Source organism: Castor canadensis, chromosome 5 (assembly GCF_047511655.1).
Source record: "Castor canadensis chromosome 5, mCasCan1.hap1v2, whole genome shotgun sequence".
NCBI lineage: Eukaryota > Metazoa > Chordata > Mammalia > Rodentia > Castoridae > Castor > Castor canadensis.
This window is the reverse complement of record NC_133390.1, coordinates 119,593,147-119,737,325: the sequence shown is the minus strand read 5'-3', so window position 1 is coordinate 119,737,325 and position 144,179 is coordinate 119,593,147. Positions and strand designations below refer to the sequence as shown.

The 144,179-nt window shown below is 39.7% G+C and overlaps 1 pseudogene; it reads right to left on the bottom strand.

Moving 5' to 3' along the window:
* Positions 1-49,201: 49,201 nt before the first annotated feature.
* LOC109677665 (metaxin-3-like) lies at positions 49,202-107,293 on the bottom strand (annotated as a pseudogene).
* Between the last annotated feature and the right edge of the window lie 36,886 nt (positions 107,294-144,179).

The following is a 144,179-nucleotide window of genomic DNA, read 5'->3' as shown; positions in this document are numbered from 1 at the left end:
TGAGTGGGAGCACTAGAGATCAGGGATCACACAAAAGATATCTAACCACAGACCCACTCCCCTACCCCAAGCCCAGGCTCATTCGTGCACAGATAGTCCTCCATGGAAGTGACCAGATCCCCAGTCAGTGAGGGAGGGATGTGCCCAGGTAGGGGATGGTTCCCTTGATGACATCCTGAGGCATCATGTGGAGAGGGATTAGCAAGTCCTAGCATTCCTCCTCTGAATATTTCTCAGCCTGACCCCCACTCCCACCAAGAATAGCCTCCTACTTATAATAACCTGGAGACCTTTGGTGACCTCTCTCTAGAAACCCCCTCCTGGAAGGTGTTAGCATACATTGCCTATGGTTAGCCCCCAAATTTGTATTGTGCAGATCCCTGAGGTATGACATCCATGCCAACTCTCCTCCTGGTAGACTCTACCAGGTTCTACATGTGGTTACTGAAGCTCCTCATTACAAAACATCACCTGGTCAGGACACAGACCTAACAGAGTGCAGGGTCCAAGTGTGATGGGCATTTCAGGCAGTGAGGCAACATGCAACAGGAGGGGCTGTGGAAACCCCTCCACTCATTGCTTCCAGGAGTCACTTTCTGTTTTCAGACTCCCTTACTACTTCCTCATGCTGCCTGTGGGATCTCGAGCTTCTTCCCTAAACCTCCATATTTTGAAGTGCTTCCCTGGTAGGATTAAAGATGGAATTAATGAATCATTTCTTCTCTCTATGTCTTTACCTATGTCTATGTCTCTCTCTCTTTCTCTGTTTCTCTCTGATGGTACTGGACTTTGATCTCTGGGTCTCATGATTCCTAGGCAGGTGTTTTACCATTTATGTCATGATCTTAGCATTATGTATTGGTAATGTTCCTTTCTACTCTCATCCCCTACTGATCCACTGCTCTAACCTTGGGCCTGGAGGACCATTTCTTGATTGTGCTGATGCTTCTGCCAACAGGCATATTAGATCTAGATCAGGCCCTACTCAAGTAGTAACTCTTGGGGACCTCATGCTGTGGCATGGCCTCACTCTCCTTGTTTCATCATTTGCAAATTGCACATGAGAATACTCCTGTCTCATGAGGACAGGGAGGAATCAATGTCTCTGTCCTGTCATTCATGTTGTCCTGGCTCAAGTCTGTGGCCATGTCCTGCTCAGAGCTCCTGCACATGTATTTTTCCCTTGGAACTCATTGCTTCCAGTGTGGTTAGCATGCATGCTCTAACCACCTTACCAGATGACAGGCCCACAGAGGAGTTGAAACATGTGCAGGACCCTACAGATGCTTAAGAGGAGCAGGTTGTCAGACGCCATGTGGCCTTTGCTCAGGCTTCTATACTCAGGCCACTCAGTGTGTGGGCTTACTTTTGAGCTGAGCCACAAAGGGAGAAGGACAAGGTGTCTCATACCCCTGCATGCTCCATACTCCACTGGGTCTCTTTCAGCAAGTGGGTCTGTTGCTTTCCCAAAGATTTCAGGTGTCCACAGAGGCAACTGGTCTTATCCTTGGCATAAAAGTCTGACTTTGCCCACTAGGGTCTGAGAAGACTCCAGGGGCCATTATCTGATCAGGAAGCCAGAGACCCCCATATTCTGCTGGCTCATCCACCTTTTTGGTTAAACCACTGCTCCCACCATATCCCATTACCAGGACTCTTTTTCCTCAAACTGGCCCTGATCAGATGAGTGTCCAGTACATCTCTCTTAACCTCATCCATGAAGACAAGACTAGAAATTTTCAAAAGCCCTTTCACTGTGGAACTAACATCACCTCTGTCTTCCCCTTGTCTGCCCCCAAACTCTCACATATCTTGCTGAGCAGCTTTTTCTTTATGATATTAGTATGCTCATGACAAAGAGTTTTTGTAAGCTTCTTGAATTTCTAGAAACTCTTGAAATTCTCCCTGCTGGAAGGGCAGAGATTTGTCAATGGGAATGGTGCAGAGGAACAAGAGATTCATCTTTCTTCAGAACCAAGACTCCAAACTGCTGGATATGAGTTTTGGAAATGGTTCCACTGATTCCTTACCATACATGAGTTTCTAGGAGAACTTTTGTGGTGTCACAAAGTGAGGTCCAAACCCCATTTCCACTGAGAGTGTCTCTTTGAATTTCAACTTCATGGAGTTCCATAGTTCCTACTTAAGAAAACGAAAATCTACCTTGTGACTCTGACCAGTGTCTGGCAGTCACAGAATACTAATCTTGGAAAAACAGACACTGACCAGTGTCCATGTGGATTGAGTTGTGCCACCAGTGGTCCCTGTACACAGGGCTTGTGTCTGGGCTCAATGAAGAGCTAGCTATACTATCTCCTGTACATGGGAGAACATGACAGGCCCACAGAGGAGTTGAAACATGTGCAGGACCCTACAGATGGGGAGGGGAGAACACCATCCTGGAGACCTTCCCAAGTTCTCTTCATGAGGTAGATGGCATTGTGCTACAGAGCAGAGAATATGACATAGAGGAGAAGTTTTTCAGGACTCCACACTCCTTCAAAAGAGGACTGTGTGAGCCATGGATGTAACTCTGGTGTGCTCCTGCCCCAGCTACTACAGGAAGGAGCCCTCCAGATGATATTGTTGGTGGGGAGCTCACCAGAGCAGGACTTCTGTTAACTGTATGGGTAAACTCTCACAGGGTGTGACCTTCTTCCCATTCCCCTACAATAGTCTAGGCCACAACTTTGAGAAGATGGATCTCGGGTCTTGGCAGTGGCTCTGGCCACTAGTCCACATCCTGAGAGAGGAGGAATGTAAAGAGGGTGTCCCTAGGTCCCTCTTGTAGCATATCCCAGCAACCTCAATCCAGTGTTCCACTACCTGGGCTCAGCCTGAGGCCTTCATGCTCTGGTCTCCCAGGCAGGTGATAATGGCAGAGGAGACTGCAGTCTTAAACTGAGTGATGGTGATGCAGATGGTGGGTGCTAGGTATTTCTTGCACTTCATGTCCATGAGACCAGATGGAGTCCAGGCAGTGGTAGGGCATCACCTTCTTGAACAGCTCCTGGGGAAGAGGTCTGTATCACCTGATGCTGCCACACACCACAGCCTCCAGAACATGAGTGGAGATCAGTGGATTGAAGCTTGAGCTTGAAAAACTGAAGGTAGGGATAAAGCCTTGTAAAAATCACTTGATTTGTTACCTGAATATGAAAAGCACACAACATATGAGTGGCCTAAAGGAAAAAGGTGGTGAGAGCATTTTCCCTATCCAAACTCAGTAGCAGGTTGCCAGTAAGTGGCTCATGGCTGCATAGTACATTCTGCCGCCCCTACTCCCACCAGCACTACATCAATCTAAATCCAGGTCCACATACACATTTGCTATAACCACAACTTATCCTATGCATGTGATCATGGACACCCCAGGTGTCTAATGAGTGCTATACCTTGAGAGGCCTCCTGCAAAGATCAAGGTGACACACTGGCCTGGTTACATCTCTGACCCAATCCCTAAATCTTCACAGTAACTGTAGGCATTCCGATCTTCATTTTTCCAAGCAGAGTTTAAGAAACTTGGCCTGGTCATGGAAATTGAAAAGATAGAGTTGGGATTTCAATGGTAATATCAAATCTGGGCCAGGGAAGGCTAGATATGGAAAGAACAGGCCAGAAGGATGTCTGCAACAACCTTGCCCTCCTCAGACACTCACAACATCCATCAGTGTGAATTGTTTTGCTACCAGGCCTGGAGGAAATCCAAGAGGTGAAGCTTCTCCTTGATTAGTCCATTTGTAGTGGCCACAACAGAAGGCCAGGAATAGTCCTGTGATGGGCTTGGCACCATGTCTGGCTGGAGATATTGAGCCTATGAGGAAGCTGGCTCAGGATCTCTACTTGGGTTTAGAAGCAGCACTGGAGCTGATAGAGATATAGGATACAAGATCCCTATATGAGTGCCTTGCACTGAGGTTTTCCAAGGCAGAGATGTTCTCGGCCTTCTCAATAAGCCACAGTGTCGGTCTCTAGAAAAGGACAATTTTTGAGACTCAGGTCAACACTCTTTGAAGTCACAGGATTGTCTAAATCATGGCATATACTTGGGGTCTCCTCTGGAGAAGGTCCAGAAATGAACATTACTCACCTGCTTTAAGTTCGTAGCCTTGGGCTCCTCACCATATTCCTCTGCATCACTAACATCCAAGTGATCCCACTGGACTAGAAGAAGGTGGACATGTCTGTCCAGTTCGAATTCTGCATGTTAAGCTGCAAGTAAGCCATCAGCAACTTGAGGCAGGGAAATTCAAGAGACCGACAGAAATCATTTGAATACTGATCCAGCCAAGTGTCAATGATGGAGGTGATGGCCCTGGAGGCAGATGGATGGGTGTCAGAATCAGAGACTTGGCCTTGCCTTTCCCTGCCTTGCCACAATGGAATGGTGGGTCCTAGGTTCCTGTGAATGCCCCTATCTATCCAGAGGACAGCACACCACAGACGGAGACATTTGTCTGTCCAGACAGTGTCAGACAAGGTAAATAAGGAAGAGCTTCAGGAAACCTCTCTGAGAGGGAGCCCAGCAAAATGTTATGAACACATCTCCCCTGCTCAGGAACTCTACACATACTGCCCTGTGTCTCTTTGGGAGCCTTTCCCCCAGAAATGTCAATTCAACTAGGGCATGTCCTCTTCACTGGCAACCACCTGAATCTGGTGGCCCTCAAACTGTGGATCAGCTTCCTAAACACTGTTCACCAGAGGAGCACAGAGTACCTCCTGAGCACTCACTGAGAAACCTGGGAACCAGTTGAGTGCCCATCAGCAAGATAGTTTCCCTCATACATTCTGTATGTCCCTGATATGCAACAACTTGGGAAAGCTTGGCTGTGATGGGTTGTGGTGAAGATGATGAATTCACAAAGGGCCTGGCTCTGATCCTGTATGCTCCACTGTGGTCTACAGGTGCTCAGCCTGAATGCACAGCACTTGTCTTCTTCCTCTAGTGGCATAGCCCTCAAAATTAGTACTCTAGTGGGATCACAAGATGTTTGAGACACAGAATTTGACCATTCCCCCCCACCCCGACCATGTCCCAACAACTTCCCCTGTCAACAGGTGCCTCCAGTTGACCAGAAGCTAACTCAGTTTTTGAGCTGGGCCTGTGGTCCACAATCCTCACTGGAGTAGGAAAGGATCTAGCCATATCAAGGGGAAATGTGAGGATGTCACATCTGCTGTACCTGCTTATGATGTCTATTATTAATGATTGGCTTCCTGCTAGAAATGGAGCTGAAGATGGCAGGGATATAACTGCTCTTTTGGAGTGAGCTGTTTCTCTTGCTCCCTTGTTAGAGTGAGCTTTCTCTTACTCCTAGTTATTAATGAACCTAACTGGGGCTAACTGGGAGCAACTTAGGATTCAGAAAAGGAACAGTGTAGACAGAAAGTGGGTTCAGTTGTGTTGGGTGCTCGAGTGGAGATGCACAACTCTCACTGCTTCTTTTCTTTATCATTATTCTTTAAGGCCTTACTTCTTTACAATTCTTTAAAACCTCTTTCCTTAGACATGAAGTACAAGAACTACCTAGCACCCACCATCCACACCATCATCAATCAGTTTGAAACCATGGTTTCCTCTGTCATCACCACCTCCCTGGGAGACCAGAGCATGAATGACTCAGATCAAGCATGGGTGGTGGAACACTGGATTCAGGTAGTCAGGGTGTCCTGCAAGAGGCCTAGCCAAGGCTATCAAAATAACATCTGCACAATCCCTCATAAGTCTCCAAAAGATTAAAAATCTCTCAGGTTGCTGGTAGCTAGGAATCATTTCAGGACAATTTTTCACACTTGGCTCTCAAAGTCAGATTTATACTTAATATTCAAATCAACTCTATTCAGTAGTCTAGGGCTTACCTCAATGCTGAACAGGAGAACACATACAAGGAAACAAGTTAAGGAGAGGACATGATACATGGTGTACTATTTACAATTTAAAAAGTAAACACTACATTCCTATAGTTCCATTTTGATACATATTTGCTAAATGCATGAATGTTATTTTACTTTACCTGACAATCTTTGAAGTAGAGTCACCCAGAGTAGTTAGTTGTGCATTTCTCTTCTGGTGACCCTAAATCAGCAGTATCATATTAAAACAAAAACAAAAACAAAAACACTTTGTTAACAGCATGACCTATTTTCTGAACACACGAGACATTTTCATTGGAAAATAACTAGAAAACAAAGAAATGCAAGCAACAAAAAAACTCAACATGTTCCTTATTTCACATTCTATTTTTAACACTTTGTGTACTTCTGCTTCATTTTCTATATAAACATACGTTTTAAAATGCATTCTGGGTAGGATGGTTCAAATCACAGAGTGTCTGCCTAGCAAGTGCAAGGCCCTAAGTTCAAACCCCAGTCCTGTAAAAAGACAAAATAAAACCACAATTTAGAAAACCCTATGGGTATCTTTTTCCCAGTCATCATTACATTCTTTTAGAACATCACTTGACTGCTGTACCACACATTGCATAGAACTATAATTTATTTATAGTCACCTACTGCACTGTAAGTGAACGAGTAGCACAGAATTAAGCAGGAGACCTTTCTCCTTATTTTTGCTCCCACTCAGTGCTGTGCTGCAGCAGCCATCTCAGGGCTCTTTCATGGCAGATGGACCATAAGCCCCACTGGGATATTCATTTTTGTGTGGTGCTGCATCACACTCAGAGCCTTATGCATGCTGGGCAAGCACTCTACCACTGAGCTACATCACTAACCCTTTAATCTATACACTCCTAAATGTCTCCCATTTTTAAAGTTTCCAAAGTAATCATTTCTCCTTGAAAAATTAACTTTAGAGTTTTAAAAGCTCTAATGCAGTGGCACATGTTTATAATCCCAGCTACTGTGGATGAATAGATGGAAGGTTTGTGTTTTGAGGTCAGCCCAGGCAACGGTTAGTGAGACTATATCTAAAAACAAATCAGGCATGGTGGATCAATCCTATAATCCCAAGTACATGAGATCATCTCCCTCTGAAGCCAATCTTGGCCAAAAGAAAGGAGAGGGAGGAAGGAAGGGAGAGAGAGAGAGAAAGAGAGAGAGAGAGAGAGAGAGAGAGAGAGAGAGAGAGAGAGAGAGAGAGAGAGAGAGAGAGAGAGAACAATGTAAAAGCAAAAGCAAAAGGATGGGCGGTGTGGCTCAAGTGAAGTGGTAGCATGCTTGCCTAGTTAGCACATGGCCCTGAATACCAACCACAAAAATAAGAACAAAATAACAAGATAAAAGCTACAATGGTTCTTATACTATCTTGTTCTAAATTCTCATGCATAATTATTCTTATGCCTCTCATACGAATATCTTCCCTTTATGTCTTTGAATGACACTAGCATTAAGAGTTAGAATCAGTATAAGCAACTCAGAAGCATCTATTAAAATTGAAGTGCATATAATTTTAATATTCGGCAACTCCACTTTTTGCCACAAACCCTGGGGAAACACTTGAGCATCTAGAAGAGACATCCTCAAGGATCATCTACAATCATGAAAAGCTGGAAACAGTCATCAGAAGGACAGGACCAACTGCACTGTGGTACAGCCATTTTCAAAAATCATACTGCAACAGTCACAACAAAGGAGGGTAAAGTCTATATGACTATAGAAGGTTTTGTCAAAGAGAAAATAAACATTTTAGTAGTTTAAAGTACACACATGCAAATGCACTGAATTCTTTTTCTATGAGGTCTGGGGTTAAAGAGAGTCAGACATGGGAGGGGATTCAGCTGTACTTGCATTGTGTGAATTTGCTAATAGTACATTACTTGATAACTTCAAATAAATTAAGTGAATATATAAAATGGTTAACAATATAAAGAAATAGTGATTAAATCCATGCAGGTCAAACCTTACCTGTGCAAAGAGTTCTCTTTTGCTAGTTGAATTTGTAGTATTCCACCCTTCCATTTCATTTAAAAAATATTAAATGAAAATATTAAAAAATAGTTTTTTCAGCACACACGTTTTCTAAATATTTAGTAACAGGAGAAATAGACTTGTTTATCACAAAAAGACAGCTAAAACGTAGAAGAGTCAACTCTGGTTATTCATTCCTGTAATCACAGCTACTTAGGAAGGGACAGCAAGAAATACTGTGCCTTATTGCACAAGCAGGAAATCACGTTTCTTTGGAGAAAGATGAGGTCTTTGGAGGACTTGCAGACAGACCAGTGAGGTGGAGTCCTCAAGGGATAAGCCCCTGGGTTCCTGGAGATGTGGCCATGGTGCAGGGCTAGAGCCAGCTGAGTGTCCAAGCTCTCCTCCTCCTGCATGTGCGGTATCAGGCGCCAGGGGCGAATAGGGCCCCAGTCCTGGAGTCTCAGGCTGCTGCCAGCATCCTGGGCATGGGGCAGGGGCATAAAGTGCACTAGAGAACAGTATGAGTAAACTCTCCACTCCAAAGGAACTGCAGCATGGCTGCTGGCAGGGGGCCAGCAGGAGATGCCCTGGAGCAGCACCTACACTGGAAGCTCAAGAAGGGCGGGGCCTCCGCAGGGACTCCACGCCCACTCGAAGGACTTGGTGTGCTGTGTTGGCTCCACCGCCAGGCAGCGTTGGACCCACAAAGCTGGTGATGACTCAGAAGGTGGGGAAGGTATTCAGCATTGGGCAGTGACCCTCCAGAAGCAGGTCTTGGCGGCGGTAGGTCCCTCCTTCTATCCGAGGTGCGTCCTCCTGGCGGGGGCGGTAGGGACGTGGATGGGGGGAGTCAGGCAGGACATTGAGTCAGGTCGCAGGGGTTAGATGGGAGGTGCATCAGGCTGCAGGCGGTGGGGGTCAATCGCGAAGTGTGTCGGGTTGCAGGGGTCGGGCATGTGGTGCATGGGATTGTGGGCAGCGGGGGTCAGGCAGGAGGTGCGGCGTGTTGCTGGCGGCGGGATCAGGCATGCAGTGTGTAGGGTCACGGGGTTGGGGGTCAGGTGCAGTGTATCAGGTTGCTGGCGGCGCGGGTCACATGGGAGGTGCGTTGCGTTGCAGACAGCAGGGGTCAGGTGTGAGGTGCATGGGGTCATGGGGTTGGGGTCGCTGAGCTGGGGCCCCAGGCCCCGGAGGAAGCACAGCCATGGACGACATTGCTGCAGCATGCCCTGAGGGCTGGTGGTCCTGGTGCAGAGGAAGGTGCAGGGCTCCACCTTGAAGCTCATGAACAGGAACAGGCAGAAGGCATCGCCCTTCATCTTGGTGCCCCTGGCCAGTGACATGATTCGGGTGGTTTTGGTTGAAAGTAGAAATTGTGGTGTGAGTGAGTCACATTGGTTTTCAGAAAACTCTTAGGTTGAATGTGAAGAGATTGAGGAAAAAATGAAAATGTTTTGAGGAAAATTGTGTATTATCTGGAAAAATTGTTAGTAGTTGGAATACTGTTCCTAATACTTGCTTTATTATGGAATCATTTCAGAAAATCTGCAGATCATATTCTGTGGGATGGATTCTTCTGAAGACGTGAGATGTCAGAGTGGACATTTAAAACCAGAACTGTCATTTGTAAGTATGCTGACTGCCTTCAATGTGAGACATTCCTCCAAGAAGACAAGGACTACCGAGTTCTTTTAACTATTGGAAATTGAACCTAGGGCTTCATGCATGCTAGGCAAGTGCTCTACCACTTCATCCATGCCGCCAGCTTATTTTTGGTCTTTTGAGATATGCTCTTGCTATGTAGCCCAGGCTGGCCTCCTACCTCAACTGCCCAATTACTGACATTATAGGTATGCACCATTAAACCCAGGTTTTAATTCATAAATCTTACAAGTTTTTGCTCACTCACATTAAAGCTGCCTCACTGTAATGCACTACTTCTAACTATCATTGCCTATAGTCAATAAATGTTCAGCTGCTGAAGCTTTTTCCAAAAGGAAGATATCTGGTCTTAAAGAGTAAGTTTTATTGCCAAAGATCTATGGTGCTCTGACAGATAAGAGGAAGCTAATTTAAACTTGCAACTGGATAACTGAATATAAGGAACTTTGGTTGGACAAGAATTACAATCTTTGAGCAGAAATCATTTTTTGGAAATTGTTTCTGATTTTTCTACTGAAATAACTCCTAGGAGAGGGAGAGACAGCTCAGAGAGTCTGAAGCAGCTCACTTCAGGGGTATTTTGATTTATTTTTAGAAATGGAGTGATGGAATTTAGAGACCTTAATTACTTGAAAGGAAGAGATGGGTACTAAAAGTACAGAGAGTATAGGCTGGTGGAGTGGCTCAAGCAGTTAGAGTGTCTGACTACCATTCATGAGGACCTGAGTTCAAATTTCATTACCACCGCAAAAAGAAATAGAGTAAGGCTAGCCAGATGTAAAACTTCAGCGTCTTAAAAAAAACTCCTGTAGCTAGAAAGGAGATTTCAGACAAAGATATTAAAAGAGATGAAATACATTTCTTCTCTATGAGTAAAATGTCCTTATTTTAGCAAACTTGAAAAGAATAAAAATTATAGTAAAAAAAATATATATATACACTCACATACTTTTTTCCCCTCTGTGCTGAGGATTAAACCCAGGACCGTTGCACATACTGGGCAAGTGTTCTACAACTGAGCTATAGCTCTGACCCAAGAAGTAATATTTTAAAGCCATAAATCAAAATAGTTGTGGGAATGATTAGTGATATAATTTGGCAAGAGGAATGGTGTTGGAAGAGAAGCATTTTGAACAGTAAAAGAATGCAGTCCGATGCAAGTATGCAAGTGGAATCTAGACGTGAATAAACAATGTGATTATACAGTGCTTGTATCACTGGCTTTCAGATTTTCTTTTCTTTTTTCACAAAAAAGAGCCTGCACTTTATAAATACTAAGATGGTACCACAAAAAGTGGAACAGCTGATGAGCTTCACAGCATAAAAATGCCTGAGAGTCCTCACATTAAAGTGACTGTTCTTGAGGCCAAGTGATAAAGCACTCTTTAAAATGGTATTTATAATTCTATTTTTTGACAGCTTTTTGATATACTGAGCAAACTGACAGCCAAAAAGCTTGATCTGGATTTGAGGTCATCACATGTTTACTTAATCAACAAATTCATACTGTATCTGCTGAGTCACTGGGTCAGGTGCTGTTGGAAAGACAATAATTTGAAGTCATCTCTTTCAATTGACATAATTTTGCTCTTACACTTCTTCTGGATTATTAATGAATACATTAGAAGCCATTCAATCAAATTGTGGTATTTGAAGAATATATCCTTTGAGGTGGTTATGTTTTCATTTCTCCAAACATTGTTAGAATTCTTTTGGAATTTCCTTTACTGCACATGATGATTGTTTTGAATATCCTGTTTTGTTTCCTTATGAGTTGATTTACAAAATAATGAGTTTGAAGTTCAAAATTAAGTGTGCCTGCAAGTATTAAGAATGTAAGAATAGTTTTTCATTTAATTTTTCTCTTCTTTTTTTCCAGTGCTGGGTATTGAACCCAATTCCTTGACTATGTTTGGCAAGCAATGTATTCTCAGATTCTGTTCTTACCTTTTCTAAAATTTTTGATAATAGTGATGTTTGAAATCAAGGTATCTTACTTGCGTGGTACGTGCTCTACCACTTGAGCCACACCCCTAGCCCTTTTTTCTTTTAGCTATTTTTCAGATATGGTCTTTTGAGTTTTTACCCAAGGTGGGCCTCAGACCTTTATCTTCCTCCATATGCCACATCACACAGATGGGATTATTTTGGGGGTGGTGGGACTGGGACACAGATAAGAATACATGTACACAATAACATGCTCAGTTTACTGGTTGAGATGGGGTCTTACTATCTTTTGGGATTTTAGTTTGTGGTATTGGGGTTTGATCTCAGGGCCTTGTAATTGCTAGGCAGGCAGTCTACCATTTGAACCATATCACCAGCCCAGGTCTCACTAACTTTTTGCCTTCACTGGATTAGAACTGTGATCCTCCTGATTTCTGCCTACCAAGTAGCTGATATTGCTACAAGCATGAGCCACTCTGCCCAGCCTCTGTTCTTAACTATTTTTTCATAATTTCTCAGCACTGTACTAATGAGGATTGTTCTTAACCATTTTATGAGCTCTAAAATTATGTTGTGAAACATGAATGTTTGGGCTTCATATTTGATTATTTTGAAGGATTAATCTGGTGTTCACTAATTTTGTTAAAAATATACTCAATGCTTAAATTCTTTTTCTAAATTTCCTTAAGACTATAGATCTTTATAGACTTTTTGGTTTTGGTGGGACTATTGGGACTGGTTGTACTGGGGTTTGAACTCAGAGCTTTTCACTACCAAAGAAGTTGCTCTACCCCTTTAGCAACACCTCCAGTCCAAGTCTATATATCTTTAGGTTAAGAAGTACAGTGAACCCCTAAAAGAATAAACAGAGCAAAAACATCCAAAACCATTCGCTACATTGTTTGGGAATAGAGACATATGTGAAAAAATCCAATAGTAATATATTGAAATTCGGGCTGTTTGCCTTTGACGTATACCTGCATTCTCTCTACTCAGCAGGTAGAAACAGGAGGATCGCAGTGTAAAGCCAGCTCTGGCAAATGGATTCCACAGCCTTATATTGAAAATATTCAATGCATGAAGTTCTAGTGGAGTAGTACTTGTTTTTCTTTTTTAAAATATTTTTTTTGAATAATGTTGTACTGGGCATATGTTGTTACATTTACAGAAGTTTCTTATAATATATCATGGTTAAATTCATCCCTTCATTCTCCTATTTCCTCTCTCCCTATTCCTTGAATAGTTTAACAGGTCTCATTTTTCCATCTTCATACATGAGTACATAATATTTCTGCCCTATTCACCCTCACAACACTTTACTTATAATCCTGCTACCACTGTAACTAACCCCCAGACAGGACCAGTTTTACTTATTTGTTTTGTGTTTTTTGTAACTTTATTTGTTTGGTTTTGGTGGAGCTGAGTCTGTTCTCTTTTTTTGAAACAAAAAAGATTTTTTTTGTTTAAGATAACTCTATAGGGAGTTTCACTGGGACATTTTCATCTATATATGTATTATAACCCAAATTGTTTCATGCCTTCCTTTTGTCCCCTTCTATGTTCATTATTGTATAGAAAATATATCAACCATATTCACATTTTTAGCTTCATTCTTTTAAATGTTCTCTCTCCTGTTACTGACTTCCCCTTGGATTGAGGTGTTTTTCATAATATTCCTTGTATTTTTATTGGGTCTATATTCTACATCTGAGAGAAAACATACAGTGTTTGGTTTTCAGAACCTGGCTAATTTCACTTAAGATAATCTCCAGTTCCATCCATTTCCCTGCAAAAGAATCTTATTCTTTTTTGTGATCAATAAAATTCCATTGAAAATTCTTGTTTTTCTAACTTACAGATATAAAGAAAGTTGTACAGTGAAACTGATAATGAGGAAACTACCACATGGTTATTTTTCAACTTGAATTTCAGCTTCTACAAATTCAGGTGAGTTAAGAAGCATGTTGTGATAAGAGATCTTTCTTCTATGAGGTAAACAATTCCCATACCCAAGCCTCTAGCAGTGACTGAGTTGAGGATGAGTTCATGAGCCCTGGCTCCCTTAGCATGTATGTATAATTTAAGAATTTTTTTGTCAACACCCCACCAAATGCACTGGTAGGATTTTTGCAGAGGCCATAGATACTTTATTGCAATGCAGATATCAAGATGCTCCGGGGCTCCTAGTGCAAGCCCCTGATGCCAACAGTAGTTAGCAGATGGGCCTGTCATCTTTCATTTATTAGTTACCTATATCTGTGTAACAGATTTCTCCAACATTTAGCATAGTAAACAAGAAAAAATAATTCACTTATTTTCTGTGGGTCAGGAATTTGAGAACTGTCCAGTTGAGCAAAAGTGACCTAAAATGTTAATAGAATGTTAGAACCCCAACTGACCTTATATGTCATTTAGACCAACCTTCTTATTTTATAGGGAAATCTATGCAGAGAGTTTCAATGATTACCTGTGCTGGTGCAGCTATTGTCAGAGGTGTTTGGAGCATAGAGCTCTGTTCCTCACATCTGCTGTTGTGTGATGTCAATGCTGTAATGTTCGTGAAGAAGTACGAGGTCATCAGAACTAACATGCATAGTAAGTCACATGGGTGCTAGTTTGTAGGAAAACTGGATAATTAAGTGTGGTTGTATAACTTCTCTCTCTGAAGCTCAGTGAAATGAACACAATGATTTAAAAAAGTTTTTGACATTACTAAGTTTTAAAAAAAATATCGTAGTGGGGATACTTTGTGACATTTACAAAAGTTCTTATAATATACCATATTTGAATTCATCCCTCCATCGTTTTCCTTTATCCTCCCTCCCCCTATTCCTGGAATAGTTTAACTGGTCTCATTTTTCCATTTTCATACACAAATACACAGTATTTACACCATATCCTACACCCTTTCTTTATATCTTCACCCCTCTCACAAGTATCAACTCCCTATACAGGACTTGTTTTCCATTACTGTTCTCCATTTTTGAAAAAAAAATCCATTTTTGTTTTTGTTTTTTTGATGTGGGGGGCAGAACTGGGGCTTGAACTCTGGGACTATAACTTGATGCAGTACACCAGCTTTTTTTTTGTGATAGGTGTTTTCGAGATAGGGTCTTGCTTTCGAGATAGGTGTTTTTTGAGATGATCTTTCTTATCTCTTCCTCCTGAGTCACAAGGATTGCAGGTGTGAGCTACTGGTTCCCAGCACATTTTTGTTTCATTAAGATAGCTATACAGGATGTTTCATTGTGACATTTCAATACATATATATAATATATGTATAGTAATAAAGAGTTACTCCCTTTATTTTTTGCCTTTCTACTTTATTTCCCTTCTTATGGTAGTTTCAAAAGGTTTAAAAATTCTGCATTCTTGTACAGAAAGTACAACAACCATATTGACCTACTTAACCTCCTCCTTTTACCCCCTCTCTCTCATTAATGAGTTACCCTTATTGAGACCTACCGTGCATAATACTGCTTGTAAGTGTATCAGGTCTCAAACGTGTGGCCTTTGGTTTCCTTAACCAGACTAATTTCACTTAGTTTGATGTTCCTCAGTTCCATCCATTTACCTGCAAACAACAAAATTTCATTCTTATTTAAGACTGAATAAACTTCCGTTGTAAATAAATGCCATAATTTTTGATCCATGTTTCAGTAGTGAAGCATCTTGGCTGCTTCCATATCTTAACTGTTGTGAATAATGCTGCAGTAAACCTGAATGTGCAGGAGTCTTTATTGTATCCTGACTTGCACTCCTTCAGGGATATCCCTATGAATAATAATGTTGGATCATACAGCAATTCTACTTTAATTTTGTGGAGACTCCATACTCTTTTTCTTACTGGTTTTACTAATTTGTATCCACACTAACGGCATATAAGGGTTCCTTTTTTTAGACATCCTTGAAAACATTTGTTGTTTGTATTCTTAATGATAGCCATTTTAACAGGAGTGAGGTGGAATCTTGGTATAGTTTTGATTTTCATTTCCCTTATGACCAGGGATGGTGAGCATTTCTTTATGTAGTTTTTGGTCATTTGGACTTCTGCTTTGAAAAAGCTCTGTTCAGTTCATTTGTGTATTTCTTCATTGGGTCATTGATTTTTGGGGAGTTTAGTTTTTGAATATATTCTCAGTATTAATTCCTATCAGATGTATAGCTGGCAAAGATTTCCCCCATTCTGTGGGCTGCCTCTTCATTCTTGTGATTATTTCTTTTGTTGTTCAGAAGCATTTTAGTTTCATGTAGCCCCATTTGTCAATCCTCTCTCTAGTTGCTGAGCCATTAGAATTCTATTTAGAAAGACATTTTCTATGCCTATTAGTTCCATTGTAGTTTCTGATCGTTCTTACACTAGATTCAGAGTTCCAGTTCTTATTATGGTCCTTAATCCATTTTAAGTTCATACTTGTACAGGGTGAAAGACATGGATCTAATTTCAGTTTGTGCATGCGGATATCCAGCTTCCAAAGCAACATTTGTTGAAGAGGCTGTCTCTTCTCCATCATATGGGTTAGGTGCCTTTGTCACAAATCAGGTCGTCATAGCTGTGTTGATTTACCTACATCTATTCTGATTCTTAGTTTTAATCTGCATGTCTGTTTTGTGCCTGATATTGAGGTTTTGAATTCAGGGTCTCGTGCTTCCTAAGTAAGCACTTTATCACTTGCGACATGCCCCCAACCCATGTTGCTTTAGTTATTTTTCAGACAGTGTTCTTATGCTTTCCCTGGACAGCTTCTGACCATGATCCTCCTACCTTGACTCTCACATGTTGCCCAAGTTCTCCTTTGTAATAGGGCCTTCCTAACTTTTGGCCCAGGCTGGCTTAGAACTGTGATCTTCCCATCTCTACCTCTCAAGAAGCTGGGATTACAGGCATAAGCCATTGTTAATGACCTCAAAATGGGACCTTTTTTAATGAGAGAATCTATTAAAGACTCCAAAGAAAATCTTCTTGTTATGACATTTGAATAAAAATGCTGAAATCTAAATTCAGGGTGATTCATGTAGGGGATATAAATTTTGCCAAGGTAATAGGACCCTATTTCTTAAAGACCTTTGTCCTGAATTCTTAAGTTGTGGAGAAGAATGAGAACTGTAGGCTTAATTTAAGTGGACTGTGATAGAAAAGGAGGAGCTGATACTTATGCAAGGGCTTTGAGATCAGGGTGCTATAAGGGAGTAGTGACCTGTTAGTACCATAGCCAGCATTGAGATAGAGAAACAGTATCTAGAAGTCAGATTTCCAGGAACTGAACAGAATGTACAACCTACAGGCAGAGGGGAGGACACCACACTAAATCCCAGATTTTAGGTTAAAAGGGTGACCTATCTCAATGGGTAAGAAGTCAGTATCTAACATGGACTCACACACACTCAAACTAGAGATAAAATACACTTCCAGGACTTCTACTTCCTCTTTCCTTCCCCTCCCCTTCCCCCTTGGAAACCTCTCTATTGAGATAAAAAATCCATTAAAGTAAGTTCATTTGCTTTTAGCATATTGTAAGAGCTTGGCAGTCATCATGACAGTAACTTTTAAGATACTTTCCTCTGCTCAAAACTATCACATGTATTTACTTCTCTTTTCACAGAGCCCTAGCCAACCACTAATCCATTTTTTCTCTGTTTCATTTTAGAAATGTTACATATATTGAACAATATAAGATGTGATCTCTGTGTCTGACTTCTTTCTTTTAGCATGTTTTCAAGGTTCATCCATGTTGTGGCATGTGTCAGTAAGTGCTTTTTTGGCTGAATATATCCCATAGTGTGGACATACCACATTTTTTGTTTTGGTAGGTTTGGGGTTTGAACCATCTGGAGCACCAGGACATTTGGCCTGTACATGGACATCACTGGTACACCCATCACCCCTACCCTACCTGGAGCCCCAGCCACCACATCCCTTTCCTATATCCAGGATCCCTGGAGCACCCTCCTCCCCCTCCTGGAGTTTCTAGCTGCCTTTGCTAGGGAGCTATAACTTTATCTTTTGTGTACCTTCTTCTTCCTGATGGTGGGCCCCAGGGTCACCTTTCTAAATTGCAGGCATTACAAGTACTGCTCTGCCCTGCATTTTCCTGACTTGTGCATGCATGCTTCAATCTCCCTCATATGCCTCTGAGCCAACAATCTGCTCCCTCCTCCAGCTTTCATTCCCCAGGGTGCAGAGCATGCCTGACACCAAAGCTACCCTCTCTGGTGGTGACCAAAGCACTTCTGTTCCATGGGAATGAATACTGCATGTCCCAGGCCAGGCTTGGTAGTGGGAGACCCCTGGCCCTGTCCTTCTTCCTTCCCCAGCACCCACATTGTATTCTCTGGATAATTCCTGGGGAAATCTATGCCTCCCACCTGCTCCAAGAAGGAAGGTGTCCCATTGGTGGCATTTGCACCATCAGCATGCTGAATGCCCAGAGTTGTCACCTGTGAAAAGTGCCAGCCAGCCTGCAAAAGCAGGTGGAAAAGCAACCTAAGATAGCGGTTTGATTAGGGCTGGTTGTGCAATTCTTGAAGACTGAGTTAATCCAGTTTGGCAGCTGTTGGGTTTGCCAAGATTGGTGCAGATGTGTGAATTCTGTGGAATGATATGTGTGAAATGCTTTGTCAACCTGCAGCTATCTGTCACAAAAAAGGAATTTGCAGTTTTCTGTGGATTGTGTGGGGTTTTTAGAAATTGTTTTCTGCTTCTAGCCTTTGATAAATCAGGAAGGATTGTATGGTGAGTATGTTAATTTAGGAAGGGATTGAACAAACACAGAAACTTAATAGAAAGTATACTATAGGTTGATGACAGTCTGAAAACGACCCTTTTAAAAGAAGGTGAGAGTAGAGGGAAGAGAATTGAGGAAGGATGAGGACAAAGACAGGATGGCCCTACAATCCTGTCCCTGGATGGCACATGCTCAGGGTCCAATGTACAGGGGTGGCATTGCAGGAGTTGAAGCCAACTTGCAGAGGTGAGAATCTTGGTCCTTCCATGGGTGGGTGATGGTGGGGTCTACATATTCTTTCTGCTTTCTGTTGCTTGTTTCCACTTAAAGTGATCTTTGTTTAATGACATTTAATTTTGATGCAAGTAATTTACTAATGTTGCATACAACCATATTCTAAATGTACACAGGAGTATATAGAGATAAGTTGGTCTCATAGCCACTAGGTGCATCATTCCCTAGAGGCAACTAATGTCAGTTTCTTCTGACTCTTTACAGAAATGGACTAGAAAGGCAAACATATATATGTTCTAGGCCCAACTCAGCAGGATAGAATAAAACATGTAGTATAGTTGGTGTTTCTTTCATATGTGTCTGTGTGTGCACATTTTAATCTTTAAAAGAAATGAGAGAAAAATCTTCATTTGGTGTATAACTATATACGTGACCTGTATGAATGAATACATTTAATAATTTACTATAAGGATGGACTGAGTAGCTCAAGCTGTTAGAGCACCTGCCTGGCAAGCCAGAGTGACACCCTGAGTTCAAGGCTCAGTAATGCCGAAAAAACAATTACTGAAAATCCTATCTCTACTAAAAGTACAACAAAAGTGAAAGGTCTACATTTCAGTTAATCTATATCTTTAATTTGAATCTCAAAGAATCCTAGAGGATGTAATTTAAAACGAGATGCCTTGTTTATTCTTGGTAAGAAGAAATTATAGTTAAGCACTGGTGGTTCATTCCTGCAATCGTAGCTACTTCTGAGACTTAGACTGAGATGATAGAAGTTCAAGGCCAGCCCAGGAAAATAGTTCATGAGATCCCATTTCCACAATATGCAGAACAAAATGGACTGGAAGTGTGTCTCCAGGTAGAGCACCTGCTTTGCAAGTGTGAAGCCCACAGTTAAGTTCCTAATCCTACTAAAAATCAAAGAAGTTATTACAGCACATCTTTTTTTCTTTGTATAGTACATCTTTTAAGCCAAATATTGCTTCTTAAATTGAAGGCAATGAAGATTAAGATTACTAAGCACTACAGGATCATTGTTGTCAGCAAGTACAGTTTTTAAGAGGGGAGCAAGTCTATCACTATGAAAGACATATTATTAGAATTTAATGTGGAGTGGTTGATGCTCACATGATCATGCCAGAATCATGTCTTCCAGGAATAATGAAACTCTGTTGTGCTTTCTTGATGATTTTGCTCTCAGACTTGAGTGATGATGTTGGATGATATGTGTTTTCAAAAGTGGGAATGATTAACCGGTAAGGAAGTAGGCCTTTTCAGGGATCCACTTTTGGACATTTTCCTACAAAAAGCAAAACACAAATGTGTTCTATTTATAATTTATAATAATGTGATACATGCATTATATTATAATGTTTATAACATGATAACATCTATTATATACCTTTGGTGACTTCTGTAGTGAAATTACTTATTTATAAAGTATGTGCCAATTCCAGATAAAAGACAGTTCTGTATCACATTGGCTTTTTATTTTTTGGTTTAATGAACCCTTTTAATTTATGAAATATAATAAGAATTCTGATTCAATTTTTTCCATCATTCCAGCATATTTCACATACATTCATGCATTGTTAGAATTTATTTTTGAGTCATTTCCAATCCTTATTGTTCAATAACCAACAGAGATGGGAAATTGTGACTTCACTTTGTCCTAACATAAAGCCAGATGTCTTCAGGAAATGGAAATTATTTGGTGGGGTTATAGACAACAATCTATAGGACACAATCTCCTTCAGAAATACCTCTAGGTGACAAAAGTTACCATAATCCAAAGAATCAGTAAACTTCCTAGGTAGTTAAAACACATTTTGTTACAAGTAGAAAAACACAGAATCAGCTTAAATCAGAGGAAAATTTGTTTCCAAGATTCGAAGGTGAGTCACAGAATCAGGGGCCCCAAGGCAACCTGGATTTGGTCATGAACTGAAAGAAAAGGATAAGTTGCATCAGGAATATTTTGTCTTTTGTGGACTCTTCATTGGGATTCACTTTCTCAGGGAATGGTTTTTGGTGATCATTCTGAGAGCATGAGTTCATACCTGCCCTGTTTACAAGCTAGCCAGACTGAGTTTGGAGAGAAAGAGTGGAGGACTGTGGAAAATTTTTAGTAATCTAGTATATGAGATGTTCCTTGGTGTCTCTTTTAGCAGACCTGTGGGCTAATGAACAAAGTGGCCATACTGGCAGGATAGAAGTTGTGCACCAACTCAGCAAAATGGATTTTCGTTTATCATGGTCAACATGGGTATAGTCAGTGTTTGAACGTTCAAATTGATGAGGAGAATCCAGCATTGGACCCCTGATAAGGTACAGTTCCCTGAAGTGATTGGTTCACTACCTGGTGGCAAGTTGATGATGGAAGGGGCTGTGATTTATTGTTACTAAAATTGAAACTTCCTCTGCCTAAAAATTTGCCCTCCCAAACCCTCATGGATACTGGTGGGAATACAAGCTAGTGCAACCACTCTGGAAAACAATATGGAGGCTTCTTAACAAAGTAAACATAGATCTGTCATATGATCCAGCAATCCCACTCCTAGCAATGTACCCAAAGGAATGTGACTCAGGTTACTCTAGAGGCACCTGCACAACATGTTTATTGCAGCACTATTCATGATAGCCAAGTTATGAAAACAGCCAAGATGACCCATAACAGATGAATGTATTAAGAAAATGATGTATTTATACACAACGGAATTTTACTCGCCATGAAGAAGATTGAAATCTTATCATTCGCAAGTAAGTGGATCAAACTCAAGAACATCATCCTAAGCAAAATTAGCCAGGCTCAGAAAACCAAAAATCATATGTTCTCCCTCCTATGCAGACTTTAGATCTAGCGCAAAGGCAGTAATATTGTTGGACTTGGGTCACACACTAAGGGGACAGCACATATGGGAGGAATGGGGATAGGTAGGAAACCCAAAACTTGAAATTGTTTGATGTCCCCACTGCAGAGGAACTAATACAGTAAACTTAAAGTGACAGAGGTCAGTATGGGAAGGTGACTGGGAAGTAGTGAAGAGGTCAGGTAGAGATGAATCAATTAGGATTGTAATACACATATGTATGGAAGCAATGCTAGGAATCTTTCCATATAGATACACTTATCTCAACTAGCAAAAATGCATTGTCTTTCTTCTTATTTTATGTCTTCTCTTCAACAAAATTGGAGAAAAGGGCAGAACATGTGCTTCCTGGATGTGCGGGAGTGAGGGGAGGGTGGGCAGGGGCAGGGGGAAGAAATGACCCAAACACTGTATGTACATATAAATATATGAATAAAGAAAAAAGTTTGCCTTCCCTACAGATACTGCTTCTGCCGAAGCTATCATCTGTGGACTTACACAGTGACTTACCTATCCTTTTGGTATTCTTCACAGCATAGTTACTGGTCATGGAACTCCCTTACCTGCAAATGACTTTTGGCAACAGCTCATGCTCATGGAATTCGCCACCTTACCATGTTTCTTACAATCTTGAATACAGAAATGGCCTTTTGAAAATTCAAACAGCTGAACACCAGTACTCATACCTGTAATCCTAGCTACTAAGCAGGCAGAACTCAGGAAGACTGAGGTTCAAAGCTCTGCCAGGCCAATAATTTGCAGACTCTATCTCAAAAATAGGCCACACAAAAAAAGGCTTGTCAGAGTTGCTCAAGTGTTATGGTGCCTGCCTAGTAAGCATGAGTACTACCAAAAAAAAGAAAACAAAAATCAGAGACAGAACTTTGTCATATTGGGAAAAAGTTCTCCAGAAGGTTGTCTGTATCCAAAACGTGGTGGAGTGTCTCCCATAGTCAAGACTTAAGGGATGGAAATGGAAATTCTACCTCTCTCTATTACCCCTAGTGATCTACTGACAAAATTTTTGCTTCTTGTTCCCTTGACTCTGTGCTCTGCTGGTTTAGAGGTCTTAGGTTTTTTGTTGTTTTGTTTTTTGTCTTTCCTTTTGGTTACACTAGGGATTGAACTCAAGGCTTCTGCAACTTAAGCCAGGCTCTTGGTCCTTATATTTTGTTTGTTTTCAGAAAAGTTCTCATTTTCTCAAACCACATCTGATTCTCTTCCTCCTGAGTAACTGGGACCAAAGGCATGTGCCACCAAACCCTGCTTGGTTTTGCTTGTTTCTGTTTTGTTTTGTTTTTCTTACCTTGGGGTTAAACTCAGAATTTTACCCTTGCTAGGCAGGCACTCTACCAGTTGATCCATGTCTCTAGCCCTATTTGCTCTGGTTAATTTTGAGATAATTTTTTTTGCTCAGACCATCCTGGACCATGATATTCCTTTTTTAAGGTTCCTGCTATCCCTGGGATGACAGTTGTAAGCCACCATACCCAGCTTTTTTCTTAAGATAGAGTCTTACAAACTTTCTTGCCCTTGCTGTTCTGCAACCACAGTTCTCCTAATCTCAGCCTCTCAAGTACATAGAATTACAGGTGTACATCACCAGAACCCCCTTTCCAGCTTGTTTTTAAGACAGGGTCTCAATACACTTTGCCCAGGTTGGCCTCAAACTGCTATCCTCCTACTTCTGCTGCCTTGGTAGTTGCCCTACAGGTCTTAGTTTGTTTCGGGGTTTTTTTTTTTTTGTTGTTGTTGTTGTATTGGAGGTTGTAGTCAGGGCCTTGCATAGCTAGGCAGATATTCTACCACTTGAGCCACAACACCAATTATTTTTATGTTAGTTAGGTTTTTGTTTGCCTTTTATTTATTTTTGGCGGTACCAAGGATGAACCTGATCAGGATTTTGACAGTTGCTAGGCAGATGCTGTACCACTTGGGCCAAGTCTCTGACCTGCTTTAGTTTTTGAGGTAGGGTCTCCCTTTTTGCCCAGGCCAACCTGAATATCTGTCCTTCTATTTGTGTCTCCCCATGTAGCATGAGAAGATAGATGCATGCCATTGGTTGAAATAGGACCTTGCTAATCTTTTGCCAAGGCTGGCCTTGAACTGCAATCCTCGTGATCTTCACATCTCTATAACAGGTGTGAGCCACCATGCTCAGCCTTGACTCTTAGTTTCAAAGGAGGAATTCTTATACCAGGTGATACACAGTGATCCCATTGCACCAGAAGTTACTAGCCAGGGCAAATAGTTCATGTGACCTTGTCTCCATAATAACCAGAGAAAAATAGACTGGAGGTATGGCTCAAGGGAGAATGCCTGCTTTGCAAGTTTAAAGTCCTGAGTTCATACCTGTGTACTTCCTCCCCACACACATACAAACAAATGAATGTGTGCTTTTAGGTTACTTTTTGCCGTTGATACATTAAAAACATATTTCTTATTTATAATAACAGGATAGAAATGTTAATAGTACATATTCACATTTCCTTGATCACAGGATCTGAGGACATTCCTATTAATTGTGTCCACTGATGAAAATGAAATCACACTGTAGGTTAAACAGGGAAATTGTAATATAATGAACTTCTAACCTTTCATTAAAAGTGTTACCAGAAAGTACAAGGAAACGCTGGCTAAGGGTGAATTCTCAAGGAAGACAGACTTGGAAATGTCCATTCCCAAAATCTGACTTCCTTCTTCATTAGAGCAGTGGAGACCCAGGATTTTCCTGCTTGCCCTGGCTGGATCTGGTCTGCAGCCAATGGGAATGCAGAAGGCAACCTATCAGTGTGCATATGGGCACAGATGATGGGTAGCAAGTGGCATGAGCATGTAGAGAGAGTGGTGAGGGGTGCAGGAAAGCCATGCAATTACCTACAGGAAATGTGGCTCATTGTGAGTCTGGGGGTATAGGGGGTTGAGCAGGGCAGTTATGTCTAGAAAATGCCACAGCTGTGGTATTGCTGAGCAAGTTTATTCTGGGTATGTGCTGTACACAGATCCCCACAGTGTCTTCAAACTTAAGCCATTTGAAAGCCAAAAGCCCTGTTTCTTTTTAATTTTTTTATTTAATTTTTTTGGTGGTGGTTCTCGGGTTTGAATTTAAGACCTTTTACTTGCTAGGCAGGTAAGTGCTAGGCACGCTACCCCTCAGAGGAGCCTTTTAAATGAAGGTATTGAGAAGCCTTCACCCACTGTATAGCCTCATGTCAGTGGCTCACACCTGTAATCTTAGCCAAGAGGATTGGGAGGCTGAGATCAGAAGGATCTTGGTTCAAAGCCAGCCCTGGGCAAATAGTTCCAGTATAACCAGACAAAACAGACTGGTGGTGTGAGTCAGGCAGTGGAGTGCTTGCTTTGCAAGCTGAAGTCCTGAATTCAGATCTCAACCACATTCCCACCCCCAGAAACAGGTATTGCAGTGTGTACTTAGTATGAAAATAAGAAAACTGGCTTTTTTGAGGAGGTGCTGGAGATCAAACCCAGGGCCTCACACATGCCAGGCAAATGTTCTACCACTGAGTTGGACCTTCAGCTCAACTTCTTAGTTTTTACAAGTGTATTTTATTTATTTATTTATGTATTTATCTATTTATTTATTGGCAGCACTGGGGTTTGAACTCAGGGTGCTTTCACTGCTTGAGGCACTCCACCAGACCAAGTATATTTTAATTTTCTAATTAAAGGAAAATAACATTAAGTTCCCATACTTTCATACCTCAACACCATGGTTATTAATATTCCATGTTCTTTAATGAAGAAATTCTGCTTAATCATTTGAAACCTAACCTAAAGTGGTTCTTCATAGCTCTTCAAGCAGGAGTTTCCTACCTCCTTTGACCTCTCTGTGAACTCTTGTTATTATAGTCAATGTTGCTGGGTAGTACTGTATAGTTAATTGAAGAATTTGATGACAATTCTTCATATCGTCCACATTCCGTACTGTTAGCACAGTTCCTTGTGATAAGTAGACCTTACTAACCTTTATGTGAACTGTTTATGTTATATCTTAGTTAAGAAAGCTTGAGCTCAGCTCAGTGATTCTCATAGAATGTTATTGAGTTCATGTCTTTGACACACACCAGGTTGGATGCTTCCAAGTCACAGTCCCTCTATTCCAGAGATTTCAGGACAGTCTAAAGGCCTGTGGTGAAGGTGAGCATGACTTAGGCATGCCAGGGAAGGGAAGGGTCTGGGAGGTGAAGTCTTTACTCACTGTGAAAGGAGTTGACTGGTGAAGTGAGGGGCAGGGTGGGTGCTCTGTACAGATTTGCCTGGGCAAGTGCACAAAGGCATGGCAAAGTGTGACTCATTTGGAACAGTGCAGGTCCCTGCCTCTGGCTCAAGCCTAGGAGCCAGTAGGTAGTTGGTGGGAACCAAAGGAAAGGATGGGGCTAGTTAAGCCAGAGAGGTCAGGTCTAATCTGAAGGCAGTTGGGGAGCCATCCATATGTGGGAGACAGTCACACATTCTGTGTGAAGGAACAAGGGAGGGGTGTTCATGACAAGGTTGTAGGCATGAGATGAAAAGAAAGGAGAGGGGCTCAGGAGAGATGGGTCTGGGCTGTTTATGAGTAGATTGTCATGATCATTTTGGTGATGTTTTTAAAGAAAGTGACCCAACTTCATTAAAACTGAGCATGAGCTTGCATAAACAGGAGCTTGTGTGCACCCCATAACCCCCAAGTACAGGAAACTGAAACAGTACAGATGTGATCCTGACTTAGTTACACTGTGTCATGTGCTGTAACAGTCTCCCATGTGCAAGCTCTGTTTATCATTTAACACTAAATTTAAAATATGAGTTTCATTCCAGTAATAACTCAGACATTGCCACAATAAAGATATGAAATCACAAAGGAAGCAGATGAATTTGAAACAAAATGCGTGCTTGTGATTAGGAGGTTGTAGCCAAATCTTTTAAACTCAGTTAAATCTAGTTCATGTTTACATAATATGTATGAGGTAGTCATGTACAGCTATAAACAATGCATAGATAAATTTATATAAATATGTATATATTTGCATGTATCTATATAAATTCATAGCATATTTTTATAGTTTAAATTTTACATTGCCAAGCATAAAATGTTAGTTTCTCAAAAAATTTTTCTGAAGGTTTCTCCCCATAAACCTTGAAATTTGTGATTGGTCTCAGAACTATCTTATTTGAAAATTAATGCACTAAAAATACATTATACAGTTATAATTTAACATTTGCACTAGCCATTTTTCTTTTTTGGCAGTAACTGGATTTGAAGTCAGGGCTTTGTGCTTTGCTACTCAGGTGCTGTACCACTTGAGTCACACCACCAGGAGTCTGTGTTAGTTACTTTTAAAATAAGATTTTGTTTATGCCCGGGCTCTTTGCACCAATGTTCTCCTATTTACACTTCCCATGTAATTGGAATTACAGAAACATACCACCATACCTAGCTGTTGGTTGAGATGGGGTCTTAGGAATTTTTGCCTGAGCTGGCCTTGAGCCAAAGTCCTCCCAGTCTCTGCCTCCAGCGTAGCTAGAATTATATACATGGACAATTATGTCCAACTATGGTACCCATTTTATAAAGACAAAGCATAAGAATATATAAATGTAAGGGAATAATTGGTATGTACAAATCTAAACACCAGGTTGTTTGTCAATAAGAACTCAGTGGAAAAATTAAATTGTGCTTGACAGCAAAGATTATTTGGTTCTAAGCTGTAGCAACTTCTATACATGGATTCTTGAAAGTTCTGCAATACAAACAACTTACTTAGACATAAGAAGATAATCTGCATTTCTGTGCATTTAGGTTAGATACAGAAACCTGTAAAACATTTAATCTTTTATTCACATCTTTAAGTTAAGGAAAGTTGTATTTGTTTTGTGGTAGAGAAGATGTCCTTCATTATATAAATATGAAAGAAATAGAAGAGTTGGAGATAAGAAGGGAAATAAAGTGTATTTGGACATACTAGGAATCCACCAATGTCATTTAACATTTATGTATATATGATTTCATTCATAGTTCCTGGCTCATAACTCCCTCCCCAAGGCAGTTCATAGAAACTAAAGCTATACTTTCCCTCTGTCTTTTTGTTTTGTTTTGTAGATTGGCCATAAAAATATTCTCTGAACTTCCATATTTGATAGTATGTCATGAGATCCCAATTTCAAAATTTCTGAAGAAGGAAGGCCACATAGAGAGGCTCAGGCTGTAAGTAGATAGGCCTTGGTATGTTCCCCACTCATCCATCAAGCATGTGATCAGACTATGCATTTCTACATGTTGTCCATGTGTATGCAATGAAGTGTACATAAAAATCCAAAAGGGCAGCATCTGGATAGTCCAGACAACTGACCACATGGATGTTAATGGAGGATGGCACACCCAGAAAGGCCATGGGAACTCTGTACCACTTTCTCCTTTATCTGCCTGATGTGTTTCTTCATCTGTATCCTTTGTAATACTCTTTATAATAAATTGGTAAATGTGTTTTCTTGAGTTCTGTGAGTAACTCAGTTACATTCATGTAAACCAAAAAGAGGGTTGTGGGAAGCCCAATGCATAGTCACACACATCAGAGTAAACCAACTGGGGCTTGTTACTGACATCTGAATTGAATTGGGCAGAGAGGTCAGTGTTGGGGACAGCTCTCAACCTGTGGAATCTGATGCTAGCACCAGACAGATTGTGTTAATTTGACATTGAATTAAAGGATATACCTGTCATTCAGAGTTGCTTGCTTTCTTATTTGTGGAGAGAAACTCCCACACATCAGGTGTCAGAAGTGATCTGTGTTGTATAGTAGGAGAAACTGAGTTTGAGTCTGGGTTTGTTTTTTCTACACAGTCATGAAAGTAAAAAGGTAAGCACAAGCCATAAACAAGGCAAGCATAACAGAAAAAAACAGTTACAAGAATAGCAAGGGAACCAGGCACTTCTTGCTTGTAATCCTAGTACTCAGGAGGCAGAGATCAGAAACATCAAGGTTCAAAGCCAGTCCCAGGCAAATAGTTTGTGAGATCCTAGTTTGAAAATATCCAATACAAAACAGGAATGGTGGAGTGACTGAAGTGGCAGAGTGCCTTCGTAGTAAAAATGAGGCCCTACGTCCAAACCTCAGTACCTAATAAAAAAATGAATAATAAAGGGAGTGAGAACAAAGGAGCATTCATTGTGAGAACAGAAGTAGAAAGTAGAGGGCAGGTGAGGAAAAACAGTAGCTGCTGTGTTAGCTGAACCCCACAGTCTCAGTAGTATAAACATGATAGAGGATAGTTCCTTCTATTTCCACTTTTAAGAAGGGTATGTCTATTCAAGTGCTGCATCACCAATTAGCAGTTTTGGGACCCAGACCCCCTCCCACCAGGTGGTTCTGTCATTTCCAACCCAAGCCTTCCAAGAATGTAGAAGAAATATGGAGAGAGTCAAGTTTCAGAGGTTTTAGGAGCTCAGTGTGGAAGTGACCATTTCACTCATTAGTTAGAACAAAGTCACAGGCCATAACTTCTTTGAGAATGACTGCAAAATACAGTTTGTTTGTGGGCCCAGAAGGAGAAAACAGGTTTGTGACTAACATTTGACAGTCTGTGCGACAACTGTTAGTAAGTGAGAGACTCAACAGAGTGCAAAAAGACAATTAAAATGGAAATGATACCAATGTGAAATGTCTATAGCTGTCATTTTTCTGTGGTAGATGATCCTGGTCTATTATCACTTCTTTAGTTAAGCAGTCATTCTCATCTGGGACATGACCTCCCCTGGGATACATTTTCTATTGCCACCACTTGGTGAACAGTGCTACTGGAATTTACTGGGTGTAAAAGTTAAGGATGATGCCAAATACCCCACAGTGCACTAGACAAAGGATTAAATGGGTCAAATCACCTCCCATGATAGGTCAAGAAGATAATGTTTGAAGGAAGAAAAAATGGCAAATAGAAGGTGAGATACTGTGTTTCAAACTTAGAAATAAAGATGGAAAGATGTGGCACCACAGAGGCTTTATCTTAATTAAATTAATTATCTTTGTGTTCTTTTTTAGACAGGGTCTCATGATGTAACTCAGGCTGGCCTCAAACTTGTGATCCTCCTGCAGTAGCCTCCTGAGTGCTAGAATTACAGATGCATACCACCACAGCTAGCTGAGAATGCTTTATAGAACTACAAATGTAATCTCAATATCTAATGGAGTATAAAGTGATTTTATCTAAAGTAAATTCTCACTGTCTCACAACACACCCCTTACACTAAAGTGAATCTGCTCTCAGAAAGCCTCTGAAGCCTGTTCAAGGCTTGGAAATTTTTTTGATTTCAAGGAGACCAGATTCAGCAAGGTGAAGCCTTCATTTTTAGTCCAGGTGAGTTCAAGGCCCAGGTCCTGCTGTTAAATTCTGGTGCTTTTTACAATTCCAAAGGCCAGGCATTTACTCCATAAGGTGGCATAAAATGGGCAGCCTGCCCTTATAGATTGCAGTGCTTTTGTAGGGGTGACTTCTGTCTTCAGAGACTTCTATGTCTTTGAAGGTCTGTGAATTTGATGAATGTGCCCATCATTCTAAACCTGAATAAGTGTGGGGGTTTGGAATAGGGAATGTCAGCTGTTAGTGATTTGTGTATGACTATTAGTCTTCAAAAAACTCAGTGGAAGAGCACAGGCTTAGCATTGTGAAGCCCTGGGTTCAATATTCAGCACCAAAAGTAAAATACTTACATAAATATTTCAGTGGAGGTAAACATTTTTGAATAGAGGAAAATCCTCAAGCACTTTCTTTTTGTTGATGAAAGGATCTTATCCAATTATTTTACTTAAGCCTAACAAAATGATGAAAATTGCATAGTCTCAGAAAGGAAGACAGTCCCCAGGATGGCTAATTCAGTAAGAATTTCCCACTCAAGCTCAGTGGCTCAGGCCACCTGAGTAGCTAGAAATCAGGAGGATCAAGGTTCTAGGCCAGCATGGGCAAAAAAGCCCATGAGACTCCATCTTAACATCAGCTTGGAGTGGAGATGTGTACCTGTCATCCTAGCTATGCAGGGAAGCACAAATAGGAATATTATGGTCTATGTCAGCTTTGGCTTAAAGTGAGACCCTATCTCAAAAATAAGCAATAAAAATGGGCTGGTGGAGTGGCTCAAGTGGTCCAGCAGTTGCCTAGCAAATGCAAAGTGCAAGGATGTGAGTTCACACTGCAGTACTACCAAAAAAAAAAAGAAGAAGAAGAATAAATGCCATAGGCCACATAATTTTCATGACTTTATTGATCAGTTTGGACCACCTGAGGCCAGGTGGCTCCAGTCTGCTCAGTGTGGAGAGTTGAATCTCTAACATGTTGAATTATTGCAGTAAGGAGGAAACACCACATAAGGCAATGCCAAAAAGCCTAAATCACTGTTTTTTTCTTCCTTTTGTGTTTTGTTTGCTTGGTTTTTTTTTGATGGACTGGGACTTGAACTCAGGGTCTTGTAGTTGCCAGACAAGCACCTTACTACTTGAGCCATACCTCCAGTCCAAAATCCAGATTTTTAAAGGATGGCTTTAGGAGGATTTTGACTGAGTATTATGATTTTTGGGCTTTATTGCAAATACAATCTTCCTTTCCCTACCTCTCATGAACTTATAGCATTTTGATTAGTTTTAAAAGAAGCCATTTGGAACTGGGGTTATATCTCAGTGGCAGAACACATGCTTCCTGGTTTCAACCCCGAGCACCAAAAACTAAAGGCCTATAAAATTGCCCCAAATGCCATTAAGTTACTTGACTTTTTGTTTGTTTGTTGTTGTTCTTGGGGACAAACTAGGGCCTCACGCATGCTAAGCAAGTGTTTTAGCTCTGAGCTACACATCTAGCCCTGGCATGTAGTTTTCTATTTAGTTTTGTTTTTGCTTTTTTGCAGTGATAGGGGTTGAACTCAGGGTCTTCTTCACATGTTATTCAGATGTTGTATCACTGACCTACACAATCAACACTCAGAGCCATATACTGTTTTTTTTTTTTTGGCAGTACTAGGTTTGTGCTCATGGCCTTTTGTGCTAAGCAGATGCTGTACCACCTGAGCCACTACTCCAGCCCCAGAGTCATATTTTTGAATGAGGAATTTCCATCCTGAGACCAAAAGGGGGTTATTTTTATTGAATCCTTCTCCATGTGTCTTAATCTCTTGATCACACCTTCAATGGAGTAACAGAGAAGAGCTTACTATTTGTATTCCAAAAAGATCACATGATGCTACTGAGTATGTATGAGTTTAAACACAGATCTACATCATGGATAACCCAGTATTTCATTTTGCTTTGCTTGAGAATGAGCCAATTTAGGATAATAAACCTAAGGATTACTAGAGATGGCAGATGAGCACAATGCAGAAAATATGACACTGAATCTAACAGTTTAAGTGAAAATTCTGGTCTTCAGTCAAACAACCTAAGTAAGCAGCAGCCAGACTGTAGTTATGAATTATTTGAGCTGATTTAAGAATTGTGGACATCTGTGTGTATTTTAACCAATTGTATTAAAGCCTTATTTTGAAACCTTTTTTGGGCTGTGGTTGTAAACAGCTTATTAAATCAGTGTTTTGGAGTGATTTCTGTGTATGTGGTGCTGGGGATCAAACCCACAGCTCGAGGGAAGCTAGGCAAGCATTTTAGCACCAGGCTCTATCTCAAACCATGGGATTGATTTTTTTAAAGCAGGTGCTTTGTTACATGATATATATTTTAGAAAGTTGATTTTATAGCTTGATATCTGTGTTAATCCTGTGTTCTGTCTGCTTGACAGGACGTTCTATTTAATTACATTTAATGAAACCTAATGGAAGTTTATAAGTTAAGAATGCTTCCCCTATATCTCACAAAATATTAAGTATCACATTTATTTAACCATACCCTTGACACAATTTATTGCCATAATACAAAATTATGCTGGCACTATATAGTGAGAATAATGTACTCCTGGAGATTAGCTTTTCCATATGTACTAATTAAAAGTTGAATAGCTTCTTTGATTTCAGTAATCACTAAATCTGAATAATCCTCACTATGCAAACATCAGCCTTCTATTCCTAACTCTTCCAGGTGACAACATCCATCTCCTACAACTCATTTGGAGTGGATTGGATCACAAATTCATAAACTCAGATTTACAGCTCACAGGCAAATCAATCATGAAGAATTCATCCCTTTATCCCTCCTTCCCTGGCTTCTTTCTCTTTCTCTCTCTTTCTGTTACCCACCTCCTTCTCTCCCTTTCTCCCTCTCCTCCTTCTGCCTCTCTCTTTGTTTTTTTGCAGTACTGGGGCATGAACTCATTGCCTTGCACTTACTAGCCCTTTTTGCTTTAGTTATTTTTCCAATAGGGTCTCAATTTTCTGCCCAAGTTGGCCTGGACTAAGATTCTTGTAATGTGTGCCACCACTTCCAACTTTTATTGGTTGAAGTGGGATCTCACCTACTTTTTGCCTGGGCTGACTTCCAACTGTGATCCTCATGACAGTCACCTTCTGAATAGCTGGGATGACAAGTGGGAGCCATTGCACCTGGCTATTTTCACTCATTTTAATTTTCAATGCCGAGTTTTTTGTGGTCTGTAAATTTAATCCTGGACCTCACATGTGCTAGACAAGTACTTTAGTTCCGAGATACATTCCTAGCATTTTTTCCAGGTATTTTATTTTTTATTCTTTATTGCATATATTAATTGTGCAGAAAGGTTTTGTTGTGATATTTCCATACATGCATATAATGTACTTTGTTCATATTCACCCCCTTATCCTTTCTTATCCTCCTCTTCCCCTGAAAGTACTGCAGCTGGCGGTGGGCAATGAGCACCTGGAGGTGAGAGAGCTGCAATTCAAGAACAGAAACTGGCACACAACAAGATGCCCTACTGTTTGCCATGAGCAAGACCTGTGTGGGCATGGTGGCCATCCTCAACCACCTGGGCTTGATGGCCAACAAGTCCCTGATCTTGAAACCCTGTACAGGACCTGCAGGAGAAGGACTTCCACACAAATAAGGAGAACCTTGATTGATTCTAGCCCATCATTCTGGCAGCTCACTGCCAGAAGTATGGTGCTATTGATGGGCATCAGGATACAGCAGCCTCATGACTATTTCTGCAAGTTCATTGACTGCACTGTGGAGCACAGGCACAACTCCCATTGGATGACTAATGCCTCCAAGGGACTCACAAGCCCTGTGTCCCTGTCCTTGTCCAGGTAGGACCTTATTCTCACCATCCTGGAACTCAACATAAAGAAGGAGTTTTAGGTAAGGGCTGCACTTCCCCTAGGGCACTAACCCACATCGCCAGGCTTGGAACCCTCACTAAGTTGCTCTGGAATCAGTTTTGCTGAGTGGATTTTAAAGCATGTTCAGAGCCAGTTTGATGATCCCACTGCTTCTCTGCTCCAACAAGAATGATGTGATAAATTCACTTTGGGAATGTACATATTCTGGATAATAGAGCTGTAATTATGGTGTTACTGTGTTCTGAGTAAAATTTGTTTTAAAAAGGAGACTTTCCAAAATTTTTGGCCTGGGTTGTAGTTATTTTTTCCTTAGTGTAACACAAAAGTGTATTAGTTTTTTTTGTTATATTCCCCTGAATGGGTGATTGTTCCTGTAGGTGCTGCCATTCCAGGTCCACACATGGAATGGACACCCTTATTCCACATCTATGCAATAGTATTACTTTGGAAGGCCCTATTCATAGGCCCAAGCATTTGTATATCCCTTTAGAGTTGAGCCAACTGATCAATATAAAATGCTATTAAAATTAATCCAACAATGTGACAAATGTCTCTTCTTGAAGTCTCCAATTGGATGCTCTGAGTGATGAGCCAAAAATGTCAGGTGTCAGTGGGTGTGTATGTATGAAACAGTATCTGACCTTTTGTGTGTGTACGTGAGTGTGTGAATATGTGAGTGTGTGAATGTGTGTGTGTTTGTAGTAGTGTGTGTGAGAGTGTGTGTATGTGTGTGAGTGTGTGAGTGTGTGTGAGTCTATGTGTCAGTGTGTGGGGTGTGTGAGTGTATTGTGTGAATGTCACTATATATGAGTGTGTGAGTGTATGTGAGTGAGTGTATGTGTATCAGTGTGTATATTTGTGTGCAAGTGTATGTGTACTTTGCATGTGTGTGAGTGTGCATGCTTGTGAGTTTGTGTTGTCCTTTGTTAACTATTTACATATCTTACAAATAATATACTCCTATTATCCCTTTTGACAAGATTTAAAAACTGTTAAAATAATGTTCAACTTAAAAATACCTATATTACCAAATGTTTTTTTAAATAATGTCAATTGTCTGTTTTTGACAAGGTAGGTATAAGAACATGAAATGCTGACTTGCTAGTTTGAGTTAGTGATTTATGAAACACTAAGGTTAGTCCCATAGGTTTTCAATAGTTTTAACTGGTTCTTTATTTGTACATTCAAATTCTTTTACTACTAAGATAGTTGTCTCACCCTTCTAACACCTAGATTTGAATGTTCTTTTTCAAAGTTTCATAAAGAGATTTCACACCTTTATTCCCATTTAGAGATGTGCATTTTCTAAACACTTTGGAGCCACTGTCAAATGCTTTGAAGAGAAATGTATCCAGTTGGACCATTATCTCTGTGCTGCTGGAGCTCGCACTTTACAGGATTTCAGCCTCATTGTCCATCTGTGTAGAAGTATTGACCAAGCTCCTGAGAGATGTAAGTTTACTACAGATAATAGTTTTAAACTTTTGAGAAGGTGTTTACTTAAAAAAGCACATGTAAATTCTCTTAGAGCTATTTTGTTAATATTAAAAGTTAACATTATACAATCCTGGTACTTCAGGTACCTTCCCCATGGGTCTTTGTGGGGAAATGTGTTATTAACAATTTGTTTTAAATTAATTCCAGTTATTTCCTCAGAAATTTAACTTTTTTCCAAATAAAAGTTAAAATTGGCATGGCAGTGTGTACTTGCCACTCCCAGTGACAATGAGAAGCATAAAAACAGAAAGATTGTGTTGAGGACTGCCTGCACAAAAAAAGCTACAAGATATTTCAAAAAAATAAACAGAGAAAAAAGTGCTAGAGGTATGGCTCAAGTGAAAGAGCACCGGCCTAGCAAGTGAAAAAAACTGAATTCAAGCCCCAGTACTGCCAACCCCTCTCCCACCAAAACAAAAAGTACTGTACAAAGACACATAGAGTTATCACTGTTTCTAATATGCACTATAAAGCAATTCATTAAAAGGGTAAACACTACTGAGTGTCTTTTTCCTGAAAAAAGAAAGACTTCAAAGCTTACGGGATCATCAAATGTTACTTAAATTCCTGGGAGATGTGAAGTCCCTGCAGTGCTTCATCTATCTTGGCTGTTTCTAATTTGCAGTGGTGCTTTTATCCTTTCTTTTCCCAATGGTATTTTATAATTTATTGAAAATTCTTATATGTTTGAGTTTTATCTTCAACTACTTTATCATTAAACAAAGATCATCTGGTTTTTACACTATATGAATTTCTAGTGTAGATGTATATTTTGGGATCAATTTTTCCCTAGTGTATTGAATTTCTAATCTTACTGTGAAATTTCCATGTTTTATTGAATTGTCTTTATGTCGCTTCTTGCTTACCTAATTGCTTTTTAGCTTTTACCTCTGTTTTAGCAATGTTGTAAGTGCTTTTTCTGTCTTTTCCCATTTTATGAAAGGCAAATATAGCTTCTGTAGGCAAAACCTTAAGCAATTTCGAACAGTTAGACTATATGATCTTATTTTATCTTTTTTGTAGTAATATTTCATCTACAGTCCAAATTATTTTATGTTCACAAATGTAATCACGTCTTTACTTTCTGTAGAAACTTAAGTTATAGGTAAGACAAACCAAAATTTCATATTCTACTTAGGCCAATAAATAAATGATTTGATGTTTTAAAATTATTTTGAATTTCACTTATTTAAATCAGCACACTACAATGTATATTATTTATATAGTGAATGGTTTCTGTACGTTGATCAACTAAGATGACAGTCATCAGAGTTGATCATATTCTAGGTGGCATAATACACTTGGCCAACCATTAAAAACCTGTGTGTCAGTGTGTGTATGTGTATGAGTGTATATGTGCATATGAGAGTGTGTGAGTGTATGTATGTGTGTGTATGTCTCTGTATGTGTTTAAATAAGAGTGTGTTTGTGAGTGTGTGAGTATGTATGTGTGAGTGTGAGTGTATATGTGTTAGTATCTGCATGAGTGTGTATATGTGAGTGTGTATGTTTGTTAATGTGTGTGAATGACTGTGTGTGTATGTATGTATGAAATTTTGCAAGTGTATGAAATTTTGCGAGTGTTTGTGTGTATTTCTGAATGTGTGTGGCTGTTTGTATGTGTGTAAATGGATGTGAGTGTGTGTATGAATTGATGTGTGTCACTGTATGTAGGTATGTGTGTGAATATATGTGTGAGTGTATGTGTGTATGATTGTATGTCTGGGTGACTTGTGTGATTGTATATGCATGTGTGTGGGAGAGTGTATGTAAGTGTGCAAATGTGTAACAGTGTGTGAGAGAGTGTGCATGTGTGAATTTGCATGTGTGTATGTTTTTGTGTGTATGTGTTGTGTGTCTGTGTATGACTGTGCATGAGTGTGAGTGTGTATGTGTGTGAGAGTGTATGTGTGTATGTTTCACTGTGTGTGTATTGTGTGTATATGTCTGTCTGTGTGAGTGTGTCTGCATATGTATGCATGTGAGTTTGCATGAGTGTGCATATTTCAGAGTGTATGCATGTGTGTATATTTATGTGATTTAGAGTGCGTGATTTTGCAAGTGTGTAGTTTGTGAGTGCATGTATGTATGTGAGTTTATGATTGTGTGAGTGTATGTGTATGTGAGGGTGAGAATGTATGTGTGAGTGTGTATCGGTATGTGAATGTCAGATGGCATGTGAGATATTCATGGTACTATTTGCACTCCACCTGTCTCTGTTAAGTGAGTTCAGTTGATTCTGCTAGGCTATTTATGAGCCACACATTTGAACAGTATTACCAAAAATAAACTGTGTTTAGCATGGGACTTTCTATGTCAAACTGTATTCCTTCTACTGTGAATACAAAGATAATACATTCCTGTGCCTTTTCCTGAGGACCTTGGATGAGGATGAAAGAAAAAAGATAGTTAACATGGCATAAATGCTAAAACAGAAGTACTTACATAATAAACATTTACATCTTTATTGTAGAAACAGAGATTTTATACTATAGGGTCCAGAGCTAGAGGCTCCCCCCACCAGAAAAAATCCCAGTGTGGGTTTAAGAGGACAAGGAAGAGTTTATTTATCATATTAAGGTAAAAATGTACAAAAGTAAATGCAGAATTTTAAATAATTTATACTAAGCTTTTCAGCATTCACTTGAAATAGATAATCCTGTTTGATTGGGACTTGATTCTTTTTATCATTAAGGGACAGAGGCAGAGTGAAATGGACATTTAAAAAAATAACAAAGATGACTCAGTTTTCCATTATATTGTCAGCTTTTATAAAGAAATTTGTGTAATTGCTACTGAAGTATGTAGGTTTTGTGTGTGCCTTTAGTCATATAGTTGTCCTTTGTTAACTTATTTATAGATCCCAAAAGAATGTATTTCTATTATCTCTTTTGTTAAGGTGTAAAAACTGTTAAAATAAATTTTCAGCTTAAAAAGTAGCTATATTACCTAACATTTTTTGAAAGATCTTCAATTGTACATTTTGGAAAAGGTATGTATAGGAACATGAAATGCTAATATTCTACTTTGAGTTAGTAATATACAAGCACAGAACTTACTTCCATGATGTTTCAATAGTTTTATCTGGTCCTTTATTTATAGATACAAATTGTTTTACTACTAAGGTACAGATACTTGTTTCACCCTTCCAACCTTTACATTTGAATGTTCTTTTTCAAGGTTTCATGGAGAGACTTCTCTCCTTTATTCTCATCTAGTGATGTGCATTTTCTAAGGACCTTGGAGCCATTGTCAAATGCTGTGAAGAGAAATGTATCCATTGAACATTATCTCTGTACTACAGGAGCTGGCATGTTTCTGGATCTCAGCCACTTCTTATTTCTTTATCTAGAAGACATTATCACGCTCTGAAAGATGTAAGTTTACAACAGATAATAATAGTTTTAATCTTTTGTCAAAGTGTTTATTTAATATAACACAAGTAAATTCTCTGAGTGCTACTTGATTGTATTAATAGTTCACATTATTCAATCCTGGTAGTTCACGTACCTTCCCATGGGACTTTGTGGGGAAATATGTTATTAACAATTTGGTTGAAATTAATTCCAAATTAATTTCATTAAAAATTCAGCTTTTTATCCAAAAAATGTTAAACTTGGCATTGCAGTGTGTGCCTGCCTTTCCCAGTGACAATGAAAAGCATAAAAATAGGAAGATCATGTCCAGGACTGCCTGAGCAAAAAAAACCAAGACCATATTTCAAAAATATCCAGAGACAAAAGTGCTGGAGGTATGGCTCAAGTGACAGAGCACCTGCCTAGCAAGTGTAAAAACCCTGAATTCAAGCCCCAGTACAGCGAACCTCTCCTCTAACCAAGAGAACCCACTGTACAAAGTCACATATTGTTATCATTATTTCTAATGTGCAGTATAATACAATTCATTAAAAGGGTAAACACTACTGAGTGTCTTCAAAGTTTTCAGGAGCATCAAATGTTTCTTAAATTCCTGGGAGATGTGAAGTCTCTGCAGTGCTTCATCTATCTTGGCTGTTTGTAATTTGCAGTGGTGCTTTTTTTCCTTTCTATTCCCAATGGTATTTTATAATTTATTGAAATTTTCATATGTTTGAGTTTTATGTTATACAAGAAATACCAACTCTTCACTACTTGGTCATTAAACAAAGATCTGCTTTTTCACTACATGGATTTTTAGTGAACATATGTATTTGGGGGGTTATTTTTCCTAGTGAATTGAATTTCCAATCTTACTGTGAAATTTCTATGTTTTTTTCCAATCATTTTTATGTCACTTCTTGCTTACCTAATTGCTTTTAATCTTTTGCCTGTGTCTTAGCAATATTATAAGGGATTTTTCTAACTTTCCTGGCTATGAAAAGCCAATGTAGCTACTTTAAGCAAAACCTTAAGTAATTTCATACAGTTAGACTAAATGATCTTACTTTTTACCTTTTTTGTACTATTATTTCAACTACAGTCAAAATTATTTTATGCTTAAAAATGTAATCATATATATTTATATTCATTACATAAACTTAAGTTACATGTAAGACAAATCGAAATTTCATATTGTATTTGGGCAAATAAATAAGTGATTTGAAGTTTTAAAGTTATTTTGAATTTCACATATTTAAATCAGCACACTCTAATGGGTATTATGCATGTAGTGAAAGGTTTCCAAAAGTGTATCAACTAAGATGACACTCTTCTGAGTTGATCATATTCTGGGTGGCATAATACACTTGGACACGCAATAAAACCCTGTGTCAGTGTGTGTGAATGTGTGTATATATGTGTGAGGGTATGGGTGAATGTGTTAGTGAATATGTGTGTGAGTGCCTTTAAGTGTGTGTGTGAGTATGTATATGTGTTTGAGTGTGCTTGTTAGCATGTTTGTGTGTTTCTGTTGTTAACTTATTTATAGGTCTTAAAATAATATATTCCTATTATCATTTTTGATAATATTTTAAAACTTAAAATAATGTTCAACTTAAGAAATAACTACATTACCAAACATTTTGTAGTGTTCAACTGAAAAAATAGGCATAATACCAAATATTTTTAAATAAGCCTCTATTTTACGTTTTTGACAAGGTAAGTAAAAGAACATGAAATGCTAACTTGCCAGTTTTAATTAGTGATATGCAAAGCACTAACATTAGTCCCATGGGTTTTCAATAGTTTTAGCTGTTTCTTTATTTGTAGGTTCAAATTGTTTTACTACTAAGGTACATGTCTCACCCTTCCAAACCACATTTGAATGTTCCTTTTCAAGGTTTCATGAAGAGACTTCTCTCTTTTCTTCCCATCTAACGATGTGCATTTTATAAGCACCTTGGAGCCACTGCCAAATGCTGTGAAGGGAAATGGACACAGATGTACCATTATCCCTTTGCTGCAGGAGCTGGCACTTTTCAGGATTTCAGGCACTTTTTTTGTCTTTGTCTAGAATACATTAACCAGGCTCCTGAGAGATGTAAGTTTAAAACAGATAATAGTTTTAATCTTTTGTCAAGGTGTTTACTTAAAATAACACATGCAAATTCTCTGAGTACTGGTTTTCTTTTATTAATAGTTCACTTTATACAATCCTGATTATTCAGATAACTTTCCCATGTGTCTTTGTGGGGAAATGTATTACTAACAATTTTGTTGAAATTAATTCCAAAAAGTCATTTCCTCAGAAATATGACTCTTTATCCAAAAAAAAGTTAAACTTCACCTTTCCCAGTGACAATGAGAAGGATAAATATAGGAAGATCATGTCCAAGCATGCCTGAGCGAAACAAGCAAGACCATATTTCAAGAATAACCAGAGAATAAAGTGCAGGAGGTATAGCTCAAGTGACAGAGCATCTGCCTAGCAAGTCCAAAAACCCTGAATTCAAGGCCCAGAATGGCAAACCCCTTCTCTAACCAAAAAAGAGACCCATTGTACAAAGACACATAGTGTTCTCACTATTTCTAATGTACAGTATAATGCAATTCATTAAAAGGGTCACACTACTGAGTGTTTTTTACCTGAAAAAGTGAAAGACTTCAAAGCTTACAGGAGCACCAAATACTTCCTAAAGTCCTGGGAGATGTGAAGTATTTGCTGTGCTTCATCTATCTTGGCTGTTTATAATTCAGTGGTGTTTTTTCCTTTCTTTTCCCAGGGTTATTTTATAATTTAATGAAAAATTTTATATGTTTGAGATTTATGTTATACAGGAAATATCAACTCTTCACTAATTTGTCATTAAACAAAGATCTGCTCTTTCACTACTTGAATTCCTAGTGAAAATGTATATTGTGTGATGTCTTTCTCCCTAGTGAACTGAATTTCCAATCTTACTGTGAAATTTCCATATTTTATTCAATCATCTTTGTGTCATTTATTGCTTACCCAATTGATTTTAGCTTTTACCTGTGTCTTAGCAGTGTTATCCGTATTTTTTTCTATCTTTTCCAGTTTTATCAAAGTCAAATATAGTTACTTTAGAAAAAACCTTAAGCAATTTTGTACAGTTAGACTTTATGATCTCACTTTGTGTCTATTTTGTAATATTATTTTATCTACAGTCAAAATTATTTGATATTCACAAATGTAATCCTATGTCTTTACTTACTGTAGAAACTTAAGTTTTTGGTGAGACAACCCAAAATTTCATATTATATTGTAGCTTATAAATTATCTGAAGTCAGCATCTTCAATGTAAACTCTTATACTGAGTATCAGTGACCCTTTCTTTATGCCCACCAAGCCATCTATCTTCAGAAAATACAGGCTAGGAGCTCATAATGCATATAAAAACCTAATATGTATGTTTCTTTCAGAATTGCTTCTAGAACCTATTAGCACAATACCCTCTGATGTTCAGCTCCCAACACAATCTCCCAAGCTCCACCAAAATCAGACAGCAGTAATTATGGTGGAAGTCAAAGTCTTAAGGAAGACTATAGCCATTGAGAAGGGTGTCAGGGAGACAAATGCCTGGTTGGAATGGATCAGATATTCCATCCTCACTCTAAATAAAAAAAGGTTGCTATGCATGTGGACCAGAACCCCATGTTGTCCCCTTTCCCCTGGGATGGACCACAAACCCTGATGCATTGGCATATATGGTTTTCCTCTTCCAAGATAGGACAGCCATGTGGCAATAGGTCTTGTAGGACATTGTCACTACTGTTCCCCTTGGTTAATGAATCTGAAAGGCTAAAGTCACCTCAGTCAGTCAAACCCCCACTTCAAATCTCTAACTACACCTCATGCCTTTCTAGGTCGGAGGAATAATTGGATTTCTGGGAAGTTTATCAGGGTGCAGTGAAGGCTGATCCTTTGAAGAGGTAGCCAGTAAAGCGTCTCTAGCTCTTTCCAGGGCACACATCAGGTGGTATTGAGATGGACCTTTACTTTAGATTCTTCCAGTCAAATGGAGTGGGGCTTGTACTTTATTCCAATTGACTTTCCCTTTCACTTTGGCATTTCAAAGCCCCAAACCCTCTCTGACTAAGAGGAAACAAAAACGATATCTTACTACCCCTTATGGATCATTCAACTCTCACAATTATATAGATGTCATTGGGGTCCCATGAGGAGTTCCCGATGAATTCAAAGCAAGAAATCAAATAATTGCAGGCTTTGAATCAGCATTGTTTTTGTGGTGTGTGATCAATAAAATGTGGACTGGATTAATTCCATCTGGTATAAACAAGAGAGGTTCATGAACTGCATTCGAAATGCATTAAAGGGAATGACAGGTCAGTTAGTAAAATGGCATGGGAAAACTGAATGTTTCTCAGCACGATTCTACATAGAAAGGGGAGGGGGTGTCCTACTGGATGTGAATGTTGTACATACAAGCCCAACAATACAGCCACAGATAGAATTATAACCAATAGGCTGGAGAGCCCTATTGAGTGAAGGTCAGGAATAAATAACCCCTTTACTAGCTGGTTGGATTAGTGGTTTGAAAAATGGAAGGGAGTAATGGCCTCAATTCTAACATCCCTTATTGTTGTATATGGAGCCCTCACCTTAACTGGGTGCCGTATTATTCTCTGTATACAAGGATTGAAAATTTGGTTCATAGAAACTGCTCTAGCTAAACATATTCCTGTGTCACTACAGCTGTTGTTAAGCACAGCTAAGATAGAAAGTAAATTTATGTTAAAGGAGTTTGAAGAAAAGAATATGAAGTAAAGAGGGGTAAATTTTGAGAAAATAGTCTTTTCTATCAATGTGCATGTCACCATTTTAATTGCTTGTATTTGTGGCTGCTTTGTCTGGATATTTCTGTCCTCTCATGGTTTTGTTTGCTTTCATCTTCTGTGAGCATAATTCCTTGTATAAGCCACTATCCTGGTGGTCATATTTTAATTTGTGTTTATTGTGGAAGACTTTTATTGCTCCATCAATTTGGAATGATAGTTTTGCTGGGTAGAGTATGCTTGGACTGAAATTTTTTCTTTCAGTGCTGAAATACCACTCTCCATGCCCTTATTGCTTTTAAGGTTTCTGTTGATATTTTAAGGTTGCTGTTATTTTGATGGGTTTACATTTATAAGGCATTAGTTTTTTCTCTCTTACAGCCTTCAAAATTTTTTCTCTGTTTTCTGTGCTAGTTGATTTAATGGTTATATACCATGGAGTGGTTCTATTTTGGTCAAGTCTGTTTAGTATCCTGGAGGCTTGCTGTACCTGAATGGGCAAAACTACCTTGAAATTTGGAAAATGTTCTCTTATTATTTTATTGAGTACATTACATATCCCTTTGCCTTGCACCTCTTCTTGTTTGTCAATGCCCAAGATTCTAAGGATTGGTTTTTTGGTGGAGTCTCTGAGTTCTTGCATATTCCTTTCATAGCTCTTGAGTTTTTGATTAAGAGTTGCTTCTCTTTAATATCTATTTTATCTTGAGCTCTGAGATTCTGTCTTCAACTTGTTCTACTCCACTGGAGTGGCCTTCCACTGTGTTTTTTGTCTGACTAAAGGGAGGATTTCCATTTGATTCTTTTTTCTGAGATTTTCCAGATCAACTACTCTTTTATATCTTGTGTTGTCTTCTTTATTTCATATACCTCTTCCTTTATAGTGTCCTTTATTTTACTTTGGTGTTTGTTGAAGTCTCTCTGAGTTCACTTAGATGTTTCTGTGTGCTCACAAGCTTTTGCTTTGTAGTGTCTTGAAATATCTTGAGTGCATCTTGGACTTTTTGGTTAACCATGTCTCATAACTTCTCCATGTGTTTCTCAGTGATCTTTTCCATGATTTCCTCTTTGAGAGATTTTAATGGGCATCACTGGGCTCATTAGTAATATTTATCATTATTTTCTTTAGGTCAGAAACAGGATATCCATTTTCTTCTTTTCTCACTAAATCCTCCATTGAATTGATTTTTTGAGTAGTGTAGTTTCCTTCCCTTCTTCTCCCCATCGATCTAATTGGTGCTATGAAACTATGTTTTTGATTGACTAGTTGGTGGTTTTAATTTCCTGTTTTCTTTCCCCTGATTTGATGTTTGTATTATGACTGGCTGTGTTTTAGACAGGTTGAAGTGCTATTTCTGTGCCTGGGCTGGAGATGTAAATTAGCAATAACAAATTCACAGGTTCAATGCCAGACCAGTTGTTTACATATTATATAGAAATCTCCTTAGTGATAATAATTATAAAATGTGGGAGTTGGTGTGGTATTGTTTATTTGGCTACAGGTAGAAACTTGCATAATTAGTAAAGGTGATGCTAAAAGGGGGAACTGAAAGAGCTATGGGGGCTGCTGGATGTTATGGCCCTTGTGTGTGTTTATGTATATTTCCACTGTTGTAGTGGAGGGAGATTATGTCAGTGATTGCAGGGGGTATAAGGGATATATGGTTGGTATGTAGTCTAGTCAGTAAGTGGTGAATGTGTAGGAGGGAGAGGAAATGTGGTGACAGGTTGGGGAATGACAGGAGGGGAAGGCAAATATAGTGAGAAGAGTAGATGAGAAGAAGTGGATGAGAAAGGGTAGTTGGAGGGGATAACAATGGATTGCAGGACAAGAAAATGAGAGAAACTGAAGGGGGTATGAATAGGGAGAAGAAAATAATAATGGAAAAGCTAATACTACAAGAAAAAAAACAGATACAACAACAACAAAATGTACAGTCTGCTTGGTAAAATTTTAGACTTATTGCTTTTGTATCCAGTCCTGATATTGGTGTTTGGTATTCTGGGCTTTGTAGAGAGGATGCTGTCCCTCTGGTCAGACAGCTTGGGAGGAGATGACTTTTTCAGCATTCCTTGGACTTATCAGCCATCCATCACAATCAGAAGCTCTGAATTAGTCTCACCAGATGACTAGCTTGTGAGCAGTATTTGGTTTCTTCTTTTCACAGGGCAGGTTGTAATTGGGACCTGAGGTTACTCACTTCCAGCTTGTCCAAGGTGGTCTTATCTGTTGTTGATTTCACAAAGTGGCAGCTGCATTCCCCTACTACTGCAACTCTGTCTGCTCAATTCCTCCCCCCACAAGGTAGAGCAATTCAGTTTTGAGTACCACCTCAGTCCCACCAGACTAGCTCAGCAATCCACCACAGCCCTGTTTTGGGAGGTTGGCTTATCACCCCACCTCCACTTGAAGTCTTTGTGCCTCAGCCCACCTCTGCTCAATGATAGTCCAGGTCTTTGGGAAGTTGGTTTGTCATACAACTTGGTTCTTAGCCCTTGTTCCTTGTCTTACCTTACTTCACTGACAGCTCATCTCCTTGTGCTACCGGCATTCTCAGAGGCAGGATCAGTGTTCCACTCCACCCCCACTGTCAGTGTTTGGCTACAATTCCCTTTTTATGCTTTTCAGTTTTGTTTGGGGGGTTTAATATGCCCAGGGGTTGCTCTGCCTTATGTCTTCAGGGTGAGGTTAGGGGAGTCATGTGCAGTGCATGTTGCTCACCTGTTGGGTCTACAGATTATGCAGGCAGCTTTGAAAGCAGATGATGGGGAGAACTGGCATGGTTCTTTTCTCAAGGCAGACACTTATTGGGACTGGGTTCCATCCAGTGTGGTGTAGGTAAGCTTTACATGGTTCAGGGTGTTGCAGAGTTTGATTCTGATTGATGCTCTATCTTCTACTCATTAAAAAAGACAAAAAAAGGGAGAAAAAGCCAGGAGGCTTTTCCCAGGGCAGACATGCCATATTGGCTGTGCCATGCAGGATTTCCTGGCTATTAGGTGTAATTCCAGGCTGCTTTAAGGGACTGTCCTTAAATTTTTTGTGCTCCTAAGGTATTGGTAGTTGTTACCTTGGCTACAAATAATCATAATTACCAAAGTGTATCTCCCACATACATAGTGTTTTCTGGGGTTGTGGAGCTCAGGAAAATTGACTCCCTACCCTACCTGTCGTCTTAGGTCTCCTCCAGATATGATAATACTTTTATAATTTAAACTAAACATACAGACACAGCACTTAGTGATGTACTTTTCAATTGCATAATGTTGGTGAGTAGCAGCCACACATACAGATGGAATATTTCAGACTCAAAAATGTTATTGAGGAAATATCTATACCACTTAATGAAATTGAAGCAGCAATAAAAAGTCTCCCAAAAGAGAAAAGTGCATGACCTGACATAGTCTCAGCTGAATTCTACCAGACCTTCAAAGAAGAACTAATATCAACACTCCTTAAACTTTTCCATGAAGTAGAAAGGGAAGGGACAATGCCCAACTCATACTACAAAGCCAATATAATACTCATTCCCAAACCAGAAAAGGATAAATCCGAAAAGGAAATCTACAAGTCAATCTCCCTAATGAACATTGATGCAAAAATCCTCAAAATAATGACCAACTGAATCCAGCAACACATCAGAAAGTTCATGCACCTTAACCAATTTGGCTTCATCCCAGGGATGCAGGGACAGTTCAACACATGCAAAGCAATAAAGGTAATACAGCACATTAATAGAAGCAAAGATAAACACTATTTGATCATCTCAATAGATGGAAAAAAAACCCTTTGATAAGATTCTACACCACTTCATGATAAATGCTCTAAGAAAACTAGGAATAGAAGAAATGTACCTCAACATTACAAAGGGTATATATGACAAACATATAGCCAGCATCATACTTAATGGGAACAAAACTGAAACCATTCTCCCTAAATGCAGGAACGAGACAAGGGTGCCTATTCTCCCCACTCACTCTGGAATTCCTAGCCAGAGCAATAATGCAAGAAGAAGAAATAAAAGGAATACAAATATGTAAAGAAACAGTCAAAATATTCCCATTCGCAGATGACAAGATCCTATTCCTCAACAGCCCAAAAAACTCCACCTCAAAACTCCTAGAAAGCATAAAGAGCTTCAGCAAAGTAGCAGGATACAAAATAAACTTACAAAAATCAGTAGACTTTCTATACACCAACAGTGAACAAATTAAGAAAGAATATAGGAAAACAACTCCAGTTACAATAGCCAAAAAACCCACACAAATATGTAGGAGTAAACTTACCAAAGGACATAAATGACCTCTATATGGAGAACTACAAAATACTGAAGGAAGAGATCAAGGAAGACCACAGAAGATGAAAAGATCTCCTATCCTTATGGATTGGCAGAATCAACACAGTAAAAATAGCTACGCTATCAAAAGCAATCTGCATGTACAATACGTTCCCATCAAAATTCCAATGACATTCATCACAATGATTGAAGACCTACCCCAAAGTTCATTTGGAAACACAAAAGAACGCTAAGAACCAAGGCAATACTGAGCAAAAAGATGCTTATACTCTCTCTACAACAAAATTAGAGATAAGGGCAAAATAGTTTCTGCTGGGTATTGAGGGGGGGAGTGGGAGGGGGGGGAGTGGGTGGTAAGGGAGGGGGTGGGGGCAGGGGGGAGAAATGAACCAAGCCTTGTATGCACATATGAATAATAAAAGAAAAATGAAAAAAAAAAAGAGTGATCCTGGAGGTATCACAATACCCAACTTCAAACTATACTAACAGAGTCATAAGCAATAAAAACAGCATTTTACTGGCACAAAAACAGACATGAAGACTAGTGGAACAAAATAGAGGACCCAGATATGAATCCACACAACTATGCACTTGGTTATCTATTTTTTAAAAAAATTCTTTTTTTATACCTAAAATGCAATGAATTACATGAGTGTAAAATTGGGGAACGGTTTTGGAGTGGGAACCTGTGGAAGGGAGTTATGACAGGAGACAGTGAAGAGGAGACTGAATATGATCAAAGTACTTCATAACCATGTTGAAAATAGATGGAGAAATTCCATTAAGTTTTTTAAAAGTGGGAGAAAAGAAGAGTAATACAGATGGTGAATTTAACTAAAGTACATTATTTCCATGCATGCTTGTAAAAATCACAGTGAAATCCCTTTGTACAACAGGTACGTGCTAAAAAACAGAGAGAGAGAGAATTTATTATTTATATTCTCTTGTACAAAGTTTTCCTCATTCTTTATTTAATTGTATGATTATGCATGTAGCTAGATCAATCAATATAGATATATGTCTATATATTAGAGCACAATTAAAAAGCACATTCCTCATTGCTTTTTAAAGTTAAATACATGCTTTTCTATTGAAATAATTTATATTTTTCCTAGTTCTTAAAATAGGCATCAGATTTTTAAACAGAAAATTTCTCAGCCAGAGAGCCATACATTATGTGTTTAGGTAGGTATAAGAAAACTAAGTTAATAAACTGAAAAATTAAATTAAATAAATTAGGAATAAACATTCAGAACAGAACTGTAGCTTTTTGTCAGCAACATGTGAACCAAAGACAAAAATCTATTAAGATTAAGGAAGATTTTTTCTGTAGGTATACAGTACAATGTGTTTTCCCCTAACACATTCATTTACCATTCACCTTTATTTAAAATGCATTGCCAAGCTAGAACACAAGCCTCCTTATTTAAAAAACAAATACAGATGTCATAGAGAGTTTTTTGTTTTAGAGTTTTCCATACACCTAAGAGCAGTATTTTCTTTTTGTTGTCACATCCTCAATGTAAGAAATTACCTAGACAATCATAAGACTTAGGCTACAAAACATGCTGACTGTCAGGGTGATAGCTGTTGTAAGGAATTACTCTCTTCTTCTGCTGGAGTCAATTTGAGTATTGGCAGTTTCCAAGGAGAAAGCTGAGGGACTTGGTGAAAATTGTCATCCATCTCTGAGACTAAGCCTAATGTAACTCTTTAGGATGTCATCACAAAAGTGACACAGGATGGAGAGCTGTTTCAGATGTTCTTGTAACTGAATGTTAGGAAACCATACTGTATAAAGAGGTGTAAGAATACCAAACACATCAGTATCCAATGTAGAAAGTATATCTCCAAAGAAAAACTGAGATGTTCCCAATCTGTTTCACAAAAGATTTAGGCACTCCTTGGCATCTCTGTATATCTGTGCTTCCACTTCTTGAACATAATAGAGGGGGGCTCTCCTGTTGTTAGGAGAATCCTATTCAGTGCTCCCCTAGACATCATTCCAGGAAGGATTAAACTCAAGAGAAAACACAAGGGAAAAGGAATTCATGAAGCAAGCCATGGCTTTGTACCAGTAAAGTAATTGTCACCCTCAATCCAGAATGTGTGAAGCACGGTAGGGAGAAGCTTCTCCTCAAGGAGAACTATGTAAGCCAGTGTATCCACTCCTTGCTTTGTGAAGAGTTCATAATCAGCATTATATTTCTGTTTTCTTAAAAAATTTAGTAATTTTGCAGGCTGAGAAACTGGTACATCACCTCTTGGTCATCAGAAAGACTAAGAAGGTGCTGTTTATCACATTGAGTTTCAAGTGTGTCCGAAGCAGTTTGCAGTAAAACATTTTAGAATGAGGGCATAATTCAAATGTGCAGAGCAGCTTTCCTTCATGGTCCGACCCCCAAGGACAGAGATGGCAGATATCCAGGCCAGCTCCCTCCTCTGCTCTCAGTCCCAGATTGTGCTCCAACTTCCTGACTTTGATAGACCATGTCCCCCCATAGGTCCTGGGGATGCCAAGCTGGGTGGGGTTTTACCTCCACCACCCACATGACTTCGCAAGCTAAGAAAACGTGGAGCTAGAAAGAGGAGCCACGATGCTTCCACCAGGCCGATGCAGGATCACAAGCCAGGCTGTGACTCACTGACAAAAGTGAGCTCAAGGCAGGCACTGACCAGAATCCCAGCCTGCCATGATACCACAGTGCTGCAGAGAAATGAGTGAAATGGCTAATTTTTTTCATATCATATTTTTTCTTGAACCATCCACATATAATAAAAACACAAAGTGGTAACCATTAAAATTAGATTCACTTCTCACCAGAGGTTTGTTATTGCTGCTATTCTTATTAAATCTTTGTTTAATGTCTTGCAACATTTGCTGAGGGTGCTTTGAGTGTACTGGTGATTCCCTGAGTGCTCTGGAAATTTACAACTTTCTTAGCCTTCATTTCCTGCTTGCATACTGCTTTAAAGCCAACCAAAGCTATGGGTTGGCACATTTTAAAGTCTCTCTGTGCTGTACACACAACTCTGTGGCTATGTGGAGCATATTAGATCCCCAGAAATATGTTGCAGCTTCTCAAAGCCTGCTGCAGACAACACATTTTCCAGTTTTCCCTTTTCATATTTTTGTTTGTTTGTTCCTATTTTATTAGGATTTATTTGCTGTACAGGGGAATTCATTGTTACACTTCCAAAAAGCCTTACACTTTACATTGATTAGATTGCCCCACCTTCTCCCCCCTCTCAGCACAAGTACCTTCCCACTCCACTTAATGCAATTGCAAGAATTTTGTTTCATATGTATATGTATATGAAGCTTCTCAACTACATTCCCTCACCTTCATCTCCCTTATACACCACCCCCTCCCACAAATACCCGCACACACAATGTACCTATTTTGCATTTACTTACATGTGTATACATTATTCAATCCCTCCCACTTCCAGACAGAACCTGTTCTGCCCTCTCATTCCCAATTTTGTGGAAGAAAAAACATAAAAGATAAGAAAAACATAGTGTTTTTGCTAGTTTGTGATAAACATAGCTATACAAGGAGATTCCTTGTGATGTTTCCAAGCATATATATATTACCACCCAAATTGGTTCATCTCCACCAGACCTCTTCACTGCTTCCTAGTCCCCTACCCATAGTGGCCCCTGGCCATTGAAAATTACCACATTCATTCCTATACAGTGAGCACATCAACCACATTCAAGTATTTAGTTTCTTTCCTATTCCGTATTCCTCCAGTGTGCAGTCTCCCCTTAGTGTGAGACCCATGTCCAATAATGTTACTGCATTAGTTTTAGGTCTATAATATGCATATGAGGGAGTACATGGAATTTTTGTCCTTCTGAGCTGGACAAACTTCACTTAAGATTATACTGTCCAATTCCATCCATTTACCTGTGAATGACAAAATTTCATTCTTTGTGGCTGAATAAAATTCCATTGTGTATAAGTAGCACATTTTCTTAATCCATCATTACTGGGGCATCTTAGTTGTTTCCATAGCTTGGCTATTGTAGGTAGTTCTCCAATAATCATAGGTTTGCAGGTGCCTATGTAATAACATGAGTCACACTGCCACTTTTATTAGTATGAAGTGACCTTCTTTGTTTCATTTGACCAATGTAAGTTTGAAATCTACTTTGATATAAATATTGCTACTCCTGTCTGGTTTTGGGGGCCATGGACTTGGTAAATCTTCTGGCCTTTCACCCTAAGCCAGTGTTTATTTCTGTCAATATGATGGGTCTCATGTAAACAACACATTGTGGGATCTTCCTTCTTAATCCAGTTTACCAAACAGGGTCATTTGATGGGAGAGTTGAGTCCATTGACATTCAGTGTTAATATTGATAGGTATGTGGTGAATTGTTGTCTTGTGGTTTAATGATTTGATTGTGGGCAGCCAAGTCACTGCCACTCTCTTATTACTTATCATTTCTTCTCCTGCATTTTAATACTTCCAGTCCACTCATGGTTTTCTTTGCTTTCATCTTCTGTGTGAAGATTTCCTTGTAGAATCTCCTGTTTTGGTGGCTTGGTGGTCATGTATTATTTTAGTTTCTGTTTACTGTGGAAGATTTTGATTGCTTTGTCAATTTTGAATAATAATATTTCTGGGTAGAGTATCCTTGGCCTGCAGTTATTCTCTTTCAGTGCCAGAAACACCTCACTCCATTCCTTTCTTGTTTTTAAGTTTTCTTTTGAGAAATCAGCTTTTATTTTGATGGGTTTACCCATCAATAAATAATATATATTATTTTTTCTATCTTACAGCCTTTAATATTCTTTCTCTATTCTCTGTGCTTGTTGTTTTAATGATAATATGCCATGAACAGGTTCTATTTTGGTCAAGTCTGTTTGTGTCCTGGAGGCTTCCTTTACCTGACTGGGCAAATCTTCCTCAAGATTTGGGAAATTTTCTATTATTTTATTGAACATATTATGCTTCCCTTTGGCTTGTACCTCTTCTTCAATGCCCACGATTCTCAGGTTTAGTCTTTTGATGGAGTCTGTGAGTTCTTGCATATTCCTTTCACAGCTCTTGCATTGTTTGACTAAGGGTTCCTCTGCTTTTTCTGTAATTTCTATTTTATTATCAAGCTCTGCTATTCTGTCTTCCACTTGTTCTAGTCTGCTACAGTGGCCTTCATCTGTGTTTTTTGCTTGACTAAAGGGACTTTTTATATACACGACTTCTGGTTCACTCGTTTTTCTGAGTTTTTCCATGTCTTTGTTCAACTCCCCTTTTTTGTCTTGTGTTGTCTTCTTTATTTCATATATCTCTTTTTTATGTTGTCCTTTGTTTCACTTTGGTATTTATTGAAGTCTTCTCTAAGTTCATTTGTTTGTTTCTGTTTATTCTCATGTTACTTATTTGTGGTGTCTTGAAATTTCTTGAGTACATCTTACGCCTTCTTGTTAACCATGTCTAGTATCTTCTTCATGAATTTCTCAGTAATCTCTTCCATGATTCTTCTTTGAGTGATTTTTTTGTGGGTCTCACTGGGCTCATTAGTGAAATTTATCATTGTTTTGTTGTGGTCAGGAACTTGGTATCCATTTTCTTCATTTCCCACTATATCCTTTATTAAATTGTTTTGTTTTGTTTTTGAGGAGTGTAATTTCCTTCCCTCTTTTTCTCCCCATTGGCCCAGTTGCTGCTGTGCAACTATGTCCTTGATTGGCTAGTTGGTAGTTTTAACTTCCTTTATTCTTTCCCTTGATTTAGGTTTTGTATTTTGACTGACTCGGTTGATAACTAGGTTGATATGATGTTTCTGTCCCTTTCCTGGAGTTTTTAATTAGCAATAACAAATTCACAGGTTCAATGCCAGACCAGTTGCTTACATATTATATAGAAAATGCTTTGGTGATAATATCTATAAACAGTGGGATTTGGGGGGTTGTTATGATTATTAGGCTACATATAGAAATTTGAGTAATTAGTAAAGGTGGCACTAAAAAGGTGGGAAATAAAGAGGGTAGGTGGGAGAAAAGGTGTAGTATCTGCTGGGTTTTGTATCCTGTGTGTGTGTTGAGGTGTATTTCCACTGTTATACTGGAAGGTGTTTCTGAGAGGTAATGCAAGGGGCCAGTGGTGTGTATGTTTGGTATAGTAGGCTAATCAGTGAGTGGAGTGTATGTAAGAGGAAGGGGTAATGTGGTGACAGGTTGGGGAAGGATAGTGGGGGGGGCAAAGATCAGTAGAGAGTGGATGAGAAGGAGATGAACTAGTAGTTGGGAGGAAGAAGAATGGATTGTAGCACAAGAAAAGCAGGGAACATGAAGGGGATCCCTGAGCTGGTCTTATGGGAGTGAAGGGGGTACTCTAATGGAATTTCCACACCTTTCAGGAGGAAGAGACGACCAGACAGAGTTGCAGCTATAGGGCAATGCAGCTGCTGCTTGGTGAAAACAAGAGCTCTGACCACCTTGCATGAACTGGAAGTGAGTTACCTCAGACCCCATTTGCAATCTGCCCTGTAGACAGAAAGAACTAAATACTGCTCACAAGATAGTCACCTGGTGAGACCACTTCAATTCCTGCTTGTAATGGACAGCCTATAAGACAAAGGAAAGTGGGGAAAAAAGAAAAAAATTCCTTCAACAATTTCCACACGTTCCCAACAAAACTCAAGGTACCAAGAGCCAATATCATGATTGGATGTCAAAGGAATAACTTCAAAACTTTTACCAAGCAGACTGAACTTTATGTTTATGGCATATCTGGTTTTTTTTCTTTATTTTTCTCCTTTTCTTGTATTATTAACTTTACCATCACTATGATGATGCTCTTCCCTAGCAAGCATAAAGCCCGGAGATCAAACTCCAGTATCATCAAAAAAAGATGAACCTTTCTGGTCCCATGACTTTACCAACAAATGACAAATTTCCTTCTTCTGGAGCATATCAATTGTTTCCATACTAGTTGGCTACTGTGAATAATGCTGCAATAAATATGGGTGTGAAGATGTCTTCATTGTAACCTGACTCACATTCTTTCACATATATCCCTAGGAGTGGTATTGCTGGATCATATGGCAATTCTATTTTCAGTTTTTTAAACAGCCTCCACAATATTTTCTATAGTGTTTGCACTAATTTACATTCCCATGAGCAGTATATGAGGGCTTCTTTTTCTCCACACACCCCTCACAACATTTGTTTTTGTGTTCTTTGTTATAGCCATTCTAGGGCAGTAAACTGGAATCTTAACTTGGTATTGATTTGTATTTCTTTAGGTCAGGGATGTTGAGCATTTCTTCATTTTTTTGTCATTTGGACTGCTTCCTTTGAAAAAACTCTGTTCACTTCATTTGCCCATTTCTTCATTGGATCATTGATTTTTGTGAGGAGTTTAGTTTTTTGAGTTCCTTGTATTTTTTGGTTATTAATCCCTTGTTAAATGTGCACCTGGGAAAGATTTTCTGTGGGACTACTTCTTTCATCTGGTGACCATTTCTTTTGTTTGCCAGAAGCTTTTTAATTTCATGTCCTCCCATTTGTCAGTATTTTCTCTTAGTTGATAAACAATTGGAGTTTTATTTAATAAGTTCTTGCCTATGTCTAATAGTTCCTTTGCATTCCCTACTCTTCTGCACTAGTTTCAATGTTTCAGGTATTACATTAATGTCCATAAACCACTTTGAGTTGATATTATATAGGATGAGAGTCACAGAAGTAGTTTCAGGACTCTACATGCAGATATCCAATTTTCCTAGGAACATTTCTTGGAGAGGCTGTATTTTTGCCATTGTGTGTTTTTGGCACCCCTTCTAGTGCTCAGGACCCCACCAACAGTTCTCTTGGCTTCTTTGTATTTCAGGTAAGCTCAAGACCTCAGACTTCTTGTTAGAATCCCAAGAGTTTGGGGACCTAAGTTGTGCCTAGTACAACCCAAACCCAGCCCCCAAAACTCCCACAAGTGAGACAGATGCTCACTCTGCAGAAGGAAGGAAATGCTAAAAAGAACAGCACAAATCAATATGTTTGAAACAAAAAGCAATAGGAAAAATCAACAAAACAAAAAGTGTTTATTTGAAAAGATCAATAAATTTGATAGACACCTAGCCAGACTAAACAAGGAAGAAAAGAAAAGAAAAAAAGAGACACAAGAAACATGCTGCCAATGAGAAATTAAAGAAAGGGCCTTACTACTGATTCTATAGACATTAAGTGAATAATAAAATGTAATAATTAAATAATGAGCTGCACTCCACTCTAAATAGCAGGTTTAAAAAGTTTTTTTCTTTACTTCAGAACTGTCTTCATATACAGATATTATAAAATGCACATACACTGGAGATTTTACATAGAATAGGATATGGAAATAATATTTAAGGGCAATTAGGAGAACTGGAATCATCCAGAGAAGTTCTGAGGATCATTCTTCCTTAAATGTTCTTGATTAATTCCCCTTGAGTTCTTCCTTTGTGAACATCTGGAAATTCTCACCAGGCTGCACTATTGGCTAGCTTTATGCTAGTTGAATTCAGATTCAAATCCATTACCTGTTTGAGGATGAAGACTTCATGACTTCTTTCAGAGTCATAGACTTGAAATCCTGAGGGAAGGAGATGAGCCACTAATTATACATAATGCCTTCTTCCTTCAAAGCATTTTCCTTTCTTTCTTTTGTGATAAACTTTCCACAAGGATAAGTAGCTTCTTTTTAATGCTGGAGAAAAGAATGCCTATATGATCCTGAGCAATGTATAAAGGAAGAAATAGTATAGAATATGATATTAGACATGGAAGAAGACAAGTGCACTACAAGTAATGATTTTTAAGTCTTCATTGTACAAACATGAGCCTGTAACAAACTGAGATTCTTTTAAAATCAGTAAATGAATTTTAGTAACTAAGAAAGAGTAGAGGCTTGTCTTACTAGCTTTTAAGAAATAATTCATTTTATTAGTTAAAGAAAAGCTCATACCATATGGGAGCAGGAAAAAATAAATAGGCCAGGAAAATAAAATGATGCATGGGTGTGTGTTGAAAACTGATATGTGAAATTCATACACAATACAATGGAGAAATGAAAAAATTCTTTCATCATATTATGAAGAGAAGTGATTCACTAGAAGTACCTAAATGTGTCCCTTTCTTATGCCTATACATAGATAGATAGGCAGTAGTTAAGTAATACAGCTAATGCAAGAAATTATAGGTAAACGTATTTGTCATTGGTTGGGCAAAGTCTTTCTAGACAAGACCCAAACTAGAAGATGAAAAATGGGTGTTGACAACAGGGAAAGTTTGGAGAAAAATCAACAATGTCTGCTCAGGGTAAGGCATTAGAGATAAGTACACAAGGGACTGACATAAAAGATGCTTGTAAATATTCAGAACCCACAACTCAGGGATGTTGATATGATTCTGTGGTAGAAAAATCATCAAAATATTGAAAAAAATGAAGGCATATTTTAAAAAGTTATAATTGAAGTGATAGAATAATTGAAAAAACAGGCATGGTGCATGAGTTAGGGGTTAAAATTGATGAGTTCCAGAATCCAGAAAACATACTAAAACATTCCCAAAGTCACTGGTAACCAAGGAAATGGAAATTTTTAACAAGAGTTCATATGACCTTATCATGTGCAAAAATTATGAGAATAAATGATGTCAAATCTTGGCAAGTATTGGTGCACTGCTGGTGGGAGTTCCATTCTCAAAACTCTCTGAACATGCTCAAAATAATTAAGAATATATTTTCTCTATGATTCATTGATCCCATCTAAGAAAAGTGTTTCAATGGGTTCTTAATGGGCTACTAATTGAAAGTATTCTCTGTGACATTGCTATAGATCATAGAGAGTGGAACCCAGGGAATGAATACATAGAACATGATAGATGGATTAATATGCATCAGATACATACAAATAGATAGAACTAACCATATGTAACAATATATTCATATAACTTCTGTTATGTAGAGATATTTGTATTTATTTTAATATAGCTAAATGTTATGTAAGGTAATTTATGTGGTCACCAGAAATTAGTAAAAGAATTGAGGAAAGAAAAAGATTCACAACACAAGGACATTTTTCCTTGTAATTATTTTTAATTATGACAAAGACTTAAGGTCAGAGTGCATATGAGTAAGAATATGAAGATAAAACTACAATGTACTAAGAACTAAGAAGTAAGATGAGCTCAACTCCACCTCTCCTTGGACCAACAAATGAATACATAAGCAAATATTATAAATGCATAAGTAGGAATATTTAATTCCTATGCATAAGAATTACATAACTCATTTATTAAAAGCATTTTAAGTCTGTTCTGTGAAGTCTAGTACCTTAATAAAGCAAGAAAATTATTTTGTTTAAAAAAAGTTTGGCTTCCTAGTACTGTTCATGCAAATATTTTCACAAGTGATTGTGCTCAGGCTCATTTGGAAGGTTTTCAAAAAAGAATTGCAAATTTCTTGCTCAGGACCACTGAACAGCAAATAGTTCCATTAAAGACTTTGTTGGATGTGTTTTTAATTCAGTTCTTCACCTAGTTGATGATATTGTATGTAGGTACTATGAAACAGATAAGGAGAGCACTGATTGACTGCCAAGGCTCCTTGCTTTTATCCGAGTTTTAGTGGATATTGCTCTGTGTTCAATTAAGAAAAATAAATTAAATATTACTCAGTTCAAATTTTTCTGAATGAAATAAAAATATATTTTCTAAAAGTTAACATTCTCTAAGCAGCAACAAAATATTTTGATAAAACAATAATTAATGCACATAAGTGTGAGATAAGAATACAAAATTTTTTTTCAATCCTGAGAATGACTGGAGGAAACTATTTTCAAGACTTTTTCCTGTTCAGTTGCGGGCTATTATTGTTGAAGAAAACATGTGAGTTTCATCACTACTCTTACTTTTATACCTTCTGTAGTATTTCAAGCATCTGGAACAATGGCAAAGCATATTGTAGTGAACAGTTGGAGAAATTTTACACCCAAAGGTCTGGCTTCTCTCCTTAGCAATGAGGTGATAGAGAAGTTACAGGTGAGGAAGTGGATTGAAACATTGACATGGAAAGAGACATAGAAAGAAAGGATATGATGTCACAACTCTTCAAATAAGGTAAGTATCAAAACATTTCTTGACCAGTTTTCTCATATTGTTCAACCAAAAAGGCCCAGGAAAAGTTCGTGCTCAATTATCAACCCGTAACTATAAACAGAAAAGTTAGAGAACTGTCTTAAGCCATTGACCTAGATAAAATGTTATAAAACTCATCAAAGACAAGTAAGGCTGAGCTAAGCAATTTGCTGCTTGTATACCAAAGGTTTATCCAATAAACCTATTTTCAGTGGTGAAGATAACTGTTGTGCAGACCACTAAAGGAATCCAATGCCTATGTGTAAATAAGTTAAAAAAATTCACCCAAGGAAAAAGCATAGATATTTAAAAGATAGTTTCCATATCCCTATGAAAGAGTCCATTTTCCTCAGAGAGAATATCAGCACTGAATTATGTGATGGACCCTGAGGTGGGCAAAAACAGAGGTTTATGTTGTTAAATTTTCCTGAACTTGTTGAAAAAGAAATAATATGCTGAGGAGAACAGAATATTTACACAGCAGGAAAAAGATAATTAGATGTTAAATGTATCATGATTTGTTTCCTGTCTAGAGGAAGATAAATGAGTTTCCAAAACTTATTTCTGTAGTTAGGAAACTCTGCATCTCACTGCTTAGGAAATGCTGAGTTTTCAATAATTTGTCCCAAACATCAATTCATGCACAGCCAGTATCTCAGAACTTCTCTTCAGGCTTGTGAGAGAACAATCCTCCTGATTCTATGATTTAAGAAAAAAAGGATGATCCTAGATCTTCTGTTTGCTCTATTGTGAGAACTTTGAGTTTTGCAGAAGAAAAACACAAGAGGCAAAATCATGTCCCAAAAATGAGAATCAAGCCCCATGCAGAGATGAACAAAGGGATTTTATGTTTCACTGTGTCTGTGGATCACTTCCTAGAAGTCATACAAATTAATGGAAGCAAAGAATGCTGACAGTCATAATACTTTAATATTTCCTCCTTCTGCCTTTTCCTTCCTTTTCCCTTCTGCTACCCTCACCCTCTTGCCACAACCTTCCTACCCTGCTAAGGTAGAAGGTGTAGGTCCTAGGAGCAGTCCTATTAAAACATTTCTTCACACTACAATCCCTTCGGCTACAGTAGTTGTCCATAAACCAAGGTCAGGCTTTGTCCTCCTCCTTCATCTGTGAGAGGACCACTAGTTCAACAATAATTGGTACCATGGGGGTTTGGGTTACTTGTATACATGGAGCTTCTTGATAGCTCTCTTTCTCCCCTGAATTCACTCTGACTATTGTAAGTTTTTCCTCATGCCAGATATTTGCTTTGAGCTTTGTCTACAGTGCACACTGCCACTTTGAATAATTTGTTCTTTAAAAATTGCTCTATTTTGCATTCTAATAACACAAAACTATTTCTACTATGTGTTTGAATAAATGAGATTTTAAAAAATTTTTTATTATTTTATTATTCATTTCTCCCCCCTGCCCCACCCCTCCCTTACCACCCACTCCACCCCTCCCTCTCCCCCTCACCCCTTTGATACCTGGCAGAAACTATTTTGCCCTTATCCCTAATTTTGTTGAAGAGAGAGTATAAGCAATAATAGGAAGGACCAAGAGTTTTTGATAGTTGAGATAAGGATAGCTATACAGGGGGTTGACTCACATTAATTTCCTGTGCTTGTGTGTTACCTTCTAGTTTAATTCTTTTTTATCTAACCTTTTCTCTAGCTCCTGGTCCCCTTCTCCTATTGGCCTCAGTTGCTTTTAAGGTATCTGCTTTAGTTTCTCTGCTTTGAGGGCAACAAATGCTAGCTAATTTTTTAGGTGTCTTACTTATCCTCACACCTCCCTTGTGTGCTCTCGCTTTTATCATGTGTTCAAAGTCCAATCCCCTTGTTGTGTTTGCCCTTGATCTAATGTCTGCATATGAGGGACAACATATGATTTTTGGTCTTTTGGGCCAGGCTAACCTCACTCAGAATGATGTTCTCCAATTCCATCCATTTACCAGTGAATGATAACATTTCATACTTCATCATGGCTGCATAAAAGTGTATTGTGTATAGATACCACATTTTCTTGTTCCATTCGTCAGTAGTAGGGCATCTTGGCTCTTTCCATAACTTGGCCATTGTGAATAATGCTGCAATAAACATGGGTCTGCAGGTGCCTCTGGAGTAACCTGTGTCACAGTCTTTTGGGTATATCCCCAAGAGTGGTATTGCTGGATCAAATGGTAGATCAATGTTTAGCTTTTTAAGTAGCCTCCAAATTTTTTTCCAGAGTGGTTGTACTAGTTTACATTCCCACCAACAGTGTAAGAACATTCCATTTTCCCTGCATCCTCGCCAACACCTGTTGTTGGTGGTGTTGCTAATGATGGCTATTCTAACAGGGGTGAGGTGGAATCTTAGTGTGGTTTTATTTTGCATTTCCTTCATTGTTAGAGATGGTGAGCATTTTTTCATGTGTTTTTTGGCCATTTGAATTTCTTCTTTTGAGAAATACTGTTTAGTTCATTTGCCCATTTCTTTATTGGTTCATTAGTTTTAGGAGAATTTTGTTTTTTAAGTTCCCTATATATTCTGGTTATCAGTCCTTTGTTTGATGTGTAGCAGGCAAATATTTTCTCCCACTCTGTAGGTATTCTCTTCAGTTTATTTTTTTTTCTTTTTTCTTTTTCTTTTTCTTTTCTTTTCTTTTATTTTTTATTTATTCATATGTGCATACATGGCTTATACTTTCTCTACAACAAAATTAGAAATAAGGGCAAAATAGTTTCTGCTGGGTATTGAGGGGGTAGGGGGAGAGGGAGGGGGAGGAGTGGGTGGTAAGGGAGGGGGTGGCGGCAGGGGGGAGAAATGACCCAAGTCTCTTCACTTTAGAGACCATTTTTTTGATGAGCAGATGTCTTTTAGTTTTATGAAGTCCCATTTATCTATGCTATCTCTTAGTTGCTGTGCTGCTGGGGTTTCGTTGAGAAAGTTCTTACCTATACCTACTAACTCCAGAGTATTTCCTACTCTTTCCTGTATCAACTCTAGAGTTTGGGGTCTGATATTAAGATCCTTGATCCATTTTGAGTTAATACTGGTATAGGGTGATATACATGGATCTAGTTTCAGTTTTTTGCAGACTGCTAACCAGTTTACCCAGCAGTTTTTGTTGAAGAGGCTGCTTTTTCTCCATCATATATTTTTAGCTCCTTTGTCAAATACAACTAGGTTATAGTTGTGTGGCTTCATATCTGGGTCCTATATTCTGTTCCACTGGTCTTCATATCTGTTTTTGTGCCAGTACCATGCTGTTTTTATTGTTATTACTTTGTAATATAGTTTGAAGTCAGGTATCGTGATACCGCCAGCATTGTTCTTTTGACTGAGTATTGCCTTGGCTATTCGTGGCCTCTTGTGTTTCCATATAAATTTCACAGTAGATTTTTCAATCTCTTTAATGAATGTCATTGGAATTTTGATGGGAATTGCATTAAACATGTAGATTAATTTTGGGAGTATAGACATTTTTACTATATTTAATCTACCAATCCATAAGCATGGGAGATCTCTCCACTTTTTATAGTCTTCCTCAATCTCTTTCTTCTGAAGTTTATAGTTTTCCTTGTAGAGCTTGTTCACATCTTTTGTTAGGTTTACACCTAGGTATTTGATTTTTTTGAGGCTATTGTAAATGGAATTGTTTTCATATATTCTTTTTCAGTTTGTTCATTATTAGTGTATTGAAATGCTAATGATTTTTCTATGTTGATTTTTATATCCTGCTACCTTGCTGTAGCTATTGATGATGTCTAGAAGCTTCTGAGTAGAGTTTTTTGAGTCTTTAAGGTATAGGATCATGTTGTATGCAAATAGGGATATTTTGACAGTTTCTTTACCTATTTGTATTCCTTTTATTCCCTTTTCTTGCCTAATTGCTCTGGCTAGGAATTCCAGTACTATGTTGAATAGGAGTGGAGATAGTGGGCATCCTTGTCTAGTTCCTGATTTCAGAGGGAATAGTTTCAGTTTTTCTCTATTAAGTATAATGCTGGCTGTAGGTTTGTCATATATAGCTTTTATAATGTTGAGGTACTTTCCTTCTATTCCTAGTTTTCTTAGAGGATTTATCATGAAATGGTGTTGGATCTTATCAAAGGCTTTTTCTGCATCTGTTGAGATGATCAAGTGATTTTTGTCTTTGCTTCTGTCAATGTGGTTTATTACATTTATTGATTTTCATATGTTGAACGACCCCTGCATTCCTGGGATGAAGCCTAGTTGGTCGTGATGAATAATCTTTTTGATGTGCTGTTGAATTCAGTTTGTCATTATTTTGTTGAGGATTTTTGCATCAATGTTCATTAAGGGATTGGCCTATAGTTCTCCTTTTTGGAGGTGTCTTTGCCTGGTTTTGGGATGGTGTAATACTGGCTTCATAAAATGTGTTAGTCCATTTTCCTTCCCTTTCTATTTTGTGCAACATTTTAAGGAGGGTTGGTATCAGTTATTCTTTAATGGTCTGATAGAATTCATCAGAGAATCCATCAGGCCTGGACTTTTGTTTTTGGGGAGACTCTTGATTGCTGCTTCAATTTCATTTTGTGTTATGGATCTATTCAGGTGATTAATTTCCTCTTGGTTCAGTTTTGGATGATCACATGTATCTAGAAATCTGTCCATTTCTTTAAGATTTTCAAATTTATTTGAATATAGGTTCTCAAAGTAGTCTCTGATGATTTCCTGGACTTGCATGGTGTTTGTTGTTATCTCCCCTTTTGCATTCTTGATTCTAGTAATTTGGGTTTTTTCTCTCCTCATTTTAGTCAGGTTTGCCAGGGGTGTGTTGATGGATGTTGTTTATTTTTTCAAAGAACCAACTTTTTGTTTCATTAATTCTTTGTATGGCTTTTTTGGTTTCTATTTTGTTGATTTCAGCTCTTATTTTTATTATTTCTCTCCTTCCATTTGTTTTGGGATTTGGTTGTCTTCTTTTTCTAGGAGTTTGAGATGTATCATTAGGTCATTGATTTGTGATCTTTCAGTCTTTTTAATATATGCATTCATGGCTATAAACTTTCCTCTCAGGCCTGCCTTTGCTGTGTCTCATAGGTTCCAGTAGGTAGTGTTTTCATTTTCATTGACTTCCAGGGACTTTTTAATTTTCTCTTTTATTTCATCAATGACACATTGTGCATGAAGTAATGAGTTATTTAGTTTCCATCTCTTTGCATGTTTTTTGTCTTTACTTTTATTGTTGAGTTCTAGTTTTATTGCATTGTGATCAGATAGTATGCACAGTATAGTTTCTGTTTTATTGTATTTGCTGAGGCTTGCTTTGTGCCCTAACATATGATCTATTTTGGAGAAGGTTCCATGGGCAGCTGAGAAGAATGAATACTCTGTAGAAGTTGGATGAAATGTTCTGTAGATGTCAAGCAGGCCCATTTGATCTATTGTATATTTTAGATCTTGGATTTCTTTATTGATTTTTTTGTTTGGATGACCTATCTATTAATGATAATGGGTGTTAAAGTCTTGAAAACCACTGTGTTGGAGTTAATATATGCTTTTAGGTCTATCAGGGTATGTTTGATGAAATTGGGTGTGTTGACATTGGGTGCATATAGATTGACAATTATTATTTCCTTTTGGTCTATTTCTCCTTCTATTAGTATGGAATGTCCTTCTTTATCTCGTTTGATCAATGTAGGTTTGAAGTCTACTTTGTCAGAGATAAATATTGCTACTCCTGCCCATTTTCGGGCCCATTGGCTTGGTAAATCTTCTTCCAGCCTTTCATCTTGAGCCTATGCTTATTTCTGTCAGTGAGGTGGGTCTCCTGTAAGCAACAAATTGTTGGATCTTACTTTTTAATCCAGTTCCTCATGTGGTGCCTTTTGATGGGGGAATTAAGTTCATTAACACTAAGTGTTAGTACTGACATGCATGTGATGATTCCTGTCCTTTAGTTTTCTTAGTTGTTTGAAGGTTTGATTGTGTGTACCTAAGTTGAGGTTACTCTCTACTCTCTTGCTTTTTCTTTTCCTGTTTTTGGAGCTGCCTGTCCTTTCATGGTTATGTTGGGTTTCACTTTCTGTGTGCAGATCCCTTGAAGAATCTTTTCTAGTGGTGGCTTTGTGGTTACATATTGTTTTAGTTTCTGCTTATCATGGAAGACTTTTATTGCTCCATCTATTTTGAATGATAGTTTTGCTGGGTAGAGTATCCTGGGGTTGAAGTTATTTTCATTCAGTGCCCGGAAGATCTTACCTCACGCTCTTCTTGCTTTTAATGTTTCTATTGTTTTTTCTCTCTTACAGCCTACAATATTATTTCCCTAGTTTGTGAACTTGTTGTTTTAATGATGATATGACGTGGGGTAGTTCTATTTTGATCTGGTCTGTTTGGTGTCCTGGAGACCCCTTTGCATCTTTATGGGAATATCTTTCTCTAGATTTGGGAAATTTTCTGTTATTATTTTGTTGAACATATTATGCATTCCCTTTCCTTGCACCTCTTCTCTGTCTTCAATGCCTATGATTCTGAAGTTTGGTCTTTTGATGGAGTCAGTGAGTTCTCTCATTTTCTTTTCACAGGTCTTGAGTTGTTTATTTAAAAGTTCTTCAGCTTTTCCTTTAATTACCATTTCTTCTTTGAGTTCTGTGATTCTGTCTTCTGTTTGTTCTATTTTCTGGATTGGCCTTCTATTTTGTTTTGCAATTCTGTTTCGTTCTTTTTTCTGAGGTTTTCCATACCCTGGGTCATTTCCTCTTTAATGTTGTCTATTTTTGTCCTGAGTTCACTTATCTCTTTATTAATTGTGTTCTCTGTTTCACTTTGGCGTTTATACAGTGCTTGTATGGTTTCCTTTATTTCTTCTTTTGCTTTTCCAAATTCTTTATTTTTATTGAGTGTCTCTTGTACATTTTGGTTGACCATATCCAGTATCATCTCTATAAAATTCTCATTGAGTATCTGTAGTATGTCTTCTTTTAAATTATTCTTGTGGGCTTCATTGGGTACTTTGGCATAGTTTATTTTCATTTTGTTGGAGTCTGGATCTAAGTATCTGTTTTCTTCATTTCCCTCTGGTTCCTGTACTAACTTTTTGCTGTGTAGAAACTGGTTTCCCTGCTTTTTCTGTCTTGCCGTCATTGCTCTTAGTGTTGTTATTGTCCCTGTACTGTGTGCAATTAAGTATTTTCTGGCTTGTAATAATAGCACTAGTGATATTTAGAAAGGAAGGGTGAGAATGATAGAAAGTAAAGAAGTTAAAGGAAAAGGGAAAAACAAATAATCAAGTTGAAAAAAAACAAAACAAAGAAACATACAAAAAAGTTTCAAAGATATAAACAGGGAAAGACATTGTACTAATCAACCTTAAGCTGAAAAAGCATTAGAGAGACAGAGAGAGGATTGAAAATTAAAAAATCATAAGAGTATAGATAAGAATAATAATTAAAAATAAGTAAATGAAAGAAAAAATATATATATATAAAATAAAATAAAACAAAACAAAACAAGAAAACCTCCAAGTTCAAACACAATGAATTTTCAGTCTTAATAATTTTGGAGTTCGTCCCTCAGCCTCCAATCCTGGAGATGGTGCCTCAGATGTTGTTCTGTAGTTGTCTCATCAAAGGGGAGACATGAAGTAGAACAAAACTGCACACCAAAAAAAAAAACCCACCAAGTGTCCCAAGTTCAAATGCAATACAGTTTCAGTAAATTTTTCAGCATGCAGGTGTAGTTCGGTTGTTTTCTCATCAATGGTAGACAGAGCAGAAACAAAAGAGTCTGGAGACAGGTCTGTGAATGGCTATCTGCAGCTGTGGCTTGCCTGCCCTCTGCAGTCTCCCTGCAGTTGTTGGAGGCAGTTCTCAGGAGTGAGCTTAACACTCACCTGGCCCCACAGGCTTTGTTTACTCAGAGTTCTCCTGTGTGCAGGCCGCTGCTACAAGCTTTCTCCTTTCCAAGCATACTGGGGGAGGTGACACCGCATCCACTTTCTCAGGCCTGCATGTTTATTTACAGTTCACATAGGAAGTGGGTCTTCCTCCCTCTCCTGTGGAATTTTCCTCCCACTGCCGCTTTTATAAGCTTTCCTGTTCCTGCTTGCTGGGCATGTGCTGCTGCTCCTGCTGGCCAGTGTGTTTGTTTACAGCTCACATGGGAAGTGGGTCTTCCTCCTTCTCCTGTGGAGTTTACCTCCCTCCGCCACTCTCACAAGCTTTCCTGCTCCCGGTTGCTGGGCGTGCACCCCCCTCCCATCAGAGCCTCTCCGGCCAGGCCCAGCTTGTTTATTTATAGTTCTGGGAAGGATTCCCCTCCCACCTGTTCAGAGCTCAGGGCACCCCACCCTCTTTGCCATGTGTCATTATTGTTCTTTTTGCTTATTACTCAGTTTCTCTTTTTTCCCCAGGTGGGGGTCTGTCTGTCCAGGGAGCTATGCTGATCTGGCCCAGGGCTGTATGTGGAAGCACCGCATACCGCTAAGCTCACCTTATCCACATCTTCCCAAGCCATCTGGGCGCAGGTGTCTTGTGGCCTGGGGGCCCTCCTGCTTTCTCTGTTTAACGTGAAGTAGAGATTCTCTGCGCAGGCTGGAGGCGTGGAGGGGTCAAGTTTTGCCTTTTCTCTGTGGCCTTGCCTGCAAGGTGTGTCTTCAGCGTTTCTCCAAGATTTCACTGGAGGAGGCACATTGTCTGCTTCCTCCCTCTAGGAGCCATCTTGAAATCCCTCAATACATGGGACTATTTTGGAAACTTTTCCTTCTTTGTTTTTAGTTCTTACTTGGCAGTACTGGGGTTTGAACTCATGGCCTTAAGCTTTCCAGGCAGGCACTCTTATTGATAGAGTCATGCCCCCAGTCCTTCTGCTGTAGTTGTTTCTCTGAATAGGGTCTCCAGTTTTTCCCAGGTAAGCCAGGACAGTGATCATCAGCTGGGATGAGAGAAGCCTACCACCACACACCAGGCTTATTGATTGAGATGAGGCTTGATAAGTTTTTGTCTAGGCTGACTTTGAACCATAATGCTGTGAATGTCAGCCTTCCAAGTAGCTGAGATTACAGAAGTGTGCCTCCCTGCCCTGCCTTATTTTTGCCCCTGATGCTTTATTTTACAAAACTTCAACCCCACAGAAAGTTGCACAAATAGTAAAATTAACTATTTATTTGGTTAACTAATTGATCTTTCAACCTGACTTACCCAAGGTTAACATTCCTAAATAATTAAATAAGTTATCTCCTAAGGACTAAGTGCATTTGGCTACATAATCATAATATTATTATACACACAAAATTGAACATGAGCACATAGTCTTATCTAATATTCTTTTTAACACTTAACTTTCTTCATGTATTCCCAAGATATGCCTTCTACATGTTTAGTTGTTTTGTGGTCATTCTGTTGGTTTTTTTGCTTTTGTGGAAATAGTAGTTAAACTCTGGTCTTCATGGTTTTGAGTCAGGGGAATCTGTTGCTTGAGCCATACCTCCAGCTTATGTGATGAATTGGGTTTCAGCTTTTGTTTCTGTTCTACTATCCTAGACCTCAAAATTGAGATTCTGCTTCTGTTTCATGAGCAATTGTGGTGTTATACACCTGGCCTAAATGTTAACATTCAATATAACTTTCATCTTTAAAGATATACATGTACATAGCTTTAAAAGTCAGGCCTTTGTATGAGAAGGAAAAGAGAAGACTCACTTTCCTTATTCCTGAATTCATTTTCCCCTGGGCACTTGAGTTTACACCTTAACTATACCATCAAGTTTGTATAGATGTTTTTCCTTTATTTGTTTTTATTTACTGAGGATTGAACTCAGGACCTAGCACTTGCTAAGCATTTAGAAAATTGCTACATTTAGGTTCATTGCCTGTATACAGGCATACTCGTTATTGCTACGTAACCACTCATGGACAACTAGTTATGTAACCAGTATCTGGACACACATACAGAATACATGTAATAACTTGACTGGGTGCCATTTTGTCTACAGCTGTATAAAAACTGCTGTGTGAGCAGGCTGGGGAAACAATGTAGGAGATGATGGGGGCTAACTGGCTGGCTGCTACAATGGGTAATAAAGCCTATAAAACTCACTCCTGGCTCATTTGTCCTCCAGTCTGCTGAAATCAGTAAACCCATCTGCTCAGAACAGAACATTACTTACCATAGGCAAGTACTCTAGCACTTGAGAAGTGCCCCAGCCCTTTGCTTCTCAGATAGGGTCTCCTGATTTTTGCCTGAGGCAGGCACAGTCTGCAATCCTCCTGTCTCTGCCTTCTGAGTAGCTAGTTTATAATCCTATTTCAAAAAAAGTGTATGTTCAGCTACTTCCTGAATTTCTTGTATGTTCCAGACATTATCTCTGCATTTCTCACTATGAATGTGTGCCAATATTCTTGCCCTCCTGCCATCATCACTTTCTCTCCCTATAGTCTTTCAATACAGTTATATAATCATTTAAAAAGCATTTTGAGAATGGAGGGTGTAGCTCAATTGTAGAGCCCTTGTTTTGTTCTTCAGGGACAAAATAACATATTAACGTATACATAAATGTACAAAAGATATAATGAACTTTAAAGTACTTGGCCTGCACTCCTAACAAACATTAACCTATGGATATTCCTGCACTATCCACATCCCATCTGAACCTCATCAATTTTCCCTTCCCTTCTAGAGTATTTTGGGGCCAATCCCAAACATCTGCCTGAGAAGACACAGTCCTGAACCCACAACAGGATGCCTGCCAAGACTGTGGTCCAATGCCTTTGGGGGAAGGCTCATCCTTCTCTTGGCACAATGCCAGACTTAGAATATCTACAAAGTGGGGCCCATTACAGATGCATTGTCATGTGCTAGGTGTCCCCACACCAGTCTTCTCACCATTGGCTTCTGTCTCATTGGGGCTCCTGGTGCTCCCACTGGACCAGCAGAAAATGAGCACAGGATTAATCATTGAAGACTGGCATGTTGAGATGCAGCAGATCTATCAAAAGCTTGAAGCAAGGCAAGTGTGGAGGCTGACAGAAAGCCTCTGAGTTCTTGTCCAACCAGATGGCAAGAATAGAGAAGGCCCTGAAGACAAATTGAACAGCAGCAGAATCAGAGGCCTGGCCTTTCCTCTCCCTGTCTTGCCACAGCTGCATTTGGGTACTGGGTTCCTGGGCCTGACCCTGCTTATCCAAAAACTAGCACACCTGAGCCCAAGTCCCTTGTCTGGCAGAAAAGTAGATAGGCAGAAACTTTAGGGAACCTCAGTGGAGCTCAAGCTAAAAGGTTTGAGCACATAATTCCTGTTCTGGGTTTCTCTACACACTGCTCCGTGTGCCTCTTGGCCCATTTCCCACTGGAATATCAACTTCACTAGGACATGCCCTACTAGCTGACATTTAAATGGTGCCATTGATCCTCAAATTGTGGTTCCTGATTCATCATCTCCATAAGCACCATTTGTGATAACCACCCAAAACACTCTCTACTTGAGAGGCACAGCTGGCTCTGAGGCACTCACTTCACCCCTGGGGGACAGCTGAGTTCCTTTTGCTAAGAAGTGTGGCTGTCACATCTATTTGGTGGTCTGGAGGGACAATGGGGTGGTCAATCTCTCAGATAAAGGCTGTCTTGTGATAATGGATTCTCATAGGTGCCTGCACTGAGGCCTTAGAAACCGCTCTCCCCCTCAGGTGCTTAGGAAGACAGCCACAGCTCTCTTGGCTTCTTCGTAGTTCAGATAAGCCCAAGACCTCTGATCTCTATGCACAACCACAAGAGTTTGGGGACCCAGGGTGTGCCCAGTCCTATTCAAACCCAGGCACCAAATATCCCCACTATCCCCACTTTGAGACAGGTGCCCACCACCTTTACCCAATAGTTGCTCACCTTTTGAACTTATCTTGTTGGAACCATACTTAGAAGAGTCCATGAAAGTGTCACATCTATTATACCTGCTATGACACCTAGTGTTATTGAGTGACTTCCTAATGTAATGAAGCCCAGAATAAAAGTGATTTATTTTCTGTCTTACCAAATTATACTAAGTGTCTGAAAAATTTGCCATCACATAGTAGGGGGTCTCAAATATATATATATTTGTGCAAAAAAATTAGGCCATCTGGCTCTTTCCCATATATTTCACTGGGTCTGGGATTCTCAGTAAACTAAGAGCTCTCTGATCTGCTACAGTTAGGTTCGCAATGACATTCTCCATGGAATGGGGAAAATCCTTTAAAAATCAGGAAAGTGCCTTGCTGCAGCCACCAGTGAGTGAGGGCCAAGGCTGAGAGCTTCTGAAAGGGAGACTGGGAAAGCACAGAAGAGCCAAGCCCTAGGCAGCTGACTTCAGAGGATTAGGCCCATGACAAGAACTTCCAACACTCATAACTTTTTGTCCTGGCAACACAGTATATGAGGTTTCTACTGAGCACATGGTATATACTCTCTTCTCAGGACAAGAGCAAAGCAGGGCATTACCAAGTGACAGCCATTAGTTGGGGAGCCATCTAGTTATTGAGACAGTGCTGAGGATGTGAAAAGCATATCAAGCACTGCTGGGGGGCAGTGTAATATCAGTAGATGCCTATAAATGTGGGGACAAAGAAGGTGTCCTCAAACATCAGCAAAGGCAAAAGGCAGTCCAAAAAATTGTCCCTGTGACTGCCTTGAGGATCTCCTTGCTTCAGGGCTCAACCACTATGGATGAGGACCAAGAAAAGAGTTCAAACATGGAAATATAGGCAACTTGAATGAGACTGCTGAAGAATGAAATGAGTTACCAGCTTGAGATTGAAGGTGACTGAGCACCAGGTTTCTATGTTGTCTGTGGTAATTAATGCCTAAAGTGAAGTCATCTGTAAAGGTTTTCTCAACTGAGCCTCTGCCTCAGAAAAAACTTGTTCAAGGTCCACTGGTATGTTGATCCACGTACCTGTCCTCTGCAGGTGGAAATCTAGACACAGTTGGGTCCACACCTTCCACCATCCTGTCATAAGCCAGGCCTGGCACACCAGTGCCCCACCTTTAAGGATAGAGAGCCAGGTTCACAACTGGCCCCTCCTTCCAACCAGTTGTTTGACTGTGCATTGGTCGTAGAGCATCATGTTTCTTTCCCACACTCCTGGTTTGCTCACTAGGAATAATCTTTTTATCTCTCGCCTAGAAAGTCCTCACTTTTACTTGCCTAGTGAGCTGTATTAACCTGAAAATGTCAGTTTTCAGGACAACTGCTGAGTTGTCCCTTGGAGACACATACTGCCTTTTTCTCCCATGGTAGAACAACAAAGGCTGGCTTAAGGAAGCCTCCCCAGAGTATCCTTTGTCAGGGTCCTGCCAGCCCTGATATTCACATACAGATTTTCACCTCTATTCAATTGTAGGCTCCAGAGAAGCTTCTTTATCTTATTCAGAACAGATTCTATTCAGAATTTTAATTACCAAGAAAATGCTCATGAATCTAAATCTCTTTCAAACAATGAATTATCTAAGAGTTTTACCTGAAAACTGACATGAGCTTTCATGACCCTGGAGAGAACAGCCACTAACCAGTCCTCCTAGGTCAAGGGAGAAGCCACAGAATACAGAGATGGACGTTGATGTGTCATAATGTGCAGATTGTGGTCATCCAGTGGCTCCTAGATGAGATGGTACATGTACCTGCCATTCATCAATCAACTCTTTCTGAGCAGCCAGTAAGGGGCCCTTGAGCTGAGCTTTTCCAAGCAGTGTGTCATCTAGGAGGTTCCCTGTCTGCTCAGTCCCTCCCATCCCTTAATGATACAGAATAGCTGAGTTGACAGTAGGTATATGGGGCATCCATCCTGTATGTAGGTTCGCTTTTCATTGCTGTCCACCCTACTGAAGGCTAATTGGACTTCATGCCAAACAGGATGCTGTCCAGAATCCGTGACTCCCTGTAATGACAAATGCAACACATTTGTTTATAAATTCTGATATCAAGGTCATCCCAGTATGACTCAAAAGTCCTTTCCTTAATCAGGTATCTGTCCATATTTCAGTCATGCTCACAGACTCCTTGGCCTGGTGAACACAGCACCCATCTCTTTCACACAAATCCCTGCACTCTACATTCCATGATATACTCACAAAAGGTGTGGTTCAGCCATCTCTGGCCTCAACAAAAGGCCTGAGGTACTAGCACAGGAGATAAATGTGTACATAGATGCATCTCTAGCCCATCCCTGAGTTCATACAGTAACTGGAAGGAGACCACATCGACAGTCCAAAGGTTGATGTGAAGTTTTGCATTAAGAAAATGGCCCTCTTCAGGGTGCTTCTATAATTGAATGGGAAAATGGCTGTTAGCCAAGCAATGCCAGGTGTGTACAGAACAAGTTTAAAGGACACTTGCAACAACCCTGCTCTGCAGAGCCATTGACAGCATCTGTCAGCATGAGGTTCTGTGCTACCAGGTCTGGAGGAAATGTCATGATGTGAGGCATCTAATGTCAAAGAGTAGAGAAAATTATGGTTACTTATGACAAACGATGTTATGTAATTTGAAAACTAAGAAACTTTTATTTGATGAAATTGCAATAATATACTATTGAGGCAGTAAATTTGTGAACAGTAGTAATTTTCATAGACTAATTTTTCATAACAAAAACAACAAAAGGAACAAATAAAACAAACTAAGATAAAAGGAAGTAAAGCTCCTCTTCAGTTGGCTCATCCACTCTAGCAATAGAAAAGGACAGGAAGGATATTCTGATGGGAAAAATGTCTATGAACTAAAGAATGCCACATATGAACAGAATAGGTTAGAACCCATGCCATCCTGGCCTGCACAGTCACTCCCACCACCTGTTAGCATGAAGTGCTCTTCATGTTCTTAAGATGTGGCAAGGAGCTGAGTGTCATCATTGATCATCTTCAGCTCCATGTCCTCAGGTATAGGCCTAGGAGAACTTATTGTTGGTACTGGCATAGGATTTGGCTCAAAACCTTGGGCCTCTTTGGGATATGGCTCAGGCTCTGCATTTGGTTAAAGAGTCAGCAGTTGAGCAGTTAAAAGCACTGCAGGAGGAAACAAGATTCTCATATGAACACCTTACTTTGATGCTCTCAAAAATCAGAAAAATACCAAAGTTGCCAAAGAAGCCAGAACCCTGACCCCATAGAATAAGACAGCCTTGACTATGGTCCAAATGCTGTGGAGGTGCAAGCTCCTCATTCTTCCTTGCCCACCTCAGAAAATGGATGGTCTACAAGGTGGGGTCCTACACATACCACTCCTCATGTGCTCAACATTCAAACCCAGGCTTCTCACCTTCATAGGCTGTTTCTTTGGGCTCCAAAACCTCCCACTGGAAGAAGAGATCTTGGGCCAGGTGCTGCTCCTCTGAACCAGGCATTTGGAGGCTCAATTACACAACCAGGGAAACTCAGTCTAGGTTCATAGAAATCCTCCCAGTACGTGTTAAGACATGTGTGAAGGATGTAGATGAGAGCCCTGGAGGCACATAGAAAGGGAACAGATTCAGGAAGCTGGTCTTCCTTTCCTTGCACAGAGTGAATTTGTTGAACCTGGCAGAGTCATAGAAGATGTCAAAACTACTGAATCTGTGATGAAACATAGCATTACAGAGTGACTTTCCAAAGGGATTGAGCTCAGGACATCAGAGATTTGCCTGTTTTTTTAGTAACATATACAACATTCCTAGAATTCCTGCACACATGTACTAGGTGCCTCATGTTATATTGTGCAATGAATGAGACCATCTGGCTCATTCCCAAATAATTTGCTTGGACTGTGTTCTTCAGAACCTGAGATCGACCAATCTGCTTAAGATAGGTCAGATATTATTCCATAGATTGGGGATTTTCTCTTAAAACTGGGAAGACTGTTAGCTGAGGCCAAGCATAAGTGAGACCCAAGGTAGCATGATTCTCCCAGGGGGATTGGGGATGCTCAGAGGAGCCACAGCCCTGGGTAGTTGCCTACACAACATCAGGCTCAAGACAAGTGCTTCTATGGCTCATCCCTCTAGGCAATGGAAACACCTCATAAGGGTGTTCTATTGGGCACACTAGTGTCTATAATCAAACTGGAACAAGAGCAGGATACTTCATGGCCAAATCATAGCCAGGAGTGAGGGACTCCACTTGGTATGGAAACAGTGCTCACCACATGAAGAGACTGTATATATATATATATATATAAATAAAATATATGTATATATGTATGTATATACACATGTGTATTATATACCATCAAGATACCTCATGTGAACACAAACCTCACAAACATTTGTACCCCCGGGTATTAAAGTAAGTGTTTGAGAGTAGATGGACTCTGTGCCTGTTACTTCAAGAACTTCAAGGATTGGGGAGGAGTGAGAACTTCAGCAATGGTCAGAACAGAACCTGGGATTTGACAAGGGCCTCCACAAGTGTTGCTCAGGACCAGCACTGAACCTGCATTGTTGGAGTTAGGTGGTACAAAGTGCCCTTTCTATCATCTTCCTAGTGCCAGATTCACTGGTAGAGCACTTGTCACTCTGACAAATATCTCTCACTTGTTCAAGGACTCCAAAGAGTGTATCAAGGCCCTAAGGATGGTTATCTACACAAATCAGGACCCTCTTTTCATGTCCATTCCAACTAAACAATATGCATAGCCGGACAATGGATGGTGGGATTTTGTACAGGTGAAAGAGAGTCCTACTCCCAGAATGATGCAGCAGGATGAACTGCAGGCAAGATCAGAAAGGCCTGGAGCTAGAAGTGGGTCCAGACATTGTTCTAGCTTTTTGCAGGCCTGTTTTCCCTCTGTGGTGAGCCATGCTGCCTCCACTTTCTAAAGTCCTCTCAGAGGAGGTGACAGGCTAGTGAAGGAATGAGAGTCTGACTGTGCATTCCAAAGTCATGACCCTGACCTCTGTGATATATCAGCCTGCTGGATTTTACCCACTGATAAAAATAGGTAGGATGACATGTGTTATGATACTGGGTCAGCCTTACAAAAGAGTATCTTCTCAATGGTCCCCAAATGACACTAAAAATTACCATTCCACTGGGAGAGAGAAAATGATTTACCTAAGCAGGTATCCACAGAATGTCCCTAGTCCGTGTCTTTCTACTCATGACACCCACACACCTGCTTCTCAAACTGCCCAAATGTCATTTTTTCATCAGATAGGATTCTACTGAGAATTTTCATTGCTAATCAAATTCCCACAACTTGCCCTCCCTTAGAAACAATGGATTTTCCAAAGTTTGGACCTACAATTTGGGATTGATCAGCCCTCACCAGGTCCTCATCACTGAGGTGTAAGAGGATAAGACAGGAGGACAAAGCAGAAGCCACGGAAGACAGACATGGGGATTCACTTATCACACCATGATGATAATGATACACTCAGTTCTGGATTTGATGGTGTATGTGCCTTGCCTGCCATTCAGCTCTCAGCTTCTTCTCAGAAGGTTGTGAGCAGCCATTGATCTTTACTACTCCATGGAGTTCATCACCAAGGTGACATGTCTTCATGTCCCTCTGCCCTTGTCCAGCCCCTCCCATCCATGCATGATGCAGACAAACTGAGTTGACAGTATATGTGTGGGATATGGCTTCCTGGACTCAGGTTCAATTATCATGACTGTCATCCTGCTAGTCAATAAATTGACTTAGTGTGAAACAGGGCTTAAAGTCAAGGAAGCTGTTTAGAAACTGGGAGTATTTTTAGTGACACATCAAGCACCTTGCAGTATACTTTCTGACCCCAAGGTTTTTCCATTATGACTCCTGCTTCTTCTTTCCTGTCTCAGTGTGCTGTCCACCTTGTAGTCATGCCTGGGGAATCCAGCACCCTGGTCTACCCTTTCACAAAAACCTTTAGACTTTAGCCTCGTATCTAATTAACAAATTGAGTGGGGCCAGTCAATTCAGACTTAACCCAAAGTCCTGAGGTCCTGGTGCAGAAGACAAATATATGCCTGGCTGTCTCTCTGTGCAATCTCTGAGTGCATACAGCCTGTTGTGGTGGACTATCTCCACTGCTCAAATGTAGAATTCAGGTCTTGGGTTAAAGATTGGCTCTTTCATGGTGCTCCTTTTTATTATAATGACCAGGGAATGCCAGTTCTGGACAGAGGACGTCAGAAAGACACCTGCGAACACTGCCCTGCACAGCTACTCACATCATCTATTACCATGAAGTGCTCCTCCACCAGGTCTTGAGATATGATAAGTGTTTAGTGTCCTCATTGATCCACTGCACATCCGTGTCTTCAGGCATAGGCCTGGGAAAATTTATTGTTGGTTCTGTCATAGGACTTGGCTCAAATCCTTGGGCCTCTGAAGGAGGTGGCTCAGGTTCTGCATTTGGTTGGGGATCCATCACCAGACCTATTAATGTAGCTGCAATATGAGACAAGAACACCTTGGCTTGATGCTTTTAACATAAAAGATAACTCCAGGCTGCCTGAGGAGCCAGAGTCCTGACCCCACAGCAGGAAACCTTACTTGACTGTGGTCCCAATGCTATTGGGTTGCGGGATCCTTGTCCCACTTTGCCCAACTCCAGAAATAGCACAACGTGGGGTTTACATAGACAACTCCTCATGTGCTAAAGATTCATGCCACGATCCTCACCTCTATATGCTGCACCACTGGGCACCCGGTATTCCCAATGAACCAGAAAAAGTTGGGCATTGCACTCCTCCTGCATTCCAGGCATTTGTAGCTATACTATGTGGTTGTCAGTGTGAGGCAGGGAAACTTGGCAGATTTGCCAAAATTCTCCCAGTACTGGTACAGCCATCTGCCAAGGATATAGCTGATATCCCTGGATGCAGAGAAAAGGGCAGCATAATGAGAGAACTCACCTTGACTTTCTTTATCCTTTCCCATTGGACTTGGAAGTACTAGGATCCTGTGCCTGCTACTGTGTTATCCAAAGTACAAGAAAAAGCAGACCAAATGTTTTGTCTGTCCAGGCAGTGGCAGGAAAGGCACAGGGGAGAAAGCCTGTATTGGAGAGAGGAGGTTCAAGCTAAATGGCTTGAGTCATCTTCCCTGATCAGGGATTCTTCACATACTGCTCTGTGTGTGCCTCGGCCCCCTTGCCTCTGGGATATCAACTCCACTAGGGCATGTCCTCTTCCTTGGCTTCTCAATGGGGTTAGTTTCCCTCACATTGTTGTTCCAGCTGGTTCATGTCCCTAAGGAATGTTTCGGCTGTCTGAGAGAACACTATTCCACTGCTGTGTAAGTTTCCCTCAGAGCAATTACAGTGCAGCTGGGGAACAGCTTACTCTCCACTAGTAAGGAGGCCACCCTCACAGATTCTCTGGGGCTTGATGGCAACAGGGTATGCAAGCCCAACAGTGATAGGCTGTGTTTTGAATAATGGACTCTCAAAGGGGCCCTTCACTGAGGCCCAAGTAGCCACTCTAAGCTCAGGTGCTCAGGACCCCACCCACAGCGCTCTTGGAGTCTGTTCAATTCAGGTATCCCCACTCCAACCTCAGACTTCTATTTGGAATCATGAGTTTAGGGCACCCATGTTGTGCCTAGTGCTACCCAAACCCAGCCCCTAAATGTCCCCAGTCAAGACTGGTGTGCACCCTCTTTACCCAATAGCTAGTCCCTTTTTCAGTTTGTTCTCTGGTCTTTCTTCCTCATTGGAGTCATACCTAGTGGAGTCAATAAGGCTGTCACTTCTATTGTACCTGAGATGACACCTAGTGTTACATGATAACTTCCCATGTGAATGGAGCCTAGGAAATCATTGATTTACCTGCTCTTTTACTGAAATACACTATGTGCCTGGAATCCTGCCCAAACAAAGTAATGTTTCATGTTATATTTCAGAAACCAATGAAGCCACATGGGTCTTTCCCTGGTAGCTTGCTCGGCCTGTTTTCCTGCATCTCCAAGAGCTCCCTGGTATATGATAGGTCAGCAATTACTTCATAGAATAGAGAACTTCCTTTAAAAATTGGGAGGTGCTTTGCCAGGGCCAAGGGTAAGTGAAGACTATGGCACAATGATTATTTTGGAGAAACTTTTGGCACACAGAAGAGCAAAGCTCTTGTTAGCTGACTACACATCAGACCCAAGACAAGAGCTTCTGTGGCTCATCCCTCAGGATCCTGGAAACACCTCCTAAGAGAGTTCTTCTGAACCCACCAGTCTCCACAATCACATGGGGAAAAGAGCAGGATGGTGTCTTGGCAAGTCACAGCCAAGAGTTATGGATTCCTCTGGGTATTAATGCACTGCTAAGCATGTAAAAAGAACATCCAGCACATGCTCAGTGGTAGTGAAACCCACTACCCAGGATAGGGTAAACAAAAATGGCATCTCCACAGACACAGGGCAATCAAATTTGGTCTATTAAATACCCCAGGGTGTCTGCCTCAGGAATTTCATTGATAGAACTCTTCTTGGAGAGACACTGGTGGAGTTTCAATCTAGGTTGGGAAAAATGACCAGAAATTCAAACCCTAAATCAGTATTAAACAGCAAAATGTTCTGCCTGAGAGTGCACTGACAAAATACCCAAAGATATTCCACAAACACACATTGATAGGGATATGTTGCTTTAGGTTGGGGATCAGATTCTATTGGTTTTCTCTTGCCAACTATTCTGGCCATCCCTGAATCACCTTTGGTGTCACCTGCAAAAATTGAGAGGCATCATGGGTTTGGGGAGAACAAGAGTCTCAACATTTGGATTAGGCCTCCTTTTGGGTTTTCGTGGGTACTGAGCATCTGCAGTTTAGAAGACACCAATTGAATCCCCTTCTCCCTCGAGGTTTTCCAGAGCAATGAGTTTGCTGAGGTTGCTCTGGAATATAGGTGCCTGGTCCCCCTTGGTTCTACAATGTTTTTGGTCGTGAGTGGTGTAAGAAGTTTATTCTCTGAAGTTTTACTCTACTGAGTGTCTACCCTTAGACCAAATAACCCCAAAGTTTACTGGTATGCTGCCCCACCTGCCTGCCCAGTCCATGTGGAAAACCGGACATGGTAACACCCACACACTATGCCACATCTGCCATGAGCATATCTAGGCATCCAATTTTACAAATTTGAGGAGATAGAGCTGGGTTTACAACTGGACCCTCATTTAAGCAGGTATGTGACTATGGCCAGGTATTGCATATTTCCTGTCCTTGTCACTGTCCCCATGTGTTTACTGTAGATGATCCTGGTGTCAGCTACCAAGAAAGTCCTTGCTTTTATATATTCCAGAGTGGCTGTATTCCCTGTGATTCTTAGGGACATGTGGAACACGTAGCTAATGCACAATCACAGAGAAGAACAATAGGAGTAAGTTGAAAGACAAAGAATATAATGCAGACCAGATTGTGGTGATGCCCACCTGTAATTTCCATACTTTGGAGGCTAATGGAAGTGAATGTTCCCTTCAAGGACAGTCAGGGCCACAAACCCAGAATATGTCATTCATTCAACTACAAAAAATAGCACACAACTCAAACCAAGCCTGAGTTCCACAATGGAATTGAGATAAAATGACAAGGGCCTGTATCTATCTATCTATCTATCTATCTATCTATGTTCTATAGATCTATTTATCTATCTGTGTGTATGTATACTTAATATAATATATATGTATATATTGTCAAACTACCTCAATTGAACATGAACATTCACACATTCATGTCGCTGGCTATGGATGGAGGTGTTTGGACAGGAGGTGGGCCCTGTGCTTGTTACTTGAAGATCTTCAAGGATTAGGGAGGGGTGAGACCTTCAATGATGTTCAGACATGGGCCTGAGATTGGACCAGGGCCTCCAAGAATGTTGTTCAGGATCAGCATTGAACCTGCATTGTCAGGAGTTAGGTAGCACAAAGTGCCCTTTCTATCATCCTCCTTGTGCGAGATTCACAGGTAGGGCACTTGAAACTCTGACAAATCTCTTGCTTGTTCAAGGACACCTTGGAGTGTATCAAGTCGTTCAAAATGGCTAACTCCACAAAACAGGGTTCTTTTTTCATATCCATTCCAACTAAACAATACCTACAGGCAGCATGAAGAGTGCACTTTTGTACAGGAGAAGGAATGTACTGATCACAGCAGAAAGAACTGCAGGCAATTGCAGAAAGATAGAATTGTGACCAGGAAGTGCTCTTTCTGATTGCATGTCTGCTTTCCCTCTGTGGGAGATTCTTGCTTCCTCCACTTCCTCATATTTTCTCAGAAGAGGTGAGAGGCCAGTGAAGGAATGAGCACCTGACCCTGGATTCCAAAGTCAGATCCCTGTCCTCTGTGATAATATCAGTCTGATGGACTTTACTCACAGGTAAATATAGGTAGGATGACATACATTATGATACCAAGTCAGCCTGATAGAGAAGAATCTACTGAGTTAGTCCTAAATGATACATATTGATTATAATTCCACAAGGAGAGAAAAATCAGTTTGTATCACCAGGTATCCACAGAATGTCACTAGTCCAGGTCTTGCCAGTCATGACACCAACATACCTGCTTCTCACTCTGCCCAGTTGTCAACTCTTCATCAGATAGGATTGTATTGAGAATTTTTGTAGCCAATGAAATACCCATATTTGGCCCTTTCATAGAAACAATGGATATTCCAAAGTTTTCAGTTAAAATCTCAATGAGTTTTGATGCCACCAGAGAGATGAAACCTCAGTGTCAGGCCTCATCACTGAGGTGTAAGAGGGTGAGACAGGCAGACAAAGCAGAAGCCACAGAAGACAGAGGTGGGGATTGACCTGTCACACCATGCTGATTGTGATCCAGTCAGTCCTGTGTTTTATGGCGTGTTTTTGGAATTCAGCTCTCACTTCTGAGCAGGCTGTGAGGGGCAATGTGTGTTTACTAATCCAAGGAGGTTTGTCACCATAGAGGGTCCCTGTTCTGCCCAGCACCTTCCTTACATCACAGATTCAGAGATGCTGAGTTGACACCCTCTGTGTGGGATATGTTTCCTGTATATGGATTCCACTATCAATGCTCTCTTCCTCCTGAAGGCTAAACTGACATTGTGTCAAAGAGAACTCAAGTCAAGGATGCCGTTGAGGAATTGTGGGGCCCTCTGGTGCACCTGGCCCTATAAATTCTGATCTCAAGATTTTCCCACTATGACTCTAAATCATCCTTTGCTGCTCAGGGTGATGTCCAGCTCTTGGTCAGGCTCACAGACTCCTAATCTGGTGAATTGAGCAACCCTAACTTTTAACACAAACCTCTAGATTATAACCTCCATGTTCTGCTCAAAGAGTGTGGGATCAACCCCTCAGCACTCACCTAATGCACACGGACAAATTAAGTCCTTTCTGCTGTACTGCTTTCTCCACCCTGATTACTGCAGAGGGCCAAATTCCAGGCACGGGGTGGGGTGGGATTAAATGAGGTCTGCTTAAGAAAATGGCCATAGTCATGTCAACCTAAGAATCTGAATGGGGAAAATGGTTCTGAGCCATGGAATACCGATATGAACAGAAGAAGTCAGGACATCTGATACCACCCTGCCCTGCAGAGACACTCACAGATTCCATCAGGAAGAAGTGGTAATTCACCAGGTTATGAGGGGAAGCCAATATACAAGGGTCCTCACTGAACAGGTCAAGTTCCATGTCCAAGGATGAAGGCCTTGAAGGCACTCCAAATGTAACAGACATATATTCTTGGGTCTCCACAGGAGGCAGCTCCACCTCTGGTGTTCCAGAGAAATTTGGCTTAGGCTCTGGACTTGGTTGTAATGCCAAAACTGGGGCTGTAGATAGATCTGCAAGAGGATGTAAGAACCCCACATGACCACCTTGTCCTGAAGCTTTGGAAATTCAGAGATTGTCACTCTTAGCTTCCTTGAGAAGTCAGAGCCCTGAACCCACAACTGGACATCCTTCTAGACTGTGGTCCAATCCCTATAGCTCATCCTTACTCCTGCTCCAGTGCCAGACTGGTAATGTACACAAGTTGTAGCTGTGTGCACATCCCTCATGTGCTCTCTGTTCCCTGTCCCCAGGCTCCTCACTTTTACCTTCCATCTCACTGGACTCCATATCTTCCCACTGGTCCAGCAGAAGGAACACTTGGACCTCCACTTCTTAGCCGGGATTTTAAATCACCAGGTAATTCAGTAGTAACTTCAGGCATGAAAAGTGTGGTGGTACACAGAAATCCTCAAGGAGGTGGTGCAGTCAGGTGCCAAGGATTGATGACAAGGCCATGGAGGCAGATGGAAGGGCAATAGAATCACAGGCCTGGCTTTACCTTTCCCTTCCCTACAAAAGTAGATTAATAGGTGAATGTTTCCTGTGTCTGCCCCTGTTTATACAGACTACTGCACACTCTAGACCATGACATTTGTCTGTCCACGCCATGACAGGCAGGGTAAAAAAAAGAAAGCAGGAGCCGCAGGGATCCTCTACTAGACGGAGCCAAAGCTATGTGGTTTTAGTACTTCTTCCTTGTCCAGGGACTCTCCACGCACAGCTCTGTGTGTGTCTGGGGACCCTTCCCTCTGGAATGTCAACTCCACTAGGGCATGTACTCTTGCTTGGCATCCACAGGGCTCTGGGAACCCTCAGATTCTAGTTCTGGCTGCCTCAATACCTTGAGGACCATGTGTGTGGTCTATCTGCCCATAACTCTTTCCTCCTGATTGGCAAAGCCTACTTCTGAGCATGCATTTGGTCCCTGGGTATCAGCTAAGCTTCCACTACTGAGGAATGAGGACATCAAACCTTTTCTGTAGCCCTTAGGGGCAACACAGGGGGAAGCCCTACAGGGATGGGCTATGTTTTGGATGGTGGATTAACACAGGGTCCTGCTCTGAGATCCTAACAGCTCATCTAGAAATCAAGTGCTCAGAATGACACCCACAGCTCTTTTGGCTGCCTTGTATCCAGGTGAATCCCTAGACTTAAGCCCTGCAGTTGGAATCTCAAAAGTTTTGGAGCCCAGGGTGTGTTCATCCCTAACCAAATCCAGCTCCCAAATGACCCCACTCTTTAGACACGTGCCCATCCACTAGACCCAACATCTGCTTATATTTTCAGTTCTTCCTCTGGCCTATCATCTTGGTTGGAGTCAAGCTTAGAGCAGTCCATGAAAGTGTCACATCTATTGTACCTGTTATTTCACTGAGTGTTCTTGGGTGACTTACCATGGGAATGGAGCCCAAGATATCAAGGCTTTGACTGCTTTTTTACCAAATTGTGCTATGTGCCTGGAAACACAATCCCATGCAGTAGGTGATTCCTGTATATTTGTGCAAGGAATGAGGCCACCTAGCTCCTTGATAGATACCTCACTGTGTCTAGGTTCCTGGAACGGTCCCTGATCTATTACAGGAAATGGGAAACTTCCTTTTAAAAATACAGAGACTGTTGTGGTGAGGACAATGGTAAGTGAGGACCAAGTCAGGGAGATTCTCCAAGGAGGGCTGGAGACACTCAGTGTTGTCAACAGACCTGAGTGGCCAACTCCATAGGATCAGGCCTGGGAGAGGCACTTCTAGAGCTCATTCTACTTGATCCCTATGAAGGGGTTCTACTGAGCACCACAGTCTCCACAATGAAACCAGGACAAAAGCAATGCAGAGCATTGCCAAGTCACAACTAGGAGTTGGGTTATGCTCTTGGTAATGAAGTAGTGCTCACCATGTGGAAAGCACATCCAGCACCTGCTCGGTGGTAGTGAAGCATCTATAGCGGCCTAGAGAGTTGTGGACAGAGGTGGTGTCTTCACATGAGGCTGAGTTCAAGATTTCAGTCACGAAATTCTGCAGAGTTCCTGCCTTGACTTTCAGCTCCCTGCAGGGCTCATTCCACATGGAGGCTGATTTATTTTCATTCTGGGTAGAGAATAAGAAGGAATGATTTAAACACAAAGGTAGAAACTAGCAAAAGAATTGCCCTATAGTGAAGGGAAATTTGCCAAAAATAATTTTGCACACACTCAGGCATATACACCCACAGGCATATCAATAGCGATCTGTTGCTTTATGTGGGGGAACAGATTGGTTTGATGGCTGGGATCACCTATACTGTCCAGGATTGTGTCACCTTTGGCATCCTCTGGGAAAAACCCAAGGCTCTGTGTGCCTGTTCTCATCCAGTGTCTCAAAATGTCAATGAAGTCTCTGTTCTGGCCTTTCCTGGGGACTGACCATATGCCAGTCAGGAGACACAAAGAGGACATCCTTCACTCTTTAGTGTCTCCAGAGCAATCAGCTTGCTGCAGTTGCTCTTTATTGTGCGTGATGATCATCAAAGTTCTGCATTGTCTTCAATCTTCAATACTATAAGTGAGGTCATCTCTAAAGGTTTACTTCACTAAACCTCTCCCTCAGAGAAAACTTCCTCAAACTGCACTGGTATCCTGACCCACCTTTCCTGCCCAGACCATGTTGAAAGCTATGCAGAGCCACACTCAAACCCTAACCCACACTGCAAGACAGTAACCCAAATTTGAAGTGATAGAGAAGGGTTCATAACTGGCCCCTCCTTCTGACCACGTATGTTACCCTGGACAGGTCACTGCTTCTCACATCCTCCTTACTCTCCCCTTTTTCTCATTGAGTACTCACCCTAGCATCTGTTAGCTAGGAAATCCTTGTTTTTTCATGCCCATAGCTATCTGTATTACTTGTGATACTCAGAGACAGTTGGAAGATGTAGCTAATTCACTAATATAAAGAAGGGACAATTAGAAGGGTAGATAAGAGAAAAAACAAAAAAATGAAATGCAGGCATTGCAGTACATATCTGCAATTGCCATACTTTGCAGGCTCAGGGAAGAGCATCTCAAGTTCAAGACCATACTGAGCCACATAGCCAGATGCTGTCCCTTAAATGAAAACAAAATGAAACAAAACTCTACCCTAGCCTAAGTTCCATAATGGTATGAAGAGAAGATCACAAGTGCCTGTATAGAAATGGATACATACGGAAAAAATGGTTATGCAAACACATATTGACATGCACATCCACAGCCCTGTGTATCCCTCAAGTGTTTGGAGATGTTCAGGACACTTTATGATATTTGTAGATATGTGAGGAATGCAGAAATGTGGAGACCATCCTTATGGTGGGAACTAGTTACTGGGTAGACAAGGGGATTCAGGTTGTCTGTCGAGACTAGAGCTGATCCTGGCTTTGGGAGAGGTAGCGAGCACAAGAAACCCTTCCTGTTATCCTTGTGGTACCAGATTCCCAGGTAGTGCACTTCTCACTCTGATAAACTCTCCTCTGCTCAAGGTCACTTGAGAGAGCATCAAAGCCACTGGAATGGCTAACTTCTCAAAGTAATGCCATCCAAACAAAACTTCATACATAGCTGCACAATGGAGTATAGGCTTTCATGCAGGTGAGTGAGAATCCTGCCTCCAGCACCACACAGCAGAATGAACTACAGGCCCAGAATGCTCAGAAACAGGAAGAGAACCAGGCATCTTCTCTCATACATTGCAGGGCTGAGTTTGCCTACTTTGTGCAAAATGAACTTCCTCCACTTCCTCCTGCCCTCACAGAGGAGGTGAAAACACTAGAAAGGACTGATGTTAGGATGCAAGATTCCAATATCAGGGCCCTGTCTTGGGGGAGAATCTCAGGATGATGGATAGGAGCTATACTACAAGCAGTCATAAGTAGGATGCCCTGCTGGGTCTGCTGCATGATCCCCAGGGTCCACCTATTTGCTTTCCCTCTCCCAAGAGAGCAAAAAAGGCTGCCATAAGGAGGGTTCACCAGAGTGTAAGTGGCCAAAGTCATGCCAGCCCTGACACCCACACAACTGCTTCCTCTCCTTGCCCAAATTTGGTCTCCAGAGAAGAGTCTTTCTCTTCATCATATAGCATGCTATGTATAATTTTTATTATCAATGAAATGTTAATGCATGGCCCTCTCCTTCAAACCATATGTTTTCTCCAATTCTTGACTAAAAATTGATGTGAGCTTTGATGGCCATAGGCTGATCAGTCATCACCCAGGCTTCCCTGGGTAAGAGGGTGAGAAATGATTACAAGGGCAAAGTCACAGAACACAGAGATGGGACTGATGTGTCATAATACACTGATTGTGGTCATTCAGTGAGTACTGGATTACATGGCGTCATGAACCTGCCACTCAACACTCAACTCTTTCTGAGATGACTGTGAAGGGCCTTGATTTAAAGTATTCCAAGAAAGTGTGTCACCTAGTAGGGCACCTACGCTGCCCACACCCACCCTTCCATGGAAGGTGCTGTGAGGCCAGCAAGCACCTGACTTGAGTGATTTGGAACAGAATAAGTAACAGACACTGAACCAGAAATTTTTTTACAATGACCCACATGCCCCACACACAAACGAACCCACAGAGTGGCTGTGTTCCATGAATATTAACTGTTTGGGGATAAGTAAATTTCTGGGCTTTCATCTAAGAAAATTACTTTCCAGCAGTACCAATACTTAACGAATGACAGGAAACACTGGTGAATGAGGTTTATTTCTTCAGACCTTCATTAGCCATGCTTTAATGTACCCTGCAGGCAGAGAAGAAGTGATGTCAGATAAATAGGTGCCTGTGCCTCCATGTAACCTCATTTCTCCCTTCCCAGTCCGCTAGTCACACACCATGAGATCAGGTAGTCAGTGTGAGAAACAGAAATCAAGGCAGCCTGTGTACCACAGTGAGGTCCAGATTGGCCTGTTCTGCTTGGTGATATCCAGGCCCAAATGGCACAAAGACCTATGGACACCAACATCCCTGGGGCATGGTAGCTTAGGCTAGCCTTGAAGAATGGAATCCCCCAATTCTGATGTGTTCAAATCACCCATGTGCTTCTTGCTTGACCTGCCCCATTTTGGTAGACCCGACTTAACTGAGAAGTCTTCCACAGAAGGCAGCGGCACCTTCCTCCTGCTTCTTCCTGCTTGGCTGGCTGGGCTGCCATAGCAACAGGCCAGGCAGGAGCTGCCTCAGGAGTCTCCAAGTTCCAGGGGCCGTGACCCCACTGTGATATCACAATCAAGTATTTCCTGATTAGTCAGACTGTGTAACCTCTACCTCTAAGGCCCCTCCCCCTACAGTCTCCAGGCACTTTTGTGGCAGTTTCCTGACAAGATCTTCAGATCTGAGGATTGCTTCTCTACTCCATGTTCCCTCATCATCTCATTCAAGGTTGAACTGGCATGACGTTTCTGTCCTGTTCCAAAGAACTCCCAATCTGGAACCCACAGTGTGGAGGACAGGAAGAGTTTCTCATGGTGAGCACAAAAACATCTCAAGGCCTTTTATTCCATGAGCCAGGAAACTCCATTAACATTTGACGTGGAAACTTCCCTCTCAGTACTACATCTCCCATCATATGTGTGGTTATTCCCTTATGTGGACACAAAAGATACCACAATGGGAAAAAGTGATTGCTATTCCATGCTTCTGTGTTCCTAACTTCAACAAACCATGCAAACTCACATACTGGCTGGCAAGAATCTCAAAGGGACCACATTAAGTCACTTAATGTTCACAAAGTAATTAATTCACGTTGATCTGAGAAATACACAGGCACACACAGGGTTTAGTCAATGAAATCTTAAGTGTTCCTTAGTCAGTGAAATTATTACCACCTCTCCAGTGAACGTCAGATTTCAGGAACACCAGAAACTAAGGAATTCCATGAAACACTGGGAAGGACATTCATTTTGCAAAGGTTCTCTGAGGGACAACACAGTATACCTTTCATTCGTGGAACTGAAGACATAAAGTCAGAGCAACACAAGGCTCTTCCACAAGCAACTTTGGGAATTAACTTAATTTCTAAAAATCAGTGAAGGCAAATTGAACAACAAACAGCACATCCACACACACACACACAAACACACACACACACACACACACACAAACACATTCACATGCACACACAAGGTGGTCATATCCTAACTGTTACCTAGTAAAGAATTTCCTTACCTCCTACTCCTGAATAGCAACATTGAGCAAGACCAGAGTCCTTGAACACTGGGACACCCAGTTGCATTCAATCTATTTCCACAGTGTTAATGACAGATTTTGATTCAAGGAGTCTTCTGGATGCCTAAGCAATGGATATACTCAATGAGTGTGAAATAGATTGTAGTATGAGAGTTTATTAAAAAGAGCAAAGAAATTAATACACCATGCCACTATGAACATGTCTCATGCACACACACACACAAAACAGACACACACACACACACACACACACACAGAGGAATCTTGCCTATATTCAGTGCATGTGGAAAGTTACCCACAGGAGATGAAATCTGGGCATTAACCTACTGAGAGGACACTTTCAGTACTTAAACAAGGATCAAATTTAGAAAAACACATGAAGTGGCATCGTTTCCACCAAAGTTCTTGGAAGGAAGACATACTACCACTTTTATGCCAATGAAGAAGTAAAGCCTAATGCACCAGTCTCTTCCTGAAGAGATCACTTGAATTGTAATCATTTCTAGCAAATCAGTGATGCACATTGACATATGTACCATGACTCCAGGACATAAACTGAGCATACTCATGAAAGCTGAATATTTCCTTTTCAGACAATTTATTACACTTGACCTTCTGAATAGCAAAGTTGTGCAAACCCCAAAATTACTGAATTCAAGGACACATTCCTGACTTGCATGATTTGAAACAGAATATCTCACAGACACTGATTCAGGACATTTTTTACAAACACCCACACGCCCCCACACACAAATGCACCTCTACAGTGGCTGTGTTCCCAGAATATTAACTATTTTGGAGTAAATGAATTTCTGGGCTTTCATCTAAGAAAAGTACCTTTCAACAGTACTAATACTTAACGAATTGCAGGAAAGACTGGTAAATGAGGTTTACTTCTTGAAACCTTCCTTGCCCATGCATTAATGTACCTTGCAGGACAGAGAAGAAGTGATGTCAGAATAACAAGTGACTGTGTCTCTATGTATCCTCATCCCTCCCTTGCGAATCCATTAGTACCACATCCAGAAATCAGATAGTAGGGTGAGAAGCAGAAATCAAGGCAGCCTGTGGACCACAGTGAGGTCTAGGGCATCCTGTTCTGCTCAGTGAGATCCAGGCCCAAATGGCACAAAGTCCTGTGGACACTAAAAACCGTGTGACATGGTAGCTTAGGCTAGCCATGAAAAATGAAATCTACCAATCCTGATGTGCACAGGTCACCCATGAGCTCCTGCTTGACCAACCACTTTTGCCTAGGCCCCACTTAATTGGGAAGTCTTCCACACAAGACAGGGGCACCTTTCTCCTGGGTTTCCTGCTTGGCTGGCTGGGCTGCCATATCAGAGGCCAGGCAGAAGCTGCCTCAGTACTCTCCACGTTCCAGTGGCAGTGAGCCCACTGTGACATCACAACCAATTCATTCCTTATTGGTAAGACCATGTAAACTCTCCCTCTAAGTTCCCTCCCCTTACAGTCTCCAGCCACTTTTATGGCAGTTTCCCGAAAAGATCTTCAGATCTGATGATTGCTTCTCTCCTCCTTGTTCCCTCCTCAGCTCATTCAAGGTTGAAGTGGCATGACATTTCTGTTCTATTCCAAAGAACTCCCAATCTGGAACCCACAGTATGGATGACAGGAAGAGTTTCTCATGGTGAGTACCAAAACATCTCAAGCCCATTGCCATTCCATGTACCAGGAAAACTCCATTAACATTGGATGAGGAAACTTCCCTCTCAGAACTACGTCTCCCATCATGTGAGAGGGTATTCCCTTATGTGGATGCAAAATATACCACACTGGAATAAAGGTGTTGATATTCCAGGCTTCTGTGTTCCTACCTTCAACAAACTATGCAAATGCACACACTGGCTGTCAAGAGCCTCAAAGAGACCACATTAATTCACTTAATGTTCAAAAGAAATTAATTCACTTTGATCTGAGAAATACACCAGCACACACAGAGTTTATCCAATGAATTCTTAGTATTCCCTAGTCAGTGAAATTGTTACCACCTCTGGAGTGAACGTCAGCTTTCAGGAACACCAGAAACTAAGGAATACCATGAAACACTCTGGGAAAACTTTCATTTCTGCACAGGTCTTCTGAGGACAAAATAGTACTCCTTTCATTTGTGGTACTGAAGACATAAAGTCTGGGTTACAAAAGTCTCTTCCTCAATTGACTTCAGGAATTAACATAATTTCTAAAAATCAGTGAAGGCAAATTGAACAATAAACATCACACACACATGCACACACACGGTGGGGATATCCTAATTTTTATCGAGTAAAAAAATTCTTTACCTTCTATCTACTGAATAGCAACGTTGAGCAAGACCAGAAGTCATTGAACACCAGGACACCCTGGTGCATTCCATCTATTTCCACAGTGTTAATGACAGATTTTGATTCAAGGAGTTTTCTGCATGCCTAAGCAACGGATATACTCAATGAATGTAAAACAGATTTTTGTGTGAGATTTTATTGGAAAGAGCAAAGAAATTAACACATGATGACACTACAAATATTACAGAGGCACACACAAAAACACACACACACCTACACACACACACACATAGGAACCCTGCTTATATTCAATGCATATGGAAGGTTACAGTTGATCTACAGAATAGCAACGTTGAGCAAAACCCTAAATTAGTGAAGGAAGCATTCCTGATTGGCATTGTTTGGAACAGAGTATCTAACAGACACGGATCCAGGAAATATTTTATACCCCACACATGACAATATTCACAAACACTCCCACAGAGTGGCTGCTGTCCATGCATATTAACTATTTTGGAGTAAGTGAGTTTCTGGACTTTCATCTAAGAACAGGACCTCTCAGCAGTACCAATACTCAATTAATAACTGGAAACACTGGTGAATGATGTTAGTTTTTTCAAACCTTCATCACCCATTGTTTAATAGACCCTGTAGTCCAGAGAAGAAATGATGTTAGATCAACAGGTGCCTGTGCCTATGCCTCCATGTGACCTCATTCCTCCCTTGCCAGTCTGCTAGTACCATACCCTGAGATCAGGTAGTCAGGGTGAGAAGCAGAAATCAAGGCAGACTGAGCACCACAGTGAGGTCCAGGGCGACCTGTTCTGCTTGGTGTGTTCCATGCCCAAATGGCACAAAGACCTGTGGACACCAACATCCCTGGGGCATTGTAGCTTAGGGTAGCCATGAAGAATGGAATCCCCCAATCCTGATGTACTCAGGTCACCCATGTGCTCCTGCCATACCTGCCCATTCTCCCTAGCTGTGAATTAATAGAGAAATCTTCCACACAAGACAGGGGCACCATAATCTGTGCCTGAAGAGATCACTGGAATTGAAATAATTTCTAATAACAAAATGATGCAAATGATCTACTAGGCAGAAACAGTACCCCTTTCATGAAACTGAAGCCTTAAAGGCAGAGTAACACCAGGCTGAACCTTAAGAAACTTTGGGTATTAACCTAATTTCTACAAATCAGTGATGGCAAATTGAACAATTATGACACACACACACACACACACACACATGCAGCAGGATGATATCCTAATAGTTATCAAGTAAATGAGTTTCTTACCTTCCACCTATTTAATAGCAATGTTGAGCAAAACCAGAAGTCATTGAACAACAAGACACCCTAGTGCATTCCATCTATTTCCAAAGTGTTAATGACAGATTTCGATTCCAGGAGTCTTCTGCATGCCTAAGCAACAGATATACTCAATGAGTGTGAAAGAGTTTGTAGTATGAGAATTTATTATAAAGAGCAAAGAAATTAATACACGATGATACTACAAATATTACCCACACATGCACGCACAGACACACACACACACACACACACACACACACAGAGGAACCCTGCCGATATTCAATGCATGTGGATGGCTGAAATCCAGACGTTAACCTACTGAGGGGACACTTTCAGCACTTAAAAGAGGATCAAACTTAGAAAAACATGTGAAGTGACATCGTTTTCACCAATGTTTCTGGAAGGAAGACACACTACCACCTTTATACCAATGAACAAGTAATGCCTAATCCACCAGAGTCTGTGCCTGAATCCAGCACCAGAATTGAAATCATTCCTAATATGCCAATGATGCAAATGATCTCCTAGGCAGAAAACAATAACCCTTTCATGGAACTGAAGCCATGAAGACAGAATAACTCCAGACTGTTCCTCAAGTGACTTTGGGAATTAACCCAATTTCTACAAATCACTGATGGCAAATTGAACAATAAATATCAAACACACACACACAATGTGATGATATTCTAATTGTTATCTAGTAAATGAGTTTCTTACCTTCTATCTACTGAATAGCAACCTGCAGCAAGACCAGAAGTAATTGAACACCAGGACACCCTGGTGCATTCCATCTGCTTCCATAGTGTTAATGACAGATTTCGATTCCAGGAGTCTTCTGCATGCCTAAGCAATGGATATACTCAATGAATGTTAAACAGTTTGTAGAATGAGAATTAATGAGAAAGATCAAAGAAATTAAAGCACGATGACAGTATGTATATTATGCATGCATGCACACACACAAACTCACACACTCACACAAACACACACACACACACACACACACACACACAGAGGAACCCTGCCTATATTCAATTCCTGTGGAAGGATACCTGCAATAGCTGATATCTGGGCATTAACCTACTGAGGGGACACTTTCAGCACTTAAAATAGGATCAAACTTAGAAAAACACATGATGTGACAACATTTCCACTAATGATCTTGGAAGGAAGACATACTACCACCTTTATGCCAATGAACAAGAAAAGCTGAATCCAAAAGAGTCTGTGCCTGAAGCGATCACTTGAATTGTAATCATTTCTAATAAGCCAATGATGCAAATGATCTCCTAGGCAGAAAACAGACCTCTTTTCATGGAACTGAAGCCATAAAGGCAGAATAACTCCAGGCTGTTCATCAAGTGACTTTGGGTATTAATCTACTTTCTACCAATCAGTGATGGCAAACTGAACAAAAATATCATACACACACAGACACGTGCAAAGGGGTGATATCCTAATCATTATTTCGTAAATGAATTTCTTATCTTCTATCTCCTGAATATCAAGGTTGAGCAAAAGAAGAAGTCTTGAACACCAGGACACCCTAGTGCATTCCATCTGTTTCCAGCATGTTAATGACAGATTTTGATTTGAGGAGTCTCCTGCATGCCTAAGCAGTGGATAAACTCAATGAGTGTGAACTAGTTTGTGGTATGAGAATTTATTAGAAAGAGGAAAGAATTTAATACATGATGACAACATGAATATTACACATGCACGCATGCACACATACACACACACAAACACACACACAGAAGAACCCTGCCTATATTGAGTGCATGTGGAGTGTTACCCTCAATAGCTGAAGTCTGGGAGCTAACCTACTGAAGGGACACTTTCAGCACTTAAAAAAGCATCAAACAGAGAAAAACACGTGAAGTGACATCATTTCCACCAATGTTCTTGGAAGACATACTACCACCTTTATGCCAATGAACAAGTAAAGCCTAATCCACCACTCTGTGCCTGAAGTGATCACTTGAATTGAAATCATTGCTAGCAAGTGAAGGATGCACAGTGATACACGTTTCATGATACCTGGGCATCCACTGGGCATAGTCAATGAATGCTGAATATTTCCTCCTCAGACATTTCATTACAGTTGATCTATAGAATAGCAACATTGAGGAAAAATCGAAATTGCTGTCTTCCAGGAAGCATTCCTAACCTGCTTTATTTAGAACAGGGTATTTAACAGACACTGAAAAGTACTGAAAGTACCTTTCAGCAGTACCAATACTTAATGAGTGGCAGGAAACACTGGTTAATTTCTTCAAAACTTCATTTCCTGTGGTTTAATGTACCCTGCAGGCCAGGGGAGAAATGGTGTCGATCAACAGGTGCCTGTGCCTCCATGTAACCTCATTCTCCCCTTGTCACTCCCCTAGTACCACACCCTGAGATCAGGTAGTCAGGGTGAGAAGCAGAAATCAAGGCAGCCTGTGTACCACAGTGAGGTCCAGGGCAGCCTGTTCTGCTTGGTGTGCTCCAGGCCCTCATGGCACAAAGGCTTGTGGACTCTCCACACAGTGGGGCATGGTAGCTTAGGCTACCTGTGAAGAATGGAATCCTCCAGTTCTGATGTGTTGAGGTCACCCATGTGCTCCTGCTACACCTGCCCTGTGTCCCTAGGACACATTTAACTGAAAAGTCTTCCACACAAGACAGGGGCAGCTTCCTCCAGTTTCTTGCTGCTTTGCAGCCTGGGCTGCCACAGCAACAGGCCAGGCAGGAGCTACCTCTGGACTCTCCTAGTTCCAGTGGTAGTGAGCCCACTGTGACATCACAACCAAGTCTTTTCTGATTGGTCAGACTGTGCAATCACTCCTTCTAAGGTCTGTCCCCCTGCAGTCTCCAGCCACTTGGTTGGCAGTTTCCTGTCATGATCTTCTGATCTGGGGATTGATCACATTTCTCTTCCATGTTCCCAGGTCATCTTGCTCAAGTTTGAACTGGGATGAAAATTCTATCCTAGTCCAAAGAACTCCCAATCAAGCATCCATATTTTAGTCAAGAGGAAGTGTTTCTTTTGGCAAGTACAAAAACACCTCAAGCTGTTTGCAGTCCCATCAAGCCATTAAAAGTCCCTTAATACTGGATGAGACAATATCCCTCTCAGAACCACATCTCCCATCCTCTGAGGATATTCCCTCAAGTGGATGTGGAATGTAACACCCTGTAAACCATGGGGTTGCTATTCCATGCCTCTGTATTCCCAACCTCCTCAAAATACACCAAGGCACACACTGGCTGGGAAGAGCCTCAACATGACCACATGAATTCACTTAATGTCGACAAAGAAATTAATTCACTCTGATCCAACAGACACACATGCACACACAGGGTATATTCAATCAATGCTTAGTATTCCCTAGTCGGTGAAATTATGAGCATCTTTCCAGTGAACTGCAGCTGTCAGGAACACCATAAACCTTTGAATACCATGAAATACTTGGGAAGGGCACTCATTTCTGCAAATTATCACTCAGGCCAAAAACAGCACACCTTTCATGGAACTGAAGACATAAAGGCAGAGCAACTCAAGGTTGTTCCTCAAAGTGACTTTGGGAATTAAACTAATTTCTACAAATCCATGATCGCAAAATGACCAAGAAATATCATACACACACAAAGTGGGATATTTAATAACTCTTAGATGATATGTAGCAAATGAATTTCTTACCTTCCATCTACTGAATAGCAACTGTAAGCAAGACCAGAAGTCATTGAACACAAGGAGACTCTGGTGCATTCCATCAGTTAATATTACTCACACACACAAACACACACACACATATATTAACACAGTGGGTATATTGAATGAATACTAAATATTATGTATGAAGTGAATTTGTTAGCTTTCATCTACTGTTAAGTAACTTTCAGCAATAACAGAAATTATTCTGTACAAAGGGACACTCCTGAGTTAAATAAATTTCTACAAATATCCTTTGAGAACAGAAATATTGTACCCTTTTTGCAAATGAAGATGTGAACCCAGTGGAACTGGAGTCTGTTGTCTCTAATTGACCTCATTTATACCTAGACAGCCAGCTAACACCACACACTGTGGACAGATGGTCAGTGTGAGATAGTAAATGAGGGTTGCAAGTTCCAAGCTGCATGGGCTACACAGTGGAACCCTGTCTCAAAAAGAGACATAAGCAAGGACCAAGAAGAAAAACTAGAGATTAACTTGCCCTGTGATTATTGCAGATACCTCATATTTTCCTTCATCTCTGTGCTACTAGGGTGGGTTGGCAGTGGTAAGATAATCAGTGGCTAATGGACACTCAAATATGGATCCTAAGTAAGTTTTTTTCACTTACAGGAAACATTCATGGCAACAACAATATGTTATTGTCACAAGTTACTTTTGTAGAAAGTTTTCTAGTTATTGTATTTCACCCTTTGTGAATGTTTGAAAACAGCTCTGTCCATCAAAATGGACAGAAAAATATCTTTAAGAGGCAATTCTCTATCCCAGTGTGTATTAGAAAGATTTAATTCTTAAAAGGAAACACTCTGTGACAACCAATATCTTCCAATTTGCCATAAATCACATAAAATGCATGTTGATTTCTGAGATGATAACTTACAGACATGGTAGAAAGGAAAAAACAAGTTCTGAATGTTTCAGTTATGTGTAAAATATGTAAAAATATCTCTTTGCCTGCTAGCTTATGAGCTTCAGAATTTACCCAGTTTTTATCATTTTGCTCAGATTTTATGACGGCTACAGTGAATGAAACAGTCAGTGATTGATTTTCCTTTGCAGCTGTAACAAATTTTCATGAGCTTTGTGGCTTCAAATAACACAATTAATTAATTTACAGATTCATTGGTTAGGATCACAAATAGGGTCTCATCAGCCTTAAATCAAACGTCAGTAGGGTTATCTGGCCTGCAGGAGGCTCTCAGACATATTCTGCTTCCTTTCCTTTTCTGTCTATAAGAAAAGTAGTGAGTGAGCTATGTCAGAGGCATTGACAGTCATTTTGCAGCTTTCAACAATACCAAAATTTATTGAATAACAATTCATACACTATGTCAATTTCATAGGCTTAAATCACCAGTACTACTGATTTCTCTTAGTCATCATGGCCTTTGACAGCCATAGGTTTTTTTTATTACAATATCAATTATTAATATTAACCCTCAAATCACACAGAACATTTTATACAATGATATGCACGTTGCAGAATACTTAAGAAAGGGTTAAAATGTCTATAGCATTCAAATGGGCCTTAACTGAAGAGCAGAGAGATAATAGAAATGAAAAGAGAGTCACTGTATGTAGTTACACAAGCTATAAACATAAAGATCCCAGTCACAGAACTGTTCTGGCTATCAAATCATAGAGCTGGTTCAAGGAGCAAAGTTGACTCCTGGCTTACTGAGGACACATGACATTTCAAGTGGGCCATGTCCAGGAGAGGTTGTGCTCATCTGGAGACCAGGAGACAGAGTCAGGAGTTTGTTGTCTAGCAATGCTATGGACCCTGCAATACATGCCAGTGGGTGGTCAGATGACAGTTTTGTGGGTGGTGCTGTACCCTAGTGTTAGGTGGCTCTCCATTTATATAATGTAGGTGAGCAGGTTGCATCATTTTTTGATCTGGTGTGTTAAATATCTCCTGGGCCTGTTGTGCTCAATAACTCTCTGATATTGTTTTGATACACCCATGTGTCTGCGTGTTCCTGATATATTCTGATAAATCTACAGGTGGTAGTATTTTACAAGAATGTTTATGGTTTGTGCTGGATAGTTGATGATTACTTGTTTGTACAATCATTCTCCCTCAACATTTGCATTCAATTTGGAACAAACTGCTCTTTTATAAAAAAAGAGTCATTCAGGGCAAGGCAAAACTGGCTACTATTCTATACATTATGGACTTCAAACTCTACTGCAGAGCCATAGTAACAAAAATTGCATGATATTGTCCACAGGACACATGCAGATCAATGAAATAAAATAGAAGACTCAGAAGAAAGTTCACACAGCTACAGCTATCTAATGCTCAACAAAGATGCCAAAAGCATACACTGGAAAAAAAAGTGGTATTTACCCACATATGGAAGACTGAAACTAGATATCCATCTTCACCTGATACAAAAACAAACGGAAAATGAATAAAAAACTTTAATGTATAACCCGAAACCTTGTATGTACTACAAAAAAACATAGGAAAAACACTTCAGGATGTAGATACAGGCAGTGACTTTTGGAATAGGACTCCAATAACTTAAGTAATAATAGCAATTATTGACCAGCTGGCAGCTGGCAGTGTTAGAGCATGTGCCTAGCAATTTTCATGTTCCAGTACTGAAAAAAAAAGAAAGAAAAAATTTGAAAGATTTGAGCAATGGCAGCACATCAAATTAAACAGCTTCTACATAGCAAAGGAAACAACTACTAGAGTGAAGAGAAAGGTACAGAATGGAGAAAATCTTTGCCAGCTGTTCATCCATCAAAGGATTAATACCCAGAATACATAAAGAAGTCAAATATAAATCCAATAAATAAACTGGCAAATTAACTGAATGTACACTTTTCAAATGAAGAAATAAAAATGGCCAACAAATATGTGAAGAAAGTTTCAAACTATTTAGCCATCTAAGAAATGCAAATCAAAACCACATTGACATTTCATCTCACTTCAGTAAGAATGATTACCACTAACAAAACAAAAAAACACCAAATATTGGTGAGGATGTTGGTGAAAAGGGACCCTTATACATGTCTGGGGAGAATGGTAATTAGTCCAGCAAACATGAAAATTATTATGGAGGCACCTCATAAAAAGCAAAAATAGGGGCTTGTGTAGTGGCTCAAGTAGTAGAGTCTCTGTCTAGTGGTCAGTTCAAACCCCAGTACTGCCCAAAAAATTAAAATGTAGAACTTCTATATCACACCTGATTCTATACCCAAAGGGACAAAAGTCAGCATACAATAGAAATTCCTGCATTCAAATGTTTATAACTGGATGTGAGGGCGATCCGGCTGCAACATCTGTCATCCCATTGGTCTCCAGGGTTGATTCAGCTGATCTGGCTAACTAGACGGGTGTTCCCTTCCTCCCTCATTGCTCCATGTGCATCACTCCCGAAGCTGCATGCTAGGTCAAAGAGGATGACCGTCCCCAATATAGGAGGGCCATTTTTTTGTCAAGGGTATATGAGTAGCTGCGATCCCTTGTTAGAACCTCCAAAAAAACCTCTAAAATGTTTATAACTGAAATGTTCACAGTAGCCAGATTAAAGTATCACTCTAGTTGTCCATCAACAACAGAATATTAAAAAAATTGGTTTACACCTGCAATACCCAGCTACTAAGGAGGCAGGGATAGACAGGATTCCAGTTTGAGGCCAGTCTAGGCAAAATATTAGTGACACAACATCTTAACAAAACAAGCCAAGTGTAAAGCAACTTACTAGCAAGTTTGAGGTCTTCAGTTAAAACCCTAATACAACCAGAAAATGAAGAAAAGAAAATGTGGTTTAATTACACAATTTTTTTTTCATATTCAGACTTGAACTCAAGGCCTACACCTTGAGCCACTCCACCAGTCCTTTTGTATGATGGGTTTTTTGAAGATAAGGTCTTATGAAGTATTTTCTAGGCTGTCTGTCAACTGAGAACTGTGATCCTCCTGATCTCTGCCTCCTGAGTAACTAGGAATATAAGCATGTGTCCCCAGCACCCAGCTCACACTCACGGCCAGTGTGAGCAGGTTTCTTGACCTGACTGGCAGCAACTGGGGACTGAGAAAAAAGACACAAAGACAGACATATAGAAATCCTTGGGATTGGGTGGGCCCAGTACTCTTGATGAAATATGCTGGTGACCACCTCCACAAGCACATTTATTGAAACAGCAGGTGTGGGAGGATTGAGTTTTTATGGGTCCAGTTGTGTATGCAGGAGGAACAGCACAACTGTGGTATGTTGTTATTTACTGCCAAATATCCTGACTATGTCAACATTCCCTGTTTTCCCTGCAAGGCAGCCTTGCTGAACTTTGCCTCCCCTTGGCTGGGTTCAGGCCTATCAGCCATGTGGCCTTTTGACAGAGCTGTGCTAATGCAAGGTCTATCTCCACTGCCTCAGTCTCCCTACTTGCCATCCAGCCTTGCTGAACCTTGCTCACCTCCTTTGTGCCAGGGCCTTGCCTTCTCAGCACAAAGGTCTTTGACAAGGCCTTATGCATATCAAAGTTCTTTCTTAGTCTATTTAGTTACTGGTCTCCCACAGCTCCCAATGGGGTTTTTAACTCAGCAATAATGAGTTAAAATGTCATTTGCAACACAATGACATCATATTAAGTAACATAAACCTGACTCACAAAGAAAAAAATTGCACTTTTTCTTTCATTTGTGGAATTTGGAGGGAGGAAGGACATGAAAGCATAAGAGGAACTATTGTGGATGTAGTTGGGAAAGTGGGTGAGTGATATGAAAGGATGATAGCGGATGAATATGATCAAAGTACATTATATGCATGCATGGAAATGTCACAGTGAAATCTCTAAGTTTTTGCAACTAAAAAGTTTTTAGTGCTGGTGCATGGCTTAAGGAGTAAAGTGCCACCTTAGCAAGCACAAGGCCCTAGTTCAAACCTCAGTACTGCCAAAAAATTTTTTAAAGAATTGCTTCAAGACAATTATGATAATACTTCCCATAACATAATCATTTAGGGAAATACACTCATGTAATTTCAAAATCCAATATAATGTCATGAGTTTTCTTTAAATAACTTTTACAAAATAAACTATGTAGACATTATATTAAAAGATTTCAAAACAAGGTGATAAATATTAAACCTGGCCAATGAACAGAGGGGTTTGTGTTATGTGATTCTGTGTATTTTTGAGTGCCATTGAAATTTTGCATTTGAAGAAATGCATGATGGGAAAGTACTGGTCCCCCAAGGAAAATGGGAAGTGACTCTCAGAACATGTAATTCAAATTCATAAGATTTAGTACACATTAAAAAATACCACTCCAAATCTGTCCCCAAACAACCAGAGACCAGAAAATACCATGGACCTCAAATGATTTAATCAGGGTCTAAAGGCCACCTAACAGAAAATGTGCAGCACAGACCATGCAACTACACAGAGGACAGGTCTATCCATGGGCGATACCAGAAAGACTTATCCCCAGGGACTGAGTGTGGACGCTTAGAACACATCACAAACATGCTTGATTAGAACACCAGCTGGTGGAAAATTGAAAGGAAGGAGATCTCCAGGACAGAGGGCTCAACCTTGGGAAGTCAGAATTGCTGTGCAGAGGGGAAGACCCTAATCAATGTAGCAATTGCTGGAGACATATGGTGAAAAGAGGAATGAAATAACTGGTAGAAATTTAAGGTCCTAGTAGAACAAACTTGAAAATCAGAGTCTGAATATGTAAAACGCTTATCTTAATAAGCATGACAATACATTGTAAATACTCAAGCACTTTCTATCCTCTAAGCTACTTGTATATTAACACAGTAGAAAGGAAGTTTTCAGCTACCATGGTGACAAGGCAGGAGAAATAGTCTGGGTTGAAATAACACTATAAATGGCAGGCACAGTGAGTAGAGAAGAAGAAAGCAAATAATGTGATTGATTGCCCCAGTAGAAGTTGAAAGACATCATGTAGAACTTAAAGGCCAAATACTAGACATTTGTTGAATAGAGAATGCCAAAGACGCCAAAAAATTTTTCAGGATAATGCTAAACACAAGATGTATAATGTTTCCTAAATGACAATACACACACACACACACACACACACACACACACACACACATACACACACAAACACACACACCATGGAGAAAGAATTATACTAAATATTGTCTACTATGTGTGGAAAATATACCCAATACAGAAGATTCTATAAGGATCTTCAGCCCTAAGATACTCTACCCAGCAAAACTATCATTCAAAATAGATGGAGCAATAAAAAACTTCCATGATAAACAGAAATTAAAACAATACATGACCACCAAGCCACCACTACAGAAGAGTCTACAAGGAATTCTGCATGCAGAAGATGAAAGCCAACAAAACCATGGAAGGACAGGAAATATCAAACCCAGGAGACGAAAAAACGAGTAATCAGACAGTAGCATTGATTCGACTGCACACAATCAAATCCTTAAACAACAAAAACAACTAAATGGAAGGAATCACCAAATACATACAATATTAACACTGAATGTCAGTGGATTCAAATCCCACATTAAAAGACACCATTTGGCAAACTGGATTAAAAAGGAAGATCCAACAATCTGTTGTTTACAAAAGTCTCATCTTATTGACAGAAATAAACACTGGCTTAAGGTGAAAGGCTGGATGAAGATTTATCAAGCTAATGGTCCCCCAAAACAAGCAGGAGTAGAAATACTTATATCAGCAAAGTAGACTTCAAGCTTACATTAATCAAACAATAAAGAAGGGCTCTTCATACTAAATAAAGAGGCAATACATCAAAAGGAAATAACAATTATCAACCTATATGTACCAATGTCAGTGCACCCAATTTCATCAAACATACACTAAAGGATTTAAAAGCTCATACAGACCCCAACACAGTGGTAGTTGAAGACTTTAATACCCCTCTAACACCAACAGATAGATCATCCAAACCAAAAAAAGATCATAAAAGAAATCCTAGAAGTAAATGACACCATAAACCAAATGGGCCTAACTGATGTCTACAGAACATTTCATCCAAAAATACCACAATATACATTTTTCTCAGCAGAACATGGAACTTTCGCCAAGCACTTTGGAAAACAATATGGAGACTTCTTATAAAACTAAACATAGATCTACCATATGATCCAGAAACACCACTCCTAAGGATATGGTATCCTTAGTCACTCCTAAGTGACTAAGGCACTTGCACACTCTTGCTTTTTGCAGCACTATTCAAAATAGCCAACTTATAGAAACAGACAAGATGCCCCACTATTGATAAATGGATTAAGAAACTGTAATACTTCTATACAATTGAATTTTATTCAACCACAAAGTTGAATGAAATTTTGTTATTTGCAAGTAAATGGATGGAACTGGAGAACATCATTTTAAGTGAAGTTAGCCAGTCTAAGAAGGCCCAAAATCGCATGTTCTTCCTCAAATGCAGATTATAGACTTAAAATAATTGTGGTAATATTATTGGACATGGGCCACGCACTAAAGGGAGAACACTACTGGGAGAAATAGGGAAAGGGAAGGAAACCAAAAACTTGAATGTTGTTGTTGTGCACACCGCAGAGGAGTGAATAAAGTAATATTAAAATGGCAGATGCCATTTATTTGATGGGGACCAGGAAGTAGTGCAGAGGTCTGGCAGAGATGAACCAATGTAGATTTCAATACACAAGTGCATGGAAGCAACATTAGGAATATTTCTGTACAGTTACCTATATTTCAAACTAGAAAAACATTATGTCTTTCTTATTGTCTCCTATGTTTTCTCTTCAACAAAATCAGAGAATAGGCTGGAACAGATTCTACCAGTAAGGGGGGGGCAGAGTGGGCAGGTGGAACAAATAATGTATACATATGTAAGTAAATGTAAAAATTAGAAAAGAAGAAAGAAAATACCCTTAATCCTTTCTCTCCCATACTTTTGTTCCCTAATTATCAGATAAATTTTTGTGAGCTATGTGCCTACCATGTGAATTTCTGCCTTATCCTGGCCCAAGATAGCTCCTACTTCCCCCATGTGAGATGCACTTCAGAAAACCACACACTTACTTGCCTCCACCTGAGAAATGTGTTTTGTCTAGAAGATATTAGGTGGTGACAGTGTTTCTCAATATGTGACAATTAACCTCCTTATACAGTGATTTCTCTTTCTTCACATTCTGAGCAAGATCTTAACTTTACTAGAGATTCACTGCTCAACCACATATTATTCAGGCTAAATTAGTCCAACTCTGTGTGGATTGTCTTGAATTTGCTACCATCTAAATATGATCACAGAATGCAAAATACGGATGAGACCTATGCTACCTATTTCTTCACCCACAATAACTTCAATGTAGCCATGGAAGGATAAAGATTCAGAAGAAATTTGGTGAAGAAAGCATGATCTTGTGAATTAATTCTGTTGAAATAACTAGACACCAATAAGCAGGAAAACAAACCACTTAAACAGCAATACTTGAACAAAAGTTATCTCACAGTAGAACTAAATAAAAAATTAAATCCCAAAAAAATGAGTAGCATAAAACATAAGAAGAAAAATTTTATGTCTTGAATTTAGTTAACGTGTTCTTTGTTATGTACCAACATAAACTACTGAGGAAGTACTAACAACAATGCTTCTCAAACTATTATATCTAGAATTGGAAGAAATGGTTTTAAACATATTGTATGAAGTCACTATTATTCTGTACACAGTGACACAGACAGGATAAAAAAAGGAAATTAGACACCAAATTCATTGATGAACACAGATAAGAATATCCTTAAAATATCCTTGCAAACTTAATTCAAAAGATGTAAAAAACATCGAATGCCATCATCAATTTGGTTTCATACTACAAATACATGTAAGCTCAAAATAATAAATCAATAAAAATAATATAGCACATAAAGAAAATAAAGGACAAAAATAGCACAATCTTTTAATAGAGGCAGAAAATACCTTTGACAAAATTCAACATCTCTTCGTGATAAATCCTGAAGCAATTAGAATCATGAGGATCACACTTTCACTTAATAAAAGCTATATACAACAAACCAGTAGTTAACATTAGGCTAAAAGATGAAAGGTGAGTTTTCTCTAAAATTAAGAATCAGACAGGATGTTCATTCTTATCCCACTTATTCAATAAATCTTATCCAGAGCAATAAATTTAGAGAAAGTGATACAAATAGGAAAGGGAGAAGTCAAATTTTTCCTGTTTCTAAATGACATGATCTTTCATGTAAAAGACTTGAAATACTCCAGCAGAACACACTTAGACCTCATAAACGCTTTCAGCAAAGTAGCAGAATACAAAATGAATATATGAACTTCAGTGATTTGCCTATACACCAAAAATGATCTCACAGAAAAAGAAAAGAGCAACACAATCCCATTCACAAAGGTCTCAAAAGAACAAACACAAAAAATAGGCACAAACTTACCAAAGATGTTAAGGACCTCTACAATGAAAATAAGACAACACTGAAGAGAGATTGAAGAATACACTGAAAGATGGAAAGATCTCCCATGTTCATGGATGAGTAGAATTCATATTATGAAAATGGCTATACTATTTTCATATAAAATGACATACAGATTTAAAGAAACTTGCACCAAAATTTTAGTAACATTCTTCACAGAATTAGAAGAAACAATCTAAAATGTATTTGGAAACACAAATGATTCTGAGTCGCAAGAGCAATCAAGAGGAAAAAGACCAGTTCTGGAAGTATCACAATATCTGACATTAAATATACGACAAAGCAATAGTTACAAAAATAGAAAGTACTAGCACAAAACAGACATGAAGATCAATGAAATAGAATAGAATATCCAGGAATAAGTTCACACAGCTACAATGAACTGATTCTCAACAAAAGTGCCAAAAACATACCCTGGAAAAAAGGTTCTCTAATGAGTTGTACTGGTAAAACTGGACACCCACATGTTGAAGACTGAAACTACATCTTCTTCACCTGTATAAAAATCCACTCAAAATGGACCAAGACCTTAATGCAAGAACTGAATCTTTGAGACTACTACAAGAAAATGTATGGAAAACACTTCAGGTTCTAGGTACAGACAGTGCCTTTCTGAACAGCACTCCAATAGCTTAGAAAATGATATTAAGGATTGACTGGTTAGCAGCATGTCTCAATTGCTACAGTTCCAGCATAAAAAGTGTGAGGCCCTGAGTTCAAGCCACAGTGCTGCACTGAAGAAGAAGAAGAAGAAGAAGAAGAAGAAGAAGAAGAAGAAGAAGAAGAAGAAGAAGAAGAAGAAGAGCAAAGTTAGCAAGGTTTCACAAATATGATTGCATCAGATTCAAAGGCTTCTGCACAGCAAAGGAAACAATCACTGGAGTGAAGAGATAGGTACAGAATAGAGAACATCTTTGCCAGTTGTTCATCCACCAGGGAATTGATACCCAGAATAGATAAATATAAAGACCTCAAATATGAAACACCAAAATATTAATCCAGTAAATTAGATGAGTAAATGAACTGAGCATACAATTTTCAAATGAAGTAATGTAAATAGTCAAGAAACATGTGAAAACATGTTTAAAATCTTTAGTCATCTAGGAAATGCAAACCAAAACTACACTGACTGCAAACTTCTCAGTATCAGGTACATGGAGGAGCTCCTCCACTGCTGTGCCAGTACCCTTGTCCTCCAGTGGTGCCTCCTTCTCCTCCTTGGGCTTCTGGTGGCCATGTGCCTTCCTGCATCAAGTTTGAGTGTCAAGGAAATTGAAGCTATTCCTGTATTTGTTCTAGGCACGATTCTGAACTGTAGGGTTGGGACCTGGCTGTTCATGGCACCTGCTTCAACTTCAGCCAGCTTGAAGTCCATCACCTTCCTGGCAAAGTAAAGGTCCAGGCTCTGATTGCTGGCTATGTTTTCCTCCAGGTCATCTGCATCCCTGGTGGTCTCCTCCAGGCTGTGCTCTTCCTCTACCTCTGGGTTGTTCTTGGGCCTTGTCTTTTTCCCACATCCAGGGTAGGGGGAACCAGTTCTGCACTTTTGTCACCTATACAGAAGAGTCCACTGAGGCTAGGCTGCAATGCAGGGATCCCTATGATGGAGGTGGTTTTTTATCCAGTGCTGTGAGATCCAGCACTTCACCTGCCACAGCCAATGTCTCTGAGTCCAACTGGCTATCTGTGTGTGTGTGTGTGTGTGTGTGTGTGTGTGTGTGTGTGTGTGTGTGTGTGTAAGCATGTTCCTATGGAGTGAGCTGGCCCAGAGAAGACTCAGGAACAGTGGGGACAATTGATGTTCTGTAGATAGTTGGCATGGGAGTTCTGTATTGACCTCAGAAAGCTGTCTTCTGTGCACTTGCCCTACTGCAAATCTCTAGGCCAGTGGCATTCTGCAGGAACTCTGGCCACCACATCATGAGCAGCATCCTCTGCACTCCGCAGAAATGGACTGAAGTTGTTAGCGTCCTCAGCATCCATCCTATGCAGGCAATATAATCCCTCCACACTAGCTGCCAGCAGTGAAAAGACGTTGTCCTTGTCTTCAGCACCTTGTCCTTCAGCTGAACCTCTGAAAATGCCTGAGCCACACTGCCATGGGACTCTGGTTTCCTTATAGTTCTATGAAGTCTCTTGTTTTTCCTAAGAGAGGTGTCCCTCTGGCCGAATTTCTGTCCCCTTCCCCAGTTCGACTCCAGGTGCTCCTCCTCTACTTTTAGAGATACACATATATGCCTTTTCTCTACTTCACCAATTTCTGGTGGCAAAAATTCAACCCTCTGTCTTCATTTCTTTTTTTTTTTTTTTTTTTTTTTTCATTTTTCTTTTATTATTCATATGTGCATACAAGGCTTGGTTCATTTCTCCCCCCTGCCCCCACCCCCTCCCTTACCACCCAATCCACCCCCTCCCGCTCCCCCCCTCAATACCCAGCAGAAACTATTTTGCCCTTATCTCTAATTTTGTTGTAGAGAGAGTATAAGCAATAATAGGAAGGAACAAGGGGTTTTGCTGGTTGAGATAAGGATAGCTATACAGGGCATTGACTCACATTGATTTCCTGTGTGTGGGTGTTACCTTCTAGGTTAATTCTTTTTGATCTAACCTTTTCTCTAGTTCCTGGTCCCCTTTTCCTATTGGCCTCAGTTGCTTTTAAGGTATCTGTTTTAGTTTCTCTGCGTTAAGGGCAACAAATGCTAGCTAGTTTTTTAGGTGTCTTACCTATCCTCACCCCTCCCTTGTGTGCTCTCGCTTTTATCATGTGCTCATAGTCCAATCCCCTTGTTGTGTTTGCCCTTGATCTAATGTCCACATATGAGGGAGAACATACGATTTTTGGTCTTTTGGGCCAGGCTAACCTCACTCAGAATGATGTTCTCCAATTCCATCCATTTACCAGCGAATGATAACATTTCGTTCTTCTTCATGGCTGCATAAAATTCCATTGTGTATAGATACCACATTTTCTTAATCCATTCGTCAGTGCTGGGACATCTTGGCTTCAACCCTCTGTCTTCAAAGGAAGATAGATACGCTAGAGGGAATCAAAAGTGATACCTTTTCATGTGAAAGGAGAAAATGTTGAGGTATATATGATTTTTAACAGTATTATGTGTAGGAAACTCTATCTCCTGACTTTCTACTGCAGTTCCCCTGCAGGCCGATACCCAACAAATCCACAGGCCTGCACAAACAGCCTTTAAACATTTGTCACTCCCCAATCTTCCTGTCTTTGTTCCTGACTCTGTTGTGGTTTTAAAAATGCAACCTACCCCCACTTAGCACACTCTCACACTCTCATCCCTGGAGACTGACAGACACCCTTCTGTCTCACTAATAAAGCATGATTCAACTCCATTGAGGTCTCTGCCCTTCTTTGTCCTTTTTACCAGTCCTTTCCTAACATTGTGGATGTATAATCCAGTTTTGAAATGTGGTTTTATTTGCTGTAGAGATGAATGCAAATCAGAATCAATGATCCCGTTCTCTTCTGAGTTAAACCAGTTCATGCATCCTTTCATTGTGATTTTTTCTATTATGGTAATTATTACTGTCATTTTTGCTCCTGTTATTATTTGGGGTTTGTGTTTTGTTTCTCTTTGCAACTCTCCACACTAAACTCACAAGATTGGGGGAGAAGCCATTATTAGACTCTCTGCTGTGATGAGATGTAGTAGGCATCAGCTCTCAGCAATGTACATAACGAGGGCTACAGCTCACAATAATCACTATTGAATGAAAGCTTTACTTGGCCTTGATCTGGACCATCATAATCAGTAAGATCTTGCCACGCTTTATTAGTGAGGTTGATGAATGTATCTTTTGTTGTTCTGCCTTCTTCCCCAATATTAAACTTTGAAATTTGTGATTTGTTGAAATGCTGGATGAATGATAGCTCTAGTTTGCATGTCCAGCTAATTTGTTTCTATACATTTTGTCTAATTCTCTTCATCCTTCTCTGATGGCTTTTACACACATACATATATATTTTCTGAAAAGCTTTTTTGAGGTGCAAATTTTTTCTCTTTGTTAATGGACACAAATATGAGATTAAATCACTACTAGATTGGAAAAATGCCTGGCTGTGAAAACAAAATAAAAATCCACTTAAGGGCTGTTTTTCAAACAGCTCCAATGAAGCTCCGGATAGTCAGATGCCAGTTTCAGACAGATTCATCCCATTTTATCTCTTTCATCTCCTCTTTTTGATGACAGAACTTGGTGCCAGTGATTTCAGCCAACGCATTAATCAGAAAAAAATAATAAATGTGTAGAAGTCATATTTTTCTAAATATGAACTTAAAAACTGCTGCTACGTGTCATGTACAAAACTGGTCTATTCTACATGAACAGAAAATTACAGTTTAGGTTCCTCATTGTACTCAGTTTTATAGAAGTTCCAAATTCAGAATGAAAGAAAGCTGCTATGTATCAAACCATCTAAGCAATAAAGATTACATTTTTTTAAATGACAAAAAAAAATTTACATTCATTTTCCCTTCAGTCATAATGGCTGCCATTAAGGAAACAAAAAACAGCAAATATTAGTGAGGAAAAAGGAACCCTATACACAGCTTTGTGGAAATCAAATTAGTCTAGTCCCTATGCAAATAAGTTTCCTCAAAAAATGTTTTTTGTAGTTTCCCCAAAAAAAAATCAAAATAGGACTTCCATATGATCCAGCTATACCAATCCTGGGTATATACTCAAAAGGATCCAAGTCAGCTTACAATTGAAATACCTGCATTCACATGTTTATCACTGAAGCATTTACAATAGCCAGGTTAAGGAGTCAGCCTAAGTGCCCATCAACAGACGAATGGATAAAATAAGTTTGGCTCACACCTGTAATCTCAGCAACACAGGAGGAAGAGATAGGATCCCAGTTTGAGGCCAGCTCATGTAAAAAGTTAGTGAGAGTCCATCTCAACAAAACAAGTTAAGTGTATTCCCTGCTTTTGGGGATGGTAGATGGAAGGATAGTGGTCCAAGATTGGCAAGGGCAAAATTTTAAGAATCTATCTGGAAGTAGCCTGAAGCAAAAAGTGTAGTTGTGTCTCAAGTGGTAGAGTCCCTGCCTAGCAAACATGAGGCCATCAATTAAAATGACAGGACCACCAGAAAAAGAAAATGTAGTATATTTATACAATGGAGTTTTACTCGGCCATAATGAATAAGGATTTTATGTCCTTTGCAGGAAAATGGGTGGAACTGGTGATCATTTTGTTAAGTACCATAAGCCAGTCTCACAAAGACAAATATTGCATGTTTTCTATAGTTCCTGGTCCCATTTTCCTATTGGCCTCAGTTGCTTTTAAGGTATCTGCTTTAGTTACCCTTTAGTTTCTCTGCATTAAGGGCAACAAATGCTAGCTAATTTTTTAGTTGTCTTACCTATCCTCACGCCTCCCTTGTGTGCTCTTGCTTTTATCATGTGCTCAAAGTTCAATCACCTTGTTGTGTCTGCCCTTGATTAATGTCCATATATGAGAGAGAACATACGATATTTGGTCTTTTGGGACAGGCTAACCTCACTCAGAATGATGTTCTCCAATTCCATCCATTTACCAGAGAATGATAACATTTCTGAACAAGTAATTTTAAAGAGTATGAACTCAGAAGAAAGAAGCAGTGGACCTGGGAAACTTGAAAGGAGAAAAAGGCAAAAAAAAGGTGTGGGGTTCTGGGAAACTGCATACACTAAGAGCCTTAAATAATGCTCTTCTTATAATGAGGATAACAACTGGCTGGGCTTACTTGTGGCACTTAAAGGATCAGGACAGCAGCACTGGGGAGAAGCAGAGTTAACAATACAAACAGGAGATGAAGATGGAGGATCTGACAGGGTAGCAGTTCATAGAAATTCATAGGACACATCTAGATTACATCAGCTATGGGACAGAACATACCTTAAAGAGAAAACACAATAGGAGGTCAAGCCTACATAGAGAATCATAAGGAGTAAGTGCATCCAAGAGCCACAGGTGTGACTACCTACAGAAAAGGTTAGATCAAAAAGAATTAACCTAGAAGGTAACACATATGCACAGGAAATTAATGAGTCAACTCCCTGTATAGCTATCCTTATCTCAACCAGCAAAAACACTTGTTCCTTCCTATTATTGCTTATACTCTGTCTTCAACAAAATTAGAGATAAGGGCAAAATAGTTTCTGCCAGGTATTGAGGAGATGGGGGGTAGAGGGAGAGGGTGGAGTGGGTGGTAGGGGAGGAGGTGGGGGCAGGGGGGAGAAATGACCCAAGCCTTTTATGCACATGTGAATAATAAAACAATTTTTAAAAATTACTTGTTCAAATTTTCTTCTTGTGCCTGTTTCAGGGAACAAGACCACCTCAATCCCTAATTCTTAAATTGGATATGCACATGAGTAGGTGCTCTGATTTGCAAACTGGGATTTAGGTGGGAAGTGCATACTGACCTGGAATCATTTTTTCTTCAGCTCAATGTGTACAGTCCTGTGCACATGTTCATGTTTTTTTAGGACACAGTGTCTGTATTCCATGGACTCTTACATTTTCTAGAGGATATTAAATAGCACTTTGAAGGGACAGTCATCCAAAATGAGATGCCAGTAGGAGTACTTCACAACTGTAAAGAATGTGAAATTCTTAGGGCATCTGTGTTCTGTCCTTCACCATGCCAATAAATCTGAATATTGAGAATATGAGGCCTTTTTTTTAACTAACTTAATGGAAAATGGAGTCCAACCCCAAGTACATGACAACTTTGTATGATTAATTGAGAATACAAGATAAGCTCTGCACCAATCCATATCAATTGCAAGAGAGTGATTTCCTTCCAACTGTCAGAAAGAAGAGTAAAATCCATAGTGCCAGTAGTTCAGAAGCCAATCATGAGAGAGATGGGGAGATGAAATGAAAGTAAGAGGATCAGTAGTTGATTTAATATCTACAGATCAGGATGCCCTGATACAAGCACCTGGGGGTAATGAACACCTTGAACACACATACATGAAAGTCTCATGTAAATAGTCTGGGATGAAATATGGGCATCATGGGTCTTAAGAAGATTTGAGGTGATTCTGGCCTATTTATAAAGTTAGGAGCAGTGGTTCATGATGATCTCTAGTCTTCCACATGGAATTGTCCCTCATGTGTGGGACAATTACTCCATAGGAAAAGCTGAGCATCCATTAACTATTGACAGAATTTGTATTTCCTTCTCAACAAAACTCTTTGTATATCATAGAAAAACATGGTGACGAATGAATTTAACTTGTAGCCTCCATATGTGAAGCATATGTGCACAAACTGTAACAAGATGAAATAAGAAATAGTAGCTACAATGAAATTCAGTGTACAAAAATACTTATTCCAATTACACATAATGGTATTTAGTATTTTCTCTTTCATTTTTACCATAAATCTGGCTGTTTATATTGTACTATGTTAACTTCCCAGTTCTCTAATGAGACCAAGACCACAATTTGAAAATTTTACTGGTCAGGAATTTTCATGAAATAAAATCCCCACATAAAGCCTTTTCAGTCTCCCTTCCTTGAAGGATATGTAATAATACATCAAAACTGAATTTCAGTAAATGTTTGTATGTTTACACTTTGTTATTCTTTTTCTGGTGGTGGTACTGTTGTTGGAATTCAGGGCCTCACAATTGCAATGAAGGCACTTTACCAATTGAGCCACTCTGCCAGCCCTTTTTGTGCTAAGAATTTTCAAAATAGGGTCTTGAGAAGTATTTGTCCATGCCGGATTTGAATCATGATCCTCCTGTTCTCTACCTCCTGAGCAGCTAGGCTTACAGGTGTGAGACATGGGCTGTCAACCTCTACATCATTCCAGACTGCCATGAAGTACTAAAAGGAATCTTTTTTGAAGGAGAAGTAATGAGAAAGAAAAATAAAAACAGGAAATAGTATAGTAAAACACAGTGCAATCCTTTAGATATTTGTGGGTCTAGATACTGAGACTGTTCCTAGAAATGCTTTATGGGTGACCTAGTATGGAATTGTCTTCAAGAAATTAGAGAAAAGAGTTTTTCTCTGAGTGAATTCACTGCTGTTTCTTCATCATTCCATTTTTAGTGAGTCCTTTCTCTGGTGTTTCCTGATCTGCTGTAGAAAAACACCCTAAATTTTTCTTTTAAATTCTGATCCCTGTCTAAACAAAGTGATCCAACATCCAGAGTGCCTGCTCTTGCCTATATTAGGTACTTTTCTAGATCTTCCTCAATATTTATAATGAGAGTCTGCTCCAGGGTTTCAAGATGTCATGTGGCTTTAGTTAAACGTTGGTCCCCAAGTGTTATTGTCTACTCTTATGTAAAAGAGGGCCTGGACATGGATGTCATGTGAAGCCTACTAGCTCTCTTTCCTATGTCTCTGCCAGTTGTCCACCCACTCTTCCCTTTTTGGAATCATAAGAGGTGTGTTTCTCCTTCTCACAGCAGTCTTTGTGAGTGTGCATCATAGGTAGTTAGAACACCCAACACCAAGAAGTGCAAAAAGTCCTGGATTTGGTCAAGATAAAGAGAATCAGGAGGAAAAATGACTGATACCACCAGCTGCTGGGGGGAACGGGATTAGAAAGGGGTCCTGAATACTGCATCACAAGCTGGACTGAAAGTACAAGAGGGTGTTCTCTACATCACTGTGGATGCCACCTTCTACTTTAACCAGACTGAGTTTAAGTAATTAGGCTCATTCTCCCATAGAAGCTCAGGTGGTCTCTGCTCTCTGTCATCACTTGGCAATACCTCCTGTGGCATCCATTCCCAGGACCTGACCAAGACTCTCATTTGATTTCTCTCAGATAACAAGTGTTGCTGGAATTAACAAGAGATATTGCTGATTGCAACAAGACTGTATCACAGAATGTACCTTTCCCACTTGAAGAAACATAAAACAACAAACAAAGTGAATGGCCAAATGTAGAATACTGAAGACTTTCTGTATGATCCTTCATGATTGGTTTTCACAACCATGAGGTGCTCTTGACAATTTTCACTCCAAAAATACAGTTTTATTAGAGAAATAACAGTTCCTTAGCCTCTAATTGTGATGAATATCCAAGAACAGGTCAAGGCCAATAGACGCTATTGAGAGAACTTAATCCTAGCTGTCATAAGTCCTACCCTGCAGAAAACCAATGGCAGTGGCAGTTGTAAAAAGACAGCAGATAAAATTGAACCCTCTTTCAGGATGGCAAATTCTAGAAACAGGCAGTATTAGTGTTCAATGTTTTTGCTAAAAATGTTTAGCCTGAACTTAAGCTCTGGAAATTCTCAGACACATGAAGAATATAGACAAGTAAGCAAGACAACTGACCTGTATTCTTCATTCAGTTCTTCACCTATACTTGTTTTTGTTCACATTCTGTTTTAAAAAGGACATTTTCTCTGGGTTTTAATTTTAATCCAAATTTAATAAGAACCAGAATAATAAATAATATGTATGTTAAGCTCTGGGGCACTCAGGCTTTTATTAAAGTGCAAAGTTATAATCTTTTATTACTGTGCTTAATTTTTGAGGTAAGTATATAAATTAGTACAAGCATTCTAATTTTCCTATTTATGTTCTAAACTCTCCCATATAAATTAGTATATATTTACCATAGGAAGTAGAATGAGTGTATTATAGTTCTTTCTTTATGTTGTGTTTGTGTGTTATTTGACATTTAGAAAGCATGTTATGGCTTTCTGTTTAGAATTACCCTAAGATGTTTTTGACATCTTTAGCATCCTTTAATTAAACATCTACTATTTGGTCTGCATGTTGTACATGAAACCATTCAACTTCAATTGTGGCTATCAATGACATTATTTGCTTTCTTCATTTCTACCCACTGTGCATCTAATTTATAGTGTTATTTCAAACCAACCTATTTCTCCCACCTTGTCCACACCTTGGATTTTGATTTAGATCAAAATTGAATCTATGAATGCTCATGAAAACTGAGTGCCCTTGTTCAACACTTAGGTAGGTTTCATACTTGATTGATCTTCAGGGTGGAGTTAGGAAGCTCTGAGTTTGCATATTTGACATTCCTACTGCCTTGACAGGTATCTTAGAAGATAGAAAGTGCTTGAATATTCAGATATATTGCTTTGCTTTTTGAGATAAGCATGCCATATATTTTGATTTTGGTTTTCACTTTTGTTCAACTAGGACCTGAAATTTCTACCAGCTCTTCCATTCCTTCTTGTCTCCACAGGTCTTCACTGGATGCATCTTCCATTCAGTTCTCTTGCCTTTCCTCAGCAATTCTGAATTCCCAAGTGTAAGATCTCTGCCCCAGAGAGCACATTACATTTCAATTTCCTTAAGGCTAGGGTTCTAACAAAATAGTCCCTGCAGTGTTTTGAGTGTCCATACACTCCCTCTGGGGATGTCTTCCTGTGATCTGCTATGAAGAGTCTTTTCCTGCTGTCTTCTGTGTATTTGAGTAGTCTATGTTTCTCCTTTTCTATTGCATGGTTCTCAGGCCTTGTTAAACAAAACCATTTGAAGTCTATGGTATTCTCTGGTCCTTAGATGTTTGGGAGCAGAGTTAAGAGTGGTATTTTTAATCTGTATTAAAACATAGCCCTTGAAATATACGTTGAGAGATTCAGCTACCTTTATCCTAGAGTACCTGTACTCCCCCATCATGTACTTCTTCAAATGCAAAAATTCAATGGCACTCAAAATGGACTGAATCACATAGTACAATGTTCATTGGCAAGGTTCAAAATTTGCCACATTGTGGTTGAATGCTTTTAATATAATCCATGCAGACTTACCTTTGCAAAAATTATTTAAATAATATTGCATTCTTAATTACGTGAGTATATTTCCTAAATGGTGATGATTTCATAAGTATTATTACAAATGTATTACAACAAATCTTTAAAAAACTAGGGTCTTGCACTTGCTAGGCAGACACTATACCTCTTGACCCATGCCTCCAACTATAAAAACTTTTAATTGTATAGCCCAAGGAGTTTCATTATGACATTTCTACTCATGCATATCATCTACTTTAATCATACTCACCCTTTTGTTACTCTTTCTCACCCCTCATTTCCTTTTCCCCGTTGATATCTGGAATGATGTAGAGGTTGACAGCCCATGTCTCACACCTGTAAGCCTAGCTGCTCAGGAGGTAGAGAACAGGAGGATCATGATTCAAATCCGGCATGGACAAATACTTCTCAAGACCCTATTTTGAAAATTCTTAGCACAAAAAGGGCTGGCAGAGTGGCTCAATTGGTAAAGTGCCTTCATTGCAATTGTGAGGCCCTGAATTCCAACAACAGTACCACCACCAGAAAAAGAATAACAAAGTGTAAACATACAAACATTTACTGAAATTCAGTTTTGATGTATTATTACATATCCTTCAAGGAAGGGAGACTGAAAAGGCTTTATGTGGGGATTTTATTTCATGAAAATTCCTGACCAGTAAAATTTTCAAATTGTGGTCTTGGTCTCATTAGAGAACTGGGAAGTTAACATAGTACAATATAAACAGCCAGATTTATGGTAAAAATGAAAGAGAAAATACTAAATACCATTATGTGTAATTGGAATAAGTATTTTTGTACACTGAATTTCATTGTAGCTACTATTTCTTATTTCATCTTGTTACAGTTTGTGCACATATGCTTCACATATGGAGGCTACAAGTTAAATTCATTCGTCACCATGTTTTTCTATGATATACAAAGAGTTTTGTTGAGAAGGAAATACAAATTCTGTCAATAGTTAATGGATGCTCAGCTTTTCCTATGGAGTAATTGTCCCACACATGAGGGACAATTCCATGTGGAAGACTAGAGATCATCATGAACCACTGCTCCTAACTTTATAAATAGGCCAGAATCACCTCAAATCTTCTTAAGACCCATGATGCCCATATTTCATCCCAGACTATTTACATGAGACTTTCATGTATGTGTGTTCAAGGTGTTCATTACCCCCAGGTGCTTGTATCAGGGCATCCTGATCTGTAGATATTAAATCAACTACTGATCCTCTTACTTTCATTTCATCTCCCCATCTCTCTCATGATTGGCTTCTGAACTACTGGCACTATGGATTTTACTCTTCTTTCTGACAGTTGGAAGGAAATCACTCTCTTGCAATTGATATGGATTGGTGCAGAGCTTATCTTGTATTCTCAATTAATCATACAAAGTTGTCATGTACTTGGGGTTGGACTCCATTTTCCATTAAGTTAGTTAAAAAAAAGGCCTCATATTCTCAATATTCAGATTTATTGGCATGGTGAAGGACAGAACACAGATGCCCTAAGAATTTCACATTCTTTACAGTTGTGAAGTACTCCTACTGGCATCTCATTTTGGATGACTGTCCCTTCAAAGTGCTATTTAATATCCTCTAGAAAATGTAAGAGTCCATGGAATACAGACACTGTGTCCTAAAAAAACATGAACATGTGCACAGGACTGTACACATTGAGCTGAAGAAAAAATGATTCCAGGTCAGTATGCACTTCCCACCTAAATCCCAGTTTGCAAATCAGAGCACCTACTCATGTGCATATCCAATTTAAGAATTAGGGATTGAGGTGGTCTTGTTCCCTGAAACAGGCACAAGAAGAAAATTTGAACAAGTAATTTTTAAAAATTGTTTTATTATTCACATGTGCATAAAAGGCTTGGGTCATTTCTCCCCCCTGCCCCCACCTCCTCCCCTACCACCCACTCCACCCTCTCCCTCTACCCCCCATCTCCTCAATACCTGGCAGAAACTATTTTGCCCTTATCTCTAATTTTGTTGAAGACAGAGTATAAGCAATAATAGGAAGGAACAAGTGTTTTTGCTGGTTGAGATAAGGATAGCTATACAGGGAGTTGACTCATTAATTTCCTGTGCATATGTGTTACCTTCTAGGTTAATTCTTTTTGATCTAACCTTTTCTGTAGTTCCTGGTCCAATTTTCCTATTGGCCTCAGTTGCTTTTAAGGTATCTGCTTTAGTTTCTCTGCATTAAGGGCAACAAATGCTAGCTAATTTTTTAGTTGTCTTACCTATCCTCACCCCTCCCTTGTGTGCTCTTGCTTTTATCATGTGCTCAAAGTTCAATCACCTTGTTGTGTCTGCCCTTGATTAATGTCCATATATGAGAGAGAACATACGATATTTGGTCTTTTGGGACAGGCTAACCTCACTCAGAATGATGTTCTCCAATTCCATCCATTTACCAGAGAATGATAACATTTCTGAACAAGTAATTTTAAAGAGTATGAACTCAGAAGAAAGAAGCAGTGGACCTGGGAAACTTGAAAGGAGAAAAAGGCAAAAAAAAGGTGTGGGGTTCTGGGAAACTGCATGCACTAAGAGCCTTAAATAATGCTCTTCTTATAATGAGGATAACAACTGGCTGGGCTTACTTGTGGCACTTAAAGGATCAGGACAGCAGCACTGGGGAGAAGCAGAGTTAACAATACAAACAGGAGATGAAGATGGAGGATCTGACAGGGTAGCAGTTCATAGAAATTCATAGGACACATCTAGATTACATCAGCTATGGGACAGAACATACCTTAAAGAGAAAACACAATAGGAGGTCAAGCCTACATAGAGAATCATAAGGAGTAAGTGCATCCAAGAGCCACAGGTGTGACTACCTCTGTATGCTGATCCAGGGAATCTGTATTCTATTCTGCACTTGCTGAACAATAGTATTCTTTTGATAATCTTTCATTACAGGACATTTCTGGTGTCAATGAGCACATCTTGAAACCCATGTGTGCATCATTAGCCTTCAGGATCATCATTCTATATCTGGGCAGGTGTTTTCATTTCAAAGTAAGTATCCAAATTTAGCTCTGAAAAGAAAACCATAACCATTGCTATCTCACCATTATTGGGATATGAGAGCACCATCAGCCAAACAAAAGCAGGCTGGGACATGAAAGTCCATCGGGGGCATGAAGCCTATAGACAAATCTGAAATTTTCATTATGGAGATATTTCTTATATATTCTGTAAAAATAAAATTGCCAGTAGGCAAAGGTACTTCCATTTTACTAAAATGTTCAAGGAAAACAGGATTAGTAAAACCCGGAATCTTCTAAGAGTATAAGACAAGACAAAGAAATGACACCACATAAGGCTATGCTTTTGAAATAGAAGAGTTGATAAAACTCAAGCAAAAGCAAGTACAGGAAAAACCATATCAAAGAAAAGAACTGGGGGAGATTAATCCTAAGAAATTGACAGAGCTTGCACAAATATTTGATGTATTTCCAATATGCACAATACATATAAAACACTTGCCACATATAATGTTGGTTTTCTATATACAAGTTTCATTATTCACATCTGATGAGTATATAGGGTATGCACTCTTAACTGTCTGACAGCACGAATTTTTACATTGGAAACTGGAAGGATTATATATAATATCATAATTACTATTCTAGAGAGTTGAAACTAGAAAAAAATTAGAAATATGAGAAAAAAGTGGAAAGAAAGATGCTGTGAAAAGATGACCTGTTAAACACCAGGAAAAATCATAACATGGAGCAATAAACTGATGAATTCACACTCTGCCTGCTCCCCAAACATCTCCTGAGATGGCTTATTGTTTGGCCATCTGTGAAAGGCTAGCAAGAGACAGGGTGACTGAATCCAGGTGCAGAGTATTGACTGGTCTTGTGGAAAGCCAATGGAAATCAATGAGAAGCCAGACAGATGAAAAAACAGTTCAATGCTACAAGTAACTCACATGGGTCAGGGCCTGCAAGTCCCCAGATTCTCAGGAGAACTTCCCACAGGAACTCTGTAAGTGGGAGAATGTGGCCCATTATCCCATTTGACCTTCACCTCCTGACATTATCACCAAGCAGCACCAGAGGCTCCAGGTGTTCAAACTGAGAGGAACACAGAGGAAATATGAGCACAAGCCAGATAAAGCGGACATGAAAGTTTGAAAATTCAGTCTTAAGGACATTTGGAGCAAGCCAGGGGAGGTGGGAAAAGCCTATAATCCCAGCCACTTTGGAGGCACAGACTAGGAGGGTGGTGGTCTGAGGTGAGCTGGAGGCAAATGGTAGTAAAAGTGAAACACCCATCTTAACAAATTAAGCTGGACTTTGTTGAGTGTGCCTTTCATCCCCTCCAAGATGGTTTGTTGGAGTTGCTGAAGTGCTAGAGTCCTTAAAATGTATGACGCTCTGAGTACAAATGTCATCAATGCCAAAAAAACCCCAAGGCTATTGTTAAAGAAATCTTCAAGCAGTGTGGGAAGCATTGAAAGGGGCCACTAGTGCAAGATTCAAGCCCAGTACCACCTTGTACAAAAAATGAGATGGTGATGCCTTGGGCCTGAGCTTTAAAGGAAGCCACATGACCTCTTGACAAACCTGGAACAAACTCTTTCCATGAACATTGACAAAGAGCAAAGAAGGCACCAGTGGAGACCACAGAAGGCACTCTGAATGTTGTGTCACCTTGGCTAGACAGGGATAAGTATTTACAAGAAAGCTTCCATGTGTTTTTCCAAAGCAGAACAGGAAAACTCAAAAAGGGGAGTGAAGAGAGCAGTGAGTTCAAAAAGAGATCAATTATTTTCCCTAATTTTGTGAAGGAAATTCCACAACAGGTCACCTATAAAACATTTCTCAGAACAGTCCCAATATCTAGACCCACAAATATCTAAATTGAAAGCGATTGTTTTTCTATACTTTCCCTTCACTGTATTTTTCTATCTTCAAATGCTCCTTCAGAAAAGATCCCACTTTAGTAGTTTAATAGCTATTTAAAATGGCATAGAAGTGTAACTACACAATAATTTCCTAAGTTTCCCATTTGTTCTGTGTTCACAATCAATTTTGTTGATCCTTGATATAACTGGACACACTTCCATTCAATTAGTTATATAAAAGGATATCATATTTTCAGAACTCCAGATTCAACAGGATTGTATTGCAGACTCAAAATTGGAAAAGAAAATAAGGAGAGAACAGGGACTGCCTAAATTGCTCATGATCTATGCAGCTTTGAAGTACTGCCCTTGGCATCTCCTTTGGACTGTCATCCCTTCACAGTACCATTTAGTATCCTCTAGGTAATGTCAGAGTCCATGAGGTACAGATACTGAGTCCTTATCAAACCATGAATACTGGCAAAATGTGGGAGACATGGGGCTGAAGACAACATGTATTCCAGGAGCTATCTTTCTCCAAACAATAACGTAGTGTGGAAATTACTTTTTTGTAATTAGGGTTTCCTCACATTAATTTTAACAATTTTCATGTGCATGTCTAATATAAGAATTAGGGATTGATGTGGTCTGGTTCCCAAAAGCAGGCATAAGTACAGAATCTGCAGTAGTGACTTATGTAAGGAGTGATACCAGAGGAAAAAGGGACTAGAGCCTGGGTAACTGGGAAGACAGGCAAACAACAAGAAAAAGATGGGGGTCTGGAGAATTATACATACTTAGCAGGCTAAAAGATGCTATTCATACAATAAGGGTAATAACAAGCTGGGCTTACCTGTGGCACTAAAGTGTCATGATAGCAGCACTGGGTAGGAACACAGTTCACAATACAAGCAGGACAAGAAGATGGAGGTGCAGACAAGGTAACAACCCATGGAAATTTGAAGTAAAATCAGACAGATATTCTATCAGCTGTTTGACAGAACAAACCTTGAAGAGAAAACACAGTAGGAGAATGAGCTCAACCCTACATAGGATCATAGGGAGTAAGTACATCCAAGAGCCACAGGTGTGATTACCTCTCTGGCCTGGTTCAGGGAATCTGCATGCTATTCTGTATTTACTGAATACTACTTCTCTCTTGACAATCTTCCACTTGAGGAGATTTGTGGCTTCAATGAGGCCATGTTGAAACCCAAATGTATGGTTAACTGAGTCTTTGGGAGCATCACCCTCCAGGTTGCCATGGTTTCCCACTTCAAAGCAAGCATCCAAATTTAGCTCTGAAAATAAAACTACAGCTATTGTTATCTATACCCTTGTTGGGAAATAAGGGCATAATCAAGTAAACAAAGTCCATGAGGGGACGTGAAGTCTATGGACCCCATTATATTTTCATGATTGCTAATGTTTCTTACATATCCACTGATGATAAAATGGCCAAGAGACAAAGGTATTTCCAATTCATTAGAATATTCAAGAAAAACAGGACTAGTAAAACCCAGTATCTCCCAGGAAAATTAGGCAAGACAAGGAAAAGACACTGGGTATGGGCTGTGCTTTTGGAAAGGAAGACCTTTTAAAACCAAGCAAAACCAAAGTTCAAAGAAAACCCTATGAGATAAACTAGCTGAGGGTGATTAATCCTGGGAAACTTATAAAACTTGAATAAACATTGCTATATTTCCCATATGCACATTATACATAATACAGGTGTAACCAAGACAAAATACATATGATTTAGATATATGGTTAATTATTGACATTAGGTGAGCATATAATGTATAGGCATTTATTTATCTGATTGCACATCTTATATTGGAAAATGGAGGAAAAATGTACAATATTACTCCTATGCCAGTTAGTTGAAATTGGAAATAATTGGAAAATATGAAAAGAAAGTGGAGATAAAGCAGCTGTGAAAAGCAGATTGCATCAGGAAATCATATCATGGAGAAATAAACAGAGGATTCACACTCTCCCTGTGCCCCAATTATCTCCTAAGCTGGCTTATTGCTCTGGCATCTGTGGAAGGTGAGTAGGAGACAGAGTGACTGAGTTCAATGGCTGAGTACTGACTGGGCTTGGAAAGCAAATGGAAAGGAAAACAGAGGGCAGATGTGCAAAAGACAGTTGTATGCTAAAAGTTATTCACATGGGTTAGGCAATGGATGTCCCTGGAGGCTCAGGAGCATTTTACATGGAACACTCCAAGTGAATTACTGAGACCCTTTATCCCACATGAATTTTCATGACTTTACCACCAGGAAGCATCAAGGAACTCAAGGAGTTGACAATGAGAATGACAGAGTAAAGATGAACATGACCCATATAAAGAGGACATGAAGGGTTGAAACCTCAGTCTTAGGAATATCTGGAGAAAGCCAGGGGTGGTGACCCATGGATATAATCCAAGCTACTTGTAAGGTGGAGACTGGGAGGATGGTTGTCTGAGGTGAACTGGGGAAAAATGGTAATGAAATCCCATTTCAACTGATTAAAGCTGGACTTTGTCAAATGTGCCTGTCATCCCAGCTAAGAATGACTTTTGGAGGTGCTGAAGTGGGAGTGCTCCTAGCAGGTATGAGACCTTGAGTTCAAGTGCCAGTAACACCAAAGAAACAACAGAAAAACCTTATTTTTTAAAGAAATCTTTTAGCACAGTATGAGAAGAATTGAAAGGGTTCACTGACACAAGATCCAAGTCCACTCCCACCATTTACTAAAGGGGAGACAGTGGTACCTTGGGCCTGAGCTTTAAGGAAAGCCACATAAGCTGTTGATGAACCTGGAGCAGACCATTTCCATAAACCCTGAGGAAGAGCAAGGAAGGTACTAATGGGAGTCACAGTAAGTATGCTGGACATTGGGTCACCTTGGTTAGACAGGGATCAGAATTTACAATAATGTTTTGGAATATTTTTTCACAAGCAGATTAGGAAAACCGAAAGAATTTGCTCAAAATGTTGAGTAAAAGGAAACCAGTGAGTTCAACCAGAGGACAACACTTTTCTCTAATTTCTTCAAGGCAATTCTATACTAGGTGACCCCTAAAGCATTTCTAGGAATAGTTCCAATGGATACACCCAAAAATATCTTAAGTAAAGTGATTCTACTGTGTTTTACTATATTTTCCCCTCTTCTGTATTTTTCTTTCTAAAAAGCATTCCTTAAAATGATTCCTTTTTAGTATTTCATAACACTCTAGAATAGCAAAGAAGTAGAAATATATAACAGTTTCCTAAGGTTCATGTTCAATGTATTATTGTTCCTTCAAGGGAGGAAGACAGAAAAGTTTTCTATGAGGGTTTTATTCAAAAAAATCACTGTCCAAAAGTAAAACTTTCTGTGGGTTTGATCTCATTAGAGGACTAGGAAGTAAACATGGCAGAATTCAAGCTATCAGTTTTATCTGAAAATGTTTAAAAAAATGCTTCATTCCACTATGTGTAATTGGAGGAAGTGTTTTTTGTACTTTTCATTTCAATATAGTTATTGTTCTTATTTAATCTTGTATTCAAAACATTTTGTGCATACATGCATAAATCCATCTCAGTATTTTGCTGGGTTATTTACACAGTTTTGTTCAGAAGGGGAATACAAATTCCTTCAATGGTTAATGGATGTTATGCTTTTTCTATGAAATGTGCCACATATATGAGATATTTCCATCTTGTCAACTTTCAGTTTATAAACCCATGCTCCTCACTTTATGCCATAAATTAGAATCACCTGGAAGTTTTCAAAAACAATGATGCCTAAACCATATCCCCACTTAAATGAGAGCCTCAATTCTTTTTAATGGCAGCATGATCTGGTGATAGGGAAAAGACCATAGTTTCCCAGCACTCTCATTTCTTCTCCCTATCTCAGTTATGATTGGCTCCTTACCTACTGCCATTATGGATATTACAATTCTTTATGACAGTCTTAAGCAAATCGCTCTTCTTGTCAATTGAATTAGCTTGATGCAAAGCTTGTCCTGTATTCACAATCAATTTAATTGGGTCTTGATATAATTGGCCTGGACTCACATTCCATTAAATTAGTTAAATAAAAGGCTGTCATGTTCTCAGACCTCCAGATTACATAGAGTTGTATTTTGGACTCTTAATATTTCTGTGGGACAGAAAATAAGGAGAAAATTCAGTAGCACACGTTCTAGGCAGTTTTCAAGTACTCCCCTTGGTGTCTACTTTTCACCTGATATGCTTTACAGTGCCATTTAATATCCTACAGTTTTGTCAGAGTCAATGAGGTACAGATACTGAGTCTTGGAAAACCCATGCACATTGATACAGAGCTGCACATATGGAGCCAACACGGACTCCAGGCCAGTAGGTGTTATGTGTCTCATGCCCATAGCCCAGTTTGCCACTGACATTTTTCAATTGGGCATCTTCTCATTAATTTAAAATTTTTCATTTGCATATCCAATTTAAGAATTATGGAGTGAGTTGGTCAGCTTCCCCAAAGCAGGAAGATGGGTAGAATCTTCATCAGAAGATTTCCAAGTGGAAAGGTGCAGTTGAGCTGGAGAAACTGTGAAGAGAAGGTTAAAAGCCAAGAATGTGTGGTGTTTCCAGGAAATCACATGTACTTAGCAGCCTAAAAGATGCTCTTCATACAATGAGGATAACAACTGACTAGACGTCTCTGTGACAATTACAGTATGTGACAATTACAGTATCGGGACAGCAGTAGTGGGTAGAAACAGAGTTCAGAGTGCAAACAGGAGATGAGGAAAGAAGGGTCTGGCAGGGTGGCTCCCCATGGAAATTTGAGGTAAGAACAGATAAAGGGTACATCAGGTGCTGGGCAGAAGAAATGCTGAAGAGAAAACACAGTGGGAGAATGAGCTCAATCCAACATTGTAAGTCATAAGTACCAAGTACATTCAAGAGCCACGGGTGTCCTGTGCCAGTGAATCTGCCTGTTATTCTCCATTTGCTGAACAGCAATTTTCTTTTGGTAATCTTCTATTTCAGGACATTTGCAGCCATGTGTGTTGTCAACTGAGCCTTTGAGAGCATCACAGTTCATCTTGGCAACATTATTCCTTTCAAGAGAAGCAGCTACCTTCAACACTGAAAGTAAACTACAGCCATTGTTATTTATTACCTTATTGTGATATAAGAGGATCATCATGTTAAGACAGTAATCTAGGATGAGAAAAGTGACCTAGGATAAGATGGCCCCTGAAGACAGAAGTCTGACACACACCCCTGCTGCTTACAGGCTCATGGTGACTTTACATAGCTCATTATCTACTCTTCATTATGCTTCCTACTGATCTGTGTCCTCCACAGAGGTCCTGGCTAATAGAGATCTGGCCTGACACTAGAAATTCAGCAAAGCTCTACAGCCACCTGACCTCTCATCTTTGCTGACCCAAAATAGACCTCATAGGTGGCCTACAAACTTCAGCCCAGACAGGATGGGAGTACTGGATTGGGAGTTCCCTTTGGAATTCAGTTGGGTTTACTGCATGGTGTTGAGAGTACTAACTGCTTTGTTTCAGAGCATGGATGACTTTATGTCCATCAAAGGGGAGAGCAGTGCCTCTGTGAAGTTCCTGTGAGTACAATGGCTCAGAATGAGTAAAAGGGTGGAAATGCTATTCACCTGATGAATCTATGGAGAGTTCTTTCACTTTCTCCTCCTGCAGCTCACTGTTGATACTAGTGAGATCAGGAAGAACAAAAGATGAAGTCAAGATGGATTGCACATCATTGCAACCCAGCTATTCCTGATCAGAAGCTTATAGGTAGGGTTCAATAGCATGGAGCTCTCTTTTCACAAAGGACAAAGAAAACCATTCTTCTCTGACTTGGGTACAGCTTGATTGCCATAAAGGTGAGAGAGAAGAAGAGAGACAGAGAGATTGAGTGTGCTCCACATTAGTGCACTGGCCAGCTACAAGCTGATGGGGAAGACTCAGCTCCCCCTGAAGTACTATCACCAGAGGAGTTAGGCAAGGACAACTATAATGTTAGGTGGACCTTCTTCATAAATGACATTGAATATTTTTCACAGCTGTGCAGTAAGTATTGGCTCCATCACTGTGGACTCCCAGTGAACTTGTGCCTTCTAGACTCTTTTCTATCAGTAGTGGGATGTGATATTTTTTTGGGGGGGGCTATTTACATTTCACCACAAATCTGTCCATGACCACAGGCAAACCATGCAGGAAAGAGATGTTCATCTCATTCTGATTTCAGCCTTACTAAGTGGACAAGTGATTTCTTTAAGTGCAAGAGATCCTGAGACTACTTCGTTCACAAGCAGTTAACCTTGCTAAATGGGTTATGTCATCATTGGTTGAATGAGTAACATCACTTTCTTTGTTCTCAATGGGAAAATGTGTAGCTATTTTCAAGTCTTGGTCTGTACTTTTAGAGCACTTTCCCCATGTGTTAACCTTGCTTTCTAGTCCCTAGTGTTTCAACATTACCTGGAATTCAGTAACTCTTCTTTATCATCCTCCTCATCATTATGGTTTTCTGCAAATTGTGGAATGTCCAGAAAGTCACTAAATAATTCCACCTGACAAATTTAAACACAATGGATTACCTGAGCATGCAGATATAAATCATATATGTATGAGTACATAATGCTCTTGGAGAGTTGTATTTGATGATCTCATATGTTGTCTTTGGTAATTGGGGGAGTAAATACAATCAATATTTCCCACAGATATATAGGAAAAGGTCATAACAAAACACAGTCTTTGGGAAAATTAATACACACTAACAAAAATACATTTAGCATCAAAAGAAAAGAAACAAAGATTGTCTGTGACAACAGGCAGACTCTTCCTGCAGAATGCCCTGATTTGTTGAATCATTATTACTGCATTCTGGTGCTTAACTAGGAACACTTAAGCTGCGTTTGGTCTTCTGGTCACTTAATGGTTGTCTAATTTCTTCCAGATTTCACTAGTTTTCTTCCTTCAAAAATGCTGATTGCTAAGGCTTTAGGAGCCGGAGAAGTTTTATTCTCACTGAAGTACAATCATGGGCATTCCCTCATTCAATCTTTACAGCTAAGAAGCAAAACATGATTTGTTCCATTTTACAGATGAAGAAGCTGACATCCAGAAGGATACATCAGTCACTTGACTACAGTCATGAAGTAAGTGCTCAGGAAAATATAGGAAACTTTCATTCTTACTGTAGACTCTCAGTACTTTAAGAATCTGCCTCCTATTCTTGTGCCCTAGATGGATGCACCTTGGGCCCCAAAGACTACCTGCCATCCCTCAAGGATGACAGAGAATATTGGAATACTCTGACCTCCAACTCCAACCAAGTGCATTTTTCCACTCTGTTTCCACCCAGGCTGTGTGCACCCTGCCATGATCTCCCTTGTGATTGGAAACGAGGACTTGTGGTAAAAGTTACTACTGGAGGTGTGGAGTGTCCTGTAAGCTGGGGACCTGGGTATAATCAGGGCTGTGGACTACTTATCTGCGTCTATTTTGTAGACAAAGGATTCCACCAGCCTGCCCACATCCAGCTGCTCTCTATGGTCCTGACCCTGGTGGTGTCAGTGTTTTTCTGGGTCAGGATATCCTTGAGATGCTGTTTGAGGGAGGATGCCTCTCTTTTTTTCTGTAACACCTGTTCTTATATCCACCTGTTCAGATGGATGAGTCACCTCTCCCATCTTAACTTGAACCAGGACATCAGTTTCCTAAGGTGGGAGAGAAGAAATTGCTAGTTAAGAAATGGCATAATCATACAGGTTGAAATTTTGAGAGAGATTTCTGTGAGAATAATCCCAAAATATTCTCCAGGCATAAATCAGGCTCATTCCTTGGTGAACTGTGGCTTTTTCTTTTATTATATCCTATATTCAGTGGTCCAGTGGAAACATGCTTTTGAGCTATTTATAGACTCCCCCTGAAGTTTTGTGACTTCTAGGCATCTTTCTCTTAATGTTAGGACAGGATAAAAATTTTAATTTTGTGGGGGCTTTTTGTTTGTTTTGTTGTGAAATGCCTGACAAGAAGGATTGTGAACCATGCAGAAAGTAGGTGCACCGCTGGAGTTCAGGCAAGCAAAAGAGAACTAGTCATCTCTGAGAGTGCTGAATATATCTCCCTATGGTTCGCTCACTCTTGATGTGACAGATTGCAAAATGCCACTCAGAAAAGACAATGCTTAGTGTTTGAGTAAATGAAACCAGAGTAATAACAGCTTTCCTTTACACTTGCATCATGAATGTGGCTACATTTAGCTTCTGTGTGTGATCTTTTGGGGCCACCCTCCATATTTTTCAGAATCACTACCTTCCCATAATTACTGGTTTTTACATGGGGGCCAATTCTGGTGATACTCGTTCTTCCTTATCCTTATCTTCATCTTCCAGATGTCCTAAAATCAAACTCAAACAAGCCCAGTTAGACATTAGGTAGCTCTACTCAGCCATCAAGAGTGTAGGAGCTTACCTTGGCACAGAAACATAAATTGTCTGTGTGTGAAATCAGAAAGGACTCATGTTTTTCTTTAAAGAAATACCTGCCATGATATTCTAAACTGCAAAGTGAGTGACTCCTATTAGATTAAGGTGTAATATACAAATTGGCACTAGGGAAAGAATACTAGTCACACTCCACAGCACAAGATTCTTACTATTAATTGAAGTTTCTTGATCCAGGATGCAATTTTGCTTCTGGGAAAATTACATACACAAGCAATGATAGTGCAGGGATGTTCAGGTACTCAGAGGAATGCTTAAGGAAGACAAATCAGGAGATGGACTGGAGCCTAGAGCTCAGCAATATTAGGAACATCTCCAAAAGCATAGGAAAGATTACCATCTTCCTTGGACAACTGCAGATGCTGAAGGAACACTGCTCAGAAATGATAATTAAGACTATTGAGGAGGAAATTAGATGATCCCTTATTAAACAGACTGTGGGATTCACTCACTCTCCTCACCCTGGTTTACATTTTTTCCACAATCTGCATGTGTCAGTGTGTATCAAGTTGAGAGAGGAGTGGCCTGAAACTAGAAGAGTACAAGCTACCTGATGCACATTTTGCCTGTGCTTAAAGCACAGTCTTAGAGTTACACTGAAAGCCAGGTGTACCTGCAGGGCCCATGGCAGAGAGTGCTCTAACACATAGAAGGCTGAGCTAAGGAATTGGGAGGCTACATGGGAGACCACTGAGAGTCTTATTCTCTTTGCAATTGGAGTACTCACCAGACACATTGACCAGAGCACTCCATGTGCTCCTCAGATAGGGAGGCTGTACTGTTGGGAGACTGGTGGAGCTCAGACACATCTTGGCAACTGGAAGGAGCCAAATACTGCTCCTCCGTTGAGTCCTGTAGTAGTGCAGTAAAGGTCCCATCCTCTTGCAGCTCCCTGCTGAGCCCAAGTATGTGAGGAGAAGAAATTGTTAAACAGTCAAAGTTTGGACTTGACAATTTCTCACTTTTTCTTAAAGGGAAGGCTAAATGAGAGTCCACAGAAGGCAGAGAGGAGGAACCAAAACCTCCACTTTGATTGAGGCAGTGTGAGACAGTTAAGAGAGTTTGATAACAGTGTTGGGAGTGAGTATTACAGCTGCAGCTGCTGATTGCACTGGTCAGATAACATACTGATGAGGAAGGATGGTCAACCTCCTGTATCATGTACACATGACATGCACAACATTAGAAACACAGAAGTCGCATTTTGCTCCACATTACTTGCAGGGTTCCAGTATAGAAAGCTTCCTGATATGGGCGTTTCTAGACTTGTTCTTTCACTATTGTGTTGAAGGTGTTATTTATTTTCTGGCTGTCCTTTCTTACTATGGAATCCCATAAAAAGAAATCCTCAGAAAGAGCATGTGCCTTTTCTCTCAAATATTAACATATTGAATAGAAGCAGAGAAAGTGGAAAGCCCTCTTTTGTTCCTGACTTTAAGGGGAACTGATTCCATTGCTCTCCATTTAGTATAATGTTGTCTCTAGGTCTGTTATATGTAGCCTTTATTAAGTTGAGGAACTCTCATTCTATTCCTAATTTCTTCAGAGCTTTAATCATGGAAGTGTGTTGGATTTAGTCAAAGGCTGTTCCTGCATCTATTGGGAGGACCATATGGTTTTTGTTCTTATATCTCTGTATGTGCTGCATTACATTTATGGATTTATGTATGTTGAACCATTCTTGCATCCCTAGAATGAAACCAACTTGGTCGTGGTGTGTGATCTTTTTGATGCGTTGTTGAATTCTGTTTGCCAGTATTTTGTTGAAAATCTTTGCATCTATATTCATTAAAGATATTGGTTTATAATTCTCTTTTCTGGTTAAGTCTTTATGGGGTTTCATAATGAGTATAATGCTGGCTTCATAAAATGAATTTGATAGTGCTTGTTCCATTTCAATGTATTGGAAAAGTTTGAGGAGTATTGGTGTTAGTTCCTCTTTAAAGGTTTGGTAAAATATGGCCATGAATCCATCAGGTCCTGGGCTCTTCTTTGTAGGGAGACCGTATAATTGTTTCAATTTCATTGCATATAATGGTACCATTTAGGTAGTTAATATCTTCTTGGTTCAATTTTGATTGGTTGCATGCTTCTAGGAATTTATCCATTTCATCTAGATTTTCCAGTTTACTTGAATATAAATTTTCAAAGTACTTACTAATTATTTTCTGGATTTTATTGGTATTCATGGTTAAGTCCCCTTTTTCATCTCTCATATTATTAATGTGTGTCTTATCCCTCCTCCATTTTGTCATGTTGGCTAAGTGTCTCTAGATCTTGTTAATTGTTCCAAAGAACCAACTTTTTGCTTCATTGATTCTTAGTATTGTTTGTTTGGTTTCAATTTCATTATGCTTGTCCCTGATCTTTGTTATTTCTCTCCACCTGCTGATTTGGGGTTTTCTTTGTTCTTGTTTTTTTACGAGCCTAAGGTGCATCAATAGCTGGTCTAATTGAGAAGTCTCTGTTTTCTTTTTTTTTTAATGTAGGCATTTATGGCTATAAACTTTCTCCATAGAATGGCCTTTGATATGTCTCACAGATTCTGGTATTTTTTGGATTTCATTGAATTCTAGGAATGTTTATGAATTCTTTGCTTAGGATTTCAGTCACCCATTGGTTTCTTAGCAGTGTGTTATTTGGTTTCCATGTGTTTGAGTATTTTCTTGGGATTCTATTTTTATTGAGTTCTAATTTTATTCCAATGTTATCTGATATGATTCTGGGGGTTATTTCTATTTTCTTGAATTTGTTTAGACTAGCTTATTGCCCTAGCTACAGAAAAGAATGTGTATTGCCTAGCTGTTGGACGAAATACTCTATCAACCATGTCTATTTGGGGTAATGTATGTAGTACCAACAAAATTTCTTTGTTTATCTTTTCTCTGGATGATCTATATATTCGTGACAGTGGGGTAGTCAGGTCTCCCACTATCAATGTGTTAGTGTCTATGTGTGCTCTTAGGGCCATTATAGCTTTTTTTTTTTATGTAGGTTGGTGTCCCTGTGTTTGGTGCATATAGGTTAAGGACTGATATTTCCTCTTGATGAATTGTTCCTTTCATTAACCTGAAGTGACCTTTGTTGTCTCTTCTAACTGAGTTTAGTTTGAAGTCCACTTTGTCAGATATGAGTATAGTTACTCCTGCTTCTTTATGGGGTCCATTTGCTTGGAAAACTTTCTTTCCAAACATTCCCTGTAAGCCAGTGCTTATTTATTTCAGTTAGATGAGTGCCTTGAAAGCAGCATATGGTTGGGTCTTTATTTTTAATCTAACTTGCTATTCTGTGTCTCTTGGTTGGGGCTTTGAGGCCATTTACATTCAGTGTTAGTACTGAGAAGTGCCTGTTGTTTCCTGTCATTTTTGTTTCCCTGTTGTTTAGTTTTACCTATTCCTTGTTTAGGGGTCTACTTGCTCAAAAAGGTTTATACTTTTTTGAGTCTATCTGGCTCACTCTAGTTTCTTCCTTTATATGTAAAAGTCCTCTATCTTCGGTAGTGCTGGCTTGGTTTTCACAAGTTCCTTTAGTTTTCCTTGTTGTGAAAGGTTTTAATTTCTCCTTCAATTAGGAAGGATAGTTTTGCTAAGTAGACAAGTCTGGGTTGACAGTTGTTTTCTTTCAGGGCCTGTATTATGTCTTTCCATGACCTTGCCTTTAGAGTTCCAGGTGAGAAATCTGCTGTTATTCTCATGGGTTTGCCTTTTTATATGACCTGTCTTTTCTCTTTTGTAGCTTTCAGAATTCTTTCTTTGTTCTGTGTGTGGAGTGTTTTGATTATGATGTGCCTGGTGGTGTTTCTCTTTCAGTCCTGATGCTTTGGTGTTCTGTAAGCTTCCCATACCTGGGTGACTCTCTCTTTCTTCAGTTAGGGAAATTTTCTATTATTATTCTATTGAATAGGTTATCAATGCCTTTAATTTGTAACTCTTCTCCTTCTTCTACACCCATGATTCATAGGTTTGGTCCTTTCATGCAGTTCCAGATATTGTGCATGTTCTGCTCATATTTTCCTAGCATTTTTTCATTATCTTTTACTAGTTGGTCTAATTTTATACTCTGTCTTCTGTTCCTGGTTCCATATTTTCAGATTGCTCCACTCTGTTCTGTATGCTTATGGCTTTGCTATTTCTTTGGGAGATTAGTGCTTATTTTGGGGGTTTTCAGGGCTTCCATATCTTTATTGATTTCCTCTTTCATATTCTGGATTGTCTGCTTCATTTCATTCATCTGTTTGTATTTCCTTTGAGCTCACTTAACTGTTTATTCATATTCTCTTTGAGGTCAAATAGTAACTTTTGTGTTTCTTCTTTGAGGTCATTTATTGTTTTCTGGAATTCATTATTTGATAGCTCTTTCTCAACACAGGTATAGTTTTTATATAGCTTATATAGTTTTCTTATATAGTTTTAGAATACCTAGCCAGAGCAATAAGACAAGAGCAAGAAATAAAAGGGATTCAAAAAGGGAAGAAAGAAGTCAAACTATCCCTATTTGCAGATGATGTGATCTATACCTAAGAGACCCACCAAAAAAATCTAACACAAAAACTACTTGGAAACATAAAGGCTTGGAGAAAAGTATCTGGATACAAAATTAACATATGGAAATCTGAGGCATTTCTATAGACCAACAATCCACAGACTGACAAGGAAATCAGGGAAACAATCCCATTCACAATACCCACAAAACAATAAAGTACCTTGGAATAAATTTAACAAAAGAAACCAAAGAGCTTTTTAACGAAAACTATAAACCATTGAAGTGAGAAATCAAAGAAGACTTCAGAAGATGGAAAGACATTCCATGCTTATGGATAGGTAAAATCAACATTGTGAAAATGCCATACTACCAAAATCAATGTACATGCTCAATGCAATTAATATTAAATTTCAATGACATTCTGCACAGACATAGAAAAAGCAAATGTGAAGAACATATGGAAACACAAAAGACCCAAATAGCCAAAATAATTCTGATCAAAAAGTCCAATGCTGGAAGCATCACAATACCCAACCTCAAACTATACTACTGAGTCATAACAATAAAAACAGCATGGTACTGGCACAAAAACAGACAGAAGACCAATGGATCAGAATAGAAGATTGAGGCATAAGACCACACATCTATAGCCAGCTGATCTTGGAAAAGGAGCCCAATACACATAATGGAGAAAAGACAGCCTCTTCAACAAATGCTGCTTGGAAAACTTGATATCCAAATGCAGAAGACTGAAATGAGATCCACGTCTTTCACTGTGTACCAAAATCAATTCAAAGTGGATAAAATACCTTAATATAAGGCCTGAAACATTGAACCAATTACAAGAAGCAGTAGGAAATACACTAGGACAGATATAGGGAATGACTTCCCAAATACAACTCAATAGGCTCAGCATCAAAGAGAAAGAATGAACAAATGGGACTGCATTAAACTAAAGAGCAAAGAGCTCTTTAGCAAAAGAAACAATCACTAGACTAAAAAGACAGCCCATTGTAAGGAAGAAAATCATACCAGCTACTCACCCAACAAAGGTCTAATATCCCAAATCTACATGGATCTCAAAAACCTGAAGAATCAACACCCCAATGAAGAAATGGGCACATGAATTCTCAAAGGAAGAGGTACAAATGGCCAGTAGATACATGAAAAAGTATTCAACTTCCCTGGTTATAAAAGAGAAGCAAATCAAAACAACACTTAAATTTCATCCCATCACAGTTGGAATGGACAGAATCAAGGGTAATAACAACAAATGCTGGTAAGGATGTGGTGAAACAGGAATACTTACACACTGCTGGTGGGAATGCAAATTAATACAAACATTATGAGATTCCTCAAAAAACTAGAGACAGAACAGCCATATGATCCAGTGATACTGATCTGAGCATCTACCAAAAAGAACATATAACAGGATACAAGTAGACACCTGTGCACCGATGTTCATAGCAGCACTACTCAAAATAGCTAACCTCTGGAAGCAACCCAGATGCCATACAACTGGTGAATGGATCATGAAAATATGATATATATACACAATGGAATATTACTCAGCCACAAGAAATAATGACATGGGGTTTGAAGGTAAATTGATTCAATTGGAGGATATCATGATAACTGAAGTTAACCAGGGTCAGAAACAAAAAAGATGCATGTTTTTTCTCATACTTGGACGATAGATCCAAAGATAAATATATACACAAAAACAAACATGATCATATACTAACTTAGTTGTAAAACATGTTTGTAACAGTGTAACATTGTTCGGTATCAACAATTAGCAACAACATTGCAGGAGAGATTTAACTGTCCCCACTTAAAGAATAAGCTCAGTCATCAGTGGTGGCTGTTTCTGTTTAAAATCCCTTTGATCTTCCCTCTCTGGTTCACCACTCTGAAATTTCCATTGGAACCCCAGAAATATGGTTGTTATGCCTGCAGTTCTCTTTCCAAAGGAATACTTACCAGCTGCATATAAGGAAGTTTCTTCATGGTCAGCCACCAGAACAGCAGGGATGCTGGGAGATGGTGGGTGTCACACAGGTCATGGTAACTGGAGAAAGTCTAAAGACCTTCGCCTGATGAGTTCTCAAGAGCTTCTTTACTTCTCTTCTCCTGTCCCTCTCTGTTCAACCTGGTAGGATAGAATGTGATTAAATCAAGAGGATGAGGTACAAGACTTCCAGGTGCTCCTGATACAGGCAAAAGTGAGCGATAACATAAGGTAGGGACACTCCTTTCAAACAGAAAGAAAACATTCCCCTGGGATAATGGTGAGGTAATGTTGCCCTCATGGAAAGAGACAGGAGTAGGATCTCAGTGCACTGACTGGACAGCGATGTTCTGAGGTAGGATTTTCAATTCCCCTCACAGAAAGCTGTAATAGTGGCTTAACCTTTTCAATAAGTTATGCTGAATTTTACATCAAGCAGAACAGTTAATGCTCCTGACACACTGTAGGATCCAAGCGCATTTTAGGAATCTATGTGTACAGAGTGACATTGTACAATTTTTTTTAGTCTGATAACGTTTCTTGCTATGAAATCTCTGCCAAGAACTTAAGATCTAGCACAAAAATCAGAAATGGATCTCATCATCAAGTTATCCACAAAAGAGAAAAGAAGTACATTCTGTGAGTTCAAAGACTTCACAGGCTAATTATTTCTACCTAGATACAAAAGAATACCACCAGAACAATGGACAGCTTGTGAAACCTGTGCCTGCTCTTGAGTTGGTTCCTATGCAGACTTTTTTCATATTTTACCCATCCTATCCCAAACTCTGAATATTTGTTGTTACTTGAGGGGAGCCACTCCATTCATTATCATTTCCCTCATCTTCATGTTTTCCTGCAGTCAAAGTCAAAAATGTCCACTTAACACTGAGTCCACATTACTGAACATAAAAACACAATAGCCTCTTGGGCATGGAGACATAAATAACCAGGGAAGATTTCAATATGCACAGAGAGCATAGCAGTGTACATCTCATATATTGTATTCTCATGAATACTCTACTTCTGTTTTATTACTCATCAGTTCACACCTCCCAAACTGATGTAACACCCACTTCACATTGTGTTGAAAATGGAAACACTGTTAGAAGTATCTTGAGTTACACAGTTCATCACATTATCTAGCTGTCTCTGGATTCTACAGCTGTGGCATTCAAGAAAAAGGAATAGAGCATCCCAATAGGAAAGCATAAGGAAGAATAGAACAAATAACTCAGTGACTATCGATATACATGAAGTGATATTCCTTGTGAGTGGAGAAGATGTCAATGCTATGAAGAAGTCAGTTCTGCATAACTCATCCTATTGATGCAATGCCCTGCCAATTAAGAAACATCAGGTTATTCCAAAGATACAAAACACAGATTTTCAAGTGTATAAGAAAAGTAAAAAACCCCACAAAAGACAGTGCTGAAAGACAGCAAAATCAAACAGCTGTCACTGCCCAAATCTGACACTTCAAAGATAGCTACCATAACTGAGATATGGAGGTACTCCTGAGAAAATCCTTTAATCATAGAGCTCAGGAAGAGAGCTACAGAAATATACTTAACAAAGAAAAGACCATTCAATAGCAAAACGAATCTTTCAACAAGTGATGCTGGAATAAATGGACATTCACAGGCCACAAAAATGGGTTTAAATATACACCTTATAACTGCCACAAAAATTAAACCAGAATGGATTATAGATTGCAAGTGTAAAGCATAAACTGTCTTTTGCCCCAGTGCTGGGAATGAAACTCACAGCCTTGCACATGATTGGCAAACCCCCTATTGCTGAGCTGCACCCCAAGCCTACAAACATTCTATAGAACTCCCAAAGACGATGAACAAAATCTAGGGAGCATGGGTTTGCATTTGGACACACTGCATTTCCAAAAGCACAATTCAGAAAAAATGGATTAAGTTAGACTTTGTTAAAATTGACCTCTGCTCTGTGAAAAAATGGTTAACATAACTAAAAGAGAAAGTACAGACTGGGAGGAAAACATGGTGATACATGAAGATATGATTCTTTGGAGTTCTGGGTATGGGAGGGTGGAATGAATAGGTGGAGTAAGGTGGACTTCTAGAGCCATGTAACTAGTCTATGTCATTGCAGTGAAGGATATATATTATTATATGTCTTTCAAAACTACCTAAGAATCCCCAAAGAATGAAGGCCTTTATTTTTATAAACTCATTCAGGAATACTACATTCCTACCTGTGATGGCTACAGCTGTTATGTGACCCATTTTTATAGATCAGAAGACTGAATTTCAGGAAAGATAAAATGATCAATTGTCCAGATTTAGGAAGAAAGCAAATAGGTGGGAGGCTGGAAAGCTTTTATTATTAATCTGGAACAACTTTATATCTAAAAAAGCTGTCTCCCATGATATCCCCCTTCTGCTTTATCACTAGAGGGATATTCCCCTCCTCATCCAAAGCCCTTGATTCATCAGGAATAGGATGATAGAGGAGGTAGATATTATGACTTCCACACTGTACATTTATCTTATGTGTTCCCATGCAGATAGTGCTGTTCTTGCCATGGCCCTAAAAGTAGTATGGAAACCTAAACAGCTGGTTAAGGTCACTTTGCAAGTGGACCATCTATGAGCTGGGAACCTTATGCAGCTGAGCATAATCTGGACCTAGGGTCACCTCACCTGGGCTGAGCTTGAGTACAAAGCACTTGGTCAGCCAGCAACCCTCAGCCATTTACTTCTGGAGGCCCTGGGCCTGGTCATCACCACTGTCATCCAGGGTGAAGAGGTCCTTAAGATGTTCACTGAGGAGAAATAATACATCTCTCTCCTGCCATAATTCCTGCTTTAACTAACACAGCTTCTAAGCCTGGTCTTGAATGAAGACATTGGATTCCCTGAGGTAGAACAGAGATGAAATTGAACCTTGCAAAGAGTTACACCATAGATTATATGGGCTTTACAGAGGTACGTGTGAGCAACCCTCAGCACGTTGTGTCACCTATGATGCCACAGATTCAGTCAGCAGCAGGCTCATCTGTTCCTCCTTTAAAACAGGTACTATTCTCTGTCACCATGTCTTTAGCATGATCAGTACAGGGCTTGGCCAATTAGAACCCAAAAGAAATTTTAACTCAGTGGAAGCTCATTAGTGCCAGAACTTTGTCTTGGTCTCAACACTGACATTATGCCTGCAGGATCTGTCATGGTGGAGTGAGGGTCCTAATAAAAATATTTTGACCAGTTGTTGAGAAATACACGTAATTCTCTCCTGAATCGGAAACCAATAACTAAGATTTTTGAACCTTGTCCCACACTATACACTATGTGCCCCTTTGTGTCACCATATTCCCATCCTCTGCAAATTCAGGGAGAAATGTCAATGTCTATATTTCCAGGAATATGGGAAGGATGAAGTTTATTTGGAAAAGGGAAGTGAAGAATCAAGTTTGGGAGAAATTTCATGTCTCATAGATAAAACAGGTACTCATTCATCACTTGGGTGACTGAACCTACAAAACTAACTGTATTTCCACAGCCGATGAGCTATACCAATATACACAATAGCTTTAGATACAAGAAATTTCTCTTTCAGGTCTTGGAACTGGTCTTGGCTGGCTTCCACCTGACAGCACAATTTCTCTTTGATTTCCAAAATGTTTTTTTCTGCCCATGGAACAGACAAAGTGATGAAAGATCCTGCCATGGTGGTGTTTCTGGCAGAAGAAACTAAGTTAGGGACTGTGGAGAAGAAACCAAAACACATGAAGTCAAAGAGGTGTCATCAGGTCTGAGGGATGACTATAACTTTAATTATTAACTTACTGTTGAGAGAAAGTTGATCAACACCCCCACTTGAGCATCCTTAACCCTGGATACACAGGACAAGAAGCCAGAATTCACAGCCAAAGACTACCTGTGGCTCAGACTCCAACAGGAGTGAGGGAGAAGGGCCCTGCATGCCAGGTAATGCCCTGGAGTTGCACTAACAGAACTAGAATGTGGAGGCTGTCATGGAATGGCTGCTGCCTTCCCACATCAGTCCACTTTGATACTCAAGCTATCTGGTCTCAGTGGATGTTATTATTGATTGGACCTGCCCAGTCATCAGTCATTTTAAATAGCTATGTGCTCTTGTAACAATACCAGCCCCTCTCTTTCCTAAAAGATTAAGCCTATTTCTCATTGTTCATTCTTATGTATGGTCAAAGTCATCAAAGAGGAAATAGCTTCCCAACAAATTATGCTTTCTTCAGAGCTACCCAGAAGTCCACTTCTTTAACATCAGAGCATAACTTGTAAGGCTTTTCATCAAGTGAAAACTGTAAGACATTGGTGATATAAAAGTGTCCTGTGTTCTTTAAATATTCACCTATTATATCTAACTGGTTTGACATGTGTGAACACAGAGCTATATATCACACTAAGAGAACAAATTTCTTGTGCTTAATGTTTTACTTTCCTTCAGGCTGGTGGAATGGCTCAAGAACTACAACACAAGCCTACAAAACATGAAGCCAAGTACAAGCCCCAGTACCAGCAAAAACTAATTTTTTTTCTTTCCTTTATCAATATTCCATTTTTCTCCTGTTTTTTTGGTATGGTTCTGCTTTTGGATATATATTTTTTCAATTGGGATTTGAGCTCCAGGCTTCCACTTAAGAAGCAGGCACTCTACTGCTTGAGGCACATCTCTATATATTCCATTTCTATGTTGGCGTCTTTCCTCTCATTGGGGCAGATGTTGGCTTTTCATTAAACCCAAGTCAAATCTGCCACTTCTACCTTTTAACCTACTCCATGTTTTTGTTTTTGTTTTTGTTTCATTTATATTTTGTTTGCTTGGGTTTATTTATTAAAGTATTTATTCATTCTCTTTTTATATATTTATGTGCTTATTTATTTATTGGTGGGACTGGGAATTGAACACAGAGCTTCACACTTGCAAAGCTAGAGCTCTACTTCTCGAGTCACACCCCCAGTTCATTTTGCTGTGGGAAATTTGGAGATAGGTTTTCTTGAACTATTTGCATGGACTATTATCAAACCATGATCCTCCTGATATCAGCTTCCCAGGCAGTAAGGATAACAGGTGTGAGTCATCAGCACCTGTCTATTTTTTTGATTTTTGAAACAAGCTCTCCAGGTTGGCCTAGAACTCATGATCCTACTGTCTTCACCTCCCATGTGTACCCACACACTCAGCTATTTTTGTTTATTTTTAATGTCACCAAACACTAGGAAATATGTGTTACTTATGAATATATCTTAGCCCCACAAGAGCTCTATCTAAGCTGACAACATGATTAAAATGATTATGTATATAACCTTGAGTACATGTTGTGATCATCTATTTTTGGAAGACTTATAAATATGCTAATTCATTGGTGTCACATATTGAACCAAACAGGGCCCATCACTACTCAATAGATCATGTGAGTGAGTTAATTTAATGCTGTTGACTTTGGTAGATTCAGCCTTTCACAACTGGACTTTGTCTACTTTGGGTCATGCCAGAAATGGAGCAACCCAACCAATACTACTTAAGACCTGAAGACCTAGCAACAGGGTTGGTGTCACTTTTCTTGATCTTCCAACCCAGACCCTCAAAAGGTTCTGTAACAGGAGACCTTTTCATTACAGTCCTCTCAGATGGGTAGCATTCCTCTGTTGGACTGGACTATGCATGTATTGTGGTGGGCAGAGTGGAAGGGAGGGGAAGGAAAAGGAGCAGTAGCCAAGGAGGAGGGGAGATGGAGGTGGTCAGGAAGTATGAATGGGTGGAAGGATTTGGGGGAAATGGGAACAGGGGAAGACAGAGAAGAAGATGGGTAGAAAGAGAGATCTGGTCATCCAGAACAGAATAGGAGGAGGAAAAAGGAAACAGAGGGTGAGTAGGAAGGAAGGAGGGGAGGGAAAAGGGACAGGAGGGGAAGGAAGAGTTCCAGTAAACCCAAAATACTCTTCCACATGTCATCAAATGATCAGTGAACAGTGAACACTGGGAAGAGGATAATTGCAAAGTAAAGGAAAGGTTTACACTTGGGTCATCAGGAAACTGACATCAGAATGGGAAACTACCAGGCCAACTAGATCAACGAGGTTTCCAGGAGGCCTAAAACACATTTTCAGGTCCCTAATCCCAAAACGGACTTAACCTCTTCTTCAACATCAAATGCATAGACAGGAAGAGAGAAGGTAGTGGAGTTCACAGATAGTGTCCCCAGATACTAATCTGACAGGAAATGGTGCCTGGTGAGGACATTTTGAGAAGGTAGTTTCACCTGCAGCAGGTCTGCACTTGTGGTTGCATGGTGTAACAGTGAGCACTCTGGACTCTGAATCCAGCAATCTGAGTTCAAATCTCAGTTGAACATTACTGTTTACTGGAAATCATATTTTGCTTTTAATTGGTCTGGAACTGGTTCTTCACAGCAAACTGAATTTTCCCCTTCTGAGTACCCTGCAGGTGCTGATTTGGGAGACCAGAAAGTTTTGGTCCCTGGAAGGAAGCTGTGAGGGGAAGTAGCTGATTCAGGACCTGGGTCCTGCTACAAGCTACTACCTTTTGTGCTGCACAACTGTGTCCCGGACCCAGGCTCTGACATTAACTCTCAGGAAACCAGCCCTTAAATAAGGCCCAGTCCACAGGGAAATTGTTAACATAGAGAACTAGGGTGATCGAGACCTAGGCACTCAGTTGATGGCTGCCTCGCCTGGCCTGTGCTCCCTGGTCTCTAGGTCTGGACCCTGACCCTCAGGGCCCATTGATCTGTCAGGTCCCACCTGTGCTTAGGAAGCCTCGGGGAAGGGGTGGAAGTTGCCTCTGAATCCTGTACCCTGAGCTTTTTGTCAGCTGGACACCATGTGATTGGTTGTTGCCTTGTGTCTCTAGACAGAAAATGATCCATGTGCCAAAATGTACTAACTTGCTCCTCAATCACTTAATCTGATAGGATTGCACAGTTTTTCATCTTCCTGTCATGGGTACTGTACTGATTAGGCACATTTCATTTCATTTTCTTTTTATTTATTTATTTATTTATTTTCACTTTTCTTTTATTATTCATATGTGCATACAAGGCTTGGTTCATTTCTCCCCCCTGCCCACACCCCCTCCCTTACCACCCACTCTGCCTCCTCCCTCTCCCCCCCCCTCAATACCCAGCAGAAACTATTTTGCCCTTATTTCTAATTTTGTTGTAGAGAGAGTATAAGCAATAATAGGAAGGAACAAGGGTTTTTGCTGGTTGAGATAAGGATAGCTATACAGGGCATTGACTCACATTGATTTCCTGTGAGTGGGTGTTACCTTCTAGGTTAATTCTTTTTGATCTAACCTTTTCTCTAGTACCTGTTCCCCTTTTCCTATTGGCCTCAGTTGCTTTAAGGTATATGCTTTAGTTTCTCTGCATTATTGGAAAGAACACAGGGAAATACTCAGCACTGTGAGTTTAAGTCCAACAACCTAGAAGTGAGGTGTAGGTAGGAAGAAACAGGTATGCTCCTCTCCTGACTAAAAGTGGTTGATAAAGCATGTTAGGATTCAGAATGTGGGTTCTGTAGTATAAAATGTCAGTGTACAGATGATTGGAAGGCAGAAGAAAGATTGAGTCATAGACCCTCAAACTTCTGAAGCTAGTCCTTTGGTGTTGAAATTTTGAGGTACCAGAAATTCTCCCAAGCACACATGTACACAACCCAGAATCAGAGTACGCAGATAATCCTTACTCCTGAGTGGAGAGTAGACATGGTTTTACTTTTAGACATTAAGACTGTTACACTAGACAGGTTCAATGGGTGTTGTGCTTGAATGTGAAGTGCCCACCTCCCAAAAGTTTGTGTGCTGAAGGCTTGATCTCCAGCTGGTGGAAATATTGCATCATAAGGAACAATAATTTCATCATTGTTCTATGGGGAGGTGGAGCCTGATTGAAGGAAGAAGTCTCTCTTTCCCTCTGTCTTCCCTCCAAGCCACTGCCAAGAAGTGAACAGTCCTGCTCTGTTCCCCACTATGATAATTCTGTCTCACCTCAGACCCAAAGCAATGGAGCCAGATGACCATGGCCTAAAAGCTTTGAAAGTGTGAGCCAAAATAAATCTGTCTTCTGTTAAGTTGTTTCACTCAGGTATTTGTCACAGCTATCAAAAACTAACACAATGGGAAATTACAAATGAACCAGAACTGGGTTTACATGTGGTTCACAGTGGATGGCCTGGGGGAA